The sequence below is a fragment of the Pectinophora gossypiella genome, chromosome 10 (genome assembly GCF_024362695.1).
Source record: "Pectinophora gossypiella chromosome 10, ilPecGoss1.1, whole genome shotgun sequence".
In the NCBI taxonomy this organism is placed as follows: Eukaryota; Metazoa; Arthropoda; class Insecta; order Lepidoptera; family Gelechiidae; genus Pectinophora; species Pectinophora gossypiella.
In genome coordinates, this window is record NC_065413.1 from 13844790 (window position 1) to 13968622 (window position 123833).

Sequence of the window (123833 nt, forward strand, 5' to 3'; positions counted from 1 at the left end):
ATATAATTTATGTTAGAAGAACATAAATGAAGAAATAGTGAATTTTGTGTTTGAAGAATTTGTGTTTATGTTTATTTGTGTTTATGTGTTTATGTGTCGCGGGAAACCGCTGGATGCGGGCAGCGCAGGACCGATCGTCGTGGAGATCCTTGGGGGAGGCCTATGCCCAGCAGTGGGCGTCATACGGCTGATGATGATGATGATAGACCTAGGAAATTACCTAATCATATTGTCCCAGTTACATACACCTCAACCACAAATGTTTAGATTCGCAGTAAATATTAGGCAATGAAGCTTGTTAGCGGAAGAAGAAACTTCTGATAGGCAAATATTAAGGTTAATAAATTATTCATTTTGTTTGTTTAGCCTAGCAGCTAGTTTTCTCTATGCAAGCAAAAGTAACTCAGGATGTATGTTTATCATGTTTACATAGTTTTAATTGAATCTAGGTGCATGCTAGTTCAAATAGGTGTGCAGGTCACTTGTTGGTTAGCAGAAGTCTGTATTTGTTCCGTTTAGATAAGATAAGATAAGATAATTTAAAATAATAATAATTTAGAATAATAATTTGTAAGAGATACTATGAAACAAAATGTTTATATTAAATTTAGAATAGGTATATATTTACTGGAATAAGTTTTAAATAATCTATTTCATTATTTGTAAATTGGTAAGTATTATTTTTGTCAGATGATTACTAAATATATCTTTATTATTTACGATTATTTACGATTGTAACTTAAAATATACTTCGAGTGTATACGTCAAGTTGCCAATTGATAAAGGGGTTATTCCTGTCAGTGAGATACTTTCCCAAAAACAAAATATAGATGTCGTTGTACAGTTTTAATGTAAAAATTATTTCAATTATTTCGGGTCCATAATTACATCAAAATAATAATTATTTAATTTATTTTTATTTATTTATTTATTATTAATTTATATTATTAATTAATTATTAGACATTTGCATCAGATTATGTATAGAATTATGTTGCTACCAATATTGATTCTCATTATTTTGATCAGAATAATAATAGGTAGAAGAAGTAATTGAGCATGGGTGTGATAAAAAATGCATTAGGTCTGTTATCGGTTAAACGAAGGGAAAACTGTACAGCGCCATCTATATTGGTTTTGAGGAACGTAGCCTGGAAAGTCCCTCATCATCACCAGCCCATTAACGTCCCCACTGCTGGGGCACGGGCCTTCCCTATGGATGGATAGGGAGATCGGGCCTTAAACCACCACGCGGGCCCAGTGCGGATTGGTGGTTATTAACGACTGCTAATGCAACCGGGACCAACGGCTTAACGTGCCTTCCGAAGCACGGAGGAGCTCGAAATGAAAACTTTTTTTTGTGGTCACCCATCCTATGACCGGCCTTTGCGAATGTTGCTTAACTTCAACAATCGCAGACCGAGCGCGTTTACCGCTGCGCCACCGAGCTCCTCAGAAAGTCTCTCATTAAACGTAAATAAGTAAAACACCAATGCCATAGGTATTGTATCTAACCATTTATTTTTATTAAATACACAAAACATCTTATTTCATAGAGACAGTCACTTTTCTACTACAGTATAATATAGTGATTGAATAATTGATTTGATGGTAAACTTACGTATATTATAGATGAAAACAGATAAGTCTCTAAAAAAGAAAAACAATTTAGGAAAATACCAGAATAAATTCTCAAGTAAAATAAATTAAAATCCAAAAAGGTTTAACCTTTACCATATTTATTTAACTTTTGAAAAGCATTTATTTTACAAGCATAATTTAATTATACACATAATTTTATTTTTAAATTAGGTATTCAATAAATCCAGCCTTCTCACAAAAATATAGATTTTTATCTTAAAATAAGAAAACGTACTAATATAGTAAAACAGTTCGTATCTACAAAACATTTATATAATATTTATTTATGTGATACAATTTATAATTGACCAGAAAATTTAATTTAGGTACCTAGAATAGAACATTATGTTTATTGCAATCTTAGAAATTCTCGAAAATTTTATAGTAGACCAATTTCCAAGTAATTACTTTAATATATTTTATAGACGCTTAAATCGAGATACTTATTTTGTCATTCGGTACTATCTCATATTATATCACTTTCTTTTAACCATTCTTCTATGAAAAAATAACCTTTGTGATACCTAAAAAAACCTTTACTAAAGCAGTTTATGAAGCATGTCCCTTTATGAAATAGATTTGAAAAAGCACGCAGATATGTTATTGCAGACTTTTTTCAGAATTTGATCTGGAATTCAGAATTCCGCGTTCGAAAATTAAATATATTATTTATTTCTGCATTTTACCAGTATACTTTATTAAAACTTACTTTTAAAATTTTAAATCCAAATTTAAACATTTAAAAATGGAAAATGAATTCGAATTATTCTTTTATCTTTCCTTTCCCAACACTAACCATTATTATTTTAAAATTCGAAGAGAATGATGCATCTAGTACATTTTAGAAGTACACTATACATGTCTTGGATACATTTTAAGGGAAATACAGTGAACGTGTTAATTAGATGTATATATTATTTATTCCAGCAGTATGGTAGGTACCGGTACAACGGGTATTAAATGTAATGCAATAATAACAGTTATTTACAAGGACTCCACGATATAGCCGTCGTCGGTCTGCTGTGATCGCCTGTAGGTGTCCATCTGAAAAAATAATAATAAAAAAGATTGGACAAATAACAAACACAGGTCTTATAAATAAAACGCCTCCTCCATTACGTCACATCGAGGCAAGCTTTCCAATAAGTAGATAATCTTAGGCAATTAAGTAAAATATTATGTTTTTTATAAATAATAATAAAAAATGTGAGGTGTGGGTATTTAGTTCATCTTGCGATGGATGTAACTCTGACTACTCCAATTGGGATATAGCCGTGTGCTTATATTATAGTATGAGTAAGACTTAATAAAAATAATAATCACGAACCACCCGGTAGGAGTACTTAGATTTTTTTTGTACCTTACTTTTGTATTTTCCGCTTCAAGCTACTCTCCTAACTACTTAAAAAAAAACTTTTTTTTTTTATATTTGAATGGTTTTTTTTTCTTTTATGTACATACATACATAATGTTCGCAAATGTCTCCGTTAATTATCATTGTAGGTCGATTATGATTTTTTTTTTATTTGTTTCTTCATTGAGAATATAAAGTGACACGCGCTGTAATATATGAGGTATGTAAAAGAGAAGCAAACGTGGTACGAAATCGGGATCGATTGAATCAACGATAGATTGACGTCAATTCGTGGCGGTCACCTCAGTTGAAAAATAGAGCAACGGTCGACAGGGTGGACACACCTTTACACGTTCCTGTTTACTTACGAATAGCTTATGTAGCTTTTCGAGGCAAAATTTTGCCTTACGAAAAAAATCTACGTACGTACGAAATTCATAATTGAAAATACGAAAATTAAATCAGAAATCAGAATCATTTATTCAACGTAATTATCATGGATAAACTTATTAAAGGTCAATGTAACATTTCATGAATTTACGTCATTTCGCAATAACATGGCTGAGGAGAAGTAATGACAAGGAACTGCAGGAGCAACACATATTTTATCAATGAGGGTATACGTTACAAGTTATTTAAAAACTAAATATAGTTTTTTATGTATTTTTTGTATTTTTATGCAGGCCGACGGCCGAACACATCACCACATTGTTATTTGAATTATTTTACCACCTATTTTTATTTATGTGTTCTCGCAAATAAATTGATTTGATTTAGAGGCACACATTTAATACCAGACATTTTTATCATTTAGGTAATCATTAATCTTATAATAAAGCTTTTTACATAATGTAAGCTCCACATGAGTTTTAAATTTATATTTACAAACTATAATTTAAATACACGTAAAGATCAAAACGTATAAAATCAACACCCAGGTAACAACACACTTTTAGCCTTGTCATAACGGTGTTTTTTTTTTTTTTTTTTTTAATATTATTTGAATTACAACAATATAAACACTATAGAGTCAACGATAGAGTTAACCACCAATACGCACTGGGCCCGCGTGGTGGTTTAAGGCCCGATCTCCCTATCCATCCATAGGGAAGGCCCGTGCCCCAGCAGTGGGGACGTTAATGGGCTGGTGATGATGAAACACTATAGATTACCGCACCAAAATAGGTTTTTACTAATAAGTAGCTAGCAGTTAAACGTTTCTAACTCCCTCTCAGTACAGAATTAAGAAAATCGATTTCTTCATCTCGTAAATAAGAGGAAGCAAGTGAAGTGTGTCAGGTTTGAAGCACATGGAATTCCAGTCTCTGCTTGCCCCGGTGGGAAATAGGCGTGAGTTTATGTATGCATGTAGATAAGATTATTATGAACATTTAATAAGAACATTATAATGAAAAGTTGCATATTTAGGGCATATGCTAAGACACAAAAGGTATGAACTGCTGCTACTCGTAATGAAGAGCAAAGTCGCAGGAAAAAGAAAAGTGGGTCGGAGGAAGAAGTCCTGCGTCGAACTGTTCCGCCTCGCGGGAGTTAAAAATATTTTTTTGGAGCTGATGGCCAACCTCCACTAGTTGGAGAGGCACCTGAAGAAGAAGATGAACATTTACTTACAAAATAACATCAAAAGACTTCCTAGGTAAACCTAACTATTATTTTATGTAGGTTGTTCTTTTAATTATTTATTTTGTTAGAATGCACTAACCCGCTATTATTATACTTGTACAAAATTTTCCTGTACCCAAAGGTTGCCTGGAAGAAATTGCTGCATGAGCAATAAGGCCGCCTGTTGTGCTTTTCTGTATATGTTGTCCTTATCTCTGTATTTTGTGTCCATTGTGCTCTATAAAGTATTTTATCTATCTATCTATCTAACATACACATTTATCGCGCTTGTCAGTCAGGAATAAATAATTTGTTCAACTTTGGCCAGTGTAAAATGTAGTCTATGCAGTTTGTCTAGCCAAGCACGTAGTTCAAACTAGAATTCAGCCCAGTTCCAGTTCCTATCCAAGTTCTGGCACGTATGGATCACTACCTGACTAGTAACAGCAAGTATAAAACTAATTACTTTAGTGTAATTGTATGTACACAAATACAGGGTGTTAGTGACATACAGGGTGTTGACGAATGCTCTCAGTATTCGTCACGATGAGAGCACGTGATAATCATTTATGATCCTATGAATTCGAAAACAAATTCGACAATTATTGATTTAGGCTTGTGCTAGATTCGAACCTGCGACCACAATTAGTGAGAGCAAGCGTTCTACCAACTGGTCTGTCATGGTTCCACGGTGCACTGATAGTACGATATCAACCAAACTGAATGAGTCCATTATTCAAAAACCTTTTAAGGTATTTACGATAATCATCATCACATGAGGTTGTAAACAGGATATTAATCAGCAAAATGGCACACTTATTTGGCTCTCAGGCAAATTAACTACAAGTTTGGAGAATCCTCCCACTTAAAAAAAAATGTATCACTTTGGACTGCCAACTCATTGTATAGTAGGGATTTTTTTCGAACGGAGTGCTCCTAGAACCGCACCTCAAAGGAAGCGTTGCATAATTTCAACCCTCATGTCATTCTGTCCAAGCTGCACGGCGTATGCAATGAATCAATTATCGGCAATCTAAACTCCGATCAACAACATACCACATACCAAATATTAAAGGTCAATTCCTAAGGGTACTTTGTTTTAGGTTTATTATCGTAATAAAACACATAACGGGTTCTTACCGCGTTTAAATCAGGGATATGAGACTCCCGATATTTAAATTATAATGAAGCTCCATTCATCGGTAACATTTTCTCATTTCCCGCGTTTAACTGACGTTTTTATTTCATTTATTGTTGAAAAAAAAACAGTTTTTATGCGCTCACGCACATGATTAGATTCAGGGATCAAAAATAAAACTTTGAACTGTAGATTATAATAGATAAAGTTACTGGTCACAACTTTTTGAACTGGAATATATACTAACGGCAACGTAAATGAATAACATGCTTACCCAATGTTTGACAATATTGCGAAGTTTCAGCTTCATCACCTCCCGCGCAGCCGCGTCATCGCGATCGTATACACCTGCGCAACAAACAAAAAAAATCCATCAAACGTGGACATTACATATATATATTTTTTACAGTTTTTCAAAGCTGTTGGTCTCCTACATAACGTAAAATCACGCCTGTATCCTCTGAGGGGTAGGCAGAGGTGTCATGTACACCCAGTCCACGCCAGTTACGGTTAAGTCCCATGTAATAGGGGCGAGCCTATTGCCCTTAAGGGGGTCAAATTGTGACTAGAAATCTGAGATGCATATGTCTGTTATCCATGAAATTAGAAGGTTAAACAAAATCAAATCTGTAAGCGCCACCTGTTTTTTTTTTTTGGCGAACGTAGCCCGGAAAGTCCCTTATTCATCTCCAAACGCAATATTGCTATTTAACATTTCTTGACATTACGCACTTACTTCTATATGCTCAAATGTCTTACTTCTATATGATTTTTACATGAATAGCTTCAGTATGCCGGAGTGAGATGGTGGCTGAGTTCGGATAGATAGGACAGGGATATAACGTAGAACCCTTGCCCAGGGATACGGGTTACCTCAACGGTTGCAGAGGCGGAGATAGGAGCCATCGGTACGGCAATGCAGAACGGACGGGGCAATTCACAGTTACTGTAACCTGGAACCTGACTGAGGGCAGCAGTAACTGTCAGTGCTATTCAGAAGCGGAGGGCAGGAGTCCTAGTACGGCTTTGAAATAGACTACTCTGCGCGCCATCCCACGCGCGTCAGATAGAGTACTGCGGCGGAAGGCAAGAGAGAAACCACTGCCCTATTTTTCCTTAAAAAAGTAGCATGGGGAATGCTTACTAACAAGAGCGTGTCTCTTAAATTACTGATGAGATGAATTGCTTGTAAGTGACCTTTATAACGCCCCAGCCTTTTATGTTTTTCTTACGTTTTCAGTGTAGCTTTTTTACATTTTTTAATAATAGACAGGCACTAATGAGCAACGAAATTTGAATCAAAATTAATTTACGTATAATTATAACCTTTTAATACAATTATGTGGAATAACATGAATAATTGTATTAATTCATTACGTCTATTTCTGAAAGCATTTTCAAATGGAAGTTTCGTAAATCGAATTGGATTGATCTTTTTGAAGGATAGATTATCAATCGCATTTTATAATCGCATTATTATTATAAATTGAATACATTTCCGCCTGTAATTTCATTCGCGTAGACTTCAATTTTCGCGGTTACGACTCTAAAATTTGTCCCTGGAAAGGACTCCATGATTGTGTCTGGGTATCGATATATCTATGTGCCAATTTTCATTCCAATCGGCCCAGCTTTAATCTATGCTATGCCAGAGACGGTTATTGCTTCTCAACAATAACCACTATAATATTCGAGCACTGTAAAAACTAAGATTTATGGAGTTGCCATGTCCCGAAGGACAAAAACTCCCAAATTAAATAAAGATAAAAAAAGAGTCTTAACCGCGAAAACTGAAGTCTACGCGAATGAAATTACGGGCGGAAGCATTGAAAACCCCTGTGGTTCAGTGGTTGAGCTTTCGGCTCACGCTCCAGATGTCCAGATGTGATGTGTGATGTGTTGATGTAATGAAGTGTATTTGTATTGTATTGTATTGTATGTCCCGGAATATCACAAAAATCACTTTGAGATCCCTAGTTTGGATAGGACTTTAAAGGCTGATTCGAAAGTAAGATGACCCGTACTTACTGATTTAAGTACGTAGTCGTTACATGACTTATGTCAGGGTCCTATAGCAGTTCAATTATACCCCTGACACCAGGTTTGCTGTTGCTGGTAACCCACATGATAGAAGATCAGAGCACTCACCTCCGTCTCTGACAGGAATGATGTCGTCACCAGAAGGCAGCAGGCCGTATGCCGAATGAGGGTAGCCGGGGTGAGGCGGTGTCTCCTCCTGCCCCAGTTGACGTCTTCCCATCATCTCCGGGTTAGCCATCTGCTGAGGAACATACAGAGCGTTAGTGACAGTGTAACAAAAACTTTGGATAATTCAGGTCATGATTCTGAGTTGATATCAAATGGAATTTTCTGTCGCAAAAGTATCGAACTGAAATAATTAAACAAACACTAAAAATTTCATGAATTTTTCCAACTAGAAATTCTTTCTTTTATGAATTGCTTTGATGTGGCTATTTTAACCCCCTGATCCAAATATCAAGCCACAACGACTTTTATAAATGCGTCTGCCATTACATTATATTCTTCTATATTTATGTACCCGGAGCAATGGGAAAATAGGTAATTGTAACGTTAAATCTGGAGGAGCTCGGTGGCGCAGCGGGAAACGCGCTCGGTCTGCGATTGTTGAAGTTAAGCAATTTTAGCAAAGGCCGGTCATAGGATGGGTGACCACAAAAAAAAGTTTTCATCTCGAGCTCCTCCGTGCTTCGGAAGGCACGTTAAGCCGTTGGTCCCGGCTGCATTAGCAGTAGTTAATAACCATCAATCCGCATTGGGCCCGCGTGATGGTATAAGGCCCGATCTCCCTATCCATCCATAGGGAAGGCCCGTGCCCCAGCAGTGGGGACGTTAATGGGCTGGTGATGATGAACGTTAAATCTGAGCAGCGCCATCTGTATTATTTTTGGGGAACGTAACCTGGAAAGTCGCGCATTATTTAATACCGGTAAACGGAAATCGGTAAAAATTGATTCTTATATCCGTTCCGCACTAGCAGAGTTGTCATGCACTGTGGAACGCAGGAGTTGTGGAGTTGATCAAAAGACGTGTCACTTTATAAGACGGTCGCTTTTGTCTGTCCATTAATGTGGTATATAACATAGATAGATAAAGAGCTGCACATAACATAGGTGTGGAGGTACATACTACACGTATCCGAATCCGAAACTTCATATCCGTAACATCCCTGCTATTTTTACACTCTCAGTGCATTAGAGCTGAATGTTCTCGCATTATTATTTTTAACGAGAATAGAATTTAAAGTACACCTAAATATTAATGCACAAATGTGATTGAACATTTATGGATATTGTCGGGAACCAAGATGAAGCCATAAAGAAAACGCAAAACAATATTTATATAACTCAGATTTTATGTGACCATAAAAATTATATTTCGGAACGTAAGATGTAAAAAATGATCATTTGAAAGTCTGGTGTATGAGTAGGTAATTTATGCCACAGACTGGATACTCCGTACAAAAATCTTGTTCTTACCCCGTGCGCGAGAGTGAGACAGAAAGTTCACGCGCTTCCTTACTCCTTATGACGTAATAGACTAGTTTGAGGAGGTGAGGTAAATCAAGATCGGGGCGGGGTGGGGAGTGTCCCTTCTATACGTTGCGTTATTGCTTATTCTATGATTGATTATGCACAAGCGTAGGTATTACATAAACTCTACTTAACTGGGAGCGAAAAAAAAATAAGTTTGAAGATGCCCAGATTGCCACACCTATGGAACAGAAGAAGAGTTGGAAGCCAAGTGAGCGCAATACGCGTGCCATACAAGTATGAGCACATAGTTCATACTTCAACTTTGCACTCCACTCGTCCGCAAATTTTACGAGACATGGAGTTCCGCTGTAGTATATTAAAAGGCCCTCCTAAAACGCAAAAAAACAAATGTTCCTTATCAAAGGATTTTTTTTTAATTAATATGATCGTCAAATTATTAAAAAAAAACTTTTGTACACAGTATCTTACGAAAAGTAATAACAAAATTGCAGCGTACCATATAAAATATACATTTCCGGTAAAGTGACTATGAAATTTGAGAAGCAGTAAAGCTATCGTAGTTATCTGTTTGCAGGAGTAATAGTAAAAGAGGGAATGAACCGGCGACAGGGGTACTCATTCAAAATGTGCGTTAGCGTCTTTCCAACCTCTTCTATTCCGTGGTCGCACCAAATTCTCAAGGAAACACGTGACAATAGTAAAAGTTTCTCTTACGTCCATTGCAGAATCCGATCTCTTGCCGTGGCCGCCGAAACAGGAGTGGCCGAAAGCTGAACACCCGCCTGGAACAAACGAAATACATCAACAATTATGTAAGTACCTACACAGAACATATTCCGTCCAAGTAGTATATATATAAATTATATATATATAAATATATATAAATGGAAAACAGAAAAGTTTTTCAGTCAAAAACTATTACGAAGTGGAAGTGTTATTAAGTCCTTTTTTCCGTGTTTCCCACTACTTATATATATTTTTCTGTTTTCCATTATAATCTGTCAATAAACCGAACTTTAAAATAGGTACATTTCTCCTTTGTACTTGTTTGATTGTTTTTGAAAGGTTTTTATTGGCGTGACTACCTTTTCCTTTTAATATAAACTCACGGGATTTGAAATAAACGTCCTTAAATTGAAGTGAAAACGAATTTTATATTTGACGTAAGTACCTACTTTTATAAATATTCAAACGAAGTCATTTCCTAAGTTTATTTTTACACCAGAAAATCCGGTTTTGATTGAATCCATATTTGGAAAGAAACTAGTTAAATAAGTTAACCTGTGAGTGAAATGTGATCGCTTTCCATTTCCGAAACCTTACAGGTAATCAAAAGCTATTAATAGACTTTTATTTCATTAAATTTCGCTTTTTCCATCGAACTATTGGATGGAATGGAAGACCTGAAAACCACTCACCACAATGCGATGAACAAATGCATTGTAACAAGCTATTGTTTTCAATACGACAATATAATATTTAGGTGAAATGACATCTACTCATTTTGCGATAAGTACCTGTAAGGTAAGTTAGTCAAATTGCTATCTAGACAACCTGAGACCAGCCGATACACGGGTACCGTCATAGTAGTAGTGTTCACAAAGAGATTGTAGCCCTTACAGCCGTAACCACCGTAAGCGTGCAACTTTTTCTCGCCTCGACATACGTCACCCGTCACTCTCTCACAGTACTGCACAGAAAGAGACAGATGATCTCGCGGCGAGACAGAGTCGCGTGCTTACGATACTAAGCCCGCAGATCATAAAAACAAGGGAGATATGCCCTGAGCACTAAATTACATAAGGCCGCATGTCGCCTGTTTACTCACGTCTCGCATTAACGTCCCCACTGCTGGGGCACGGGCCTTCCCTATGGATGGATAGGGAGATCGGGCCTTAAACCACCACGCGGGCCCAGTGCGGATTGGTGGTTATTAACGACTGCTAATGCAGCCGGGACCAATGGCTTAACGTGCCTTCCGAAGCACGGAGGAGTTCGAGATGAAAACTTTTTTTGTGTGGTCACCCATCCTAAGACCGGCCTTTGCGAAAGTTGCTTAACTTCAACAATCGCAGACCGAGCGCGTTTAGCCGTTGGTCCCGGCTGCATTAGCAGTCATTAATAACCATCAATCCAGCAGTGGGGACGTTAATGGGCTGATGTTGATGATCTCTCTCGTCAAGTAGGTCAGCTGGAAGAAATCTCTTTGTTTAGAGATAAGCTTACCTGTATTATCTGCTTGCTTAATATGTTCCTTATGTTTGTTTTATTGTGTACAAATAAATAATTAACACATAACATAATATAGAATCACCCGGAATTATATATATATATATTATATATCCCCGAAAACGAGGTGTATAGCAAATATATTACACCCCCGAACGTTCTCAAAGTGAGTACATTCCCAGGAACGGCACATCACTAGATACTACAGTTTTGTCTGACTAGTCACCCTGAGAAAGCCGATTAGTCGGCCGTCTAGGCGGCACATCACTAGTTACAACAATATACGTGTACATAAACTCACGCCACAACAATACCTTTCGAAGAAACTAAAATGTCAGTTTCTATGCAAAACTATTTATTTAATACACAAAAGCATCCGTCCATGGCCGACATTTTGTATTTCATTCATAGAAATATTATTGTGTGGTGACATAATTTGTTTCTAGTTATTGATAATGAAATGTCACAAGTCGATTGGGGATTGAATAGAACCCTATTTGAGTTCAATAGATACAAAATCCATCGATATTAACTTAGTATATATTATGTACAGTCATGAGCAATATAATGTACCCACTTTAGGACTCTGTCGCACTAACATATTTGACATTTAGTGAGACTTACAGTTCAATTTGTCAAAAAAGTTAATGTGACATGGTACCAAAGTGTGACCTTACCTACCGTTTAGTAGTTGTTGACAAGAAATTATAGGAATACTATTCCATTTATGAATTTAATAAATACGATAACAGCCTCCGTGGTATAGTTATACCGTTAGGCTATCGATCTGGAGGTCTGGGTTCGATTCCCGATGGAGACATTGTCGAAATCACTTTGTGAGTCCTTTGTTTGGTAAGGACTTTACAGGCTTGAATCACCTGATTGTCTGAAAAATAAGATGATTTCCGTGCTTCGGAGGGCAAGTTAAGCCGTTGATCCCGGCTATTAGCCGTTAAAACACCTCCATCAACCCGCAGTGGAGCAGCGTGGTGGAGTATGCTCCATACGCCCTGCGGTTGATCGAGGGGAGGACTGTGCCCAGCAGTGGGACATTAGGCTGTTTATGTTATTAAATAAGTTGCAGAAAGTTGTAATATATTGACTTAAGACCGCGCCTATTTCTCGTTGGCTAAGCAGAAACCACTGAATTCAACTTACCACAATCCTGACACCTCTTTCGCTTTCAATGCCTTCATGCCAACCTGACCTTTCTTTAAAACATCCTGGATTACGGTATGTACAGTCATGAGTAAGTCATAGTGCTGACATGACTCATGTAACGACTACGTACTTACATCAGTAAATAGTAACCGGGACCAACGGCTTAACGTGCCTTCCAAAGCACGGATCGTCTTACTTTCGGACGATCTGGTGATCAGCCAGTAATGTCCAAACCAAAAGTAGACTATAGGATAAAGAAAAGAAAAATCATTAAAAATACAGTAAGTAATTACTGTTATGATATATAAGCAAAATGAGGAATACATTGATATGGATAGGACGACATTCGAATTACTTACCTCTTAAGTAACGATGAATGCCACTAGCATATGTAACGAGTTTCGTTATCTCGTAAGACAATATATGTTACGTAGCTTATTATAAGATTAATGACTACCTAAATGATAAAAATGTACACATTTCTCTTGATTCCTTAACAACCATTCAAACATGTCCTTAATAGGAAATTCTGGAAACCATGTAATAAGCTTTCATGACGTTTACCAAACTCGGTTATATTGGATTCCATGTATAACGAAGTCCTGTTTTCCGAATTCCGATTGGTTTTATTTTCATCTTAATCCGAATTTATTTTTGGCAATATTCTAAAAAATTTAACTAAAAGAATCATGAATTTTGCGACGGAAAATTTCACTTGATATTAACTCAGAATCATGAGCTTAACCATTCCCCACAGTATTGGTTACGGTGTCACTAACATCCTGTATAAATAAAATTAAATTATAATAAGATGCCAAAATAAAATCAATATTTCATGTCATTTTTCATCTCAAGAGAACTAGAAATGTTTGAACGCGCGGCATGTTAATAATGTTTGTAAATAAAAAAAAAATCCATCCCTTTTCAGACCCTTAGGGGACCATGTCATCATCCCCCTAGCATTATCCCGTTTATCACAGGGTCCGCTTACCCAACCTGAAGATTTGACAGTTCCGGTTTTTACAGAAGCGACTGCCTGTCTCACCATCCAACCCGCGAAGGGAAAACGAGCCCAATGCAGTTAGGTTACATACTTCCGAAAAACTTACGGGGCGATGTGATGATGATTAACCTTTAGAAGTCCAATGCCAAGAGGAACAGCAAGTTGTCTCGTAATCATTTATGGCTCGCTCTTTTCTATGATGCGTGTATATGATATTTGGTAGTATAACTTGTGATTTAGATATAAAACTCCAAAAAAGGCCTGGAAGTGACTGGTTCGAGAACTTACATTGAATCATGCAAACAACCCCGTCACTACGCTAGCCTTTTGTAAGATAGTGATGTGAATCGCGGGTTGCACTGGAATATACAGTGAAACTTGGTTAAGTGGGACCTGGATAAGTGAGAAACCTCCATAACTGGAACTCATGCTAAGGTCCCAACACTTTGGCACTGAATTACCTCTGTTAGTGGGACGAGGTAAGCCTCTATATCTGGGATTCGTTCTTTCGATTTATCATCATAGTTACCTCTATAACTGAGACAGCGAGTAAATTTTATATGCATAAACCTCTGTAACTGAGATAACATTGTCTGTTTACTCATTCTTATTCTACCCACAAATTCCACACGTAATTCCAAGTACGTAAGTACAAATTTTGAGGTTCAATTACCTTCATTTTTAGTTTCGCTTTACTATCATACAGATGTTTATTTGGAAAATACATAACACGTTATTTTATTTAATGATCGCACCTGTATAACTGAAATAACCTGTATTCTCACCTCTATTAATGGAACCCTCTGTAAATGAGACAGATATTTATTTATACCTGTATATCTGAGACACTGGGTAAGTGGAATACCTCTATAAGTGAAACGACATTGCAGGTCCCTTGATGTCTCACTTAACCAGGTTTCACTGTATAACATTTAGGATTTTTTTTTAAATATACAATTGTCTTGTTAGAATGAATTGGGTCGTGTACTAAGATCAACATAAATAATGAAATGCTGATTACTAAATAAAGACTGATTTAAAACTAAAGAAATACACTTTCTTTTTTTCTATTTAACTTATTTATGAATTTTATCCAGAAAAACGTAATAAGTCCTTCATTCTATCATCTTTTTCTATGACGTCACAGCGTGCTTTTTCATACAAATTCCTTAGTAATTTCATGTTTTGACGTTTCGTAAAAAGTAATTGATTTGATTTGTTGGAAACCACCCTATTCTCGATCTTCGATTCTGATTTTTAATGATGTTCAATATTTCCATTATAAGGAATTATCCGTTGCAAAATTCATTATTATTATAGATTTTATTTTTTAATTCAATTCTATACTTTTGCGATTAAAACTTCCACTTGATATTAACTCAGTAGGTATTATGAACTGAACCATCCCTCTCTATTCTATTCTATTCTATTTTCTTTGTTTGTGGCCGCATCGTTCAGAAACGATGATTCTGCCAACGTCAAGGTTCAAGAGAAAATATTTAACATTAAAATATAATTTTGATCGGTTAGGTTAAAATAATCGGTGGATAGTCCAATGGTGAAGATTGAACCTAGAAAATAACAACACAATTTGTTAGTATGACATTACAAAACACAGGGTTTAAGTTTGCGGAACAAGGACCATCCCTCTCAGTATTCGTTACGATGTCACTTACACCCCGTACAAGTACATACAGGTAGCCATACAAGTAGGTATAGGTGTTAGCGACACCGTACCGAATACTGAGGGGGATGATTCAGACCATGATTCTGAGGTGATATCAAGTGGAAATTTCCTGTCGGAAAATTTATGATTTTTTTTGTGTTTTTATTAATTATTTTCAGTTTCATATTCCACTTGATATACTCATGGTTTGAATGATCCCTCAAAGTTTTCGTTACGATGTCACTAACACCCTGTATATAGGGTATATTTATATCTCTCGCAGTCACGGGGGTCACAGACACAATTCAAGCCCATAATCCATGTCGGGATGTGCAGATATGTCTCTCAAATAAATGTCTGTAAATACTATTTTAGTGTATTGATCCTCGTAATCCCGTCGCGATACCTATTATATCTCCGTTAGTAACATGAGTATTCTCCGAACATCACTACTCAGAGTTGGTTTTGGCTCCGGTTTACACAAGGATCGTCCGTACATAGATTGACTTTGTTCGGTTTGTTCAATAGTTTTGTGTCAGTGCTGTCCCAATGCGGGCCAAATGCTGTAGTTGATTTTAGAGGGGATTTTTCTAGTACTTATGTAAGCCGGTAATTGTATTTCAAACCTCGTTCGGAATGTGTCGCAACGTTAGGGAACTGAAGTACCGAGTTCACTTGCTTGAAAAATGGAACCGTTTGAATTAGTGTAATGGAATAGATAGAACAACAAAAATCTGTGAGAGAGATGTGTATAAGAACACGTGTAAAAAGTGTCTTCCCCTTAAATTAAGATGAGTCAGTGGACAAATTCTCAGGAAATAATATTTTACTTATAGTACGAGTAGTTCAGGTTAAATATAAATTGCTTATTATCTTGTAGACTAGATTGTAATATTCAAGCATATATTTGGAATAGAATAGAGTAGAAATAGTTCATTATAAGACGGCGGACGGCCTCTGTGGTCCAGTGGTTGAGCGATGTGCTCACGATCCAGAGGTCCCGGGTTCTATTCCCGGTGGGGACAAATTACAAAAATCACTTTGTGATCCCTAGTTTGATTACGACATTACAGGCTGATTACCTGATTGTCCAAAAGTAAGATAATCCGTGCTTCGGAAGGCATGTTAAGCCGTTGGTCCCGGTTACTACTTACTGATGTCACTACGTAGTCGTCATGTCAGAGGCCTATGGCGGCTCAATAATAACCCTGACACCAGGGTTGATGAAACTGGTAATCCACCTCACAACCCACACGATAGAAGAAGAAGCTTGATGGTATCTTTTGGGCTTGAACAGTGTCAGATTGAGACAACCTAACCTACTTTATATCCCGTGTTGGTCCTGGTACTCCTCGTATTTATAACTAAGATTTTTCACAGGTTAACCACCAACCATATGTTATTGCGATTATTTTTTATAAAAATGTTTGTCGCCAACAAAAAGTTTTGTTTGTGGTCCACCACTGACGAGATGTACAGTCATGAGCAATATACGTAATTTACCCACTTTAGGACTCTGTCGCACTAACATATTTGACATTTAGTGAGACTTACAGTTCAATTTGCCAAAAAAGTTAATGTGACATGGTACCAAAGTGTATACATAATTGTTACTGGCAATAAATGTATTTTATTCTTATTCTTCTTAATGCTCGTGACCGTACCACGACCAACACGGGCTTTATATCACATGATTTGGTTAAATTAAGTTATAACGACTTGTTAGCTCTCGCATATATAACCTGTCGGAACTGGGATTACATCGGGTGAATGCATGCCTACTTTATTAATAGGGCCACTGGGCTCATAATCCGTTGCATAACACTGTGAAACACAATATAATACCTCTAAAAGCCTAAAGCTTTCATGTAACGGCTTTAGCAGTAATAACCATCGACGTATGGACAAACAGAGAAATGCAGAAATCACAAATTAATTTCTGCACGTCGAGTAGTTGGCCATTGATGACGACAAAGCAAATTGGGCGCATAATCGTTTTAATGACATGAAATTTGCCTTCACCACTTCAGGAATTGAACATGGGCGTAAAGGATTTAATTTGTGTGCGTCAAGCTAGCGGCCTCAAAAATAAAATGGGCACGAAAAAATAATTTGACCATACCAAAAAATAGTACTCTTATTGAAAAAAATAGTACCTGTTGTAAAAAAAATAGTACCATCACGGTTCTGGATTTATAGCCATGTTTTATTGCACTTGCTAGCTTGACGGTGAGCGAAATTTGGCGAGAGTTAACGACAAGGTCTTTCGCTTTGATTTAAACGCCAAAAAATAGTACCGAAATAGTACTCACCCCCTGCAAAATACCGAAATGAGTACTTCAACGGTTCCAAAGTTATAAAGGCAGTTCTTTGATCCCGCTGGCTTGACGTTTTGAAAATACCTATTATCTAGGGAACGCTTGCATACTTCAGTTTGTAACTAATGTCAATAAACTCGTATGAAATAGTACTCCCTACCATCATAATTTGGACCTGATTCTCTTTGTAGAAATATGTCAAAAAGTCATTATAACCTATGTCATACATTTATCAAGACAGGTACCGTCGCGAACAAAATTATTACACATGCTCAAGAAGGATGTTGTCAGATTTTAGTATTTTTTCCCCATTTTTGGGTAAAAATTGGTGAAGTGCCAGGGTTGTCAGATGAAAGTAATAATAAACTCTTTGAGTTATTCTACAAATACTGCAAATTGTTTATTAACAAACACTTCGATCCGTAACAATTTGAACATGAAGGTATAAATTATAAAATAAAACAGTAGATTAAAAATGAATTATGATGTATTAAAATCACAGATTGTTTTCCATAAGAACTAGACCCATGCAGCCATTTTCTATTAAAATTATTACATATGGGTGTATGCAACAGCAATTTTTTGTAATAGCAACACTCTGAAGTGCAAAGAAATGGTAGGGTAGACCTCCAAAATGGCAATACTGGCGATGGCAATACTTACGAATAAATTGTGAGGTTATGTAATTGTCTACGTGACTGTATCAACAACAAATGTATGGCATAGGTTATGATGATTTTTTAACATATTTCTACAAAGAGAATCGGATCAAAATTATGATGGTAGGAAGTACTATTTCATACGAGTTTATTGATATTAGTTACATACTGAAGTATGCAAGCGTTCCCCAGATAATAGGTATTTTCAAAACGTCAAGCTAGCGGGATCAAAGAACTGCCTTTATAACTTTGGAACCGTTGAAGTACTCATTTCGGTATTTTGCAGGGGGTGAGTACTATTTCGGTACTATTTTTTGGCGTTTAAATCAAAGCGAAAGACCTTGTCGTTAACTCTCGCCAAATTTCGCTCACCGTCAAGCTAGCAAGTGCAATAAAACATGGCTATAAATCCAGAACCGTGATGGTACTAATTTTTTTACAACAGGTACTATTTTTTTCAATAAGAGTACTATTTTTTGGTATGGTCAAATTATTTTTTCGTGCCCATTTTTTTTTTGAGGCCGCTAGCTTGACGCACACTTTAATTTCGGGTAGTCAGTTATTTTCATAAGTGTTCCCGAAATGCCTATTCGTTTATGATTAGCGTCGGATTTTGATGTTATTTCATGCTGCAGCTGTTGTCAAAATGTAACAAGTAATTACATGTTTATTGTCAATATTAAATGACCTACGGCAGTGAGACGTGGCCGCTTACTATGGGTCTCGTGAGGTGGCTCGGTGTCGCTCAGCGGGCAATGGAGAGAGCTATGCTCGGTATTTCCCTGCTGGATCGAATCAGAAATGAGGAGATCCGCAGGAGAACTAAAGCCACCGACATAGCTCGGAGAATTGCAAAGCTGAAGTGGCAGTGGGCAGGACACATAGCGAGGAGAACCGATGGCCGATGGGGCGGAAAGGTTCTGGAGTGGCGACCACGTGTCGGACGACGCTCAGTGGGTAGGCCCGCTACAAGGTGGACCGACGATCTGGTGAAGGTCGCGGGAAGCCGCTGGATGCGGGCAGCGCAGAACCGATCGTCGTGGAGATCCTTGGGGGAGGCCTATGCCCAGCAGTGGGCGTCATACGGCTGATGATGATGATGATGATGATGTGTCAATAGCACCACTTATAGTTTAGTCCTATGATTGGTCAAACAGACCCATAATGTCCCCCGTTTTTTAATATTAGTGCCTTCGAACTCGGTGACTAAAGGTTGGCCACCTCTAACACTCGCTGCTTTTTCCCTTTGGATTATTGGCAAGCGGTATATAAGGCCAAAGTTGATGGTAGGGCTGGCAGAGGAAGACCTAGAAGGACTAACATTGACCAAATTGGAGATGTCCTTAGAAAAGGTTTAGTACGATCTACTCTGAACCGGCGTGCGTGTATGAAGCGATTGATGAATGTGGAGGAACCAAGAGAAGTGTGTCAGGATCGAAGCAAATGGAATTCTATAGTCATTAATATATTATAGGAATTCTATATATAGTTATTATATCTCCCTAGCATTATCTCGTTTTTCACAGGGTCCGCTTACCTAATCTGAAGATTTGACAGGTCCGGTTTTTTAAAGAAGCGACTGCCTGTCTGACCTTCCAACCCGCGAAGGGAAAACTAACCCAATATAGGTGTTGGAAATTATATTTTTTATCTATGGCAACTCAGCCGTAAAAAAAAAAACCTCTTCTCTCTGCGACATTAAAAATGTATACGTGTGCTCTTTCGCAATAAATTTATTCAAGTGGATTCGCCGTATTTTATTGTGAAGAAAGCGATAAAAAGTCTTCATAATTTGGTCCTTCGAGAGCCGGTGCAAGCGTTCCAGTGCGGAATTTCATCGCGAGTTAACAAAAATTACAATTTTCGGCGGGCGGCGGTGGCAGGACGTTATACATTTCGTCAAGATTTCGTCTTGAATCCGACCGACTACGCTGCGAGAACGAGTCCAAAAGAATACGAACCAAGAAACCGTGAGTGCATACGCAAATATACTCAGAGGAAGTGCAAGAAGATATCCAGTGAGCTGCAAATTATTATTATTAGCTTCACTGCAAGAATTCTAGAAACATTTTTTTTTGCTACCTATCGGAAATCGGTAAGCTGAAACGAAACGCAAGAACTAGCAATAGTAACACTACACGATCGAAAAGTGAGTTCGGGGTGAGTTTCGATCTCACTCGCTCCACAAGCTTCATCGCAGGAGTGAGCGGGACGCAAGATCATCGGCCTTCGGACATCTCGTTCGATACGAAAAATCGTTCGCGTGTATTGTTTATGGTTTTATTTTTTTTATAGCGTAGCGTTGTTCGTTCTTTTTCATATTTTATCCGCCATTACGTTTGTACATTTTACATTCAACGAAAAAATAATTGTTTGTAACGAAATTACTAACGTAGCGATATATTTACAAGTAAAAATAAGTTTAAAGTTTTGTAAACATGGCAGAGGAGAAGGAGAAAGAGAAATTAAGCACACTTGTTGCCAAACGTGGATACATAAAAGGTACGCTTACACGAATTCATAAATTTGTTACAGATTCCCATGAATTGTCTGTTGTATCTTCGAAATCACAATTAGAAGCCAAACTAAATCATTTAGTAAACACATTTACTCAGTACGAAAACCTCAATTGCCAAATTTCAGTTCTCAACCAAAATGATATCGAGGATTTTGGAAAAGTCGAGGAAATATTTTACTTTTCCAAGGCCATGTTACTTGACGAAATTGAAAAACGCAACAAGAACGACTCCTCTTCTACTCCTCCGCCAAGTACATCCAGCGTAAACGACAGGAAACTCAAACTTCCTGCAATAAACATAGAAATATTTGATGGTAAGTCCTGTGCAAAATATGTAACATTCATAAACCTATTTAACTCGTTAATTGATAGTGATCTTAAGCTAGATAACATACAGAAGCTTCATTATCTCCGAACATATTTAAAAGACGAAGCATTTAACATCATAAGTGAACTACCGTTGACGCAAACCAGTTACTTGGAAGCCCTCAAATTATTAAAAGAACGCTATTATAACAGGCACAAAATTATCAATGAACATGTGTCATTATTATTAGATTTGCCCACGTTAGGGAGGGGTAGCAATGTTAGAGATTTTGTATCACAAATTAAACAGACGCTCGCAGCTTTGAAAAACTTAAACATTAACGTTGAGTCATGGGATCCTATCCTAACTATTATTTTATTACGCAAATTAGATGGATTCACATCCCGCGCCTTCCAACTCGAAAGGGAGATTGGGAAGGAGCCAACAGTTGCCGAATTGTTAGCATTCCTCGAGAAACGAGCTCTAGCTGCAGAAAATTCTCCGGCAACTGCAAGCAATTGGAAGCCTGCTTCAAGACTGGCAGTCAACATAGCAGTCCAGGGATCATCCTGCAAGAAATGTAAGTCGACTGCACATAAATTATATAGTTGCAAAAGTTTTCAACTACTGCCATCAGCAGAGCGAATACAATTTGTCAAAGACAATAATTTATGCAATGTTTGTTTAAACAAACACAATGGGAGATGCAAGTTTCACTTCAGGTGCAATCTTTGCAAGAATGACCATAATACATTGGTGCATCCTGAAGTCATTTCCACACCAGTAACATTATTTTCCAATGTCAATAATAATGTGTTGCTCCCTACAGCACAGGTGAAGCTGTTCACAAAGGGCAACAGAGAAGTACATGTAAAGGCAATACTTGACTCCGGGTCACAAGCATCCCTAGTCACAAGCAAAGTTATTGATGTACTAAAATTGACCCCCATGCAATCTGACACCAATATCGTGGGAGTCACAAATTCAATTAATAATGTCAAATATTCCATACCTCTGGAAGTGTCATCACTGGTATCAGATTTTAAAACCACAGTAAATTTTCATGTTGTTGACAAAATTACTTGCAAGTTGCCCCAACAACCCATAGACTTGACAAAATTAAAGATTCCCCCTGGTGTACAACTGGCTGACAAAACATTTAATGCGCCATCCGAGATAAACATGCTGATGGGTGCTGATGTGTTTTTCCAGGTGCTCCTGCCATCTACTCCGACGACGAGCACACAGCCGCCGAGCCAGCCCTCGTACCAGCCATCGAGGCAGCCGTCGTGTCAGCCGCTGAACCAGCCATCGTGCCAGCCGCCGCCGAGCCAATCGCAGCAGCATGAGCAAAAAGATTCAGCCTTACCTATAATTACTAACACCAGGTTTGGTCATATAGTGGGGGGTGCTTTACCAATATTCAACAAGAGTAAAAACAATGCTAATTGCAATATAATATCATTGCATTGTCACACATGCGATAACGATATCAGTGAGCTAAATGAAAATATAAAAAACTTCTGGAAATTAGAGGATGTTCCCCAAATACTAAGTGACAAATGCAGTGAATCAGAGCAAGCTGAATTAATTTTTTCTAACTCTGTAAAACTTGAAAATAATAAGTTTCAAGTTGATATTCCATTAAAAGTAAACCTTAATGAGGTCAATCACACCTTAGGTAGCTCTTTTGATCTTGCATTATTTAGATTTCTTAGCTTAGAAAAAAGGCTACACAAAAATATTAATTTACTAACTCAATATCAAAATTTCATTGATGAATACATTGACTTAGGCCAAGCGCACTATGTTGATATTAATTCATACGATTTTTCTAAAGACCCTGTATATTTTCTCCCTCACCACCCAGTGGTAAATGAGGCAAGCAAGAGTACACCCATGAGAGTAGTTTTCAATGGCTCCATGCGAACAAATAAAGGTGTATCATTAAATGACATACAGCTTAATGGGCCTAAAGTTCAGCGTGATCTTTTTGACATATTAATGTTGTTTAGATTTGGAGAATACATGGTTACTACAGACATCAGGCGCATGTTTAGGAACATTAATATAAATCCTGCACATAAACCACTTCAAAACATACTGTGGCGAAATAACTTGCATGAGGAAATTCGGTGTATATGCTTAGATACTGTTACTTACGGTTTAAAAAGCTCGAGCTATCTCGCGACACGGTGCTTACTTGAGTTAGCTAATAGGTTTGAGCATGAACTCCCTCTAGCTTCTTTTGTTATTAGAAACTGTACATATATAGATGATGTGCTATATAGCAATTCAAACTTAGATATTTTAATTGAAACCAAAAGACAGTTGTGTGCAATGTTAAAGTATGGAAGCTTAGAAGCTCATAAGTGGTCTTCAAATCAAGCCAGTGTTCTGTCAGATATACCAATTGAAAAACAACATTTTGATAGTTTAGATTTTGAACAAGATTGTAATTTTAATATGAAAACTTTAGGTTTGCAAATGAACTTGAAACAAGATTCTTTCACTATTTCAAGTCCTGATAATTCGTCATCAGGAAATATCACAAAAAGCACAGTCTTAAGTTGTATCGCGCGGTTCTATGATCCCCTAGGTTTTGCTAGTCCGATTATAATTAAGGCTAAGGCTATTATGCAAAGATTATGGGAAGACAAGTTAGATTGGAATGCTCCTGCACCCAAAGAAATTGTTCATGACTGGCTACAATTTTCTAACAACTTAGCTAGCATGCAACCTATTCATTTAGATAGAAATATACCAATACCAGAGACAGCTGTTGCAGTACAACTCATTGGGTTCGCCGATGCGTCCTCCACTACTGGCTACGGGTGCTGTCTATACTTACGTGTGGTGGACACAACAGGTAATGCAAAACTTTTCTTACTCTGCTCCAAGTCACGAATAAACCCACGCGCAAAGCCACTCACCGTCCCCAGGCTCGAACTGCATGCAGCACTGTTGTTGGCGAAGCTTGTTTCTAAGGTATATGATACACTTCATATAAAAATAAAAATTGACAATGTTTATCTGCACAGTGATTCGAAAATCGTGCTCGCTTGGATCGAGACAGATTTAACAAGGCTTCAGGCTTATATTTCAAACAGAGTGAGAGCAATTAAGGAGTTAACAGGTAACTGGAAATGGCTGTACGTACAGTCACGAGACAATCCCGCTGACCTCATCAGTCGTGGTGTGGATCCGCAAGTACTTCCCGGCTGCGCCCTCTGGTGGAATGGTCCGACCTTCCTGCAAGAAAGGGAGTATCAATTTGAAAACAATAATGTATACTTACCTTTAGAAAACTTACCTGAAGTGAAGACTGCTCCTTCCTCTGCGTCCCCCGCTGATGTAGTCCTTCTCACTGTAAAAGAAAATGAGTTCCTGCGATCCTTTATTAACAGGTACTCAGATATTAATAAAATGACACGTATCATGGCGTACATTCTTAGATATCGTGATAATCTCCGATTAAAGGTAAAAGATAAAAATATTACATTTGAAAAAAGACATCTTTCTACACAAGAATTACAAAGGGCATTAATTGAGATTATCAAATACGATCAGAGTATTCATTTTCATAATGAGATTAATTCATTACAACTGCAAAAAGAGGTAAGTGGTTCTTTAAAGTCCTTACATCCATTTTTAGACAACGAGAATCTTTTAAGAGTAGGCGGAAGGCTTCATAACTCCGATATTAGTTATGCACAGAAACACCCTATCATTTTAGTGAAGGGCTCTATTATTACCGAATTGATAATTCGTAGCGAACATGCTAGGCTGTTACACGCTGGTCCCAAATTGTTGTTATCAAGCCTTAACCAAAAGTATTGGATTGTAAACGGCATAAGAGAGGTAAAAAAGGTAACACACAAGTGCATCACTTGTTTCAAGTTAAAAGCGTTAGCATCTAAACAATTGATGGGATCTTTGCCGAGTGATAGAGTTGTTCGTCCCTTGCGAGCATTTCAAAAGGTAGGATTAGATTTTACTGGAAGTATTGAGGTTAAACAGTCGCGAATTAGACGTTCTGTCATAGGAAAAGGCTATATTCTTGTATTCGTCTGCTTTAGCACCAAAGCTGTGCACCTTGAGCTAGCTTCTGATCTCACCACTGCTACCTTTCTCGCGTGTTTTAAGAGGTTCATATCTCGAAGGGGCTTACCAAGTGACTGTTATTGCGATAACGCTAGTACATTTCGCTGCGCAAGTTCTCAGTTGAACGATTTATACAAACTCTTAGGCTCGCAAAATCATCAAATGCAAGTTAATAATTTTGCAGCACAGAATCAGATCAACTTTCATTTTATTCCATCATACTCGCCTGTATTTGGTGGTTTATGGGAAGCCGCTGTTAAGAGTACAAAATATCATTTGAAACGCATAGTTCAAAATAGTTTATTAACCTACGAGGAACTAAACACTGTATTAGTACAAATTGAGGCAGTACTCAATTCGAGACCTCTGTTACCAATGACTTCTAATCCCGATGACTTCACATATTTAACCCCGGGACATTTTTTAATAGGCACGTCATTAATGACATACCCTGATCATGATGTAAGTAATAAACCTGTAAACAAATTAAAAATGTGGAATGTATGTAACAATATGGTGCAATCCTTTTGGAAAATATGGTACAAACACTACTTAAATGTCTTGCAGTCTAGGCCAAAATGGCAAACAGCTAAGAGCAATATTACGATTGGTTCTCTTGTACTTTTAGTTGAGAATAATTCTCCTCCCTTGAATTGGCCTATGGCTCGTGTTACACAGATTTTCCCTGGCAAAGATAATCATGTTCGGGCATTTGAAGTGATGACTCCGAATAGAAAGAAACACATTAGGTCTGTAACTAAAGTGTGTATTTTACCATTAGATTAAGAATATGTTCCTACAATTAATTACTAAAGTTAGAATAAGATTGTGTTATTTTTTACTATTATAAAACCTAAGATAATTAATCTTTCATACATACTTAGATTCTTTGATACAATGTAAATACAAACATATTCCATTATCTTTAGTATGTACAATTTGAAAACTTTCTTAGTTACATATAATTATACTTACAGTTACAAGGTATACTTAGTTACAAATAGTATAACTTAAAAATAGTTATAAAGTAAGGTAAAAAGTAAAACTTTGTTTTAAGTTAATAAATACTTTAGTTGTCATTCATGCTGGGATTACAATAGTGATAAAATGTAAACTTTTCACATTTATATGTGCTATAATACTTAATTATTATTGTTTCCTTGCTAGGCCCCCAGCATGTTGGAAATTATATTTTTTATCTATGGCAACTCAGCCGTAAAAAAAAAAACCTCTTCTCTCTGCGACATTAAAAATGTATACGTGTGCTCTTTCGCAATAAATTTATTCAAGTGGATTCGCCGTATTTTATTGTGAAGAAAGCGATAAAAAGTCTTCAATAGGTTAGGTCACATACCTCCGAAAATGCATTTATCGGGAATGTACGTTTCGTCACGATGTTTTCGTTCACTGCTGAGCACGTGATAATCATTTATAAGTAATCCAAACATGAATTCGAAAACAAATTCAACAATCATTGGGTTAGGCCTATGCTGGATTCGAACCTGCGACCTCAAAGTGAGAGGCAAGCGTTCTGGGCTAACACGGCTTGTGATATTATTATTATATTAATTTTAATATCATCATCACCAGCCCACTAACGTCCCCACTGCAGGGGCACGGGCCTTCCATATGGAAGGATAGGGAGATCGGGCCTTAAACTACCACGCGGGCCCAGTGCGGATTGGTGGTTATTAACTACTGCTAATGCAGCCGGGACCAACGGCTTAACGTTCCTTCCGAAGCACGGAGGAGCTCGAGATGAAATCTTTTTTTTTTATGGTCACCCATCCTAAGACCGGCCTTTGCGATTAATTTTAATACTTATTACCTTATTTACCCTGGTAACTACGGAGCATTTCTATCAAGAATAACGAATGAAATACTGATATAGAACGATAAGCCTCCGCCCCGCACCAATTCGGATTAGGCGGTGACCTCACCCCCTCTGGGGTCTTACTTTAGTCTACAATGGCCTTAAGCCGCTACGCTTTATTAATCCTTTTCTATTTATGAATTTCCATTATAGAAAAAAAAATCCTACGTCCCAACTGTCACTTCATGATTCTGAGTCACTTCTACGTGTGTTTATGTTTCACTATTTATTTTTAATACGCAGGCGTCTTTTTGAAAAAACACATTCAGATGTGATTTTGTTGATGAGAAATAAGAGATGAGAAATTATATTGTATATTTTAGGTTGAATTGGTTTGTTAAAATATTAATCGGGAATGGAAAATTAAAAGCGTGTTGCATCGTTACTCCATCTTGGTAATACTGTTTTATTGGCGTTGGTTAATAGCGACATCTGTTAGATTTCTTGGTTACCAAGTTACATTTTCAAATATCTATTAAAAACAAACGTACAATGCGAAATTGGTTCCTGAAATATGCTCTAGACGGCGCTTGTCCGTGACAATTGATAAAACCATGCAATAGACACGCCACCTAGTTTCAATCCAAGTAAAAAATTGTGATCATAAACCGGATTGAATTTTTTTATTTTTTAAAAAGGAGCTTAGGCGGTTTTCTCTATAAGGCGACAAAATAGGCAACTTAAGCCGTAAACAATAACTTTTATAAATACCAAGTCATATCCAATCGATCAAATACCTTTGCAAGCACAATTTGTTGTCTTTAAAATCCCTAACAGCGAGGGACTGACAATATTATTATTATTTTAGGAAAGGATAATTTTGTACGGTAAAGTTCAGTTTATGGAAGTTTCGCTAATGGAATGTCTAATCGTTGGTTGAAGAATTGGGCGACTTAACCCGACTTCCTCTGCGTAAACTTTCCAAATGCTCCATACAGGAACCGCGTGCATGCAAACGGAGCGATCATTGGGAGGATTGTGCTCGTCTTAGACCAGAATAGTGCCGCACCTTTCACAATAGCGTGAATTTATTTAAAGAGAAGCGTTTACAAGATCTCGACGCAAACCGCCAAATACGGAAGACTCGACCGAAACCCTCCTATAACTACACACTCAAATCGTGAAGCCAGCTTTATTGTGTGCCATGTGACCGGACCTTCAAGTCGAAGTACGGTTTCGCCAGCCACATCAGAGCCCACCACAACAACGACCCGGGATAGATATTTTAGGAGTCGCCGTCGCCGAATACGGTTTGGCCGACATGATGATGATGATGGCATGCAAACGAGAAAGTCAATGCGCTTGCAGTCTCTAACTCCTCAACGTCTTAAACATACAAATGTAGATCAGAGGGGGTGAGATAAATCCATCTCGCTCCAAGGTCGTATCGGTGCTGGGCGGAGAATGTCCCTTCTATATTATTGTTTATTCTTTGGTTGGTTGCTTGGTAAGACTATTTTATGCTTCAAAGGGCACGTTTTGCAGTTGGTCAGCTATTAGCCGTAAAAACACCTCCGCTAACCCGCTGCGTAGGAGCGTGGTATATAGTATGCTCCATACGCCCTCCGGTTGATTGATTACGAAAATAATAGGTATATAACTTAAAATAGAATTATATGGCGTCTTCTGGAATTAGCACCAATATTATTTATAGTTGCAGTATTTTATGGTATACCATTTATAAACTCACTCCTTTTTCCCAGCAGCTTTTAAGAAGAGACAAAAGAGTTCCATTTCGACCATAACATACCTGTCTTCACACACTAATTTAAGGGCCACGTTCTTGTCGGTGCAGCCATAGACAAGAATAGAGAATCTATTCTTGTATATCAATAATTCTTTCACTTTCTTATAAGACACGACGTTCGCCTTCTCTTTAATCTGTTCCATGTAAGCTCTTCTTGATCTTTCCCTTCCTCTCTTTGCTTGTCACCTTGTTGTTGGAATTCATTAAAATCATCATAGAAGGAATACCTGTCTTGCTTCATCAATCGTTTCATACACGCACTATAAAATACAAAGCCCTCTTACGTCACGTAGGTAAACCAATTAATGAGAAACGCAATTAAATTATCAGGATAATGCCGTTAAGAGAAGTGTGGACAAAAAGCCCTTAAAGCTAACCTGATTACTACCGTTTGCAGCGCGTGACGTTTTCCACGGAGTTACCTATTATTAAAGAGAAATGCCGCGAGAGCATAGTGTGAGCATAGAAAGCCGTGGTACAATCAAAGACCAAAAGTGAGCAACCAGCGAATTATTTGTAAACAGTGGTGAAATTATTAACCATTAGTTGTCATCATTATAAAATTTATGTTTTTGTAGGTGTTTTTGGTCTATTACAGAAACGACATGTAACCAGAAGGTCTTAAGTGCAACCAGTTAATTTTCATACTTTGCAAGAAACTGTGGACTTTTGCAGCTTATGGTACATCGGTTGGAAGGACGGTTGATTCTCACTATGAGGTCGCAGATTTGTATTTTTTTTAATTCGTGTTCGGATCATAAATGATTATCACGTGCTCAGCGGTGACGGAAATCATCGTGAGGATACTCACATTCCCGAGAAATTCGTTTCGGAGTATGTAACCTAACCTGTATTGGGCTGGTTTTCCCTTCGCGAGTTGGAAGGTCAGACAGTCGGTCGCTTCTACTGTGAAAAACCGAACCTGTCAAATCTTCAGGTTAGGTATACGGATGCTGTGAAAAAAGTGGGATGATGTTAGGAAACCGGTGGGGCCGGAATATGCCCAAAACAATCACATTATGTAGGTATATGAGGCAACCCTCGTATTATAATGAAACTTTCTACATTGCTTCATTATTCATTGCTTCTTTGGTACTGCGCAACCACAACTAGAGCTTGTATTACTACGCAATGAACAGCGGATAATCGAGTTGGTGCGGTCGCAAGGCATGCAAACTCGTTTAATTTAGTACAACGCATATCTCCCTTGTTTCTATGATCTGTGCATTTTCCCATCGACATATATTAAGACTAAAATACGTTAATTTGTTGTTGACTTACTCTCGGTCGCAACAGAATAACATAACACATAAACATAACATAAGCTGAATCGTTCATGTGGTAAATGAGAACAAAAGTTTGTTTTTGATTATCTAATATTTATTGATAAAGTAAATACAATTAGTCTCTAGATTAGTCATTAGTCAATAGTAACCCTGACACCAGGGTTGATGGAGTTGGTAATCCACCTAACAACCCACACGATAGAAGAAGATTAGTCACTTATAATATTTATTATAAGTAATTTGAATTATTGTTGATATACAGGGTTTTAGTGACATCGTAACGAGTACTGAGGCGGTGATTCAGACCATGAATCTGAGTTAGTATCAAGCGGAATTTTTGTCGCAAAATTCACGTTATTTTTGCAGGTTTTTAAATTATTTTCAATTCTTCACTTTTGCGATGGAAAATTCCACTTGTTTATTAACTCAGGATAATGAGCTGAATCACCTCCTTCAGTATTCGTTACGATGTCACTAAAACCCTGTATATCACTAATAATTCAAATTATTTATAATAAATATTATAAGTGACTAATTGTATTTACTAACGAATACTGAGGGGGATGATACAGACCTTGATTCTGAGTTGATAGCAAGCGTCATTTCCTGTCAGAAAATTTCACTTGATATCAACTCAGAATCATGAAATTATCGCTCAAAGTTTTCGTTACGATGATGTCACTAACAGACTGTATAATTATATTTTTAGATTTAAGTATATTAGACACGAAAAGGCAACCCTAATTGGCGGTGTTATATTCAAAATATTGATAAAAGCAATGGTCGCCTGAGATTTTGCCGGAAGCGGGTCTTAACGACACGTGAAAACAGGGACTAAACAAAGTTGTAGATACACCCTAATGTTGTGGCCAGAAAATGAGACGTTTTATATTTGTTTTATACAAAAAGTGCAGGCCTGATTGTCCAAAAAGTAAGATGATCCGTGCTTCGGAAAGCTGTTAAGCCATTGGTCCCAGTTACAACTTACTGATGTAAGTAGGTAGTCGTTACATGAGGCATGCCAGGGGCCTTTGGCGGCTCAATAATGACCCTGACACCAGGGTTGTTGAGGTTGGTAATTCACCTCACAACCCACACGATAGAAGAAGACAAAAAGTGATAAGCACAAGGAATGCTGCCTAGTTGCGGATTCTAGAATTGGGTAGTTTCGTAGGTTAAAAATAAAATAATAATATGAAATTCTCATGACTAACTAAAGACAGATTTAAAACTGACGAAAATCATTTTCTTTTTTTTATTTAACTTATTTATAAATTTTAATCAAGAAAAAGTAATAACAATAAGTTCGACATTTTATCACGTTTTTCTATACACAGTGTGCTTTTTCATACAATTACCATAGTAATTTCTTGTTTTGACGTTTAGTAAAAAGTAACTGAATTGACTACTTGGAAACTAGCCTATTAGGCAAAAGAAAGGCTAGATCTTAGAAGAAAAAGGTTGATAAAAATAAAAGGAAATTACTGGTAAGCATTTTAACTATTCTTATCAGGGTTGTCAGAGGCGCAAATCATGAATGACACTACACACAGCCACTTTTGATATTCGGTCCAAGGTAGATGTTACTGTGGCCGTTCCAATCAGGTAGTGAAAGCACGTCAAAAAAAAATAGTAACTTATTTTATTTCGCATGGTCGTTTTTTATATTAATTCATTTTTGTCCGTACTTTATTTGCCATTTCTGTAATATGAATAATGGACTTTAAATAAAGAATATTTTTATATATTTTTTTTTTTATTATTATTTAAGGAACTCATCAAAAATGTGATGCGAATAGTTGCTTTATCGCTTCCCGCTCCGCTAGACGCCTAGCTTATTTCCTAGCCACACGAAAACCGACAACAAACCTAATAAAATTTCAGGGTCCAGACCGGACCTCTTATACCACCCGATGAGCTCAAAGGTTTGCTAATTATAAATGTCTTCAAAGGTAATTAAAAACACATCTTTGATAAATAAACAAGTGCCTTGTTGTAAGCAAAAAGGTGAATTTTCGGCAAAAAGATATGATAGGTAAGTACCTACGTTTTACGCAACGTAATTCTGAGAAATAGTTGTTAATTACCATATATTTTCCAAAATATTATTCGTTTATGTGACTATTTCTATTTTCTATATATTCTATATAATATTTTTTTATTTTCTATATTTTGGCCCGCTACAAGGTGGACCGCGACGATCTGGTGAAGGTCGCGGGAAGCCGCTGGATGCGGGCAGCGCAGGACCGATCGTCGTAGAGATCCTTGGGGGAGGCCTATGCCCAGCAGTGGGCGTCGTACGGCTGATGATGATGTGATTATTTAGAAACTGAATAAAAACAATATTTTTTTCCTTAAATAAACTCGAGATCAATACAATCTTTCATACATTACAAAACGAAAATGGCTGCGCAGGATCATGTCATCGCTGACGTCGCTAACTGACGTATTTGAAAGTTTTAGCGAAAAAAATTTCTATCGATAACTATCTACAAGCCAGTAAATCACTACAACTAGCGCCGGCGTCGGCGCGGCGCATGAACGACTAAGTACGATCGCGTTAACTACTTATCGATATCTATTATTTATTTATTTAAAATAGTTCCTAATGAATTTCTCACTCATTTTGACACATAAAAGTTAAATCCGAACGTATCCAGAGACAAAAAACAAAAGGAAAATGTCCCGCGAGCACCCGGTGGCTCAGAAAGTACAAAGGCCGCGCGCGTCCACCGTGCATACGGGTGCTCGAAAGAAGAAGGCGCCATTCTATTACCCATTTCTTTCCTGTTATTATTAAGTGGGTTTTCGTACAAAGATCGCATACTTTCAACATACGTTTTAAGCAGCTTAGGTCTTGACTACAAAAACCCAATGTTGTGATGACTATTATTTTTGATTTTGTAAACTTTGAGAGGCGAGCAACTTTAGCCTAATAAAGTGTATAAGTAACATAGTGATTAAGTGTGGCTTATATAAAATACCTACAGTATGTAATATTAATTTATCTTATCTTATCTTATCTAGCCTAAAGTGTCCCACTGCTGGGCAAAGGCCTCCCTCCATTTCTTCCAGGACTCTCTCCAGTGCTTCCTCCGGCCAGCCTTCCAGGAAAGCATCCAAGTCAAAAACAATAACAAAAACTAGAAATAGCGTTCGATAGAAGTGACAATTACGATCTCCATAACAACTAGAAAACAATCGCTCTTAGTCGCTTGACTAATCCGCATAATGTATGAAGCATGTTGATCAAATAATCCGTAAACAACAGGACGGTTATTATTTATATATTATTTTCAAGTGTTACGAGAATTATATGGTAATAATGTGGTGTAACATTAGTAAAATACAGAGCCAACGCCATGTTTTTTATAAATTTGACTAGCCAGATCCATTTTAGCAACAAAATACCGAACAATTAGGCATTTTTCAAGGACGTCTTTTCAGCTACGCACCTACTTTGCGAGTCGATGGCGATACATACATACATACATAAACTCACGCCTATTTCCCACCGGGGTAAGCAGAGCCTATAGAATTCCATTTTTGCTTCGATCCTGATACACTTCTTCTTTTCTTTTCTTCTTCTTTTTAGATGGCGATCGATACCAAATTTTTGCTGACCAATAATTGGCCACGCTTACAGCATTGTCAGTGGCTTCGTGAAGGTCTACGCGCCAAGACTCAGCCTAGCGCAGACCGACTGTCACCCTACCGTGTTGCTCTTTGGTTAACACGTTCACTGTGAAACTGATTTGATATCAACCCCTTACGTGCAATGTTATTTTTCGATAAACATTGGAATTTATGTACATAGACACACTATGGCAAGAGAAAATGTGCCCCATATACGTGCACGAATGAGTTTCAAATATATTGGCTCGTACACAGTGAACGTCTTAAAAGTTACATTCATATATTTACTACTACCGTAGATTGAACATCAGCGCTCAAGAAGTGGGACGCAAAGTTACTGTTAATATAGCGACGTTGACAGTTCTTTACCTCAGTGCGCGATTAGGCGCCGAACTGGCAACACGGGGAAGTGCGTGGTAAAACTTGCAAAAATAGAAGCTCAAAGCGACAAAAGAAGGATGGCACATTATATTTCTAATAAGTAAGTAAGTAAGTAAAGTAAGTAAGTAAAAAAAAAAGTAATGACATTGTGCATGTTATCATAGTATAAACATTGTAAGTTTCGCAGTAAAACCCACCAAAATTATTATTATTATTTTAGTTTAAAATACAATAAAATAAGTATTCCCGGTCAATCGAGTCGCAGTATAACCCGACCGCGTTACGAAGCACCACGCGCTAATATGCTAAGACTATGACTAGGTACTTTCTTCATTTGACACGATTTTATTGAATGTATATACCGCTGTGTACGAATGTATAGCTAACCAAGCGCCAAGTTTTCGTCGCATTTTTGAGCGAAAACCATAGATAGAAAGAGTATTGACAACAGCCGTTAAACCATTCGCGTCTGCGGTTTGATATTGTCTTTTGAATCAAACAAAATGAATGACGTCACTTCACCAACTGACCTATAACATTTCAAACTTAGAATTTAAACCCACGACATCGATTTGTGGTAATTTTTCCAACGAATCTAAAATGGTCTTTAAATTTTTCGTCTGTGGTCGCTTTCGACAAAGCTGTCACAACAATTCCTATTTTAACGTTCCTTTGAAGAATGGAAAGTCTGATGGAAACTCTATTAACAGGTACCTACTGCTATAGGTTTAAGGTTATTTTTCTGATTTTATTTTCACCTTTATTATTTGAAACTGTAGATCGCGATTTCGTTTACTTTTTTATTTATTATTTATGTACCCTGAGCGGCGGGCACGGATCGTCACGCATTGGGTGCCTCATGGCGGGTACAGGCGTCGTGTGGGAGACCTCGAAAGTGATGGCGTGACGACTTAGACGCTTGCCGGAGGGAGAGAGAGAGAGAGAGAGAAAATGTTTATTCAACAAATTGTGACACATTACATACGAAGAGGAGACTGGCCGGAGTACGCACAGGACCGCGAAAAATGAAAAGAGAAAGGGGAGGCCTTGTGTATGTGTGTTATACACATAATATATTATTTACGGTATTATTATTATTATTCAGACCATGATTATGAGTTAGGGCATTTAGGACAGCATAAAAGGTGAGCCATAGTTTGTGGTGATACTCCACACTCGCACTCATGCCCTAACACCTGCACTATTAAAGACCTTCACGAAGCCACTGACAATGCCGTAAGCGTGGCCAATTATTTTGTCAGCAAAAAAATAATATCAATCGCCATCTACTCGCAAAGAAGAAGAAGGTGATTCTGAGTTCATATCAAGTGGAATTTTTCATCGTCAAATTCATGAATATTTTTGTGATTTTTTGAAAGTATTTTCAATTCTATTCTTTCGCAATGGAAAATTGCACTTGATATTAACTCAGAATAATGAGCTGAATCACTCCTCTTAGTATGCGTTACGATCTCACTTACACACCGTTCAAGTACAGGTAGCCATAAAGTGCGTATGGGTGTTAGTGACGTTGTAACAAATACTGAGGTGGATGATTCAGATCATAATTTTATTCTGAGTTGACATCAAGTGGAATAATTTTTCGGAAAATTTATGAAAATGTTTTTTAAGTTATTTTCAGTCTTATAGTTTGCGACGGAAAATTCCACCTGATAACTACACACTCATAATAATGATCTGAACCATCCCTCAAAGTTTTCGTTACGATGTCACTAACACCCTGTATAATACTTTTTTAAACGTTTATTTAATTCTAGTAAGGCTATTCATTACGTGAAAAAAGGTGACAAGAAAGTTGGAGAATTCTGTAAAAAATAAAGATCTTTTTTTCTAGTGGATGAACTGACGACAACAAATCTATAATTTGAACGGTTATTTTCTCCTATGCGGGAGTTTTTACGGCTGATATCCGGTAGTGGTTGTCTGGGAGAAATTGCTTCAGAGAAATTAAGCCGCTCATTTATACAGTAGTTATAATTTTTATAATGTTCTGTTTGTGCGCATAAAGCATGTTTGAATTTATGTTTTGTTTTGTGTCTGTTTGTATGCTCCATACCTCCTCCGGTTGATTGAGGGGAGGCATGTGCCCAGCAGTGGGACGTATAGGCTGTTTATGTTGTGTTTGTTATTTGATTTGACAACGTCCCGACGGTTAGCTAGTAAGTATTCTAAGAAAATTAATCTTTCCAAATCCTGAGCACGTCACCCTCAGGAAATTGCTCCGTTTAATAACCACTTTACTGATATACAAGATTATAGGCTTTGCGTCCGATTAGTACAACTTGTATCAAGTTTCGCTAAGTACTTCCATTGTCAAAGTTTCCCGAGCTCGTCAATGTAATCACGTTGAAGTGTTCCCGCTGAGATGTAGATATCACACGCGTGTTTTTATAAGAAATCCTTGTGAAGAGGTGTTTATACTGGTTATATACTAACTGCGTAACATAACATAACATAGCATCTCGGCTCCTCGCCAGGTACATTTACTACTTACTGATTAAGTAAGTAAGTAGTCGTTACATGAGACATGTCAGGGGCCTTTGGCGGCTCAATAGCAACCCTGACACCAGGTTTGATGAGGATGGTACTCCACCTCACAACCTACACGATAGAAAAATCCGGGACCAACGGCTTAATGTGCCCTCTGAAGCACGGAATCATCTTACTTTTTCGGACAATCAGGTGATTCAAGCCTGAAAACTCCTTACCAAACAAAGGACAGTCGGGAATCGAACCCGGACCTCCAGATCGTGAGCCTAACGCTCTAATTACTAGACCACGGAGGCTATTGACGAGAAGCATGTATGTATAAAAATAATTGTTGCTTGATACTTGTATCACATTATGTTGCTACCTATATTGTTTCTCTTTATTTTGATCAGAACAATAATGGGTGGAAGATGTAATTATGCCTGGGTGTAATATATAAAGGATCATCATTTATACCTAAACACAAACATAAAAGATGCATAATATGTTTTTTATCCGTGAACCTAGGAAGTTCATCGTCACCAATTTAGGAGCCACGCTCTTGTATGTAGCATTCTCCATTCTTGTCTTCATCTTCAGCCGTACGATGCCCACTGCTGGGCATAGGCCTCCCCCAAGGATTTCCACGACGTTCGGTCCTGCGCTGCCCGCATCCAGCGGCTTCCCGCCACCTTCACCAGATCGTCGGTCCACCTTGTAGCCACTGAACGTCGTCCGACACGTGGTCGCCATTCGAGAACCTTTCCGCCCCAGCGGCCATCGGTTCTCCTCGCTATGTGTCCTGCCCACTGCCACTTCAGCTATTTTTGTCTATCAAATACCAATTCCTTCACTTCCTTATAAGACACGACGTTCGCCTTCTCTTTAATCTGTTCCATGTAAGCTCTTCTTGGTCTTCCCCTTCCTCTCTTTCCTTGTAGCTTCCGTTCTATGATGTTTTTATTAAATTCGTCTTGTCTTAGATAGCTAAATAAAGATAAATCTTTACAGCGCTGTCTATATTGGTAAAGTCCCACATTGCGTAACAAGTATAAGGTCGGTACTACTTAAGTAAGTTTGCTCAAAGTTACAGTTTGCTTTAAAACATCAGCTGGTAAGTTGGCCGCTTTTCGTCTAAATAAACATTACCTTGTTTATTCTCCAACTATGTCCACGTTTTGGGTCTCAGAAACTAGTAAATGTGAGTGTTAGGACGAAACTTTGGTCGGACAAGTGGTGAATGTCTTCAGCGGGAATTAATCAATTATAAAATGCATTTCGTGTAGGTTATTATAACAAATCATAATTGAGTAATTTCCTAGGTGAAAGATAAATTATGAAATTCTGATTACTAAACAAAGACAGTGATATAAAACTGTCCAAAAACGTTTTTGTTTTTCTATTTAACTTATAAAACACTAATCTAATTTAAACACACACTCACTAACACTAATCACTAACACTAACTACACTAGACACTAATCACTCACTAATCTTCACTAGTCACTAATTTAAATAACAACAACAGTGCGATATTTTGTCACGTTTTTCGATGACGTCATAGGTTTTTTATCCGCCCTCTATCGTGTGGGTTATGATGTGGATTACCAACCCCATCAACCCTGGTGTCAGGGATACTATTGAGCCGCCAAAGGCCCCTGACATGGCTTATGTAACGACTACTAACTTATTCATGTAAATTCCGTAGTAATTTCGTGTTTTGACGTTTAGTAAAAATTAATTGATTTGAATAGTTGGAAACTACCCTATTCTGACCTAATCTAATGAAAATATTTACTTAGGTTTATTTATTTAGGTTAATTAATTACGGATAATGCCTAATAATTCACTTACCAAAAAAAAAATATATAAGTACCTACCTAACAATAGTTTTGAAGCACCTACGAACTATCTTCAGCATTCCTAATTCCCTGTTTTCCGGCCAACTAATAACGAACTACCAACTAAAATTATATGTAGTTGCAAACAAATTCAATGTTTCAGACGACATCTAGTTAATTCGTTTAAAAAAATATTTGTACCTATAAATTTTTTTTTGAGGTTTTTGATTAAGCATGTAGGTACGTAATACATAAAGTATGTAAGTCTTAATCAAAAACCCCATCATAATGGAACGATAGCCATAATCCAAATGTTTCCATACGTTTTGTGAGTCCATTATTATTTTTACAATACCGCATTTCAACTGATTAGACCTTTTCAGCCCACCTCAAATTACTTATCCACCCAAAGCTTAATGTGTACTAAACCTTCGCCGAAACGTTTCTACTTGAATATGAAATGGGACACGGCTATTGCTTTGGTCAGTTGTTTTGTTTGTTGAAATACTTTACGTAGGTGTTTTATCGTACCCAATTCGTAAATGAGCTCCTTTATAGTATACACGTTGTGATTAAAACGTAAAAGGTACTGGCCATCACAGTACAAGATATTTGAATGTGCCTTTAAATAGAATTAAGAATAAAATGTTTTTACTTTTAATTCAAAAAGATGACAGCATGTTTTCTTTTTAATAGGTACCAGTTAGTGACGTTCGAATTATGAAATATTTTTTTTTCAATCATTACTCTTTTGCACAGAAGCTACAAAAATCTATTCTATTCTAGTAGTGAAAAGTAATCGTGCCAAAAATGATAATATTTTAAGAAAAAACATTTAAAGGAACAAAAGTTCGATTTGAAGCAATTGTTAAACCAATAATGTCGCGGCCTCGCGGGACCTTTTAAGACTTTTTATTGGAAAAATAATAAAATGAGGATACACAGCAACTGTGCAGTCTCCATTATTCATTAGATTTGAAACATACCGAATAAATTAATTTGTGAATAAGTAACAAATGTATCGACTTTTTTTGTCTTTTTCTTTTTCAGCTGTTACATATTGGAACATTACCTCTTAAATGTCGTATGTCTTTAAGTTACATAGTCACTACCATTCCATAAGTACGGATATAAGTTTCAAAACTATTTAAAAAATACATACCTATTGCTTCTCCGTGGTCTTTTTTTTAGCTTTTTTTTAACCTAGCAGTGAAAGCTTACCTCGTTGTTAAAATTAAACTATTTTCTATAAAACGGGTCTACATTCACAAAGTGGTTAACTTTGCCAATAACACGCTCTTTTTAAAAATTACAAAGAACGATCAGACCAGAACACACTTAGGCAATTTACCTATTATAAAAGCTTAATACCCTGTACCAACATTAGCAAGCAATGACACTTTGTTAGGAAAGCAACCAAGATATCCGACCAAAACCACCTTTGGTTTCCGCCAAAAAAATCTCATCTACCCGACAGCTTTAAAAAAATGAAGTCGATGCGACGTAGACGCACCGCCATCACGCACGTGTCTTATCAAGAACTTTAAAAATGTTGAATTTTTAATCTGTGAACCATATTCATCTCGTTTTAAACATTGAAAAGTGCATAGTGTAGCTTCCTATAGTACCTACCACGACGATAAAATACAGTAACTAGGGAAGAAAGTTAAACCCTGTAAGTACCTTTAGATTACATTTTTCACCTCATCAGCCATGTTTAGTCCCATATAATAATAGGCTAGTTTCTATTTTGTCAAAACAGGAAATTACTATAGAATTTGTATGAAAAAACACTGTGACGTCATAGAAAAATGTGACTAAATGTTGTACTTATTATTACGTTTTTCTTGATTAAAATTCACAAATAAGTTAAATAGAAAAAAAGAGAAAGTTTTTTTTACACTGGGGGATTAAAAGGCCCACATGGAAGCAATTCATCAAAAAAAACAATACTTATAGCAATTTAAATTTTGCGCTTATAAAAGTAAGTGCGCAATTCAAACAAATGTCAAATAGCAATATTGTTTTCTAAGATAAATGTGGCGTTTTTAACCTCCTTGTAGTTTAAAATGTGTGGTTTCTATAACATCTGGGGGCACGGCTGTGCCCCGCCAAGTCTAGCAAAAATAACGACTCGTAACATCCTTTTCTAGAAGGTATTCATTGATTTTTCATCCCTGTGTAATGTACTAACCTAACCTAACCTTTTTTTTGTTTCGGTTTTCCCCGAAGGGTAAGGCAAAGGGAACTATGCCCATACAGCCATGTCTTACATATTTTTTTCTTGATGATTAATGAAATGATGAAAGGTGATGACGATGAATGATGAAACCTAATACCCACCCTCGGAGCAGATTTCTACTCCGAACCCAAAACGAATTAACTCAAAAGTCCGCATAAACTTTTGAGTTATGAAGCGGCTTCCCAGCATGAAGCGAAAATAGGCAGATACACTTTGTTCATTGAATACTCCAATATAATAACACTCGCGAATGTCTTACGACTAACTTAATGCGATCATTAACCACAAAACACCACTTCGTATTAATTATTTAGATTACTCAATGAAGAAAGCAACTGTCCCGTTCCCGTTTCCCGCCGAAAAGCCAGCTATTCATTGATTTTTCATCCCTGTGTAATGTCATTATGGCTAACCTTTTTTTTTGTTTCGGTTTTCCCCGAAGGGTAAGGCAAAGGGAACTATGCCCATACAGCCATGTCTTACATATTTTTTTCTTGATGATTAATGAAATGATGAAAGGTGATGACGATGAATGATGAAACCTAATGAAACCCCACCCTCGGAGCAGATTTCTACTCCGAACCCAAAACGAATTAACTCAAAAGTCCGCATAAACTTTCGAGTTATGAAGCGGCTTGTTGGCACGAAGCGAAAATAGATAGATACACTTTCTTTATTGAATATTCCGATATAATAACACAGTCGCGAATGTTTTCCGACTAACTTAATGCGATCATTAACCACAAAATACCACTTCGTATTAATTATTTAGCTTTTTCGATGAAGAAAGCAACTGTCCCGTTCCCGCCAAAAAGTCCTTATGGCTAAGCTTATATCCAAAGTACCTATATAGTTTTTACATCCAAACTCGAGAGTAAGTCACGTGCTACATACAGCCTAGTGTTACATAATTAATACACTTTGTGTTTGTAGACGTAAGATGTAAACAGCACATTAACTAAACATGTAAACTTGATAATTCGAGAAGCAAACAGCTTTCGTAATAGTTAAACAAATTATACACCTCTTCATCTATTTGTGCTGTGTTCCCCACACACATATATACAATATACCTACCTACGTATATACAAGATGTTAGTGCAAAGACTGATTCCGGGATAATTATGAAGTGAAATTTTCCGTCGCAAAATTCATGTTTCCTTTTTTTATTCTATGCTTTTGCGATAGAAAATTCAATGTAGAAGAATTTATGAAAATGATTTTTTTTTATTAATTTATTACTTTCAGTTTCATACTTTTGCTACGAAAAATTCTACTTGATATCAACTCAAAATCATGGTCTGAATCATCCCTCAAAGCTCGTTTATTCTCAATCCACATTTGTAATACACTCTGGATGTTTTTTTTTTTTACAGTCCGTACCGACGATGCAACGGAGTTATGGTGCCGTAGAGCTGGGACGTGTTAATAAGTGAGTACTTAATTATTATATGACTTACGTTTAGCGTTGACTCCCTGCGACATCACCAACATAGCCACTAGAGCCAGGGTCGCACATACATGAGCCATTTCCACTCTGGAACAATCACATAAACATTTTTAAGTGAATAAAAAAAATATAATACAGGGTGTTAGTGACATCGTAACGAAAACTTTGAGGGATGATTGAGACCATGATTCTGAGATGATATCAAGTGGAATTTTCCGTCGCAAAAGTATGGAACAGAAAATAACTTAAAAAAAAAAACAAAAATTTTCATGAATTTTCCGACTGAAAATTCCACTTGATATCAACTCAGAATCATGGTCTGAATCATCCCCCTCAGTATTCGTTACGGTGTCACTAACACCCATACCTACTTGTATGGCTACAGTATGTACTTGTGCGGGGTGTAAGTGACATCGTCACTTACATCATGATTCAGCTGATTATTCTGAGTTAATATCAAGTGGATTTTTTCATCGCAAAAGTATAGAATTGAAAATAATTTAAAAAAACTAGAAAAAATCATGAATTTTGCGACGGAAAATTCCACTTGATATGAACTCAGAATCATGGTCTGAATCATCCCCCTTAGTATTCGTTACGATGTCACTAACACCCTGTATATTCTTTTATCACGTAGATTCATTGATATGTAAAAACTGCCGATATAGCGATGAAAATTTGACGCTAACTTAGCTATACATTCATTTCATACGCAGCGGCATAAAGCTTCAATAAAATCATTTAATATAACGTAGGTACGGTTATCGTCTTAGCACCTATAGCGTGTGGTGATACGTAAAGCGGTCGGGTTATACAAATCCACATGTTGCCAGTTCGTCGCCTAATCGCGTACTACGGAATATCAGAGCATGTATCGCTATTTCTGCTCTAACTTTTCTTCCTACTTTTTGGACGCTCATGTTCAATCTACGGTACTTATATCGATGTGTGGATTGTTAAATTGGGTCGGTACGACTTCGTGCCACGTTGCCGTGTCGCGCCATATCGTGACGTCGTCGTCAACTCGAAAGAACGCGGCTTCGCAACGACTTGGCGATGTGGCTAGTCCGTTAAAAGACTAGTGATAGGTCGTCCGGGAAATGTTTGACAAAATTCTTGAAGTTTCTTTTGAAAAGCAAAAGTTATTGAAAAAGGGCTTTATCACCTAACCTTAAGGAGGATAGGATCACAATACAAGAGAGAAAGATTTCAGGCAAAAATTCAGCCAGTGTTAACGAGATTTTACATTTCCAGGTAGGACGCATCACTGGTAAATACCTCGAAACGTTCGCATGCGTAGAGACCTATTGTTATTTTGATAGCATAACTTACGCAACATTGATTCAACAGAATTCCAATAAAATCTTTAATTTCAATGTAAGCTTTGTCGCTGCTATAAAAAGTCGTAATTTCGACAAGGAAACCTTAAATATTAATTCATTTTCTTTATGTAAGTACAACTATGTTGGAAAAGCCCCTTTGTCCAATTTAAAAACAATACACTTTTAACGTTACCATTAGTTACTTATTGTTACTGTGACATTCTATCGGGAGAGTAGGAATACCCACGCTTAAAATGCTTAGTAAGACTAGAAAAACCACGTCATACTTATAAAGTATTTTTTTTGTTTGGGGAAATAAAAAAATCTTTAAGAACCTTATGGTGAAATAAGTGTAAGTAATTGAAAATAATCGAGGGCTCTGCAATGACATAAATACATAAATATATCATCATCATCATCAGCCGTATGACGCCCACTGCTGGGCATAGGCCTCCCCCAAGGATCTCCACGACGATCGGTCCTGCGCTGCCCGCATCCAGCGGCTTCCCGCGACCTTCACCAGATCGTCGGTCCACCTTGTAGCGGGCCTACCCACTGAGCGTCGTCCGACACGTGGTCGCCACTCCAGAACCATTCCGCCCCATCGGCCATCGATTCTCCTCGCTATGTGTCCTGCCCACTGCCACTTCAACTTTGCAATTCTCCGAGCTATGTCGGTGACTATAGTTCTCCTGCGGATCTCCTCATTTCTGATTCGATCGAGCAGGGAAATACCGAGCATAGCTCTCTCCATTGCCCGCTGAGCGACACCGAGCCTCCTCACGAGACCCATAGTAAGCGGCCACGTCTCACTGCCGTAGGTCATCACTGGCAACACGCACTGGTCAAAGACTTTCGTCTTGAGACACTGACACACATAAATATACATAAATATATAATCTTACATTAATATACACCTACGTACGAGATACCTAATCGTACGAATATATACAGAATTTTAGAGACGTCGTAACGAAAACTTTGAGGGATGATTCAGGCCATGATTCTGAGTTGATATCTAGTGGAATTTTCTTGCGGAAAAGTATGGAATGTAAAATAATTTTCATGAATTTTCTGACAGAAAATCCACTTGATATCAACTCAGAATTATGGTCTGAATCATTCACAATAGTATTTGTTAGAATGTCACGTTATATGCTTCACACTATTACAATCTAGCCTACAAGCTAATAAGCAATTCATCTTTAACCTACAAATCCATACCTACTAATATTATAAATGCGAAAGTATATGTTTGCGTCTGTCTGTTTGTGTGTCCGTTTTTCACGGCAAAACGGAGCGACAAATTGACGTGATTTTTTAAGTGGAGATAGTTGAAGTTATGGAGAGTCACATAGCTTATTTTTTGTCTCTGGTAACCCCTCCCCCCCTACCTAAAAAAGGGGAGGTGGAAGTTTTTATGGAACATTCCACAATTTTGAAGGTAGAAAGCTAAAAATTGGTATGCGGAGTATTTGTGACTAACAAAAAATCGTGCATCTTCTTTTCAAAGAGGGAGTGTAATTTCATATGGGACATTCGCAGTTTTCAAGGTAGGAAGCTAAAAATTGGTACATTGGGAAAGGGGAACCGTGTTACCCCGAATTTAAAAATAATAAAAAAAAAAGTTTATTTAGGTAAAATCTACGACACACATATACATATTTAACGCGAGCGTAGCCACGGGCAAGAGCTAGTCATTTACAAGTCCTAAAATGGATAGAAAATAATATGCTTAAACATAAACACGTTGGAGACGATAGCAAATAGACACCTTCCAGTTTTCTTTTCTTTATCAACAGCAGGAAGTAAGGATTAACGACTTTTTATTGTTCAAGACGAAGAAAAATCTGCTAACTTGATCGGAACTAGCGAAGCAAAGTTCGTTTGTCTACTTTTTATATATACCTATTTGTACTATTTATTATTAATTAATTATATTTATATTTGAGACGATGCTTGTTGCTGATAAGGTTTGTTCTTTGACGAAGCTTGTGTGGATGTGATTCCGTGCTTCGGAAGGCACGTTAAGCCGTTGGTCCCGGCTGCACTGGCAGTCGTTAATAACCATCAATTCGCACTGGGCCCGCATGATGGTTTAAGGCCCGATTTCCCTTTCCATCCATATGGAAGGCCCGTGCCCCAGCGGGGACGTTAATGGGCTGATGATGATGTGTGGATATCATTAACTGTTTTTGACGAAACTAGGCGTCCGACTAGTATTTTTGGTTTAAAAGAATAAAATAAATTTGTGTTTGAGCACCATTGTAAATAACTATATCTTATTATTTATTTATTTATACATTTATTGTTATAAACCATATATATCAATATGACGTCGTTAAACCTCGAGAGGGTTTGTGCCGACATCACTAAAAGTGTATTTTAAAAATGCAAAGTGCATAGCTTTTTGAACAACAATCTCTTCTTCCATCGTGTGGGTTGTGATGTGGAGTACCAACCTCATCAACCCTGGTGTCAGGGTTATTATTGAGCCGCCAAAGGACCCTGACGTGACTCATGTAATGACTCCGTACTTACATCAGTAAGTAGTAACCGGGACCAACGGATTCACGTACCCTCCGAAACACGGATCGTCTTACTTTCGGACATTCATGTGATCAGCCTGTAACGTCCTAACCAAACTTGGGATCACAAAGTGATTTTTGTGATATGTCCCCACCGGGATTCGAACCCAGGACCTCCGGATCGTGACCCCAACGCTCAACCACTGGACCGCGGAGGCCGTTACGAACTGTAGTGTCATAAAACCATACCATTCCTAATGAAAACACAAAATTACTTGTCTTAATAATTAAAACCTCATCAATATCCTGTGTTATATTATTTTATGCATATACAGTTTTGATGAAAGTCCATTGAAACTTTCCTACGTATGTTTATGAAGTTATATTAAGGTTTTGTTCATTTTGATTTTAGTTTCGAATGAATTATGAGTTGATTATTGTGTTCTATTTTGTAGTTTTACCATTAACGCTGCTCCCGCGTGCTAGTAGATATAATTTAGGAGCTGAAATAATACACAAACAGACTATCAGAACCAGTGATGTGCAGATCTCGGAAATGTTTCCGCATTGAGAATATTCCCGACAGTAAAATCGCGCAAAACTTAAAAAGCTCTTACCTAACCTTTAGACAGATAAGAACAGAGTTTGAAAAGCTCGGTGGCGCAGCGGTAAACGCGCTCGGTCTGCGATTTTTGAAGTTAAGCAACTTTCACAAAGGCCGGCCATAAGATGGGTGAAAAAAAAGTTTTCATCTCGAGCTCCTCCGTGCTTCGGAAGGCACGTTCCTTTGGTCCCGGCTGCATTAGCAGTCGTTAATAACCATCAATCCATACTGGGCCCGCGTGATGGTTTAAGGCCCAAGCTCCCAATAGGGAAGGCCCGTGCCCCAGCAGTGGGGACGTTAATGGGCTGATGATGATGACAAGAAAGAATTTGTAAAAGTGTCCTCACTATTAAAGAGTTTTTACAACGGGACATTCCCACTTTAGAAACATTCCCGGGAACGCCACATCAAATAATAATAATAAATAATAAAAAAGTTTATTCAGGTAAAATAAATTCAGGTAAATTACTGATCAGAATGCTTCTAGTGGCGACATTTGTTACATTCTGATAAGTGGTTTAGAAATTAGATGGGAACAGACGTACATACACACATACAGGGTGTTAGTGACATCGTAACGAAAACTTTGAGGGGTGGTTCAGGCCATGATTCTGAGTTGATATCAAGTAGAAATTTCCGTCGCAAAAGTATGGATTGGAAAATAATTAAAAAGAAAAGAAAAATTTTCATGAATTTTTTGACACGAAATTCCACTTGATATCAACTCAGAATCATGGTCTGAACCATCCCCCTCAGTATTCGTTACGGTGTCACTAACACCCATACCTACTTATATGGCTACCGTATGTACTTGTACGGGGTGTAAGTGTCATCGTAACGAATACTGAGAGGGATGATTCATCTGATTATTCTGAGTTAATATCAAGTGGAATTTTCCATCGCAAAAGTATAGAATTAAAAATAATTTAAAAAACTAAAAAAAAATCATGAATTTTGCGACGGAAAATTCCACTTGATATTAACTCAAAATCATGGTCTGAATCAACCCCCTCAGTATTCGTTACGATGTCACTAACACCCAGTATACATATAATAGTGTTAGTGACATCGTAACCAGATCCCGGACACTTCCTACAAAACTAACCTAACCTAACCTCGTTTTACACAGACATTACACATTGGCATTATAGTACACGCGCATCTATGTGTACAGGTTGTGAGAAGCTGCAGTAGTTTTAGGCGGATGAGACGTTCGTTATGTAAAAATTGACGATTCAAAGTGTAACTATGTTACCTACTGAATAAAGTTTTTTTTTTAATTTGAATTTGAATTGAATTTGTGTTGACGCCATACGATTCAAGCCTAAACTATGCTCGAGGGGGGGTGAGGTAAACTTAGCTCAGACGCTGGTGGGGAGCGAAGAGTTGCCGTTCTATACGTAGTATTAAGTATTCCTTATTCTATGTCGTAACGAAAACTTTGAGGGATCATTCAGACCATGATTCTGTTGATATCAAGTGGAATTTTCTGAATTACTCATTATTACATTTAATAAGATAGAAACCATGGCGCTGACATAACTCAGTGCCCCTAAAGATAAAAAAAACATATCATAGGCGTCCAGAAACTCAAATCGAAGTAGCCACACGGTTCTAGGGAGATACCAATCTAAGCTGACTATTACGTTTTCCTCTTGAATGCCTCTGATCATGTTTCACACTGCAGAGTACCTCGTGCCGAAATCTGCAGTTATGCTAGGAATACACAAACTTAGAATAAGACTTAGACATATCTCACAAAACTACTAAGTAACACACTCAATAAGTACCACCTCACAACCCACACGATAGAATAAGGAGACTGTGTATCAGTGTTTACAACCTTGTCACCCTAACAAGTAACCCAGGGTTAATGAGGTCGGTCATTGACCTCGTCAAACCAGGCAAGAGGAGAATCCCAAACAAGGTGTTTTTCTATTTATTGATTTTTGTTATTTAGAAGTAACTTGGTGGGTATGCTAATAGTAAATCCTTAAACATACCCTACAGACATACATAACCCCACACCTATTTCCCACCGGGGTAAGCAGAGACTATGGAATTCCATTGGCTTCGATCCTGACTGAAGTTCCGACATGGCCCCTCGTTTAAATGGCCATGCACACTTAAATATCTAATTTTCCGTCGCAAAAGTATGGAACTGAAAATAATTTTAAAAAACACAAAAATTTTCATGAAGTTTTCAAGAGCAAATTCCACTTGATATCAACTCAGAATCATGGTCAGAATCATCCTCTTCAGTATTCGTTACGGTGTCACTAACCCATACCTACTTGTATGGCTACCAGTATGTACTTACACGGGGTGTAAGTGACATCGTAACGAATACTGAGAGGGATGATTCAGTTTTTTCTGAGCTGATATCACGTAGAATTTTCCACCGTAAAAGTATACAATTGAAAATAATTTAAAAAACTAAAATAAAATCGTGAATTTTGCGACGGAAAATTCCACTTGATATTAACTCAGAATCGTGATCTGAATCGTCCCCTTTAGTATTCGTTACGATGTAACTAACACCCTGTATAAATAAGCGAAATGAGAACAGCTCTCTGACTGCGGATCAGAAGATTCCAGGTTCGCATCCTAACAGGGTCGCCAGGGAGATTTAAAGAAGCAAGCGTTCGGGACTACGTCTGATTTATAATTCCCAAAATTGCTATACAATATTACAATATATCTACTCTGTACTACACAGCAATCGATTTTCAGAGTATAGAAAAATACGTGGTTTTGTAACATCTTCGGAGATTTGTGAAAATCCCAGGTGAACACATTTGACTTCGGCGGATATGAGAAAGTGTGCGAAGTAATGCAAACATGCGAAATGTATGACGCTTGCTTCTTTCGCTACTATACGCCAAAGGTTTCATTCAAATAAATTTGTTTATTTAAATATAATAAGTTCCGAAAATACTACTTATAAATACATCACAAAAGATAATAACAATAATAATAAAGTCCTTTATTTTGGGTCCTAGTAATCCATATAAATAAATTTATTTGTTTATTTAATACACCTTATAATTACTATATTACATTAATTAATTACACACTTAAAAAACAAAATAAAATAAAATCAAAATTAAAATTAAAATACAATAAAATTAAATAAATAAACATAGTTAATAATAAATACTTTAAATATAAATAATATTATTAAAATTAATAAAATTGTTTATCTTCTGTCGTGTGGGTTGTGAGGTGGATTAAACCTTTAAGTAAAAAACTAAATAAGTAAATAATAAAATAACAAAACGGGATAATGATGTAGTAATAAAACATTTTTTTTATCTATTTTTTTACGTACGATACACCTCTGCCTACCCCTTCGAGGCTACAGGCGTGACGCTACGGGCGTCTTAGTATGTTATGTTATATTTAGCTTAGGTTTTAAGTTTTGTATACTTAGTAATAATAACATGTTATAAAGTTACAATTGCTACGGCTCAACACCTATCGCGTTGGTCTAACAGAAAGCTCGGTGAGGCGTGGGTACTAATTCATCTTGCGATGGATGTGCCTCTGACTACGTAAATTGGAAGATAATCATGAGCTTAAGTATTATTATGTTATGTGCTATGGTACCTGGGTATATTTTTAAGAAACATACAGGGTGTTAGTGACATCGTAACGAAAACTTTGAGGGGTGATTGAGGCCATGATCCTGAAATGATATCAAGTGGAATTGGCCATGCTCGGTTTTTGTAAAAGTACAGAAAGCTGAAAACCATTTCGAGATAAATGAATTTGAAACAACTCCCTATATTTACTTTTTTTATTTTTCAGTATTTTTGAAGATATTTTATTAAAACGATTGACCTTTATTTGACCTTTGTAGCAAGATGTATAAAAATATGCCTTTGCCTGCTTACAAAAAGTTCATTTATGACAAGTGGTATTAATAGTTGACACAAGTTGTTGATGAGGTTATATTCAAATTATTCAACAAGCTATTCTGTTTCTGTCTGTATTCTTTATTGCGATGGCGACTAGAACAGCTAATTTCGAAAAAGCCGACTCTCATAATTTAAAATAAATATGTAATTAGGTACACATAAAGTAACGTTTCAACAAGGTTCATCTGAGTTTGGCGAGATGGACTGAATTGGACTGACACTCACTGACAGTTCAGTATTGAACTGACAGTATTGATATTGACGCTTTTTTTGTAGGCAAAGGCATTTTTTAATTCTTGCTTTAGTGACGTCACCAAGGGTGAAATTTTAAGTGTTTCTAAAAAATAGATAGGATTGATAAAACACAAAAATTTCGAAATTGGTTCCTTAAAATGGACTATATTTTCAAAACAAATTATAAAACAAATACATAAAAAATCGTAGCATGGCCAATTTTCCGTCGCAAAAGTATGGAACGAAAAATAATTAAAAAAGACACAAATTTTTTTATGAATATTCAGACTGAAAATTCCACTTGATATCAACTCAGTATCATGGTCTGAACCACCCCCCTCAGTATTCGTTAAAAAAAAACACTTTTGATATTTTTTTCAATTTCAGTTAAAAAAATATTTTAATATTTCCAGCATGTAAAAAACACGGCACAGCACTATTGAGGTCACTGTTCTTAATCCACTCAAATATTGGCACTACACAAATCTCCTAGCGCGTCCTGGTCGCCTGGTACTCGCGGCGCTCGCACGGCCGCGATAGGTACGAAATTCGAGCGGGCGGCGGCTTTGGCGGCAACGTCAAAAGGAGTCGGCGGCCGATTGGAACAATCCGAGTCGGCGGCACGTCGGCGACTGTAACAAACAAGAATGACACTAAAGCATCTAATAATTGGAGTCATTTTGCTTTGACAACTATTCTCACATTATTTTATGACGTGTAAAATAAGTTAAAATTACCTACTTGTTTAGGTAAGGTATTTAATTTAATAGTAAATAGGAAAAAAAGTGTGAAAGTGTGGGTAAGTAGGTAGGTAATTAATAATTAGACTTACGTTTTACAAGAAAGGTTCGAAATGTCGTCATCCCCGTTCGATGCACAGACCTGCCGCTTCATCTGTCCACAACACTTTCGAAGCAAAGTCTGGTGAGCTTTCCACTTGAACTCGGTACCATTCTCAGAATGCCACACGAGGTAAATAATCAGCAGGAATTAGCTCGGGCGTACGTTGCATGTGGTAAGGTTCGCGTGGTAGTCCTTGGGTTGGCTGCACGGCTAGTACGGCTTCTTCAAACTCCGGATCACGGGTCGCCGAGCGGCCAGTCTCGGATGACGCGTGGAAAGAGCCCGTTAAATGCAGTAGGCGATTGACCATTTTCCTGAAGCAATGCAGTGAAGGCAGTTGCCTGGCTTCATCAGCTGGTCTACCTTCTATGAATCGCTGATACAAGTTCCGTGCTTCACTTAAGTTGCCATCGCCGGCACCCACACACATCATCATTTCATAATAACCTACATTACTCAAAGACACCTCGAACTATCACTGATCACAGTTATCACAACAAATCCAAATTTCGAACTTCACTCCACAGATAGTAAACAAGCACTGACAAATAATTTGACAGTTTACTTTCGTGTGCATGTTTCTATCTCTTTTGGAATGCTAGTATCCTGGTACTTAAGGGTGTGTTATTTCTTTGTGCGCAATAAAATATTTTTATGGTATTGTTTGAATGAATGAATGAATGTATTGTATTTTATGAAAGTAGGTACGTATTTTACTTTGAACCTAGAAAAGTAAAAAAGTCGTTTATCTAATAAGGATCACCCGCGCTCACACTCTGGCACTAACACAGAATTGCCACGTTTCTTCGCAAATATCCCGCGCAATAGCAGAAGGCGAAATTAATCTGTCAATAATAAGACATACTATCACTCTGCCCGTATCCCTAATGGGGTGGGCAGAGTCACAAGAACATCCCATTAGCGGTACGAGCATGATAATTATTTATGTACCTATGTTATGATTACTTGTGGCTCTGTCTGCCCCATAAGAGATAGTCTTATGGGGCAGACAGAGCCACAAGTAATCATAACATAGGTACATAAATAATTATCATGCTCGTACCGCTAATGGGATGTTCTTGTGACTCTGCCCACCCCATTAGGGATACGGGCAGAGTGATAGTATGTCTTATTATTGACAGATTAATTTCGCCTTCTGCTATTGCGCGGGATATTTGCGAAGAAACGTGGCAATTCTGTGTTAGTGCCAGAGTGTGAGCGCGGGTGATCCTTATTAGATAAACGACTTTTTTACTTTTCTAGGTTCAAAGTAAAATACGTACCTACTTTCATAAAATACAATACATTCATTCATTCATTCAAACAATACCATAAAAATATTTTATTGCGCACAAAGAAATAACACACCCTTAAGTACCAGGATACTAGCATTCCAAAAGAGATAGAAACATGCACACGAAAGTAAACTGTCAAATTATTTGTCAGTGCTTGTTTACTATCTGTGGAGTGAAGTTCGAAATTTGGATTTGTTGTGATAACTGTGATCAGTGATAGTTCGAGGTGTCTTTGAGTAATGTAGGTTATTATGAAATGATGATGTGTGTGGGTGCCGGCGATGGCAACTTAAGTGAAGCACGGAACTTGTATCAGCGATTCATAGAAGGTAGACCAGCTGATGAAGCCAGGCAACTGCCTTCACTGCATTGCTTCAGGAAAATGGTCAATCGCCTACTGCATTTAACGGGCTCTTTCCACGCGTCATCCGAGACTGGCCGCTCGGCGACCCGTGATCCGGAGTTTGAAGAAGCCGTACTAGCCGTGCAGCCAACCCAAGGACTACCACGCGAACCTTACCACATGCAACGTACGCCCGAGCTAATTCCTGCTGATTATTTACCTCGTGTGGCATTCTGAGAATGGTACCGAGTTCAAGTGGAAAGCTCACCAGACTTTGCTTCGAAAGTGTTGTGGACAGATGAAGCGGCAGGTCTGTGCATCGAACGGGGATGACGACATTTCGAACCTTTCTTGTAAAACGTAAGTCTAATTATTAATTACCTACCTACTTACCCACACTTTCACACTTTTTTTCCTATTTACTATTAAATTAAATACCTTACCTAAACAAGTAGGTAATTTTAACTTATTTTACACGTCATAAAATAATGTGAGAATAGTTGTCAAAGCAAAATGACTCCAATTATTAGATGCTTTAGTGTCATTCTTGTTTGTTACAGTCGCCGACGTGCCGCCGACTCGGATTGTTCCAATCGGCCGCCGACTCCTTTTGACGTTGCCGCCAAAGCCGCCGCCCGCTCGAATTTCGTACCTATCGCGGCCGTGCGAGCGCCGCGAGTACCAGGCGACCAGGACGCGCTAGGAGATTTGTGTAGTGCCAATATTTGAGTGGATTAAGAACAGTGACCTCAATAGTGCTGTGCCGTGTTTTTTACATGCTGGAAATATTAAAATATTTTTTTAACTGAAATTGAAAAAAATATCAAAAGTGTTTTTTTTTAATTGAAATTTTGCAGATAAGATCTACATAAGGTATAGTTTTGTCCCCTTTCGGCTTGATACCCCCCTTCCGTTACACCCTGTATATACATCACGCCTATTTCCCACCGGGGTAAGCAGATGCTATGGAATTCGCTTCGATCCTGACACACTTCAAGCAATGTACTTTTATTGAATATTATCACAGATATTTTTCGCGACTGAATGAAATATGGAGCACTTAATAAAACAAAGTGATTGATATTACCAAAATTGGATTGATATTTACCATCGCCCACGAAATTGAATGGAATTCAAATTCAGAAATATCTTTATTCAGTAGGTAAAATAGTTACACTTTGAAACGTCATTTTTTTACATAACGAACGTCTTATCCGCCTAAAAGTACCGCAGCTTCTCACAACCTGTATAGCTAGGGAAAAGAAGCTGCAAGAAAAAACTCAGCACAGGGCCCTAGACGTTCCATAATTGATTTTTTGATATAGTTTCACACTTGGGTTATTTTTAGGCCATGGTGCTTGTGAATAATGCTTCTCTGATGGACTGAGGGCGAATAAAATGTCTGAAAATCCGACAGAGGGTGATTACGGCGATGGGCAATCGCCTATTACTACACGCGGCATCATAATAATTCATCTAAGGGCCATATATCACTCGAACACCATAGTGTCTTGGTTGTATACATTTTGTTGGTGGCGCGACTGGTGTTGCTATCGCTATACTCATTACTTCTACGTCTACCAACTCTATTATGGTATAAATAAATACCGACCTACTCGACCTTATTTATTTTTATTTATTTATTTATCGTTTTTACAATTTAATGTTACATTTTAATTAGTTAACATCGGAAAACCCTAAAAGGGTGAAAGGGCGTGTAAATAGCCCAATCTTGGGTGGGTGATTTACCCTAGTAAAAATTTTAAGATTATGTGGATTGCTTCAAGTAACACAAACAGACTCCCGTGCAAGTACAAAGCCACTCACTCACCTGCTTTGACAAAGTGCCGCCTTCTAGCTGCAGGAGGCGAAGATTCGACTCCTCTTCAAAGTAATTTTAAAGAAAACTCGTCGCACAGTCACAGCGAGTCACAGCGTGGAAGTCGGTGACTAAAAAGTCAGGAAGATTGCGAGGTACCTCGTATAATAACACTTCACACACACGAGCACAAGTTTATAAAGTTATTTGAAAGAAATCCGGTGGTTTTTTAGTCAAAGAACACTAAAAAATATTTATTTATTTGACGGAGCTAAAAATTATGCAGCCGCCATGAAGCCGACGAACAATTCGAGAGGGGGCCGCGTCGATCACGACCAATCAGCACGCAGTTTTTCATTGGAAAATGGTGTAACTAGCGCCACCTCTGCGAGCCATCCAGCAACACTCGCTACTCACGGTCAAGCGAGCGCCGTGCACAAACAGCGGGAATCTCAAATGTTTTTACTCGAAGCAATCAGAACACACATATTTAATAATTAAATAAATACAAACTTAATGGTGCTTAACCATGCTCCCCGGGTTGAAAGGTCGCAGAACTTTCAAGAAACATTGAAGATAAAATCATTTTGGTGGCAAGTTAACAGAGAATGTTGAGGTTTTTAAAGGCTAAATTATGTTATATTAAATATATATACTACTATAAGTAATGTAGATTTAATTATTGAGTTGGAATTGGATATAACTTAACAATAGGACGTTTAAATATTCCGAATTTTGTTTTAACCGTCGCTACACGAACGATTTTGTCCGAACCAGGATGAACTTCCGTGATTACGCCTAATGGCCAACTTAACGGAGGAGCATCATCACGCCCAACAAGTACAACCGTTCCAATAGCAATTGGATGATCTGGTTTAGTCCACTTCTGCCTGACTTGCAGCGTATGCAGATATTCTAAATGCCACTTTTTCCAGAAGGACTGAACCATATTATCAAGTAATTGTTTACGGTCAGAAAGACTAATGCGCACGTCAGTCAAATCCGTAGCAGGTAAATACTGCAAGGGTGTCGACATTAAGAAATGTGCGGGTGTGATTATTTCCGGATACGGGTCAGAGGATACGACCGTGAGCGGGCGTGAGTTCATAATACACTCAATTTGCACCAAAACGGTTTGTAATTCCTCATAAGTGAGAATTTGGGAACCAATAACCCTATACAAGTGAGTTTTCAGACTCTTTATATTAGACTCCCACATACCTCCAAAATGAGGAGAGTGAGGTGGAATCATTTTCCATTCAATGCGATGCTTAATAAGCTCTTGCTTCAAAACAGGATTAAATGCAGAGCCAATTAAGAACTTGTAAAGATCATCCAGTTGAGCCTTTGCACCAATAAAATTGGTTCCATTATCGGAGTACAAGAACGACACAGGACCACGGCGAGAAATAAATCGGTTGAATGCTGCCAAAAAGGCATTCGTAGTCAAATCGGAGACCAATTCAACGTGTGTAGCTTTAGTTACAAGGCACACGAATAGGCAGATATAAGCCTTTTGAGAACGTTGACCCCTACGACGAGTGATCGTTATTTTAAGTGGACCTGCGTAATCAACCCCTGTATGTACAAAGGCCTTTGCTTCCGCTATACGAAAAGGCGGAAGGTCTGCCATCATAGGCGTAGGGTGAGATGGATTAACGCGAAAGCAAGAGTTACATTTCCGCACTTGAGCCCTAATGACAGTTCTGGCATCAAGTATCCAAAATCTTTGCCGCAAAATGGACATAAGAAGTCCTGGGCCTGTATGGCAATTCATCACATGATAGTGATTAATTATCAAGTTTACGACATGGTCGTGTTTAGGAAGCAAAGCCGGATGCTTAGCCTCAAATGGTAAATCCGATTTTGAAATTCGACCACCAACGCGTAATATGCCAACTTGGTCGAGAAAGACAGATAAGTTCTGTAACTTTTTTGAAGGTTGTTTACCTTTTTGAAGAGCAATCATGTCATCTTTGAAATACACTTCTTGAACAGAAGAGACTATCATTCTTTCAGCAGTTAAAAGATTTTCGACAACACTTGAAGATTTTATCTTTTTAATAAATTTGAGGACATAAATAACAATCCTTAACAATTTATCCCATGTGGATACACGTCTAGCCAGAGAATTGAGAACCGATTGTTCACAGTGAACAGTTGCAGTCAACACATTTATCTTGTGTTCGGGTATGTCTCCAGATATACAAGGAACAAAGGGCTTCACAGGCCATTCCTCGCAAGGCTTCCGAATCCACTCCGGACCCTTCCACCACAACTTATGTGATATGAGTTGGGAAGGCAACATGCCTCGCGACAAACAATCACTCGGATTTTCTTTGCCAGCTATATGGTAGAAAATTATTCGGTGGCAAGTTTTCCTGACATTGAGCTACTCGGTTGCTAACGAACACCGACCAACGATGCGGTGACGAATGAATCCAGGAGAGCGCAATGGTGGAATCAGAAAAAGCATAGATCCCTGCAATAGAGATCCGAGATCCGTAAGTATTATGGACAGTCCGTACTAACTTGGACATCAATACTGCAGCACACAACTCCAAACGAGCGAGTGTGGTTACCTTGGTGGGGGACACCTTAGACTTGGCACACAACAATCTTACTATGATTTTTCCATTTGCGTCAGTGGAATGTAAATATATGACACAACCATACCCGTTCATGCTAGCATCGCAAAACGCGACGAGAACAACAGTGGAATCGTTGAGAACACCAACATGACGTGGGATTTTCAAAGTCGCAAGAAGAGGAAATTCTTGCCTCAGAGCAGAGAATCTTTGAATAATACCATCCGGGGGAGTTTCATCCCAACCAATGTCACATAGCCATAGCTCTTTAATGAGTAATTTGGCATATAAAATCACCGGACCTACGAGGCCAAGAACGTCAAATAAACGTGCGACCATGGAAAGTATGCTCCGCTTAGTACACTTTTCCTGGACATCAGAGGTCGTGAAGAAGAAAATGTCATCACATGGTTCCCAAGAAAGACCCAACACCTTAGAGGCACTGCTAGAGCCGTCAGTAAAATCCACCTGGCTACGATGAGACTCGGGTAAGTTCTCGAGTACAGAAGGTGAATTGCTGTTCCATTTCACCAGATCAAAGGCACCAGACTTAAATAGTGAGATCAATTCTCGTGCAAGAAGAGCGGCACAGTCATCATCTGGTACACTATGGACCAAGTCATCCATATATAATTTGGACTCAGCTACTTGGGCAGCGTCAGGAAAATGTGGTCTCATGTCATTGGCCAATTGGCGAACAGTTCGCATAGCTAAGTATGGACTAGACTTCAGTCCAAATGGAACTCGATTGAACTGATAGGTACGCAAAATATCATTACTCGTAAATCGAAATAGGATTCTTAAATATTTACGATGTTCATCAGGCACCTGAATTTGTAAATACATTTGTGTTATGTCGGCAGTTATGGCTACCGGGAATAAGCGAAAATCCAGCAACAGTAGCGTAAGATCAGCCTGTAAGTTAGGGCCAGTATGAAGAATATCATTCAGTGACAACCCTGTGTGAGTTTTGGCGCTGGCGTCAAGCACAACCCTAGGCATGGGCTTGTCTGGCCGAATCACGGCGTGATGCGGTATGTAATAACCATCATCAACTACACTTCTCATCAAAAAAATCGAAACACTTCCGTTTTCATTGTTTCTGTCCGAATTTAACACAAAAAAGAATTCATACGATGAAAAAAAATACATAAATGTATAGCTGGCAGTTTGGCCATTACAGTAATAAGCGAAAATTCTAAATTCAAAATTAGAATTTCATTTGTTTATCTTATAAACGAAATGAATCACTGTTTTGAGACAAATGTGTGTTTAGGGTTGGAGTACATTTAGCGTTTAAAAACTAAAAATTGGCGCCTATCCTTAAACTTTTTGTTTTTTATTTCAATACTGTGACTTTGGGACGTCTGAAAAAAGGTTTTTTTTCTAAAACGTATGGATACTTCGCCCACAGAAGCCGCCCAAGTTGTGGCATTGCTGGATTCTGGCCTTAGTCAGCGTGTTGTGGCTGCAAGACTGCATCTAAGCCTGTCATCTGTTCATAGAGTCTATAAACGTTATCGGGAGACTGGTTTGTTCACGCGCCGTTCAGGATCTGGCAGGAATCGGGTCACTTCTGAGCGAGATGATCGATTTATTGTAACAACTTCTTTAAGAAATCGACGCCTTAACGCTTTTCAACTGCAGCAGCGGCTTCGTGTTGTACGAAGGGTGGCTGTAAGTGACTCTACAATTAGAAGAAGGTTGAAGGATCGTGGACTGGTACCGCATAAGCCAGCAAATGGGCCGAAATTAACTGCAGACCATCGAAGAGCGCGCCTTAACTTTGCACGTGAGCACCTAAATTGGTCATACCTACAGTGGAGCAAAGTTCTCTTTTCTGATGAGTGTAAAATTATGCTGTATGGTAACGACGGAAGGAACAAGGTCTACAGAAGAGACGGAGAACGCTATGCACAATGCTGCATTGAAGAAAAGGTCAGCTATGGTGGCGGTTCGTGGACGGTTTGGGGAGGAATCAGCGCCGACGGTAAGACAGAGCTTGCTTTCGTGTCTGGGCCACGTCTGCCTGCACTAAACTGTCATCGGTACGTCGAAGAGTGTCTCGAGCCTCATGTGATGCCCTATGCACATTTTATTGGCAACGGCTTCATATTCATGCACGACAATGCTAGGGGCTCACACCGCGGGCGTCGTACGAGATTATCTTAACGAAGTCGATATCTCTATTATGGAATGGCCAGCAAGAAGCCCGGACATGAATCCCATTGAACATCTGTGGGATGAATTAAAGAGACGAATTCGAGCAAGAGATCCTGTCCCAGAAACACTTAGCCAGCTGCAAGATGCAATCCAAGAGGAATGGGACAATATACCACAGCATGTGATCGTGACTCTTATCCGATCGATGAAGAACCGTATGGAAGCAGTAATTAGAGCTCGGGGAGGGAATACAAGTTATTAAATAAACGTTTTTTAGCTTTTTTTTCATTTACGTGTGTTGTTTTATCCATTTCCTTTATACTCCATACGGAATAAAAATGACTCATTTAACAAAATACGAAACCTATGAAAAATTCATTTAAATTTAGAACATTAACATTAAGATTTGATAAGCTCATATTACTCACTATTAAACGACATTTAACATTTATTCCTAAATGTACACATTTTTCTGATAATCCTGACAAAACGTAAACTTGCAAGGTGTTTCGATTTTTTTGATGAGAAGTGTATATCAGCCTGCGCCACTTCAGATAAGTAACCTTTTTCGATATATTCACCGATTACCTTATTATAGTTTCCCTGTAAATCGGGTGACTGTTTAAATTTTCGCTCTAAGGCCATAAAACGACGCTGTGACACAGCGCGTGAATTTCCAAGGTCACTCGGATCCTTAGAGAAAGGCAACGGGACACAGTATCTGCCATCATCAGCTCGTGACACAGAGGCTAGGAAGATGTTCTCACACTGAGTCTCTTCTGGACTTAAATATTTTAAGCCAGGGACTTCTTCTAACTGCCAAAACTTTTGAACTAAATCATTAAGCGCAAGCGCGGAGAATGACATCGATGTATTAATAGCATTAGTGGGATAGTCACCCATAAGTACATATCCAAATGCGGTCATCATAGCGGGAGGCGCATTTGTCTCCGAGTCGACCCTGTTGCCCAAATAAATATAAGGAAACAGTTGTGCACCCAAGACAACGTCAATGTTTCCGGGTATGTTCCATGTCATATCCGCTAGGGGTAATCCCTCTAAGTAGCTCATATTCTCACCCTTGGCTATATAGTGAGCAGGCAACTGATCGGTTATACAATCCACGACCAAAGCATGAATCGCGTATTTATTATTTGGGTATACGCGGGACTCAATGTCCACGTAAACGTACCCCAGTATGGGCCGAGAGGCGGAACCAATTCCTTTAACAAAAGAATTACTTAAAGGAATTATTGGCAAATTAAGCGCTTTGCAGCAGTCGGTCGTAATAAGATTGTTCTGCGAACCATTATCGATTAGACAACGTATTATCCTTTTATTATTAATACCATCACCATTCTTCGGCTTGGCATAAACTTGCGCCGTTGATAATAAAATTGTAGAATTAGGCTTTATTTCAGCATTAAAAGACAACGTCGGGTCACGAAGCGGTGGCGCGGACGGCGGCGGCGGCGCAGGAGGCGACAGCGCGAGCGACTGCGGCGGTGCATGCGTAGGTACATAAGGTACGCGGCAATCAGCTGTGCTAGTGATCGGACTCGCGCTAGACATTTTGTTCTCCGGCGGCACGTCAGCGGTCAATGACTCCTTACCCGTAGGTATAGGTAAACTTTGGGACACATGAGTGTAAGTACCCGATTTCTTATTGTCAAAATGTAAAAATGTGTGATGGCGCTTTTTACACAAATCGCAAACACCTATCGATTTACAAGCAGTAACTGTATGTAAACCACTAAGACAGTTTACACACGCATGCTTCGACTTGATGAATTCAAACCGAACTTGCGGCGAAGTCAAATTTTTAAACTGTGAGCAATTATTCACAGTGTGATTTGAATCACTGCAAAAAATACAGTGTTGCGTGTTTGAAATATTTTCATTACACGCGGCGAAAGACTTCGTAACTAAGCGCTTTGAAGTTGATGCTTTGTTTACATTCGCTGTATTAGTGAATAAACGATGCGAGTTGGAATTAATTAAGTTAGATCGTTCTAATATTTTCACTTGATCTCTAATGAATGAAATGAAATCTTTATATGAAGGAATCGTTTTGTCTCTAACAGACAATTCAAAGGCCTGAACGGTTTGAGAATCGATTTTTCTTAAAGCGCAATGTAAAAGAATAAAATCGGTAAGATCGTCAATACCTAATTGTTTCAAAGCCAATACAGAGGCAGAATACCGTTCAACAAATGAGTCGAGACTGCCGGGCGTATTATTACAGCTCTTCACATCTAAAATATTATTCAAATAATGCGTGCCTAATGCGCGCTTATCTTGATATTTTTCCACTAAACTATCCCAAATGATAGTATAAGTCTCGCCCGACGGCACAATACCAGCGGAAATCTTGAGCGCATCGTGTGTAAGTTTACCTATTAAATACTGCACACGCTGCGAGTCAGTCAGTTGGTTGTTATTATGAATGTTCGCTTTGAAAGATTCGTAAAACTTTGGCCAGTTCTCTGTCTGTCCGTTAAAGCTCGGTAGCTCGATCGGAGGCAATTTAATATTGAGTTTGGTATTCATATCGCTGTTATGAGACGACGGAACAGACCGCGACGACTCGATAATATTATTTCGAGTGCGCCTTACCTTCAAATACAAATCTTCAAATGCAGTCAAAGGTTGATAATCAACCTTGTATTTAGGGTTTGAAGTTAACTGAATGTCATTTATATCGTCAATTATTTTTTCAAACTGACCGCGCATGTCATCAATAATCTCGGACTGAGCCATGAAACGTTCATTATCTCGAGACGCGAAATTAGAAATTTTTGAAGATAAACCATACAACTCGTTAATACGTGCAAAAAGACGTTCTTTTTTCGCAGTTAAACAGGCAAGAAGATTATCCGGAGAACTGTGAGTTTTACTATCTCCGGGTTTCGACATTTTTAAAGGTTATTAAGTTTTATGCAATTCCAATAGAAAAAAAAAACAACAAATATTAAACTTTAAGCACTTAGTAAGTTGATGTGTTATAAATTTATCATATTACCTATTATATTGAAATAATAATATGTAGGTAAATGGAAAAGATGGCGTACGTGGGAAGGTTACTATGAGATATTTTTACCAATAATTACGTAAATAAATACCTATCAGCGACCATTCAACTACTATAAGGATTAAGATTCGCACTGGATCTCTAATCCTGCTCGAAAGGACCAAATTATGAAAGGGCGTGTAAATAGCCCAATCTTGGGTGGGTGATTTACCCTAGTAAAAATTTTAAGATTATGTGGATTGCTTCAAGTAACACAAACAGACTCCCGTGCAAGTACAAAGCCACTCACTCACCTGCTTTGACAAAGTGCCGCCTTCTAGCTGCAGGAGGCGAAGATTCGACTCCTCTTCAAAGTAATTTTAAAGAAAACTCGTCGCACAGTCACAGCGAGTCACAGCGTGGAAGTCGGTGACTAAAAAGTCAGGAAGATTGCGAGGTACCTCGTATAATAACACTTCACACACACGAGCACAAGTTTATAAAGTTATTTGAAAGAAATCCGGTGGTTTTTTAGTCAAAGAACACTAAAAAATATTTATTTATTTGACGGAGCTAAAAATTATGCAGCCGCCATGAAGCCGACGAACAATTCGAGAGGGGGCCGCGTCGATCACGACCAATCAGCACGCAGTTTTTCATTGGAAAATGGTGTAACTAGCGCCACCTCTGCGAGCCATCCAGCAACACTCGCTACTCACGGTCAAGCGAGCGCCGTGCACAAACAGCGGGAATCTCAAATGTTTTTACTCGAAGCAATCAGAACACACATATTTAATAATTAAATAAATACAAACTTAATGGTGCTTAACCAAAGGGTTTGTCCCGACATTAATCCCACATATTATACTAGTACATCTTATACTAAAGACACTCAACGAAGTTGCTCGCGCAGCACAGACTGCTTTTTTTAACCTACGACGCTACGGCGGCGTAGCAACCTGTTACGTAGCTAAAGCGCAAAAAATTGTTACGAACAATATTCTTTGGAGTTTGTATGAAAATACTGTCCTGTTACGTCATCAATAAAAGTGATCAAATGACGTACACATTTTTTTTTTTTAAAGTGGAAACGAAAATGATATTGATTTTTGATCATCTTAGACTGGCTTCTGTTTAATTTCAATTACACATAACATTGCACTAAACTTTAAACTACAAGTTCATCTTTTAACTTTTATCGTATAAGGTCTGTAAATGCACCGGACTATCTATCTTAACTCCATCCGCCATTAGGAAAACCATTCTAAAAGGTAATTCTTTGGAAACTTTACTAATAATGAACAAGTGAACTTTTCTGATAGAACAAAAGACGTAAAAGTTAATGGGTCGGGTTTATCAGCTGTATCAGTAAAGTAAATTTTAAGAAAATCTCGTATTTTTGGACCTGTAAAACAATAAAGATTGGTTAAAAGTTGGAGTTGCGTTGGTACCCTAGGATCTACGGAATTGGGTATAATCATCTCTTATTTAACAGCCACGCTCTTGTCGGTGAAGCATTCTCCATTCTAGTCTATCAAAGGCCAATAGGGTAATTTCAACTAGTCAAATCAGTTACTTTTTACTAAACGTCTAAACACGAAATGACTGTGGAATTTGTATGAAAAAACAACCTGTGACGTCATAGAAAAACGAGACAAAATGACGCAGTTATTATTACATACATACATAAACTCACGCCTGTTTCCCACCGGGGTAAGCAGCGACTCTAGAATTCCATTTGCTTCGATCCTGACACACTTATCTTACTTCCTCCACATTCATCAATCGCTTCATACACGCGCGCCGGTTCAGAGTAGATCGTATTAAACCTTTTCTAAGGACATCTCCAATTTGGTCATCGTAAGTCCTTCTCGGTCTTCCTCTGCCAGCCCTACCATCAACTTTCGCTGTATATACCGCTTTTAATGCAATTATATTATCCTTCATCCGCTCTACACACCACACATACATACATACGTATTATTACATATTTCTGTTAAAATTCGTAAATTAGTTAAATAGAAAAAAGAAAACGTTTTTTATCACCTTTATATCTGTCTTTATTTAGTAATCTGAATTTCATAACTTATCTTTGACCTTGAAAACTACCCAATTAATAAATTTCTACCATTAATAACTTATAATAAACTAGCTCTAATCAGTTTTAAAGATTCAGGCACTTTATACACAGAGAACTATTTTTTTTAAATTCTTCCAAATAATGGGGGTTAGAAGTTAGCCGTGGTCGTATGCCCTAAGAGTTCGCTTGCCACGGCTATCTTCCAAAAACATCAGTATTTTTAAGAATGCGCTCACACATAACCCTCGTTTTCGGTTCATCTCGGGTAATAAGGAATTGGATACTGAGAAGTTTTTTAATATGCACCTTTTAGGCCCGGTAGGGACCCCTGTAAAACTTTAAGAACTGTACACCAAACAAAGGAAGGCCAACTTCACGCGTAGGTAAATTTGTATCAACTTTTCTCAAACTGTTTTTTTTTTTTGACGCGACTTATTGTAGATTGGTCGCAAATGGCATTAACTACTCGGCCGGAATGGTGTTAACTACGAGTACTGACTTAGTTTAATTCTTCTATCATGTAGGTTGTGAGGTGGATTACCAACCCCATCAACCCTGGTGTCAAGGTTACTATTGAGCCGCCAAATGTCCCTGACATGGCTCATGTAACTACATCAGTAAGTACCTAGTAACCGGGACCAAAGGTGCCTTCCGAAGCACGGATTGTCTTACTTTCGGCCATACAGGTGTTCAGCCTGTAATGTCCTAACCAAACTAGGGATCACAAAATGATTTTTGTGATATGTCCCCACCGGGATTTGAACCCGGGACCTCCGGATCGTGAGCCCAACGCTCAAACCACTGGACCACAGAGGCCGGCAATTTAATTGTTATATTTTATAATGGTAAATATGAATTTCAGGTTAAGGTACAGGGTGTTAGTGACATCGTAACGAAAACTTTGAGGGATGATTGAAACCATGATTCCGAGTTGATATCAAGTGGAATTTTCCGTTGCAAAAGTATGGAACTGAAAATAATTTAAAAACACACAAACATTTACATGAATTTTCCGTTTGAAAATTCCACTTGATTTTAACTCAGAATCATGGTGTGAGTTATCCCCCTCAGTATTCGTTACGATATCACTAACACCTTGTATATATTTGCATAACACCCTGTATATTTGTATGGGTCTTTGTTACCTGATATAAATTAATAAAACACGTAAAAAAAATATATCACCAAAGTCCACGCGGTCAAAGTCCGGGTGGACAGCGAGTCAACATTTTTTTTTATGTAACTTGTAGATTTGTCGCAGATGGCATTAACTATTTGGCCGGACAAAAGTCGACACTCACATCACGATAAAAGCCCCTAGTTCGAACATTATTCCAAAAATTGGTTTTCAATTAATTCTTTAAGAGATTAATAATATTTTGCGAAACACACTTAAGTTTCCCTGTTTATTGCAAGCAAATATTTTAAGAGCTTTCTTTATTAACAAAATTATAGGCGCTGCTCTGTTGATTTTTATCATAACTTAATAATATCTTTGTTTGGTTTCCTGTCCTACGTCTTATAATTAGAGATAATTACTTAATAATTTTATTACAAAATAAATCCACACTAAAAATTAAAATGTATTTTTCTGTTGTATTTTCACGCTTAAACGGCTGAACCGATTTTGATGAAATTTAGTATGGAGCATAGAATAAGGAATACTACGTATAGAACGGCAACTCTCCGCTCCCCACCAGCGTCTGAGCTAGGTTTATTGTTTTTTTTTTTATTTCACCCAGAACACAGTTTAGACTTGAATCGTATGTCGTCAGACGTTACACACACAGATGCGCATGTACGATAACGTCAATGTGTGGTGTCTGTGTAAAACGAGGTTATTTGTATAAAGTGACCGGGGTGTGTATGGAGTTTGATATCCATGGGAAAAAAAAGCAAAAAAGGGGTAACAAGCGTTTTTGACAGTCGCAAATAAAATCACGACTATTTTCTGTTGGGTTAAATTATAAAAATGATAGACCAGGTACATTCTCAAATTGTATAATAAGTAATATTATGTTTATGCTCCACAAGATATTAAAATAGCAATAACTTTATAATAGGTTTGAAGCAAACACTTTAGGAGTTAGTAATTCGCGCGGTAAATCATGAGGATTAGATTATTATGCTTTGACAAATTGACAATAATAACGCCGGGTTTATTTTCTTAACTAGGTACTATTATTAGGACAATATTGAAACGGCCACATCGAAGAAAACAATATTGCAATTTCACATTTGCGCATATAAAAGTAAGTGCGCAATGCAGACAAATGTCAAATAGCAATATGTCAAATAGAAAAACGCATATCAAAAAGTGATTTGTGAAGGCGCTTGCGTTTTCACTATAAGGTAACATTATGATGAAGCTTGTGGTGATAAGGGTTTAGCATATCACCCATTACAAAACGTATTAAAATTTTTTTTGACGTGACTTATTGTAGATTTGCCGCAGATGGCATTAACTACTAGGTCGGACAAATGGCCTCGGCTCAGGGCGTTTTCTGAGAGGAAAAATATTTGAAAGAATTAATCGACCCTGGTGGGTCGATAGCGATAAGCGCTGATTGAGGGAAATCGTCGACCTCGCCGGCGGGATCGGTATCGGGGTCCTCGGTCGGTATCGGGGTCCTAAAACGTATTACGACACTCCGGACAATTCTACAAAACACCTCGTTTTACACAGACACTACACATTGACGTTATCGTACACGCGCATCTGTGTGTGTGATGTCTGTTGTCATACGTCCGACTAAACCATGTCCGAAGGGGGTGAGGTAAACCTAGTTCAGACGCTGGTGGGGAGCGGAGAGTTGCCGTTCTATAGTATTATTTCGTATTCTATGGTATTACTATAAAGTTTTACGGCATTCACTTTTTCATACTATTGCCATCTCATTTGTTTTACCTCACACATCGCTCTAGTGTTACTACGCGTTCCGAATAGACTATAAATGTTCTCATTAAAATATAATTCCTTCCCTTCTATATACGTTATCCCAGACACCCCATTATCACAAACTACGTCGACCCTCGAACGATCTTAAAAATAACCTTTCAGGTCATGTCGTTTTTGTTTTTTTTTTTTAGACGTGACTTATTGTAGATTTGCCGCAGATGGCATATTAACTACTTGGCCGGACAAATGGGGAGCGCTGAAGGCTCTCACCCGGTACAACGTTTAAGACAACAGGCCTGAGGGTGCCCAGTTGGGCGCGAACCTCGGCTCAGGGCGTCGTCTGAGAGGAAAAATATTTGAAAGAATTAATCGACCCTAGTGGGTCGATAGCGATAAGCGCTGAATAAGGGAAATCGTCGACCACGCCGGCGGGGTCGGTATCGGGGCTCTGAAGTGTTTGGTGTCGCGAGCTGATTGGCTGCCTCTATGGCTACAGGTCATGTCGTAAAGTTAGTAAGTCTATGGTAGTAAGGACGAAATAACAAGGTGATATGTATCGCGGATTACGCCGAGTCGATATATCCTGGGAAATAATTCACTTGACTCACCGTACCGGGACCCGCCCTCAACGCCGTAATTCATAACATAACATAAGCTCACGATTTTATCCCAATTGGGGTAGACAGAGGTACATCCATCACAAGATGAACTAAGCACCCACGCCTCACCGAGTTTTCTATTGGACCAACGTGTTAAGTGTTGATCCGTATTTCCGTACTTATATAATGGTCGAGCCAACAGTGTTAGTGTAAACAAAATTGTGCAAATCTGGGGTAAAACAAATAATTTCAAAATTACTATTTAAACATAAATTATAATTATTAGAATAAAACACGTCCATTTCTTGTTTGTGATGTAACTACTTGTTAAGTGCAATAAAGTATATTATATTATAATTATATTATATAGTATTATATTATAACATTCATAATAGATGTTGCAATATAGATAAAGACGCATATATATGACTGTACTACATCTATACATATTTTTTTATATTATTTTTCTTTTGTTTTGTATTTTTTATTTTCCTGTTTGTGTAATATAATAAATTAGTATATTTTTATTATTTTATATCATATAATGTCCCCGATTGCTGCAGACACCTAATTTTATTTTAAGTTATACTCGTATTTTTTTTATCCTCGAAAAGGAAAGGGACGGGTGAATGACAGCTGTTAATTTTAAAATGAATGTGTGAATGAATAAATAACTCGGGTGAATCAAAAAGGCATAACGCTGATATATAGCCCGTTTGAGGTGCGCTGTCAATTTAATTCTGTCGGGTTGGCCAATATAAAATTTTGTGTGGATTTTTTTTTTGGTCTGAATCATCCCCCAAAGTTTTCGTTACAATGTAACACCAAATAGGCACTATAAAGTGTTGTATTGTATTGTATTGCTGAAGTTTTGCATTTTATATTCCGCACAAAAGTGGAGCTCGCGTCATTACATTCAATCGCATAATAAACCACTTTGGCAAATTGTCTACGGACATCGAATTATTCATGTTACTGTATTTTGCAGCCACTGTAATGTCTACATTGTTTTCCAAGAACAGTGGTTTATAACAACTATATTATTGTTGGTAAGTTACTTAGTGAACGGTATACAAAACACCTCTTCAGTAGTAGGTATTGTAGCATAGTGCAAACTGCACATATTGGCCTCTCCTTTTTACCGTCAATCATTTTAAATTTCGAAATTCTCATTCCATTTGACAATAGCGTATTTGACTGAGTCAAAGATTAATTAATAAAATGATAATTTAGAAACCGAAGCCAGTCTAACACGATCAAAAATCAAACTCATTTTACTTTCGACAATATTTTCGAATTTTATTTATGAATTAAGTAACAATGTCTACGACTTTTGACCGCTTTTATTGCTGACGTCACAGGACAGTATTTCCATTCAAACTCCGTAGAAAACTTTCGTTTTGACGTTTCGTAAAAAGTATCTTATTTGACTAGGTTGTCACGTAGCCTATTCATTTTATTCTGCTGTGACATTTCACAAAATAAACATATATAATGTAACAAACATAACATAACATATATATAATATATACATATTAATATATGTTTATTTTGTGAAATGTGACGTCACACGAATCTCAATCATGGCCGCCCGTGTTTCGAGTCTTGTAATACACAGATAAAAAACGCAATCTTATTTTGTAAATATACAATATTTAAAAATGGTCTTAATAAACAGCCTCCGTGGTCTAGTGGTTAGAGCGTTAGGCTCACGATCTGGAGGTCCGGGCACGATTCCCGATGGGGACATTGTCGAAACCACTTTGTGAGACTGTCTTTTGTTTGGTAAGGACTTTTCAGGCGTGAATTACCTGATTGGCCGAAAAAGTAAGATGATTCCGTGCTTTGGAGGGCACGTTAAGCCGTTGGTCCCGGCTATTAGCCGTAAAAACACCTCCACCAACCCGCAGTGGAGCAGCGTGGTGGAGTATGATCCATACCCCAGTCGGTTGATTGAGGGGAGGCCTGTGCCCAGCAGTGGGACGTATATAGGCTGTTTATGTGTATGTGCGGTCTTAATAAAAAAAAACTATTGTATAATTATTATTACTTAAATAATAAATTACCATATCCGACATATTTCATATTTTATTGTTACATCTATCGAGTAGCCAATTATGTTTGTCCAAACTGCCTTTGCTTTTTTTATAAGACACGACGTTTGCCCAAATAAATTGTCATAAATAAATGTTACACACATAACATAGCTTCACGCCTGTATTGCCAAAAGGGTAGGCAGAGGTGTATAGTATATACACTCACTTCTCGCCAGCTGTGTTTAAGTCCCATGTAATAGGGGACAAGCCTACTGCCATTGCCATGTTACAGAATAAGTCGATAAATGGTTCATCATCAATTTAAGAGCCACGCTCTTGTCGGTGTAGCATTTTCAATTCCAGTCTATCAAAGGCCAATTCCTTGACTTCCCTATAAGACACGACGTTAACCTTTTCTTTAATCTGTTCCATATAATCTCTTCTTGGTATTCCCCTTCCTCTCTTTCCTTCTAACTTTCCTTCTATGATGTTTTTAATAAATTCGTCGTGTCTTATTAGGTGTCCAATCATCTCGCCTCTTCTGTCCTCAATAATTCTCAGCTTTCCATAACAAGGGGTGCATATTGAAGGCTAAGATTGCCAAAGCAATCAATAAAGATGTGTCAAAACCTTCGTATGGAGTATAGCCCTCTATGGATGTGAAACTTGGTCACTGACACAGAAGTACAGAGAGAGACTCGAGGCCTTTGAAATGTTATTTATTTACTCATTTTAATTTATTTATTGGGGTTATTTTATTGATTTTTATGAATAATATCACGTTTTTACCCGTAACAAAAAGGAAGGTTATATTTACTGTTTCGGTACGAATTGCCGATGTTACATTTCAGTACGAAATTTTCCAATTCGGATGAACTACGAACTTCTGCAACAAAAGTTGGGGAACGGACTTTATCGTGCAAAAAACAATACATACTTTTCATGGGTACAGCAATGTCAGGGTTCAGCGCTCCCCATTTGTCCGGCCAAATAGTGAATGTCATCTGGGGCAAGTCCAGAGTCGTAGTTTAAAACCGACAGAGGAATGGTGTTCTTTCTAAATTGATGAACCGTTATTAGTTATAAAACACTAGTTTCCAACTAGTCAAATCAGTTACTTTTTACTAAACGTCCAAACACGAAATGACTATGCAATTTGTATGTAAAAGCACACTGTGATAAAATGTCGGACTAATTATTACGTTTTTCTTGATTAAAATTTATAAATAAATTAAATAGAAAAATGAATATGATTTTCGTTTATTTTAGATCTGTTTTTATTTAGAAAGTAATCAGAATTTCATGTTTATATCGAACCTAGTACATAGCACTTATCGTATCGTGTGGGTTGTGAAGTGAAATACCAACCTCATCAACCCTGGTGTCAGGGTTATTACTGAGCCACCGAAGGCCCCTGACATGGCATGGAATACATAGCACTGATCACATTGGACACAACAACATACATTTAGCGAAGCTTAACAAACGTGCGCCTTCTCTTTTATTTGTTTCATAAATGTTCTCCTAGGTCTACCCCTTCCTCTCTTCCCTTTAATTTTTTCTTCTATAATGTTTGTTGAAGAGAGGAATGGCGGTTACTCCACCGACAAGAGCGCAGCTCTTAAATATATAGAGAGAGAGAGAGAGAGAGAGAGAGAGAGAGAGAGAGAGAATGTTTGTTATAAATGAATCAATCAATCAATCAATGAATCGTGTCGCATCAGGTGGCCAATCATATAAAAGAGAAGGTATAGGTCGCGTTGTTGGCAACATCCATCAAATTATTATTTTTTACTTTTTAATCCATAAAATAGCAATACTTTTTCCCTTCTTCTTCTACGATCAACGAACTGTGAAATAACGTAAATTGTGTGTGCCTAATTATTTAATAACAGTACGTGGTCAACTCAAAGTCGCTGAAGTTTTTACCATCAACACACCAGGCAGAGCACAACAACATCTGTGTGCGACACGTATCGTATCAGGAGTAGAAGGATTTGGCGGGAAGAGAAGAGGAATGGCGATTACTCCACCGACAAGAGCGCAGCTCTTAAATAAAGAGAGAGAATAAACGTGCGTAGCCTCTCCGCGCACAGCGGTGGGCCCGCGCTTTTATCTACATAACAGATATAAAAAAAAGGCGCTACTTAATGAAAATGATTGTAAACAAGCGTTTGGTTACATTTTTATCTTACTTAGAATTCAGATTATTTGTATTTATGTGTTTGACAGAGCAATTTGTATGCTTCTCTTTGAACACGGGTTCCTTCATTATTAGGAGCCTTGTTTCGGAGATGTTAGGAAATAAAATATACGAGTACATAACATAACAAATATTTTATTACACACACATGACAATACAAAATACAAAACAAAAGAGAAATAGAAAAAGTATGGCGGCGAGTACCTATTTAACAGACATTTCGGTACGTAAGAAAATAAAAGTTACGCTTATTCTAAAACCAATTCGAGATTTCGTCTTAATTAGCTTCATTTCTCTACTAGCGGCCGCCCGCGCCTTCGTCCGCGTGGATTTCGGTTTCCGCGGTAAGAATTACCAATTTTTTAAATGATTAAATTTAGGGTGTAGACTCTAAAATGATGCTCAGTGGGTGGGACCGCTACAAGGTGGACCGACGATCTAGTGAAGGTCGCGGGAAGCCGCTGGATGCGGGCAGCGCAGGACCGATTGTCGTGGAGATCCTTGGGAGAGGCCTATGCCCAGCAGTGGGCGTCGTACGGCTGATGATGATGACTCTAAAATCGTATATAGATCACTACACAACCTTAATTATAGGCCTGGTTTTGTAGGAACATTTAAGTAACATTTCCATCATATCATACATTACATATATGTAATGGTTTTGTCACAACACACCAGAATTGCTCGCAGATGGTAGACTTTTTCCCACTTACTTGATATCTTTATAAATTGTAGCTTACGTTATTTTGATGTACATAATTATTGTAAAGTTTCATTGAAATCCATTTAGTAGTTTTTGCGTGAAAGAGTAACAAACATCCAAACATCCATACTCACGAACTTTCACATTTATAATATTTTTAAATGTAGAGTAAGATTTGTAACTGTCAAATCAGCCTGATGGTGTTTATATTAGCAATAATCATGTATTTAGTTGACCTTATGTGACCTGTAAAGGCTAAAGGTAATCTGTTTACCCGAATTGTCGTTGCCAATTGCCATTTATAATAAATAAATCTGTCATCACTAGGGTAACGTGTCCAAGGTGTAGGACACTTGTGCGGTTAACAAACTTAATGAATGAGGATCACTAACCCCCATTATGTTTATAAGAAGCATCATCATCAGCCCATTAACGTCCCCAATGCTGGGGCACGGTCCTTCCCTATGGATGGATAGGGACATCGGGCCTTAAACCACCACGCGGGCCCAATGCAGATTGGTGGTTATTAACGACTGCTAATGCATCCGGGACCAACGGCTTAACGTGCCTTCCGAAGCACGGAGGAGCTCGAGATGAAAACTTCTTTTTGTGGTCACCCATCCTATGACCGGCCTTTGCGAAAGTTGCTTAACTTCAACAATCGCAGACCGAGCTCCTCAAAAAAATATTATTATATATTAACTAGTCCAGTATTTGTGTAAAGGTTAAGTTAAATGTAGAAGTGTTTTTGTCTGTTGGAAAACGTAATAAATAAATAAACTATTCATTTTATTATAGATCGAAGCAAAAGGGAATTCCTTATTTTCTGCTTACCCCGGTGGCTATTTCCAAGGCGAGTTTATGTAATACGTATTAATTATAGATAGTAAGCAAAAGGAAACGTCTCGGCTTATGATTTCTTCCTTGTTATGTGTAATTAATCGTCTCTTCTCGGATGAGACAGTCATTCATAATGTGTTTATTTTTCACGTGACTTATTGTAAGAAGATTTGTCGCAGATAACCACCCACTTTGGCCGGATAATTGCTTTATTTCCGACATTATCATCGCTAATCTAGTAATACAGGGTGTTTGTGACGTCGTAACGAAAACTGGGATGTTTCAGAGAATAATTCTGAATTGATATCAAGTGGATTTTTTCAGGTTCAATACATTCTTGCCCGAAATTCACTTTCAATAATTAAAATTAAAACGTGCTGTTACCAGCTGGGCCCCGCCCGAAAGATTTTCTGATGTTCCAAATTTAATTTGAGATGTAGGCATAACAATTTCAACAAACAATAGGTGGTTACATTCTTTCAAGTATGGTTGCAATTGTTTCTTTTCTTTGTGTTAATTAAAGAATTGTAAGGTTTCAATCTTAACAAGTTCTAAATTTGAAATTTTAAGTCTAACAGCATACAGAAATAAATCTCGGTGAGGTGTGGGCACGCTGAATTTGTTAAAAACATCATAGAAGGGAACCTACAAAAAAAGAGAGGAAGGGGAAGACCAAGAAGAGCTTACATGGAACATATTAAAAAACAAGTGAATGTCGTGTCTAATATGGAAGTGAAAGAATTGGCCTTTGATAGACAAGAATGAGCTCGGTATTGAGGAGCTCGGTGGCGCAGCGGTTAACGCGCTCGGTCTGCGATTGTTGAAGTAAAGCAACTTTCGCAAAGGCCGATCATAGGATGGGTGACCACGAAAAAAAAAAGTTTTCATCTCGAGCTCCTCCGTGCTTTGGAAGGCACGTTAAGCCGTTGATCCCGGCTGCATTAGCAGTCTTAAATAACCATCAATCCGCACTGGGCCCGCGTGATGGTTTAAGGCCCGATCTCCCTATCCGTCCATAGGGAAGGCCCGTGCCCCAGCAGTGGGGACGTTAATGGGCTGGTGATGATGAGACAAGAATGAAGAATGCTACACCGACGAGAGCGTGGCTCTTAAATTAATGTGATGTGGGTACTTAGTTCATCTTGCGAAGGTTGTACCTCTGACTACATCATTGGTATATAGTCATGAGCTTATGTTAAATAACAGCATATAAGTGAAAAGGAAAACTACACATACATATGAGATGCATGGAGCATACTCCACCACGCTGCTCCACTGCAGGTTTGTGTAGGTGTTCTTCGTGGCGAATAGCCGGGACGGTTCGGAACGGTTTAACGTACGCCTTCATCATAATCTCCCTAGCATTATCCCGTAGTTCACAGTGTCCACTTATCTAACTTGAAGATTTGACATGTCCGGATTTTTACAGAAGCGACTGCCTGTCTGACCTTCCAACCCGCGAAGGGAAAACCATACAGGTTAGGTCACATACCTCCAAAAATGCATTTCTCAGGAATGTAGATTTCCTCAGAATGTTTTTCTTCACTGCTGAGTACGTGATAATCATTTATGATCCGAACATGAATTTGAAAACTAATTCGACAATCATTGGTTGCCTGTGCTAGATTCGAACCTGCGACCTCAAAGTGAGAGGCAAGCGTTCTACCAACTGAGCTACCAGGGGTTTAACGTACGCCTTATACTTTCATATTAAACAAATTAACAACGGCTTCACAACTTAGGAAAATAATATTTTTCAATAGCAATCATCGTAACTTGTAATAATCAAAATTGATGATCATATTTCCTAATAGTTATTTTGTCAGATTAAATTATTATTTCAACAACTCGTTTATCATTTAGGGAGACGTCGAGCCCTTTTCAATGTTGGCTCTTCAAATTGTTATTAAAATAAATTACATTTTGTCAATATGTTTATTCGAAAAATTATTGGTTTATAGATAAAATGTCACTACACTATGTGAGTCGCTTCTGTGAAAAAAACGGACCTGTTTAATCTTCCGTCCAGGTAAGCATATACCCCGTGATAAGCTGGATATAACACATTTTTGAAGATCTAATATTATTTATAGCATTTTATCTATATAAAGTAAGCAATTAGGTAGGTACGTAATAACTTAGGTAGGTAATTTTTTTTTTCACGGCACTGTATCAGACGGATACAAGGAATCAAAACTTGTAGTACTAATTCTTAATAGAATTCGATTTTAGTGCCTTACTTGCGACTTGTAATTTTTTACAAAAGTGCTTTTGTAATTGTTTTTTAAAAACAAAGTCATTTAGGTCTCAAAATATTCGACTTTTTTATAACAGAAACAGATGATATTTCGAAGATGCCTCTCGTAGGTATAGCCCGTTTTGGCATGTCTTTTTTAAGTTTTGGCTACAAATAACGGTGTTATAAACCATTTCACTCGATTATCGACAATTTATCATTCATATCGTTCAGATTTTTTCAGCCCAGTAGTTGCCACCTGGACAGCATTTTCGGCGGCATTCATTAATAAACTTCTTTAATTCGTAAACTCACACCGATGATTTTGCAAGGGTGGGGTAGAGCACGCTTGTATTTATTACAAGACAACCAATATGCTTTTATAATACTTTTCATAAAAGAAAAACGGAGTACATACATCCGAGTTTTTTCTTAACATAACACGGGTGTAATTGGGTCGTGTACTACGATCAAGATACCGAAAAACTTTTTCTTTTTTCTAATTTATTTATTAATTTTAATACTTTTTTCACGTTCTCCTATGACGTCACAGTGTGCTTTTTCATACAATTGCCATAGTAATTTCGTGTTTTAACGTTTGGTAAAAAGTAAGTGATTTGACTAGTTGGAAACTAGCCTATTAAATTTTTAATAGTGTTCCAAATTCAAATTTAAAATTATAGTATTTTATCTACTGTAAAATAACACTCATTTTTAATTTCGTACGAAACGTTTGATCTTGCGAAGTGTTATAATTATATTTTTATTAAGTAGTGTAGGTGAATTAAAATAATAGATACTTAACTAATTTATTTTAGCTCTAATGAACAATTGTCACTTAGTATCAAATTGAACAACATAACATATATACGTATGGCTCCATTTAATTGCATACTTATACATATTTAAAACTTAAGAGATTCCCTGTTTATCTACTTTTGACATTTTTTGTTTTACCTTGTACACTAAACCCTTTAAGATAAGTTAACTTTTGGAAAGGATAACAACGAATTCTTTAACTTTGGCTAAAGAATTTTGAGACGAAGCACAATTTGAACAACTTTTTAAATATCGGAAAACTTGCTTTGGGTATTTTTATATAATTATTGGTATATAGAATATATTATTCCTTTCTTATATAATTTTTAATTAAAGTAACTAATATTAAAACCTGCAAAAAAATAAAAAAGGTTACCTATAAGAAATTGCTGGGTAGCAATAAAGCCGCTGATTGTACTTTTGCTGTAATTTTGTAATTCTTTATGTTAAGTTTATGTGCAATAAAATGTTTTTGAATTGAATTGAATAATATTACGTATATGTGTGATCGTAATATATTATGTAATAATATAATTATTTTGTACATTATAATATTGGGACTTTTCAATTCTTAAATTGACTTCTTAAATTTATTTTAAGATTTTCATTAATAACTTTAAATTATTTTAACCAAAAACTCTGCCGCAAAGATTCCTGCTTACAATAAAGTTTAAAAGTAACTTTAAACTACTAAAAGTGTATTATTTTCTCGCGACGTTAAGAGCTAGTCTACTTAAATATATAAAAAAAACTTAAAAAAAAGTTTGTTAAAACTTTAAAACTACTTACGGTTGATCGATCCGAGTGTTCTTTACTTCGTAACAGCAAAACCGGTTTTTTTTTTTAAATTACGGTTAAGTCCGGGTAATTTTCGGTACGGTATGCCAATTTCGGTATCCGGATGTTGACTAGAACATGCCTTCGCGTCGGGAACAGGACAAATGCGCTTGGGCGGGCGGCATTCTCGCTTATAAACGGTGGCCATAGAGTAGCGAACGGCTAGAGGCGCGCGTGGGTAGATGACGTTGAACTAATTCGCCGGGACTAATACGCAACCGGCTGAAATTAGTACTATCAAGGGACTGTTAACAGATATTTCCGGTGTTTTCCCAAAACCATAATGTCATGTTATTAAATTTTATTAATATTAATGCGTAAATTGCGAAAACCTACTCATGGAAATATTAAACTCTACCAACAAGAGAAGCAAGGTGATTGGACACCTAATAAGACACGAGGAATTTATTAAAAACATCATAGAAGGAAAGCTAGAAGGAAAGAGAGGAAGGGGAAGACCAAGAAGAGCTTACATGGAACAGATTAAAGAAAAGGTTAACGTCATGTCTTATAGGGAAGTCAAGGAATTGGCCTTTGATAGACTGGAATGGAAAATGCTACACCGACAAGAGCGTGGCTCTTAAATTGATGATGATGACCAACAAGAGACCAATATATTTGTAGAGCAACAGAAAAAATACACACTTCAACTCTCAACTCACAGTCCGGCCAAGTAGTTTATGCCATCTGAGGCGAACTTACAATAAGGCACGGCATAAAAAAAGATATTATTTTTTCTCGGTACAATGTTTCTTGAGTTGATATAATATTAGATTCCATGAATTGTAGAATGCTTATAATTTATTTTCTGACATGAGTTACTATAGATGAGTCGCATATGGTGACCATTAGTACTCGCTTATTACTAGAACTTAACGATCAAACTATCTATTTCTCGTAATGCGTTACAAATGAGGGATTGTACAGGCTACATTCCTCAAGAATAATATAGATGGCGCTGTACAGATTTTCCTTCGTTTAACCTTCTTATTTCATGGATAACAGACATACACATCTTTTATCTTTGTTTTTGGATATAAATAATAACCATTTTTATTACACCCAGGCACAATTACATGTTCCACCCATTATTATTCTGATCAAAATAAAGAGAAACAATATAGATCATCATCATCAGCCCATTAACGTCCCCACTGCTGGAGCACGGGCCTTCCCTATGGATGGATAGGGAGATCGGGCCTTAAACCACCACGCGGGCCCAGTGCGGATTGTTGGTTATTGACGACTGCTAATGCAGCCGGGACCAACGGCTTAACGTGCCTTCCGAAGCACGGAGGAGCTCGAGATGAAAACTTTTTTTTTGTGGTCACCCATCCTATGACCGGCCTTTGCGAAAGTTGCTTAACTTCAACAATGGCAGACCGAGCGCGTTTACCGCTGCGCCACCGAGCTCCTCAAGCAATATAGATAGTAACATATAATTATGTCTGGTATTAAATGTGTTCCTCTAGTTATTAAATAACTTGTAATGTACCCTCATTGATTTAAAAGATGTGTTGCTGTTGCAGTTTCTTGTCACTTCTTCTCATCAGCCATGACACCTTGCGAAATGACGTAAATTCAAAATGTTACATTGACCTTCAACAAGTTTATCCATGATAATTAACGTTGAATAAATGATTCTGATTCTGATTCATAATTCTATACATAATGTGGTTCAAATATCAATTATTTTAATATATGCTTCTGCCATTATTTAGAATAATTCTGTACCCGAGCAATAAGAAAATATAATAATTATCGCGTTAAAGCTGTACAACGCCATCTATATTGTTTTTGGTGAACTTATTCTGGAAAGTCCCTCATTGAGCAAAAACTAACAATAGAAAACGTACTTACGCGTATTTTACGCGTTGGGCGAAAAAATCATATTCCCTAAGTGCGTGTTCACACCAAACGTATAGTCCGCCGCCGATTGTGCGCAGGCTCACTATAAGCCTCAGTGTGAACGTAAAAATAAATGGTATTTTTTGTTCACATTAAGCTTACAATACGCTGTAGCTGACAATACGCCATTGGTGTGAACAAAACAGTCGGCTTGTATACGTTCACACCAAATGCGTACGCTGAGCGGCCGACTATTTTTCATATAAAAGAGCTGAGTGGCTTCCGCCGGCCGATTTGAATCCAATACGCTGGCGTTCAGCCGCGTAGCCAATCAGCGTCCGCGGCGGTAGTGACGCACTTTATTAGTCGGCCGCCGACTATCAGCGTCTACGCATAGCGTCATGGCGTATTGTCGGTTTGGTGTGAACGAAAAAGCGAATATGTATGGAATTACAATACACTGCGTAACGCTCGCTCACTGTCGGCGGCTGACAGTCAGTTTGGTGTGAACACTGCCTAAAGAATCTTTAAAATAATAATTATTATTATTAAGCCCTCAATGTCCCACTGCAGGGCAAAGGCCTCTCTTCCCTTCTTCCACTCTTCCCTGTCCCCAGCTTGCTCGCGCCACCGTTTCGAGAAACGGTCTACCTCGTCGCGCCATCTTTTCCGTGGCCTTCCCCGACGTCTGACAGCATTTGCAGGAACCCACTCTGTAGCTGTATCTTTAAAATAATATAAATCTTATAACATAATAAAATTTTTATAAAACCCATTTTCACGTTAAATACATTTATTATGGGTCAAAACACACTTTCCTACGTATCTAACCCTTAGTACAAACGTAATATTTTCTTTAGTAAAACCCTTATCAGATTGTTTTTTTAAGTGTCTGTATATAAGGTACAATATTAATTACTCAAACTGGACGGACGGCTTAACGTTGCCGGTTTTCGGACAAACAGGTGATCGGATTCGCAATATCATAGCCAAGCAAAGAACAGTGTCTTAAGGTGATTTTGATAATGTCCCTATTGGGAATCGAACCCAACCCTCTAGGTCGTGAGCCCACCAATAATGCTCTAACTCTAGTGGTTAGACACCGCGGAGGCAGTTGAACGCATACTATTTTTTTTTATTTACCGCCTCTCCAGCAGAGAAGCATAATATATCATCTAAACTACTAACTCACTGCTGTGTCAAACTCATCCAGACCAACGTATGCTGCTAGTTTTAATCTTCTTCTTGTTATATCGTGTGGGTTGTGAGGTGGATTAGCAACCTCATCAACCATGGTGTCAGGGTTACTATTGAGCAGCCAAAGGCCCCTGACCTGACTTATGTCACGTCTACGCACTTACATCAGTAAGTTACCGGGACCAACGGCTTGACGTGCCTTCCGAAGCACGGGTCGATTCACTTTCGGACAATCAGGTGATCAGTCTGTAATGTCCTAACCAAACTAGGGATCACAAAGTTATGTGTGTGATATGTCCCCACCGGGATTCGAACCGAGGGCCTCCTGATCGAGAGCCCAACGCTCAACCACTGGACCACGGAGGCCGTTGCTTGTTTTAATGCTTTCGCTTGAATTTTTGCCCTACGACCGCCGATTTATAATTAGTTATAACCCCAAAACCAGGCTGGCCAATTTACAACCACTTTTAATACCAACATTTCGCCACGAACCGCCAAATCTAGCCATTGCTACGTTCTACGTTCCCGCCCTGCGATCGTCAACCACTCGCTACACAGATTCAAAACATGAATAGCGCTAGACAGAGACAACTATACTACACTCCTTTCTACTACTCACAAACTTATGCCTAGTTCACATTCAAACGTGCCGAGTAAACCAGTAACGCAATGCACTCGCCGAGTAGTCGGTGCGTATAGCTTCAGTAGACATATTTTTTAACATGCGAGAGATTCAATGGACAACTAAGATCTAACAAAATCGTTTCAAATTAATTTATTCAACGTTATCTATTATCAAAGATAACCTTGTCGAAACCTTGTCGAATGTGAAGTTACATTGAAACAATATCATCATCACTAATTTAAGAACCACGGTCTTGTCGGTGTAGCATTCTCCATTCTTATCTATCAAAGGCCAATTCCTTCACTTCCTTATAAGACACGACGTTCGCCGTCTCTTCAATCTGTTCCATGTAAGCTCTTCTTGGTTTTCCCCTTCCTCTCTTTCCTTGTAGCTTTGCTTCTATGATGAAACAATGTACTTACTTAAATTGTCTTTTTACAAGTTCTAAATCTTTGATTCTGTTAAAAAAATATTTGATTCTGACCTTTGACAGATCTCCTTTGTCCACAGAAGCTGTCAAAAGTCGCAGAATAGGCCTATTAGTCAAGTTACAAAAGATTTCTAAAATTTACAGTGACAGTGATAAATATGTATGGTATTGACGACATGTCAATATATTTTCATTACACTCCTATCGTTTTTGGTAATTTTGCAAATTGGTTAAGGTCCCTGTCTTATGCGTAATGCTTCATCACGTGTGTAAAGTGTTTATTTGGCCGATTGCACTGTCTCGCCGGTTTACTCGTCACGTGTGAACGAGGCATTACGTCCGCCTAGAGTTATTAAAGGTGCAATCAGTTGATTATGGAGTTGTTTTCAACAGTTTATTACTAGGTCCACTCCAACAGCTTTTTAATTAAGCTACGCGTGATATGGGGTGTATGTAGCCAAAGCTTTGATGAAGCTATTCAAATGTTTAGTTACGGCAACAAAAACTTAGCAAGGAAATAGCTCTTAACTTTATTTTAAGTTATTTATCGTTTTCTAATCCGCAGAAAAGGAAAGTAAATTTTCATAAATTTCCTCCCGGAACTTTCATAAAAAAAAAAATTATTTCCGTACTTTTGAGTTCTATACACAACGGAAAATTTCCCTTGATATCAACTCAGAATCATACTTTACTTTTATTGTCGTTTTAAAAAGAATTAAACCGAAACTAAGTGTGTACGAAGAATTGAAAATAGGGCGATATTGAACAAAATAAGGAAAAAAGCAAGTGGTTTTTTAAAATTATTTTCGCGTGTATTTCTGAGACATACACATACATAAACTCACGCCCGTAATCCCTAATGGGGTGGGCAGAGCCACAAGTAATCAAAGACAACTTGCAGCCACTGTTGATACGAATTCCAAAGATGGATATGATGAACCTGATGATTTCTGAGAGATTGTGAAAATATCCTGCTTTTAGATTGTTAAACAAATGCCCACATCTTTATTTTATAAAAATATTTCCCTAAAGATCCCGATGCATTAAAGAACTCCCAGAGGTAAATGCTTTTTTAACCAACTGCCCTAGAAAAAGAGTAATTTGTTGTGCCTTACCTGTTTAATTATGATCGTACTTACATATATTCGGATAACGACCTCCGTGGTCCAGTGGTTAAGCGTTAGGCTCACGATCCGGAGGTCTGGGGTTCGAATCTCGGTGGGGACATATCACAAAAATCACTTTGGGATCCCTAGTTTGGTTAGGACATTACAGGCTGATCACCTGATTGCCCGAAAGTAAGATGATCCGTGCTTCGAAAGGCACGTTAAGCCATTGGTCCCAGTTACTACTTACTGATGTAAGTAAGTAGTCGTTACATGAGCCATGTCAAGGGTCTTTACCGACTTAATAATAACCCTGACACCAGGGTTGATAAGCTTGGTAATTCACCTCACAACCTACACGACAGAAGAAGAATTCGGAGAAAATATAAAACCACAATTTTTAACTTGAATTGAAAGTAGTTTGTCTATTGCGAGGTTTTTTTAATATAAATTATATCCGAATGTGATACAAAGATTATACTACGTACAGAACGGCCACTCCCCGCTCCCCACCAGCGGCTGAGCTATGTTTACCTCACCCCCTCTCGGTCTTACTTTAGACTTCAATTGTATGGGCGTCAGACGGCCCGGCCCACCCACAGATGCGCGTGTACGATATCAATGTGTAGTGTCTGTATAAAACTGTGTTGAGTGAAGTGTCCGGGGTGTGCTAAGGCGATGATGAATATTATCCAAAAGAGGGTATAGTATGTATGCTATCAATCCCATCCGTCATGTTAAACAAAGATACAATATTAGGGAGCGGATGAATGTCGCCCTAATGACATAATAAGTATTCCGTGGGTTTATACTAAATTATCGGCGGGCTATGATGGTCGCTTTATCCATCTTCTTCTATCATGAGGGTTGTGAGGTGGATTACCAATCCCATCAACCCTGGTTTCAGGGTTACTATTGAGCCGTCAAAGGCCCCTGCCATGGCTCATGTAAAGACTCCTAACTTACATCAGTAAAGTATCGGCGCCTAAAGGACGTTATAAATATACGAACCTGACGACCCGATTGCTCTAGCCATAGCGGCAGCTAATCAGCTCGCGACAACAAACACTCCCGATACCGACCCCGCCGGCGTGGTCGACGAGTTCCCTCATTGAGCGCTTGTCGCTATCGACCCACTCGAGTCGATTAATTATTTCAAATATTTTTCCTCTCAGACAACGCCCTGAGGCGAGGTTCGCGTCTAACTGGGCACCCTCATGCCTGTTGTCTTAAATTTTATGCCGGGTGAGATCCCTCAGCGCTCCCCATTTGTCCAGAAAAGTAATTAATGTCATCTGCGGCAAATCTACAATAAGTCAAGTCAAAAATAAATCACTAGAAATGCTGATATTGTTGGTTGCTAGGTTACAAACATCACCTATCACTGTGAAGTTGTGTATCTGGCGACATAGATAGGTTTCAATACAAGCAGCGTGTTGTGACATTTGTCCTTAATTTTTTGTTCTAAAGGTGGGCCAACAGTGTATCTAAATGTCTCTAGTCCCGGTTTAAATCGTTTTATTTCAATTTTCAAAAATAGAAAGGGTATCTAGCAGTACTCCTATTGCAATTAGAAACAGAGAAAACTTGTATTTCTTTGAATTGTAAAGTTGTTATCAGGATCTGTGCTTGTACACAATTCTAATTGAATTCGTTGTTTGTATTTTTTGTTTTTAATCTTAGAATTGAATGGAAAGCACCGCCTTCCTATGGAAGAGGTATTAGTTCCGTCGTGACAGTATTTACAAGGCCTGATGGTCTAGTAGTCTAGTTTGTATTGTCTATAAGAAATTATCAAACAAGTTAAGTAATCTGTCGCGTGGTCGGTTACAGGATGGGTAACCGATTTATAACTTCATAGCTTCGCGTTATAGTGAAAACGACGCAAGCGCCTTATTGAAAAATCATTCTGTTGTGATGTTTCAACATAACCTCGATTTTTTTTTTCAGTTAAGTTATTCCGGGTAAAATTGAGACCACAGTTTTTTCTGGATTGAGACTAACTTGTCTATTGTCAGGTTATGTTAAAATAATCACATCGGATTGTGATTCACTCATTAATGTTAAAATTAATATCTATCAATTATCTGTCCCTTTGGTAAATTACAATTAAATTAGGAGGTGTCTTCAGGAATCGGAGCTATTAGTTCATTTTATAATTTAATATGAAATAGGTTAGGAGATAAAGTTTTACTTGTCTAGGTTATTTCCTATGGGTTACATTTTGCTCTAAAATTCCACTAATTAATTTACCATCATTTATGGTTTGGAACCTTTGTTAGCCTATAGTGAAAAAACTTCCTGTTATGACTTTATTACCCCATAAGAGTTTGAACCTAAAAGTACCTACTTACTTACCTAATAAAATACGGCAGTATCCTGAATTAAAGATAAATTATAAAATGCGAATTAATAAATACAGACAAATCTAAAAGTAATAAAAAAAAACATTTTGGAAGTATTTAATTTATTTACGACTTAAAATCAATAACTATAAATCCCATGTTTTAAGCAGCCTTAGAAAATTCTTTCACACTCAAAAAATGTTTAATTAAAAACAATATTCTGCGCCCAATGAACTTTGGTCCGATATGGACTCGTACGGAACTCAATAAAACAAAAAAAGAATCAAAGGACATTTGTATCCGAGTTCTTATTAAATTCTCTTATAAAAACGAATTGGTTTTCCTCTGATCAAACGATCTGGCCCATTTGTCGTATTAATAAAATTCTCTTAAACTAAAAAAGTAAAGGTTTTCCGAGCTTTTTGGTTGGTTGGTTGGGATACGAGTAATGAGTATTCGGCTCTTGGTGTGTGTGGACTGTAGTTTTAGTAGATGGTGAGAGGTCGAGGGTTCTACTTCCAAATGCAAAACACCAGTTTGTTCCTTGTCACTATTTAATTATGTTTTTATAACTGTTAAAATTCACTTTCGCGAGAGGCAGCAACAATAAGTATTACACAAGTTTTCTCTATGCTGGACTGGTGGCGAGTAAAGACAGCTCTCAGCTGCTTATCTATCCATACATGTCGTCAAAAAACACATAACATCAGCTCACGGCTATGTTCCCACTTGTAAGCCTTATCGCCGACCGCCGTCTATAACAATAGTCGAGCCAACAAAAAAATATACTAATAAGATATAATTTTAAAAACAATATCTAAAACTCAATAGGAAGTAGCATAACGCCACATAATATTTAAGGTTTTAGACAAGTTGCAAACGATTACGAAAAACGACAGTGACAATGATAAAAATATATAGGGTTGACAGGTCACCTTATGACAATTCCATACATTTTTATCACTGTCACTGTCACCTTATGTCAATGCCATACATTTTTATTGCTGTCACTATTACCTTATGTCAATTCCATACATATTTATCGCTGTCGCTGTCACCTTACGTCAATTCCATACATTTTTATCGCTGTCACTGTCACCCTACGTCAATTCCATACATTTTTACCGCTGTCACTGTCACCTTATTTCTTAACAAGCGAAGTAAATTGTCCCTTAGGAATAAGGTGAAAATCTACACGACTTGCATCCGTCCGATCATGACCTATGCAGGGGTAGTTTTCGCTCATGCGAGTCCCTCTCAAATCCACCGTCTACAGGTAATACAAAATCGTTTCATGCGGAAAGCCACGGGAGCTCCGTGGTTCCTTCGCAATGAAAATCTGCACATTGACCTAGGTCTGCCAACCATTGCCCAATGGCTCAAATTAGCTTCCAAACGTTTTTTCGATTCTGCTCCGCACCACCCAAATCCCCTGGTAGTTGCGGCTTCCGAATACATCCCGCTTAGGGACGGTACTGAAAAGTATCGGCGTCCGAAGGACGTAATATACGATCCCGACGACCCGATTACTCTAGCCATAGAGGCAGCCAATCAGCTCGCGACACCAAACACTTCAGGACCCCGATACCGACCCCGCCGGCGTGGTCGACGATTTCCCTCATTCAGCGCTTATCGCTATCGACCCACTAGGGTCGATTAATTCTTTCAAATATTTTTCCTCTCAGACGACGCCCTGAGCCGAGGTTCGCGCCCAACTGGGCACCCTCAGGCCTGTTGTCTTAAACGTTGTACCGGGTGAGAGCCTTCAGCGCTCCCCATTTGTCCGGCCAAGTAGTTAATGCCATCTGCGGCAAATCTACAATAAGTCACGTCAAAAAAAAAAAAAAAAAAAAAAAACTGTCACCTTATGCCAATCTCATACTTTTTATCATTGACACTTTTCGAAATTGTTTGCAACTTGGCTAACCCCCTTGGTAGGTCATATTAAGCATAATATGTGTGTATTTATACTTGATACAACGTCAACATATAACTATTATGTAAGTAGTGTACGAAAATGTGGTAATTTGTCAAAGTCGCTCAGATTAAGTGCATCAGTTTGGACATGCGATTATTATTTCTATTCTTTCCTTTAACAAAAGACCAGTTTCGTTGTGGTACCATTCCTCGTAATGGGCAGAGAATTAAGACAAAATATTTCGTAACTACGCTTCTGTGATGTACTGCAAATAAAAAACAAAATGCGTTCAGCTGTTTGTTTTCCCGGACATGTCCACAAAAACTTTAAAGTATCGTCATCTCCCTAACATTGTCCCGTTTTTCACAGGGTCCGCTTACCTAATCTGAAGACTTGACAGGTACGGTTTTTTACAGAAGCGACTGCTTGGCCTTCCAACCCGCGAACGGAAAACTAGTCCTTCTTATACAGGTTAGGTTAGGTCTCTGGAAATCCGCCCTGTAGTTCCGGGCGCAAGAATAGGGCTACGGTATCCCCTGCCTGTCGTAAAAGGCGACTGAAAGGGGACACTGGAGACCGTGAGTGGTAAGGGCCCCGAGCCGCTCTTCATACGGTCTCCGGGAGGGACGGCAATGTGACATGGCCTCGCATTGCCGTAAAACTGGGATGGCGTAGGGGTGGGGACCTACCCCGGGACGCGCTTTTTATAGCAGGCGCGAGCGAAGCACCGGTGCGTTCGTGAGAGATCCCGGAGCTTCCCGATATGCGCAGCAGAGGGCCATCGGAGGGGTTTTAGTCGGTAACTGTCCGACATAACCTCGTCGCTCCCCCGGGTGGCGAGGTATCCATGAGGATTTCCCCTTCGTAACCAAAAAAAAAAGGTCTCTGGAAATGCATTTCTCAGAAATGTGGATTTCTTTACGATCTTCGATTCGATAGATTTCTTCAGAATCATTTATTATATTATAAACCTGTAGAAGGTCAATTAACCATTTTTGAATCTACGTCATTTCGCAAGGTGTTATGGCCGAGGAGAAGAAATCATAAGCATAGTCTAGCTACAGCTAGGCTGTGACATTTGCTGAGCGGAAGCCGTTTCGGCATTAATTATTATAATTAAAAGGTAATTTAACTACCTCTATTTATGTTTTGCCGAATAAATATTTTTTCTTTTTTCTTTCTAGGTATATGTATACTTATTACAAGTTATATAATAACTAGAGGAACATATTTAGTGGAAATTATTATTAATGGAAATCCGTATATTATTATTCCCTACTTATTTTTAAATTTAAATAACCGGTTAAGTACGTGAATTCGGAGGATGGTTCTACTTTCGAGGTGGAAGGTCAAATTGACGAAGGTGTTAGTGAAAAAAGTAATTTATGAAAAAATTGCGTTTTCAAAAGCTGTGTATTAAAACCAGGCTCCAGGCTCCACATACTTACGTATGTGTCTATGACGTCATACGATGAAGTGGCTTGCTTACAAGTAAATCCGGGTTTTTACGCAGTAAGCACGATTTCTGCGCAACTAGTGCGATAAACAATATGAAATGTCTGTAAGGTTCTACACGCGAAAATACAAAAGCTAAGAATTCTGTTATACGTAGCAACTTGGCTAAGGCCCCTATCGGAAAAGGTAGAAAGCGGAATCGTACTCATGAGCATATTTTTTTTTTTTTTCATTTGACATTGTTCGTCAGGCGATTTGTAGAGAATTACACATTATTTCATTTTAATTTCAGGAAAATCATGAATCATAATTTTTATTTCATTGTTATTGTAAAACACTGTCACAATGCAGTCACTGTGAAGCGATTATGTTATACAATATTAATATAAGAATATCATACGTAAATCTACACGTCAATCACAGAAAAAATAGTTGAACCTGTTGCTGGCAACACAAGTTTAAAAATATTTTATAAGTAACTATTTTTAAACTTGTGTAAGTAGCTTTTGCCCGCGACTTCGTCCGCGTGGCGTGTATCTATATTACGCGGTTTAGATTTTTTCATACAAATGTTTTTTCCCGCTAACTCCCGTTCCCGTGGGAATTTTGCAATATCCTGTTGCAAGTAAGCTTTAAGTTTACTAAGGTACCTGCATGCCAAATTTCAAGCGTCTAACTTAAGCGGTTTAGATTTTTCATACTAAAGGATTTTCCCGCTAATTCCCGTTCCCGTGGGAATTTCGGAAATTCCTTTCTTAGTGCACCTCTACGGTACCTAAGCTACGTCCCTTCCAAATTTCAAGTGCCTACGTTTAGCCGTTTAGGCTGTGCGTTGATATTTCAGTCAGTCAGTTTCTCCTTTTATATATTTAGATTTAGATAAAAATATTTTCATATAGAAATATTGTACCGAATCGAATAGCCGATGCCTCCCGCGAAAGTGTAATGTTGTGTTTATAATAGTTTGAATAAAAAATAACTAGTGACAAGAAACAGACTGGTTTTTACACTTGAAGTAAGAACCCTCGACCTTTTACCATTTACTACACCCTACAGTGCACAGAACAAAAACCGAGCTGTGAGGTTTAAAAGGCCGTATCAAAGCAATTCATCTAAGAAAGCAATATTACAATTTGACATTTGCGCATATAAAAGTAAGTGCGCAATGCAAACAAATGTCAAATAGCAATATTGCTTTTTTAGATGAATTGCTTAAATATGGCCTTTTTAACCCCCCAGAACCTATTACCTTAGAATGCAAGCCACGTCTTCTCTTACTGGACCATCACGGCTATAAAAAATATTCTCTTGTCCCCAAAGAATTCGCTCTAAAATATAAGTAAGTACATTCACCAAAATTCCAACGCTACTAATCTGCATTTGCGGAATTCTCCGTCTAAAATTTGCATTATATTGTTAATATATTTTAGTACAACTCTCCGGATCCGTATAATACATGATAATTGTCCGGCAAAAGTTGTTGGAGTGGGCATGGAATGAACCATTTTTCCCTTCAACCGCCCGAAGTCCACAATTTTCGAGTAAAGTTTTCGTTTCAAATTGGAATATTCCGGCTTGACATAATCATTATTGTACCACTTCTGGCGCTTTGAGTTTGACTCCATAGTATTAATGTGTTTTAGATGAATAAAAGTCCAGTCATGTAGTTATTGTCATCTGAGAAAAACCTACAATAAGTCAAGACAAAAACACGCAGCCCAAAATAATTGCAATTAATCCCTTGACATAAATATTATAGGAATGCTTTATTAAGATCCAGAACCAGAATATTATTAACAATCCAATTAAGGACTGAAGATATTAATGTAACTTATGGAATAAAACACATCCTCTTCAATACTTTATTTTCTTATCTCGTAACATCCTTATTCATATTTAATTCTCGCAACACGTTTCCGAGAGAATTTACAATTATGTGCTTACATGTACCTCAAGAACGATTGTTGTTATCAGTTGCACCGTGGTTACACTTTCTTTAACAAAATGTCCGCCAATCTAATCATCCTGTCTTTCTCGCTACACAGCTTGTAACTTACATTGGTAACTTAACTATGCAATCACCTAAATAAAACAGCAATTTTTAAAATAAATCTAATCTTGCTAGGTATATTAAACCATATATTATCATTTACCGCAATATTATTTAATTTAGTCAACGTAGTCCTCATCGTCAAACTCCGGCTTTTCAGTGGCCTTTTTAGGAGGTTTATGGCTCAGCGGGGTCTGCTCCACCAAATCTACTTTATGCATCGTCACCCTCACCAGATCCTTTAAAATCTTCTTTATATCCTGGTCTTTTGCTATTAAACTCTTTATGTTCTCTCTTGTGAACCCATAATCTCTGCGGCCGCCTATTGGTGGTAGCATTGGGTCTGGTTTCATTTTTATCTTCTTCTTCTTCGGAGCTCCTCGCTGGACTATCTGGGGTTGGACGGGCATGTTGGACGGTCGGGCTGGTTGGGGAGCTACTTGCATTGGTTCGACAGCTGACTGTTGTAAGGGTGCCAACTGTCGCCCCATGAAAGGTGAAGGGGCGTCGCAGTCGCAACACATGGAACAACACATCCTAGGACATGGACAAGCTGGTTTTGGTGGTTCCGGTCCTCGCAAGTGCATAGGGTTTATGGTCGTTGGCTTCTTGTGCTTGCAATCCTTGTAGTAAAGGAGGTTCTCTATACTCTCGTCTGATGACGTATGCCGATCTATCTTGTGCTTCTTCTTCGCAATTGCTGTCGTGATTTGCAGGGTGATTAGTATCTGGAACAAACGTGCAACCATGTGACTGAACGCCTCAAACGGATTGTGATACTTTTCTCAATGTTGAAGCTGGTATTTTCAATATTTACAATATACCAAATATTTTTATGTTATTTCGTAGATTGCACCAATTCGGAATAGAAAAGGAAATGTGATGGCTCTCACTTGGCCTTAAGAACAATGAGCCACGCCTACGTATAATAGCGTTATCAACTCAATTGTCTGAAAATGTTGCGGCAGAAAGTTTGACTCGAATTGTCCCGACAGCACTACACACGAAAAGAGATGACTGGGTCAATGATAAATGATAAAATGGTAATCTAGAATAGGATCGTTTCCAACTAGTCAAATCAGTTACTTTTTTACTAAACGTCAACACACGAAATTTGTATGAATAAGCAACCTATGACGTCATAGAAAAACGTGACTAAATATCGCACGTATCAATAAGTTAAATAGAAAAATGTAAACGTTTTTATTTATTTATTTATCTAATCGTTTATTGCAAACTTTACAGCTTATAATAATCTTAATTAAAGTTGCGATGTTAAAAATCTTATACTAGCCAATTACAAAGTTTGACAAATTAAATTTTATAAAGCGGAAAGTGAAATATAAAGATTAATAATTAGAATAATTATAATAATAACTAGCATTTAACTGTTAAGAAAGAAAGAAACCTGCTACTGTTGCACAAATGAATGTATGTGCGAATTGGTGAGTGTGAATGTATGTGTGAATATGTGTAATCATTGTGTAATTGTTTGAAGTTTTGCGTGTCTGTCGATGTCACAGTTTTAGAAAATTAATAAATATTTCTGCTATGATTCTGTATCTGATCCATTATTAAAAACAGGAAACTGACTCACTGTAAATTTTATAAATTCATTTCTTGCGAGGAAGAAAATGTCAGCAGAGGCAAATTGCTCCTCGTATGTCGAGATACTCCTATGTCCTATTTTGTCACCTTTAGATCTTTTGTTATTTAAAATTTCATAATTTATCTTTGACCTAGGAAACTGCCCAATTAGAACAGTCTACGATGATCAAAAAACAATCTCATTTTTCTTTTCCATGACCAGTTGATGATCTTAGTACTTCATACAAATTCTCATCATCATCATCAATTTAAGAGCCACGCTCTTGTCGGTGTAGCATTTTCCATTCCAGTCTATCAAAGGCCAATTCCTTGACTTCCCTATAAGACACGACGTTAACCTTTTCTTTAATGTGTTCCATGTAAGCTCTTCTTGGTCTTCCCCTTCCTCTCTTTCCTTCTAGCTTTCCTTCTATGATGTTTATTCATACAAATTCTACTATAGAAAATTTTAATTTTGATGTTTCGTAAAAAGTATCTCACATCTGACTGCCTCGACCCGATTGGTTGACTCTACAACTCAAGTAGCCACGTCATCAGAATCAACCAATTCAACCTTTATAATAATCATGTATGTCATCATCACTAATTTTAAAGCCACGCTCTTGTCGGTGTAGCATTCTCCATGCTACTTTTTAGGGAAAAATAGAGCAGTGGTTTCCCTCTTGCCTTCCACCCCGAAGTATGTCTGTGTGGCGCGGTGTTTGTAAAATTCACAACCCATATTACAGAACATACCCACTCCTCGCCAGCTACATTTAAGTCCCATGTAATAGGGGGCAACCCTATTGCCATTAACACAAATCCTGGATACCAGGTAATATCAATTATTGATGCATTGTTTTAAGTTTACGCGGTTATTATCATAATTAAAGCACATAATAACGGGTTCTTACCGCGTTTAAATGGGGATATGAGACTCCCGATATTTCGACACTGTTGCAAGTGCCATGATCACGGGATGACTGATGAGATTGGAGTGGAGTAGGTAGATCCATAATTTTCTATGGGCAGACATATCTGTCTACCCTCTTTCTTTGCCGCTTGTTTATGTTTTTGATATCGGAATGTTCGTAAACAAGCGGCAAAGAAAGAGTCAGTCATCCCGTGATCATGGCACTTGCAACAGTGTCGAAATATCGGGAGTCTCATATCCCCATTTAAACGCGGTAAGAACCCGTTATTATGTGCTTTAATTATCAATTATTGATGATCCAAACATGAATTTAAGCTTACAAAATAAAGTAAAGTGGTATGTGTTATGTAAATTGTAAAACAAAAGTAAATGCATCTCACCATTTCGAGTATTTCCATTATTTACGGCTAATTAACATCGCTTTAGCACCGCACTCTTTCGTTATCGAAGTCGTAATGGTTAGAGGAAATATTCAGCAATTTGTTTTGAAAACATCACACTCATTTACAGGTCTAATGTATGGTTTTGTAGATTTTACAGGTTCTAGCTTTGATATATTTTCATTTCGTTTTCCGTACACCTGAGTAGATCCACCCTCCGGTACTTCAGTTACCAAATACGCTTAAAACATTTTTTTATCTCACTTTTCGTGGTATATGAGTTTCATAATATTGTTACAGAGATTCCCATATTAATCTTAACGTATAAAATATATTTTAAAAAATATTATTTTAATTATACATTGCGGAATGCGTAGTTTGATCAGGGGAGGGTTAAAAACGCTACATCGAAGCAATTTATTTAAAAAAGCAATATTGCTATTTGATATTTGTTTGCATGCGACGACTACATACTTACATCAGTAAGTAGTAACCGGGACCAACGGTTTAACGTGCCTTCCGAAGCACAGATCATCTTACTTTCGGACAAACAGGTGATCAGCCTGTATTGTCCTAAGCAAACTAGGCATCACAAAGTAATTTTTGTGATATGGGGACATATTCAGGGATTCGAACCCGGGGCCTCCGGGTCGTGAGCTCAGCGCTCAACCACTGGGCCACAGAGGCCGTTAACACTGCCGTTAATTATTTATATAGAAGGACGTCACCACACACATAAACTTTTTTGAATCTATTTCCATGCGTGTCAACCCATACAGCATCTACAATAAGCATAAGTATTTCATCACTTACATACTACGTATATGTACAGTCATGAGCAATATAATGTACCCACTTTAGGACTCTGTCGCACTAACATATTTGACATTTAGTGAGACTTACAGTTCAATTTGTCAAAAAAGTTAATGTGACATGGTACCATAGTGTAGATATAGGTACATATTAATGCTCGTGACCGTACTAGTTCTTATTAAGTGCGCGTAATATTACTTACAAGTATTTCAAGTAAACCCCGCTTAGAAGTATTTATAGAACTTTCTTGCTTATTTTACCCATTTATATTACTCCTATTCACACCTCTACAATAGCGAAAGTAAGTAAGGTAAATAATTACACGCTAAGAATCTCTGTGAAAGCTCCCACGTGTGAGGGGACTGATTTAAATGTAACTTTACGTAAGGAGACGAAGAGCATATAAAGGCGTATACAAACTTACTATTGAAATACGTAATGAAATCATATTACGTTGTTATTGGGTCGTGTAATAGGTTCAAGATAAATTATGAAATTCTGATTACTAAGTAAAGACACATCTAAAACTAACGACAAGCATTTTCTTTTTTCTATCTAACTTAGCGATAAGGACTTGAATGAATGAGGGAAATCCTAGACCACGCCGGCGAGATCGGTATCCGAGTCCTGAAGTTTTTGTTGTCTGATCTGACTGTAGTAGGCTGAGCTGTAGGCCATCTACGGGGTGGCGGATAGTAGAACGGCCATCAGATATGATAGTTAGCTGCGAATATAAAAATACCTACCAAACAGCGACAGGATTAGCAGAACGTAGTGGGTAGCTCACTGGGACGATCAAACCTATAAAATGCTACTTAGGTTCTATGACGATCTTGTGACGTAGCGAGTAGGAGCCGCTACTTCATAAGCGCACCCCTGATGCCGGGCAACAGCGGTATCAGTACTGGTTGGAGGCCAAGGAAATGGATTCTGGTAGGGCTCTAGCTAGAACATCACCGATTGAGAAATTGGTCGGTGTACTGCGGAACGGAAGGCGATTGGGGCAACCACCGTTCTACAAGCCCTATCTATGGAGTAATGAAGGCGATTACTCCACCGACAAGAGCGCAGCTCTTAAATAAAGAGAGAGAGATCTGATTGGCCGCCTCCAGGTATATAATGTTCTTCATAATATGGCACAAAAGAGACAAAAAATAGGTAAAACCTGTTCAGGAATATACCGACCGCTCTTGTTCGTACGTGCGTACAGAACGTAACCTGATAAACATAATAAATCCAACAGAAAGTAACGCCGCGTACTTATTTAATTACATTAAATGTCACCCGCATGCTCGAATCAAAATGTTAGGCGACAAACGGTAAAGGTACTGTCGCGTGCGTAACCAAATAGTCTTTGACATTTTATTTTTTTAAATTAAAATTTTCAGGCACAAACAATAGAGGCACAAAGCATATTTTTTTTTGATATTATGGAAAATTCGTAGTTACGTGTTTGCAATTAGTTTCCTTTTTTTTTAAGTTAATCCTTGTTGTCAACTCCAGAATGGCAAGTAGGATAGAGCTTAAGGTCCCCATCTCACTAAGGGCACCATAGTTGCACCAACGAGAAATGTTGCCATCAACTAAATGGTTGCGCAAACAAGTGAGGTACCCTTTATAGAATTGCATACATTTTGTTGGTGGCGTAACTGACACATTAATAGCGGGTACCAATAACGGCTTAACGTGCCTTTCGAAAACAGAATCACCTTTTCGGACAATCAGCTGATTCAAGCCTGTCTGTCTCTGTGTATGTGTATGTGTCTGTGTTGAGTAAAATGATCCGTGCTTCGGAAGGCACGTTAAGCCGTTGGTCCCGATTACTATTTACTGATGTAAGTGAGTAATCGTTGCATGAGCCATGTCAGGAGCCTTTGGCGGCTCAATCATAACCCTGACACCGGGGTTGATCAGGCTGGTATTCCACCTCACAAACCACACGATAAGAAGAAGAAGCCTGACTCGTAACCAAACAAAGGACAATATCACGAAGTGATTCTAACAATGTCTCCATTGGGAATAGACCCCTGGACCTCCAGATCAGGAGCCAAACACTCTGATCATTTTATCACGTAGGTTGTGCCGCAATGGAGCAGCGTGGTGGAGATACTCCGAAACCCATACAGTTGATTGAAGGACAATGCCAGTGGGACTTGGATGATCATCATCTCCTTAGTTGTTAACGTTATCCCGATTATCACAGAGTCCACTTACCTAACCTGAAGATTTGCAAGGTCCGGTTTTTACAGAAGCGACTGCCTGTCTGACCTTCCAACCTGCAAAGGGAAATCTAGCCCAATATAGGTTAGGTCACATACCTCCGAAGCGCATGTCTCAGGTATGCGGGTTTCCTCATTATGTTTTCCTTCAATTTCAAAACAAATTCAAATTCAAAAATATCTTTATTCAATATGTAACATAGTTACACTTTGAATCGTCATTTTTTACACAACGAACGTCTCATCCGCCTAAAACTACTGCAGCTTCTCACAACCTGTATAGCCAGGGAAAAGAAGCTTCATTTTTTTTTTGTTGACGTGTCTTAGTGTAGATTTGCCAGATGGCATTAACTACTTGGCCGGCAACAGAAGCTGCGAGAATAATAAAAAACTTCACCACTGAGCACGTGATAATCATTCACGATGCAAATATTTATGAATTCGAAAACCGTTGGTTTAGGACGGTGCTGGGGTTCGAACCTGCGACCTCAAAGTCAGAGTCACGCGTTCCTCCAACTGGGTTACCATGGCTCTATGTTGCAAAGGTGATAAGTAATGAAAATATTGAAAAAAATAAAACACTCAAGTGGGTTTTATCAATGAACTGCCGACATTATGCCGCGATTAAACCACTCACAGCGACCAAACAAACAAGTTCATTCGAGGGTAGATAGCGTCGATTGTATACAGTAGGTACGTTATTGGTACTCTTAGCATTTGTTTTTTTTTTTAATCTTTTGTTTTTGTACATACTTACTTCTAACATAACATGAGTCCATTATAAACATATCCCAATGAGGGACTTTTCATACTACGATCCTCAAAAACTATATAGATGGCGCTGTACAGATTTTCCTCATCATCATCATCATCAACAGCCTATATACGTCCCACTGCTGGGCACAGGCCTCCCCTCAATCAACCGGAGGGTGTATGGAGCATACTCCACCACGCTGCTCCAATGCGGATTGGTGGAGGTGTTTTTACGGCTAATAGCCGGGACCAACGGCTTAACGTGCTCTCCGAAGCACGGAATCATCTTACTTTTTCAGACAATCAGGTGATTCAAGCCTGAAAAGTCCTTACCAAACAAAGGGCAGTTTCACAAAGTGATTTCGACAATGTCCCTATCGGAAATCGAACCAGGACCTTCAGATCGTGAGCCTAACCGTATTTATAGGCTGTACAGATTTTCCTACCTTTCCTTAAATATGTATTCGTTATAAACCGTGTCAGAGGCGGCTCACAAGTAACCTTGACACAAGGACTAATAAGGTTGGATATCCTCCTCACAACCCATACGATAAAAGAAGTTGATTATTAGTGGGTACATTAAGCCACAAAAAGAATACTTAAGTTTTATGGCTACGCATACCAATACATTAATATGGACACAAGTTCCGTGCTACTAATTACTTACCGTAATTATCGAGCACATGTTTCGGATTATATCGGCTACACTACTTATTTCGGGCAGATTTCAGTGCGTATTGCTGTACATTATGTCGGACAATGGAGAATCCAATCTTCTATCGTGTGGGTCGTGAGGTGGTTTACCAACCCCATCAACCCTGGTGTCAGGGTTATTATTAAGCCGCCATAGGCCCCTGATATGACTCATGTAACTACTACTTACGTAAGTAGTAACCAAAGGCTTAACGTCCTTCCGAACCACGGATCATCTCACTTTCGGACAATCAGGTGATCAGCCTGTAATGACCAAAGTAGGAATCACAAATTGATTTTTGTGATATGTCCCCACCGGAATTTGAACCCGGGGTGCTTAAAGTAAAGCGCAAATTAAAAAGTACTTTCAATGTTGTCTTCCCCCTTGTTGTACGTACATTGTTATGTGTCCTTTTTATAACTTAAATCTTTTGTTGTCTTTTCTTTTTGATCTCAATATCTTTTAAGATTGTTCTAAATGTTTTGCATTCTAATATTTGTTACGTCCTGATTTACTTAATATAATTTCTAACTGTATTATTTTACTAGTAAGCTAAGTTTCCACCGGATTTGATGTAGAATTTTATTATTTTAAGCGAAAATTGTATCTCATTGAGCCACTGCGATACAGGGTGATCCCTAGTGCAGGGCTCGCTGTTAACTGTTTAAATTGCACCTTGTTTGATTTATAAAATACAAATCTTCAAATAACCAAAGTAAAGATTTGTACTTTTTTATTTACAAGTGTAAAAATTGTATTCGTTAGTTCAAATAAATCGCGTAGCGTAGCTGAATCGCAGTCGTGCTGAAAGATAAAACTTTTCGAATTGTGTCGAGCTCACTAGAACACGATCCAAACATGAATTCGATGACAAATTCGACAATAATTGGTTTAGGCCTGTGCTGGATTCGCACCTACGACTTCATAGTGAGAGGCAAGCGTTCTACCAACTGGGCTCCCACGGCTCCACTTCTTACTGCGCTAGTCTTTATTAAAACCAGAATAAATCCCATAAATTTTATTCCAGAATATTAAATTAAATAGGTTGGCGCGAGTTTGTGGTTCACAAAGATCTGGCCGTTCTTCATTTGTTGAAGCCTCTTATAGCGCGCCAGTCTATCAAGCACATGCTGGTATCGTGGCAGGTAGTACAACTCATGTTTGTCCAACTTTCTATTCCTGTTCTCCACAAGACTCTGGCAGTAGTGGTACCACCAGGGAAGGAGGAAGTACTGTTGAGAAGCGTCCATGTCCATGATTGAGCAGAATTTGTTGTTGGGTATGTTGAGGTTGTCAAGACCATATTTCACAATGTCTCGGGGAAGAACCTTCTTAGAGTTCCTGCGGGCAGGAAAGTCGCCGTGTTGACCGGGGAAGTCCCTCTGGATCCAATTGCCGGGTGGATATGAGCGGAGGTGGTTCAAGTGTTTTTGAGTGGCAAGCCTTCTACGTGATTCGGAGAGTGGTTGATTATGCATTTGTGGTGGATTTGACTTTTGCGCTTGGTTTAGTGTGGGTGGTTTGCCTTGTTTATGCTGTTTGCTTGGATTGTGTGGTTGATTCGGCTTATGTGGCGAAATTGACTTCCGTAATTTACTTTGCTTATGTGGTGAGCTTGGGTTGTGTGGTGGCCCTGATTTGTGTGGTGAGCTTGGTTTGTGTGGTGGGCTTGGTTTGTGCAGTGGATTTGCCTTGTCTGGTTTGTTTTGCGTGGAAGTTGATTGCGCCGCCATCGCCAAGCCGACGAACAACAAAGTACTGCATACCTGTAGATTTAAATGGGAATTAAGTAAATATAACGGTAACTCGTACCATACTCTTGAGAGACAAAGACACAATTCAAAAACAATTTACCTTAGGTGTTAGTGATACCGGAAAGAATATTGAAGGGGATGATATAGCTCAAGATTCCAAATTCATGTTTGTTTTTTGTGTTTTTTTTTTTTAATTATTCCACTTGATATTAACTTAGAATCATGAGCTGAACCATCCTTCAAAATTTTGATTCCGGTGTCATTAATACCCTGAATTATTATACAAAAAAACTACCAATTTAATAGACTTCGACTTCCCCTCAGGGACGAAATAAACTATACAAAATAATAATCATAATAATTATTAAGGATTAAAAATATAATAAAATAATCTTACTCGCATACACCGTCGCATAGTTCATGAAAAATAATATAATCAATGTTATATTATTATGCGCATTAATTAAATTATGATAAACGGATACACTTAAGCTTTTATTGCAAATTAATTAATTAGGTACCCCACCTACCTCGTTGTTGTGGTAAATTCTCATTATTTTATCCGTAGCTTTGGATTTTAAAATAAAGTCATCATCATTTCACTGTGGCCCGCCATTTATGCAGCAGTTTTTAAAATAAACTATCTGGTGACAAAATGACAGAATAGGCCAGACGTTGACGCCCGCAACCTCAGGATGGGCTTCACTACAAGCCCGTGAAGACAACTTGTAGACGTACAATCAAAGAGCAAAATATCAGTCACTGATTTCATTTTTTTAAGTGATTTATTGTAGGTTTTTTTAAGTGACTTATTGTAGTGGTGAAATTATAAACCATTAGTCGTCATAATTATAAAATTGATGTTTTGTAGGTGTTTGTGGTCTATTACAGAAACGACACGTAATCAGAAGGTCTTGAACGCAACCAGACTGTTATTCTTTTACTTTATAAGAAACTGATTGGACTTTGCAGCTTGTAGGACTTAGTATTGAAGGCCTAATATAGTTAATTAAACCATATGGAGACTCATAATTAGCCTTGTAGCAGAGTACAAACTCTGCACATACTGGCCTTTTGTTCGGACCATCATCATTTTAAATTACGAAATTCTCATTCATTCCATTCGCATTTCCTTTCATTTTACTCACTTTTGACTCACTGAATCCCCGACCTTCATAAAAACAACAAGTGTGTTATACCGTTTAGGGCCGTGCCCTCTAAATCCATAGTCTTGAATCTTTTTGAAATGTGTATATTGTGAACTATTATTTTTGTGGCTATGTTACTAAGTTTTGTGAAGTGTTTTTAATAAACTATATATATATTGCTGCTTGCTGTTGCTTCTACTTTTTCACCAATCATTCCCCTACTCTGCCGGCACGTCGGGATACCATACCCTCACCTCTCGGCGTGCCGCAGCCTTTCGTCTGTATAAGTTCAAATAGTTCATCAAATTGAAGAGGATATTATAAAAATCTCTAAGAATTTTAATAACTGATGAATTTTATTCCATAAAAGTGCCAGCCTACAAGTTTTGGTTCATGTTTTTGGAGATTACCAAAATTCAAAACTCGTTCATTCTCAACTGCTAATCTTGAGCTGAACCGCCTGTAACTAACTATAACTACACCATAAAACCGCATTACTATAACTGTTTTAACTGTAAATAATAAATATTTACTTTTTATGAAAGTATATTATTCTCCCATTAGTCACAGGGACTGTACTCTGGAACCTGACAGAAGGCAGTAGTAACTGTCAGTAATATTCAGAAGCGGAGGGCAGAAATCCTAGTACGACTGAAATAGACTACTCTGTTTCATCCCACTCGCGTCAGTTAGAGTCCTGCCATGCGCATTTAAAAAGAAAATTATACGCTAAGTAATAGGTGGGTTTTGGCTAGATGCAGGTAAAAAAATACCTTTATTTTATTTCGACAACTGCTTTTGTTTAGATCTAAGTATATTACAAAAACAATAAATAAAAAATCAACAATCAATCATTCTATTAATATTTTAACTTTAGTGGGTAAATCCTTTGTAGGTACTATTACTCAGTCTTATCTATATTAAATTATTGCAATATTTTTTTACTTTATCTCCTGTGTTTTTCTTCAGTTCTTTTTTTAACTGTCTTGGTTTCTATAGTTAACTTGGTTAACTTGATTGCTGTGGTTTGCTTGGTTTTATTTGGTATGCTTGGTTTGTTTGGTTTGCTTGGTGTACTTGGTTTACTTCGTATGCTTGGTTTACTTGGTTCCCTAGGTTTGCTTGGTTTGCTTGGTTTGTTTGGTGTGTTTGGTTTGCTTGGTTTGCTTGGTTTGCTTGGTTTGCTTGGTTTGCTTGGTTTGCTAGGTTTGCTTGGTTTGCCTGGTATGCTTGGTTTGCTAGATTTACTTGGTTTGTTCGGTTTGCTTGGGTTGCTAGGTTTGCTTGGTTTGTTTGGTTTGGTTGGCTTGCCTTGGTTGCTTGGTTTGCTTGGTTTGCTTGGTATAATTTGTTTATTTAGCTTGTTTTGTTTAAGTGATTGATTTTGTCTGCGTATTTGAATTGGCTTGTTTGGTGTGTTTAGCTTAGGTGATGAGCTTGACTTGGCTAGCAGGCTCGGCTTGTGTGGTGAACTTGGCTTGTGTGGTATTCTTGGCATGTATGATGAACTTGGTTTGTTTGGTGTGTTTGGTTTGCTTGGTATAATTTGTTTATTTAGCTTGTTTTGTTTAAGTGATTGATTTTGTCTGCGTATTTGAATTGGCTTGTTTGGTGTGTTTAGCTTAGGTGATGAGCTTGACTTGGCTAGCAGGCTCGGCTTGTGTGGTGAACTTGGTTTATTTGGTGTGTTTGGTGTGGTTGGTTTGCTTGGTTTGTTCGGTGTGTTTGGTTTGCTTGGTTTGTTTGGTGTGTTTGGTTTGCTTGGTTTGCGTAGTATGCTTGGTATGCTAGGTTTGCTTGGTTTGTTTGGTTTGCTTGGTTTGCTTAGTTTGCTTGGTTTGCTTGGTTTGCTTGGTTTGCTTGGTTTGCTTGGTTTGCTTGGTTTGCTTGGTTTGCTTGGTTTGCTTGGTTTGCTTGGTTTGCTTGGTTTGCTTGGTTTGCTTGGTTTGCTTGGTTTGCTTGGTTTGCTTGGTTTGCTTGGTTTGCTTGGTTTGCTTGGTTTGCTTGGTTTGCTTGGTTTGCTTGGTTTGCTTGGTTTGCTTGGTATGCTTGGTTTGCTAGGTTTGCTAGGTTTGCTAGGTTTGCTTGGTTTGGTTGGTATAATTTGTTTATTTAGCTTGTTTTGTTTAAGTGATTGATTTTGTCTCCGTATTTGAATTGGCTTGTTTGGTGTGTTTAGCTTAGGTGATGAGCTTGACTTGGCTAGCAGGCTCGGCTTGTGTGGTGAACTTGGCTTGTGTGGTATTCTTGGCATGTATGGTGAACTTGGTTGGTGTGGTGTTCTTGGATTGCGCGGTGAAATTGACTTAGTTGGAGGGCTTGCATTGTGTGGAGGACTTGGATTGCGTGGTCGACTTGGTCTAGGTGCTGAGCTTGGATTGTGTGGTGGGGTCGGCTTGTGTGGTAAACTTCGCTTGTGAGATGGGCTTGATTTTTGTGGTGATCTTGGCTTAGTTGGAGGGCTTGGCTTGTGAGATGAATTCTGCTTGTGTGATAAACGTAGTTTGTGTAGTGGGCTTAGCGTGTGTGCCGGGCTGAATTTATATGATACGCTTGGTTTGTGTGGTAAACTTAATTTAAGTGGTAATTTTTTAATATGCGCTGGGTTTGAATTGTGTGGTGGGTTGGGTTTGTGTGGTAAATTTGACTTGGATGGTATGCTTGGTTTGTGTGATGTGCTTGTCTTTTGTGGAGGGCCTGAATTGTGAGGTGGGCTTGGTTTATGTTTTGGGGTTAGTCTATGTGGTGAGATTGGATAGTGTGGTCGGTTTAGTTTGTGTGGTAAAGTTGGCTTGCGTGGTGTGCTTGGATTGTGTAATGACTTTGGTTTATGTTTTAGACTTGGCTTAGATGGTAGGCTTCGAACGTATTGTGCGCTTGGATTGGTTCGTATGCTTGGATGGTGTGGTATGCTTGGATTTTGTGATTGGTTTGGATTGTCTGACTGACTCGGATCGTCTGTTATGCTTGGATCTTCTGGTGAGCTTGGATCGTCTGGTGTACTTGGATCGTATGGCGTGCTTGGATCTTGTAGTGTACTTGGATCGTATGGTGGGTTTGGATTTTGTGGCGGATTACTCTTTCGTGATGGGTTTGGTTTCTTTCGTGTGCTTTTTGTGGAGGATTGCGCCGCCATTGCTAATCCGATGAACATCACAAGACCGCATACCTGCAGATTGAAAAGCGAAATACATATTATAATGGCAACTTTTATTTACCCACAGTGTGATGCAATCAATTCCACTTGTTATCAACTAAGAATCGTGGTCTGAATCATCTTTCAAAGTTTTCGTTACGATGTCACTAACACCCTGTATAAGTGAAATGGAAAAATAAAACGTTTTTTGTCACCTTCAGAGGGGTTAAAATAGCCACTTGCTTTCATAGATGAATTGCTTCGATGTGGCTATTTTAATCCCCCCTATTCTGTCTTTATTTAGTAATAAGAATTTCATAATTCATCTTTGACCTAGGAAACTACCCAATTGTAATATTTTGTAGAGATGCGGTGTGATGAGGTCGTAAGAATGCGATAGAGTCGAAGAAAAATTTGAGGTAGACCTTTTTGCAGTACATACCAATCTATCTAAAGTAATAATCATATTAAAAATTATGTATACTTATACTTAATGAAGGGAAGAGAGGAAAGGGTAGACCTAGGAAAACATTTATGAAACAAAAGAAAAGGTGCCGGTCGTGTCGCATTAGGAGGTGAAGGATTTGGCGGTAAGAAGAGAGGAATGGCGATTACTCCACCGACAAGAGCGCAGCTCTTAAATAAAGAGAGAGTATACTTATAAAGAAAAAAATATAACAAAAGAATCTTACTCGTATACACCCTCTCATAGTTCATGAATAAAGAATATCCGCTATCAATTACTGTTTTTACGTGCAATAATTCAATTATAATAAACGAATAATAAACTTAAGCTTTTATTGCAAATTATTTTTTATTAAATTCTTCATTGTACACATGTAAAGTAACTAAAAACGACGAGAGTGTATAAAAATGCTCCTGTTTATAATAAACATCATCATTAATTCAAGAGCCACGCTCCAATTCCTGCAGATGCCATCTAATTTTATTTTATGTTATATCTGTCATTTTCTTATCAGCCGAAAGGAAAGAGACGGGTAATCGACAAGCATAAAATTTATGGAACACACGTCAATTTTAAACACAAATCTAAACCAACCGTCTAAAAATTTTACATCAGTCAATAACCCGACACAGTTAAGTAGACAGCACGTCAAACTGATTGCATACCAGCGACGTACCTTTTTGATTCGCCCGGGTTATTCATTCATTTACTTATTCTTCCTAACATTAAGAGCTGTGAATCATCCGTCCCTTTCCTTTTCGACTAACTTAAAATAAAATTAGGCGGTGTCTGCAGGAATCGGGGCCAATGTTGTATTAACATTTTATTTTCCTGTCAGAAACTTATTAGCAAAAATAACCATTTCACAGATCGTAGTAATGTAACGTTTTTGTCAGGCGTTTCAATCCTCAGTATGGGATCGGACATTTCACATAAAAAAATATGTTGTAAGATCCATAACCGCCTATCATCCCTGGTATCAGGGTTACTGTTTAGCATTGGTGTTCATTTTTTTAAATTTATCTGCGATGCTCAATTGTTTACTATTTATTAGGTACTCTTTCTTTTCCAATGCTACTACCTACAGCCATCTTCCTACTAAATAACTAAATATTAATGAGTGTAGCTATATTTACATGAGACTTGTAGCCGTATTACATGAGACTTAAACATATTACGGCCTCCGTGGTCCAATGGTTTGAGCGTTGGGCTCACGATCCGGAGGTCCCGGGTTCAAATCCCGGTGGGCACATATTACAAAAATCACTTGTGATCCCTAGTTTGGTTAGGACATTACAGGCTGATCACCTGATTGTCCGAAAGTAAGATGATCCGTGCTTCGGAAGGCACGTTAAACTGTTGGCCCCGGTTACTACTTACTAATGTAAGTAGTCGTTACATGAGCCATGTCAGGGGCCTTTGGCGGCTCAATAGTAACCCTGTCACCAGGGTTGATGGAGTTAGTAATTCACCTCACAATCCACACCATAGAAAAACAACGTAAATATTATGCTAGTCATCTCTGCCTACCTCTTCAGGGATACAGGCGTGATGTAATGTTAAGTTATGTTTACCTACCTATCCATTAAAACACTTGCTTCCTTAAACGATCAATCGACTTGCTGTTAGATTGTCGTATAAAAAAGCGCGTGTTATGAAATTGAAGTAAATTGACAATCACGCCTGTGTATTGAAAATAATGAAGTAAGATTCTTTCTTTTTATTTTATACTCTGTTTCTTTCGTATCATTTTTTTTTTTTAAATAAGTTACGGCTTTTTTCAACATATAGTATAAGTATGTTCCTTTTATTTCTCAGACGACGCCCTGAGCCGAGGTTCGCGCCGAACTGGTCACCCTCACTCAAACGTTGTACCGGGTGAGTACCTTCAGCGCTCCCCATTTGTCCGGCCAAGTAGTTAATGCCATCCGCGGAAAATCTACAATAAGTCACGTCAAAAAAGTCCTTTAAAAAAAAAACACTTGTTATGTAAAACAAAACGAAAAAACATGAACTTTTCAGTGACAACTTTTTACATAGTCGAATTTTAGTCTCAGGAACTTGTTTAAAAGATTTTCTCCTTACATTCATAGGCCATGATTTTTCCTACAAAAGCTATAGAATGAAACAAAAGACGTTTGTAGCCACTGTTCAAACTAACAGTTGTCTAAAGCCTCCATTATAATAATGAAAATCATGATTCAAATGCAGCAAAGCATGATACAAACGGTTTCTATCTTCGTTATTAGCTAGTTGGTTTTTTTACGTGACTATTTGCACCTGTATTAACTAGTAGCTAGTAAAGAAAACATAATACCTAAAGGCGCATTTTAGACAAACAAAAAAGCAGACTATGAGTTGCGGTGTACAGAAAAACCTGTCGATAGGTTTATGAGACACCGTTTTGATTGTCTGCAATAGTCTTACACGAACCGGGGATTGTCTTTGGGTGCCATAGTGTATACAGGGATAATCGCCGGTTGGTGTCACATAACATTTAGATTAATTTGTCGTAAGGGGCCTCTACGTGTTGGCTTCGGCCCCACGCACGCCTTCCAAAAGTCCGGGACTCCATAGTCCCGAGATATGGAAAGAATAGCTCGGTGGAGCTCGGTGGCGCAGCGGTTAATGCGCTCGGTCTGCAATTGTTGAAGTTAAGCAACTTCCGCAAAGGCCGGTCATAGGATGGGTGACCAAAAAAAATAAATGTTTTCGTCTTGAGCTCCTCCGTGCTTCGGAAGGCACGTTAAGCCGTTGGTCCCGGCTACATTAGCAGTCCTTAATAATCATCAATCCGCACTGGGCCCGCGTGATGGTTTAAGGCCCGATCTCCCTATCCATCCATAGGGAAGGCCCGTGCCCCAACAGTGGGGACGTTAATGGGCTGGTGATGATGATGGAAATAATAACAATAGAGAGCTGATTCATTACGAGGCATGTGCCCCCGCCGCATGTAACTGAGTGAGTAACAGACGAGTTGAGATGCAGTGTGAGAAGTGAGTAGCACAGAAAATATAGAGTATAAAAAGGACGCATAGAGCATTTGTAGATTGAGTGAAAGAGTAAATTAAGGATTGCGAATGAGTTAGAGAGAGAGTGTTAGAAGGAGTGAGAAGAAAGGAGAGAGGAGAGATCAGACGATGTCGGATTTGTAAAAAGTGTAGTGTGAATCGGTCGGGAAGAGAAAATAAAGTTAGTGAAACCGTAAACACTTATTTTACATATTTCCTCGTCTTATACTTCATCATTGGATAAGGGATAAGGCCGCCATTTGCCATGTACCTAGTTAAGTCTGATACCAGGGTCGATGGGGTTGGTAATCCACCTCACAATCCACACGATAGAAGAAGAAGAACATAATATATATCCTGCGTAACTGACCGCTTCTGTTTACTCTGTTTTTTTACTCAGTTAAGTCTCTTCTGTAACTATTTTATATATTTTGATGCAATATAGTATATTTGTATTGTTTAAATTTACCGAACCCAATCTAATATTTGAGGGCTCGTCCGGAATTTGAACCCGCGTCGACATCTCGTCCCAGGCTTAAACTGGGCCCAGGGACGAGTTTGCCCTTATCTAATTTGATAGTGGGTAACTGGGCCCACTATGATTCAGTTGTTGGGACGATTTTAACATCATCGTCACGAATTAGGTATACATACATACATAAACTCACGCCTATTTCCCACAGGGGTAAGCAGAGACTATAGAATTCCATTTGCTTCGATCCTGACACACTTCTCTTGCTTCCTCCACATTCATCAATCGCTTCATACACGCACGCCGGTTCAGGTTCATACATATTGCAATATTCAGCTTAAGAGTGTCAGCTACTTGATATATTTTTTTTAGAACACGCACATTCCACAGTGCCTAGGTGCCTATACCACACAAAACAAGAAATAAAAAAAAAACAAAAATCAATCATTATTATAACTTTATATATCCTAATGTAACGTTACAATAAATGCTTTGTGCTAATACTAATTGTTATATTTGTCATCTGCAATAGATAGGTTTGCATTATACAGGGTGTTAGTGACATCGTAACGGAAAATTCCACTTGATTAACTCAGAATGATCTGAATCCTCTCAGTATTCGGTGCGGTGTCACTAACATCCTGTATAATTTTAATTTAGCTATACTAATTAAAGGTAAGTATAAAAAAATGGCATTTAGGCCAGGCGCGCACTACGAGTTTTTCGCCGCGCGGCAGAAATAAGCAGCGGCAGCGGCATAATATACCAAACAGTTTTAAATTGTATTGCGCGCACTTGACGGCAGAGCCACCGCAGCGGCGCAGTATTACAGTGCGACATTATGCCGCTGCTCTTTTCTGCCGCGCGGCGAAAAATTCGTAGTGCGCGCCTGGCCTTAACCTCTCATCTGCCGAGATACCAGACACAATAGATTTTACATTGTGTCTGGTCGAGATCCGCGTTCCGGCAGATGAGAGGTTAAACTTAAAATAAAATCCCTTTCTTAATATTTTCCTATGTAAGTATTTACTTTTTGCCAAAGGTCTGCAAGAGACATACCCCCGGGTCGACTTATCAACCTAGTTCGGACCATCTATTCGGTGGTAAATTGTTAGTACTTATTGTTTATCTAACAACATTAATATTGTCTTTGTATTACAGGGAGTATCCCCTGGGCCTCTGTCTCTTAGGTCTTTATAGTTCTCAATACCATAAGCGATACGGTGAAGCGGAGCCTCTGACTTTGAGGTCGCAGGTTCAAATCCATCACAGGCCTAAAACCAATGATTGTCGACTATGTTTTCGAATTCATGTTTGGATCAAATGATTATCACGTGCTCAGCGGTGAAGAAAAGCATCGAAACCCACATTCCCGAGAATTGCATTTTCGGGGGTATGTGACCTAACCTGTATTGGGCTGCAGTCGGTTCTGTAAAAAACCGGACCTGTTAAATCTTCAGGTTAGGTAAGCGGACCCTGTGAAAGTTTGTTTTTTGCAGTATTTATTTTGTTCTTCACCGTAGTGGTCACGATATCCATGATATTGTGTGATTACCAAAGATGCGCTGGATGAAATGGCGATATAGGTGCAATAGAGCGTCTCTCAGTAGAGTTCTTTCTCAAAGTCCATTATTCCAGTAACGCAAAATAACTCAGTTACTACTAACTGCCTTTTACCTTTTTGTCGCACCCATAAATCCAGTTTTCTTCACAGTCTGGCGATTTGACACAGTTTAAAATCAACCAAAGATAGGAAAAGGGAAGTAAGGCACAAATGGTGAGTAGAAATAGTACAAATAATATGGCGGCTGCTGAGGCTTAGAAGAGCCACTTGATTTTAATTTTGGTTTGTCGCAATTGCATTTACACTCTTTGCAGCCACTACTTCTCCGAGAAGGTTTTGCACTGATTAAACACAAGTATGTTAATAACATAAGTAACACTACTAGCTTCATTTCAAACTTTCTCATTATTTCAATTGTTATCTTTATATCCAAATGTTGCTTGATATTTAACCACGATTCTGCCTGTAAGTGAATACGTGGCTTATATTTTGCTAGGTATTTTGTTACTTTTCTTGTTAAAAAGTCTCCAATTTGTGTGTCTCAAATTACTGCGTTCTTAACATAAAGGGTTATTTTCTTTCACTGTTATTTTTTAAATTCTCCATTTTTTGTCACTTGAGTTACTGCGTTCTCAACATAAATTATTATCTTGATACTTCTATTGTTTAACAATTTCCAATTTTTGACACTTATGCTACTTCGTTCTCAATACATAAATGGTTAGTTTGTTACTTTTCTTGTTAATAAATATCATTTTTTTTGTCACATGTGTTACTACTTTCGCAACATAAATGATTATATTGGTACTTCTATTGTTTAATAATCTCCAATTTTTGACACTTACTCATGTTACTTCGTTCTCAACATAAATGGTTAATGTCACTTTTCTTGTTAAAAATTCTCCAATTTTTATCACTTGAGTTTCTGCATTCTCAGCATAAATAGTTAAAGTCACTTACTTTTTTTGTTAAAAAATATTAATTTTTTGTCACTTGTGTTACTACATTCGCAACATAAATGATTATTTTGTTACATTCTCCAATTATTGTCGCTTAAATGACTGCGTTTTGTAAGTCACTCTACAATTTCAACGCTCATAGATTATCGAATCATAAATTAATAAATATTTGCTAGACTTGTGTAACTTAATAGTATTATGAACCAAATGGTTTGTAGAATCACTTGTTTTTCTTTTTTTTTACGTGATTTATTGTACTCAGGTGGCATTAACTACTCGGCTGGACAAAATAGAATCTCAAAACCGCGTGGAACATTTAAAAATCAATTTCCGCCATTTTATAGCAGAACGCATACTAGCTACCGTAATAAATGTTTGATTAATCTTTGATACCACTTCGAGCCTAAATTGAACTTCAAATCTTAATGGCAGTAATCGTTCTAACAGTGGTATTTATATATATTACTTTTATTTACTTTCTTATTGGGAGAAATACAGGGTGTTAGTGACATCGTAACGAATACTGAGGAGAATGATTCCGCTCATGATTCTGAGTTAATATCAAGCGGATATTCCGTCGCAAAATGCATGTCTTTTTTAGGTGTATTTTTTAAATAATTTTCAATTCTCATCATCATCAATTTAAGAGCCACGCTCTTGTCGGTGTAGCATTTTCCATTCCAGTCTATCAAAGGCCAATTCCTTGACTTCCCTATAAGACACGACGTTAACCTTTTCTTTAATCTGTTCCATGTAAGCTCTTCTTGGTCTTCCCCTTCCTCTCTTTCCTTCTAGCTTTCCTTCTATGATGTTTTTAATGAATTCGTCGTGTCTTATTAGGTGTCCAATCATCTTGCCTCTTCTGTCCTCAATAATTCTCAGTATTTGTCTCTTTTCCCTTACTCTTACCAGCACTTCCTCATTTGTAACCCTTTCTGTCCAACTTATTCTTTCCATCCTCCTCCAACACCACATTTCAAAGGCCTCGAGTCTCTCTCTGTCCTTCTGTGTCAGTGTCCAAGTTTCACATCCATAGAGGGCTATACTCCATACGAAGGTTTTGACACATCAATTCTATACTTTCTATATTTCTACACTTCATATTAAGTCAGAATAATGAGCTGAATCATCCCCCTCAGAATTACGATGTCACTTACACCCCGTACAAGTACTTACAGGTAGCCATACGAGTACGTATAGGTGTTAGTGTAACAAATACTAAGGGGATGATTCACTTAAGATAAATTAATAACTAATTGGACTCAAAATAACAATAATATTGTTGTTGTAGGAAATACCAAAGCAGTATTGACAGTTTGCCTGTCCGAATGTAGCTTCTATATACAATAGAACAGTAACAGTACTTTTATTGCTAACTCTATCTACAACCTTATTAGTGGTATGACAACCAGTACCGTGCCATTCGGTAGAAAAAGGCACAAGACTTATATAAATAAAAGAGCTTTATACCTAACCTTTAGGCAGATAACACCAGGCGGGTTAAAATGGCCACATCGAAGTAATTCATTATAAAAAAGCAATAATGAAATTTGACATTTGTTTGCATTGAGCACTTACTTTTATATGCGCAAATGTCAAATTGCAGCAAGTATTGGCCTTTTTAACCCCCCTGAGCACAAGAAAGAACAATTTGAAAAAAGAAAACAGCCAGTGTCCTTACTATTAAAAAGAGTTTTTACAACAGGAACAACCTTACATTCACTGATGACAAACTTCTGAACAATTTAAACTAAGAATTTATGCAAACATTTGCCTATTCCAAGTCATACAAATTATGCTTTGATTACTTAGTTAATATGTGAATATTCTCGTAACGACTGCCGCATTGTTGAGATGATCGTATCTTTCCATCTTCGGATTACATACATATAGCTACATATTTGAAGTAATACTACCTATAATATTTGTAAGACAATCATAAAAAAATCGACCAGGACCGTCTTTGGGTATTATTATTTAGAATGTCTTAGGTATTATATTAGGTATGTATTAACATCAAAGTCGTTGTTGATTCCAGTACACACCATTTTAATTTTATTTTAGAATAGAATAGAAATAGTTTATTATATCGCTCGGTGGCGCAGCGGTAAACGCGCTCGGTCTGCGATTGTTGAAGTTAAGCAACTTTCGCAAAGGCCGGTCATTGGATGGGTGACCACAAAAAAAAAAGTTTTCATCTCGAGCTCCTCCGTGCTTCGGAAGGCACGTTAAGCCGTTGGTCCCGGCTGCATTAGCAGTCGTTAATAACCACCAATCCGCACTGGGCCCGCGTGATGGTTTAAGGCCCGATCTCCCTACCCATCCATAGGGAAGGCCCGTGCCCCAGCAGTGGGGACGTTAATGGGCTGATGATGATGATGAGTTTATTATAATAGGGCGCCACACACACAAAAAAGACAACAACATCATATCAAAGTTCCACTAAACAATTACAAAAAAGCAGGATGTTTGTCGAAATGATCATAAGGTGGTGGTGGACGTCCTGAGATAAAAGGGCCTCACTCAGCACAAGTCGCGGCGTGAACCACGATGCTGCGCTGCTGATATTATGTGGACCCTATTGGGTGACGCACGAACATCGTGTTCCATAAACATGTGTTAATGGTGTACATAAATTATAATATAATACCAAATTACTTTAATAGAATTAGAGTGAGTGAGTGAGTGTGTGAATTAAGTTATACCTGTCATTTTCTTATCCGCCGAAGAAAGGGACGGGTAATTTGCCATGCATTAAATTTATGAAACACACGTCAATTTTAGGCACAAATCTAACACAACCTAAAAATTTACTTTGGGCAATAACCCGACAGAATGAAGTTGACAGCACACGTTAAACGTTTTGCATACCACCGATTTCCTTTTCGGCGGATAAGAAAATGATAAGTATAACCTAAAATAAAATTAGGAGGTGTCTGCAGGAATCGGGGTCATTACCTTCCTATACGTAAATAAGAAATAGTTCTCTCTCTCTCTCTCTCTCTATTTAAGAGCTGCGCTCTTTTCGGTGGAGTAATCGCCATTCCTCTCTTCTTCCCGCCAATACCTTCACCTCCCGATACGACACGACCTGCACCTTCTCTTTTATTTGTTTCATAAATGTTATCCTAGGTCTACTCCTTCCTCCCTTCCCATCAATTTTTCCTTCTATAATGTTTGTTATAAATGTATCGTGTCGTATCAGGTGGCCAATCATATTTCCTCTCCGGTTCTCTATAGTCTTCAATATGGTTATCTTTTCTTCAACTCTTTCCAGCACTTTTTCATTTGACACCATTTCTGAAGAAATAGTTAATACTTATAAAAACCAAACATGGATGACGAGCAAAAATTTCGTAAGTCATATTATTTTTTAGTTTTCTTCGCACATATATACACAACTAAAATATTTAGAACACTGTTAGAGTAAAAAATACAGAATTCGTTCACTCTATCTCTGTCTTAATGTTGTATACGGTTAAACTTATTTTGCGATAATCCTTTTTTATAACTTTTGACGTCTTCTAAAGTCTTCAAAACATATGGATCGATCGCGCGTCTTGTGGTTCTTGTCGTAGTTTCTCGAAGGTAAGTGATGGTGACCATATTCTGGCACAAAAGGTACCACCAGGGCAATGGCTGGCACGGATCTGGAGGTTTTTTTAACCTCTCCACGCATTCCTTTTTCGTTGGAAGGACCAAACAGGCGTTCCCGAGCGTGTCTCTACATTCATTTACAACCCTCACTTCTTGTGGTAGGAAGGGTTTTATGATCGGACCTATGTCTTGCTGTGGTGGACAGGGTATCAGGTAATACTTATAAGAGTCGATTGATGACATTAATATTGATTGTATTGATAAGAAGATAGTCAAATGCATCGTTATGGTCCTAATTTTGCAAGGACCATAATATCAGTATACTTCTTCTAATCATTTCGATGGCTTCAAACCGGTGCATTGTTGCAGGTTTTATTCCATCATTGACATTGAACGATTTAATTATATGACAACCTCTTTGGTGTACTGGCAAGACTTTTTGATCGTCATTTGAAAAGATTATGTTTTAATTCCAAGTCACTCGTTTGTAGATTATGTTGTATACCGTGTACGTGTGTGTCATCATGAATTCACTATATTGCAATATTGTTGAAATAGTAAGATATAAGTAACTGTCCATTTATTAAGTCTATTTGTTTATACATTTTGACACCGAATCACTTAAAAATAAAGGAAAATCTAAGTGTAAATAAATAAACAGTTTGTGAATTTTATACAACATTTATTACTGTTTCAATCTCAACATTACGCATAAAAATATTATTAACATAAAACAAATCATATTTCACTTATACTTTACAGAAGGATCGAACATTCTGACTGATTTGGACTGCGCTCGAATTTCGATCGAGTTTTTTTTTTCACACACAAACACTCATGCATAAAGACAATACATTTAAGTCGCACAACAACAACGAGAAGGACTTAAGTCAGTTACTTACTTGTTTTTCAATACACTTTACAGTTTACCATCAGCCTACAACAACGTAAGGATAATATGGATAATAGTAATAGTAGTAAGGGTAGTAATATGGGTAATAATAATATGGATACGGGTAACAAATTTGCCCCTGTTGTTGGCAGTTTCCGTCTGTCTTTGGGTCATCTGCCAATGTCAATGTACAACAAAACAATACACATAACAATATAGTAACAAAACATAGTAAACTAGACATAATTTGTTTAAAAAATAAAAATAAAGTCTTTTGCTATCACTGTTGACTGGGACTGCACAAATCTTCTGGGACTTGACTGGGACTTCTTTTTTGAATCTATCTTCTTTTTTTTTTTTTTCTTTTTTTTTTTTTTATCCAAAGATGTTTATTTTTATTTCCAATGAACGTAGCCCGTACAAATCCAATTTCCGCTCATTAATAAAGGACTGTGAACAATAGAATTATTAATAAATCAACAGGTACTTGGAGAGGCTATTGATCTTGAAATGTGAATTTTATTGTCGGCACTGCTGCTTGAAATTAACGAGAAATATGCTATTATACTTAAGGCTCGTTTATTGATAGGTATCACGTGCTTAACGGTGAAGTAAACATGTATAAGTTTGCAACATGGCTAAACCCCAACGTGATATAAGTTGACATGTGTTTCATATTTTTATCACTGTTGATAGCCCAAGACTCGTTAATCGTTATCCGCCCACTAGGATCAATTACATAAACAGCCCATATACGTCCCACTGCTGGGCACAGGTCTCCCCTCAATCAACCGGAGGGGTATGGAGCATACTCCACCACGATGCTCCACTGCGGGTTGGTGGATCAATTAATTCTTCAAATATAATCTTCTCAAACGACGCCCTGAGCCGAATTTTGAACACACACTTATAACTTCTTATCTTAAATTTTCTACCCTATGGGAGCCCTCAGCTCTCCCCATTTGCCCGGCCAAGTAGTTAATGCTATATCTGGAAAATCTACAATAAGTCAAGCCAAAAAACCTGATTGCAACTTGGCTAAGGCATCTGGATACGCAAATCAAATCAAATCAAATATACTTTATTGCACAGAACTAAATTTCAACAATCAGACATAACACATGAATACAGTACAATTTGGGCGGCCTTATTGCTCTAGAGCAATTCCTTCCAGGCAACCACCAAAAGGCAACAAACATTTACAAACAACTTGGATGCGGGGTGGTGCAACAAAAATAAATACCTAAAAGTAAAACTAAAGTTAATATAATAAATACTCTACACTATACGTACATATTGGTGCTAATTCCTGTAAATACCATCTAATTTTATTTTAAGTTATATCTGTCATTTTCTTATCCGCCGAAAAGGAAAGGGACGGGTAATCGACAAGCATAAAATTTATGGAACACACGTCAATTTTAAGCACAAATCTAAACCAACCGTCTAAAAAATTTACATCTGTCAATAACCCGACACATTCATTTACTCATTCTTCCTAAAATTAAGAGCTGTGAATCATCCGTCCCTTTCCTTTTCGACGGATATGAAAATGACGGATATAACTTAAAATAAAATTAGGCGGTGTCTGCAGGAATCGGGGCCAATATTAACGCAATGATCGCCCATCCAATTACTGGCCACGGGTACGTAGTATAATTCCTTATTCTATGCCACGGGAAAGGTTACTTTGGTTACCATTTCCAAACGTAACGGGTACCTCATAATAAAATATTTGCTTGTAATAAAAATGACCTTAGCAGACCCACATAGAAACTGTGAAAAATGCAATTTAGTAGTCATTTCTATTCGATTGTTGTGCAGTTTATGAGCTATGGTCAGCATACGAGCATGCTCATCGCATACAAGTTGTCTCTCAATGTATCTATTGAGTTGCTTATTATTAGGTATTTTGTGTGTACTATTTATATAAGTAGGTATATATGCTATGTTATGTATATAGGTTAGGTATATATTATATTTGTAAGTATGTTATATATTTATTTGCATGTATTTGTTGTTAAGTTGTATGCATAGTTTGTACCCGCAATCTTTCAATTTTTTTTTTACCTTTTTCCTCACCTTATGGAAGAAATCGCTTTAAGCGATAAGGCCGCCATTTGCCATGTACTTAGTTAAGAGACTTTTTGTAATTATTTCTTTTTATTTTGGTGCAATAAAGTGTATTTGTATTGTATTGTATTGTTGTCTTTGATATTCTACAGTAGACTTATTGTGGATTTCAATAAGGGAATTTCCAGGCGATGTTCCTAAAAACAATATAGATGGCGTTGTACAGATTTCCCTTCTTTTAACCTTCTAATTTCATGGATAACAGACATACTTACGCATCTTTTATCTTTGTTTCTGGGTACAAATGATGACCCTTTTTAATACACCCAGACACAATTACATCTTGTTGTTTGATATTTGGAATAAATCTATACAATCCATACATACATACATGCCTCAAAGGGCGCACGTCTGGATCCTTTTAGTGGCGTGCGGCCAATCTCCTGCGGCCTCTGCCTTCTGCCGGTCGTACCGGCTGTCCGGTCCATCGGCACCGGGAGGTTGAGGAGGAGAGAGTGGACTTGTACCAGCGCAACTACTTGTTCACTATAATACACTCACGCGCAGATGACTCCTGATGATGATGATGATGACATACATAAACTCACGCCCGTAATGGGGTGGGCAGAGCCACAAGTAATCAAAGACAACTTGCAGCCACTGTTGATACGATGTCGTAAGCTGGATATGATGAACCTTATGGTGATAAGGGATCAGCCTATCGCCCATAACATTAGTCCATCATGTTAGATGACACAATCCCTCTGTCGGTTTTTACGACATGCCCGGGAAGACAAGCAGCTGAACGTTTTCTATGTTTTTTATTTGCTCCCAGAACAGCATAGATATACAATCCAATATTATTATAATGCAAAGAACGAAAGACGACGAATGAAAGTGCGAGAGGCATTAAATGCGAGGACTGAGGGGTTAAAATGGCCACTTCTGAAAGCAATGTTGCAATTTGACATTTGCGCATATAAAATTAAGTGCGCAATGCAAACAAATGTCAAATAGCAATATTGCTTTCTTAGATGAATTGCTTCTATGTGGCCATTTTAACCCCCCTGGTGTGGTAATACAGGACTGGAATGAATGTGTTCTGAGCGTAGGGCCCTATGTTAATAAAAAAAAACACACACACACAAAAAAGTACAGTGTATAGTATTAGTATTGTTTATAGAAAATATTTCATGTGTGCGTTGACTTTTGATGTGATGTCATTATAATGTACATATATATGTCAATGTACATATAAATGTAATCTGTGTCTGTGGTGCCCTAAATGATAAATGTTTCTTTCTTTCTTTCTTTAAATACTTGGCCGAAAGATAACTGTATTCCGCGCCGCGGCATAAGCTGAGTGAGGACCTTTTATTCGGGACACCATCCACTAAGTACACATGGGTAAGCCGACATCACATTTAATTTAGGTATAAGTTTCTGTGTTCGTTTTCCATGTTCCTTTATAGAAAATATTTCATCTGTGCGTTATTTGTCTTTTAATGTTATGTCATTGTAATGTATATATATGTAATCCGTGTCTGTGGTGTCCTAAATAATAAATGTTTATTTCTTCTTTCGAGACTAAAAAGGACCCTGCCTATTTTGACCGGCAGGGGTACCCACTTAATGAAAAAATCTTATCCAGATCCAATCTTGTCCTTCTATGCTGTTTTGGGAGCAAATAAAAAACATAGAACACGTTCAGCTGCTTGTCTTCCCGGGCATGTCGTAAAATTCGACTGAGGGATTGTGTCCTCTAACAATTTTTGTCCTCTAGCAAAAAAAAAGTGAGATGGCACAAAATAAAGCTGTGTTAAAAATAAAAATGTGAGATGTAGTACTCAGTGTTACCAACTCCTAAAAATATATATCCCTAAAGCTGAAGTTAAAAACCCCTAAAATTGCTACAATTACTAGAAAATCCCCCTAAAAAAATGTTATTATTAAAATGAGAATAAATAATAGCACCCGTACTGAAAAAATATATACCCGGGTAAAAAAGAAATGTGCCTCATATATGTGACATGTATCAGACATATTTAATTAAAAAAAGAATAATGATTATATTAAATGACAAATAATATTGTTTATTCATACATTGTCGAATATTTGAAATATGTCATTTTCTTCTGGTTCTGAGCTTTTGAAATCATACATGTTGACATTCAAAATATGACAAAAACTCCCTAAAAATAGAACGCCCCTAAAAAAATCCCATCCCATTTATTTACCCCCTAAATTTGGGGGGAAAACCCCTAAGTTAGTAACCCTGGTAGTACTAGCCATCTTACCCGTCCTACTATGGCCATCTCACCCTTAGTATCCGGGAGAGATGGCCAGAGGTGCTTTTTTTAACTATAAAAATATCAATATTAAGTATACATCACTTCCATAAGTTCAATGTTCAGAGTTTAATTAACAGTACTGATTATCATGATGCATATTGTAGTTTGTTTTTTATTGGGCTTCAAAAAAACTATGGCCATCTATCCCGGCTTTACCCTAGGTATATAACTTACATCGCATCAACAGTGGCTGCAAGTTTCTGCACCCCATTAGGGATTACGGGCGTGAGTTTACATATGTATGTAATCTTATCCATTCTGTTCATATCACACATCCATCTTAACATTCTCATCTCTGCCTCGTGTTCTGTTTTTTCATCCTTCTCTTTTGTCGCTCACCACTCAGAACCATAGCACGATAAGTATGACCGTCTTGTAGATCTTCACTTTCCTTCCCTTTTTTCTTTTTTAAAATCTTTTTTACATACATACATAAACTCACGCCTATTTCCTACCGGGGTAAGCAGAGACTATAGAAAGACACAATTCTCTTGCTTCCTCCACATTCATCAATGGCTTCGCACGCAGGTTCAGAGTAGATCGTACTAAACCTTTTCAATAAAACCTTTTAAACCTTTCTAAACCATTTTTTAAATCTTTTTTCAATATATAAATATGCGGTTGTCTGTAAGAAATCGTTTTAATCGATAAGGCCGCCATTTGCCATGTACCTAGTAAAGAGTCTCTTGTAAATATTTCCTGTTATTTTGGTGCAATAAAGTATATTTGTATAAACATTTTTAATTCTAAGTCAAATTTTGAACGCAATTTATTATACTTAATGTTTATTCTAAGTCGTTATTCACTTCTAAGCCACCTACCAGAGATGTATCACTAATCGAATAAATCATTGAGATATATCTATCAGTATTGACCTAGTGTATTGTACCGGCTTGTCACTATCTTAGTGAAGAACGTATATAATTAAGTAACTTATATAAAACCAAAAAATATTGGTTAGAAAATTTTTACTTTTCAACTATACTGGCCGCCTTATCAATATTTTATTTTTGTCTGTCTGTGACCCATTAGGCTAATTTCCAATTAGTCAAATCAGATACTTTTTACAAAACGTTAAAAACACGAAATAACTATGGCATTTGTATGAAAAAGCAACCTGTGACGTCATAGAAAAACGTGACAATATGTCGGACTTACTACGAGTATTAAGTACATTTTTCTGTAAGAATAAAATTCATAAATAAGCTGAATAGAAAAAGAAAACGTTTTTTGACACCTTTAGATCTGTCTTTATTTCATCATCATCAGCCCATTAACGTCCCCACTGCCTTCCCTATGGATGGATAGGGAGATCGGGCCTTAAACAATCACGCGGGCCCAGTGCGGATTGATGGTTATTAACGACTGCTAATGCAGCCGGGACAAACGGCTTAACGTGCCTTCCGAAGCACGGAGGAGCTCGAGAGGTTTTTTTTTGTGGTGACCCATCCTATGACCGGCCTTTGCGAAAGTTGCTTAACTGCAACAACCGCAAACCGAGCGCGTTTACCGCTGCGCCACCGAGCTCCTCAATTTCATTTGACCTAGGATACTACCGAATTAATGCTACGTCAAGATAGTATGGTGACCCTGTCAGTGCTACCATAACACAGTCATGAGTACGAGCACACCAGGCACCCTGGTGCCTGGTGTGCTCGGTGGTGGTAAGTGTCCTGACACTTCATACAAAACACCTCGTTTGACACAGACACTACACATTGACGTTGTCGTACACACGCATCTGTATGTGTGACGTCTGACGCCCATACCATTGAAGACTAAAGTAAGTCCGAGGGGGTGAGGTAAACTTAGCTCAGTTGCTGGTGGGGAGGGGAGAGTTGGCGTTCGTAGTATTATTCCTTACGAATACAGTACGAGTACAGAATGCGAGCAAGAGTAAAGTTGACTGTCTGTATGTCTGTCTTTCTTTCTTTCTATAACTACAGATCATATAATACGCTATAACATAACTTAGAATCACTCCTATATCCCCGGTAGATAGAGAGATGTATACTATAATATATACCTTCAATTTTCTTCTGCTCTTCTTTCTTATTGATTTATTTCTACAATTTATTAATGCCGTCGGTAGACTTATGATGTAGCTCCATAAAAAGATTAAAAGATTTAAACTTAAATTAATTTCGTAATGCCTACTAACCTATAAAATAAGTAAGTTTGTTTACAAACAGCTAAACGGGATTGCATTTTTGGAATACATGAATAATTTAAAAGTAACGTTTGAGATATAAATCTGATGAACTATGGAGAATGCGATGACCTCAATAAAAGTACATAGTTCGAATGACCCATTACTGCTGATTGAATTAACGGTTCTCATACCTAATATTTTAATAGTAAATACTTTATTATTTGTTTTTATTAGATGTCACTTTTTAGTTTAAAACCACACTGATTTTGCCTTGGGCCTGATTAAAAAAAAATGTTTTTGTAAACAATTGGTAGTCAAAAAAAAGAAAATTTACTGTTGACTAGGCAGCATGGTCGTATAATATTAAAAACCATTTAAAAGTAATAATGCTGTGGAGCAAGTTGGTAGAGCAAAACAAAGGGCCTGTGAACTATATTCAAATATATTATTAGGAGAGTACTTATTTATAGAAGGTCTATAAATCAATCGCTTATTACTGACATAATAATAAACAGCCTATATACATTCTCAATCAACCGGAGTATGGAGCATACTCCACCACCACGCAGCTCCACTGCGGGTTGGTGGAGGTGTTTTACGGCTAATAGCCGGGACCAACGGCTTAATATTCCCTCCGAAGCATGGAATTATCTTACTTTTTCGGACAATCACTTGCCTACTACCACGCAAGAAAATAACATCATCACTAATTTAAGAGCCACGCTCTTGTCGGTGTAGCATTCATTCTCCATGCTACTTTTAGGGAAAAATAGAGCAGTGGTTTCCCTCTTGCCTTCGGCCTAAAACCACCTACTAACTAACTACTACTAATTAAAAATATTACTTTATTTAATTGCAAAAACATCACGTACCTACGTAGAGTATTAAAGTAAACCAAACAAACGCATTGTGCAATACGTTCATAATAATAATTGGAACATAAACAATAATGCACGGTTTGTTTCCGCAAAATTTATGTTTGCAGAGCAGAAAATGGTCACGATTTTGATTCGGAGCATTCAGAGGCTGTATGGCGGGAGGTCCAAGTCAGCGGAAAAATGACGCATCATTGTACGCACACCGCGCATGCGCCGCGCGCGTCTTCCCGCGCTTTTTGCAGCGCCATAATCGAATGTAAAAAGTTTAAATTCTGAACATGAATTAAAAATAACATAAAGTTATTATTTATATTTTTTAAATGTGACCGGTTGAAAGAAGTCTTATTTTTTTAGTGGTTAACTTTTTAATTCAGTGATGGAGTGCACAGATTTTTTGGAAATTGGCTGCAAGAACCTTGTTTGTGAAAGAAGTGCAATATCGAGGTTTATCAGTAGAAGCAATAAATTAACTAGAGTTGTGTATGCGGGTTTGATAATGTGTTTTGTGCCATCAGTATTATGTCAAGGTGAGTTTTCAAAATGAGTTGAATTTACGCACTCTTACTTAGATTTGATAGTATGTCAATAAGCGAGTGAAAAATATTAATTTTATTGTTTAATAAAACTCAAAGGCTCTAGATAACTAGATATACATAAATTCTATAGAAATACAATTCGATAACTTCAAATTCTTGGAAATACTTTTTGAAATTTTATTAATAAATAAAAGCAAAAATTAATAGTAGAAACACAAAATTAAGTATTCCATATCTGATTAGACTTTAATAAAACAGAAACATCTAATCTAGTAAAAGCCAGTTTGATCGTAAAATATTAGAAAAATTAACATAAAAATCTTACAATTTTTAATCCATGATTACGGGGCATAGATTAAAAATGCGG

General features: G+C 37.8%; 3 protein-coding genes across 3 annotated transcripts; 1 reads left to right on the forward strand and 2 right to left on the reverse strand.

Annotated features, from left to right (window-relative positions):
• Window positions 1–1830: 1830 nt before the first annotated feature.
• On the reverse strand, window positions 1831–78210 carry LOC126370154 (neuropeptide CCHamide-2). The gene is made up of 6 exons (XM_050014913.1): window positions 78076–78210; window positions 42213–42289; window positions 10006–10073; window positions 7904–8033; window positions 6030–6103; window positions 1831–2684 (listed from the first exon to the last, which is right to left on the reverse strand). Exons 2-6 carry the CDS (start codon window positions 42280–42282, stop codon window positions 2625–2627), a joined length of 402 nt encoding a protein of 133 aa, XP_049870870.1. The 5' UTR covers window positions 42283–42289; window positions 78076–78210; the 3' UTR covers window positions 1831–2624.
• Window positions 20408–26550, forward strand: LOC126370138 (uncharacterized). Its single transcript, XM_050014886.1, has 4 exons — window positions 20408–20829; window positions 20971–21159; window positions 21544–21732; window positions 22365–26550. The coding sequence occupies exons 1-4, from the start codon at window positions 20766–20768 to the stop codon at window positions 22499–22501; spliced, it is 579 nt and encodes a 192-aa protein (XP_049870843.1). The 5' UTR covers window positions 20408–20765; the 3' UTR covers window positions 22502–26550.
• A 24115-nt stretch (window positions 78211–102325) lies between the features above and the next one.
• LOC126370420 (sporozoite surface protein 2-like) lies at window positions 102326–104515 on the reverse strand. Its single transcript, XM_050015258.1, has one exon. The coding sequence runs from the start codon at window positions 104513–104515 to the stop codon at window positions 102326–102328; it is 2190 nt and encodes a 729-aa protein (XP_049871215.1).
• Between the last annotated feature and the right edge of the window lie 19318 nt (window positions 104516–123833).

Excerpts from the sequence above, each read along its gene's own strand:
- LOC126370138 (XM_050014886.1), top strand. The coding sequence starts at position 20,766 with ATGGCAGAGGAGAAGGAGAAAGAGAAATTAAGCACACTTGTTGCCAAA. Across the intron at positions 21,160-21,543 it reads AAACATAGAAATATTTGATG|ATGGATTCACATCCCGCGCC; the intron begins GTAAGTCCTGTG and ends TACGCAAATTAG. Across the intron at positions 21,733-22,364 it reads GGGATCATCCTGCAAGAAAT|GTGCTCCTGCCATCTACTCC; the intron begins GTAAGTCGACTG and ends GTGTTTTTCCAG.
- LOC126370154 (XM_050014913.1), bottom strand. The coding sequence starts at position 42,282 with ATGGCTCATGTATGTGCGACCCTGGCTCTAGTGGCTATGTTGGTGATG. Across the intron at positions 10,074-42,212 it reads GCAGGGAGTCAACGCTAAAC|GCGGGTGTTCAGCTTTCGGC; the intron begins GTAAGTCATATA and ends CGTTTGTTCCAG. Across the intron at positions 8,034-10,005 it reads GATCGGATTCTGCAATGGAC|ATGGCTAACCCGGAGATGAT; the intron begins GTAAGAGAAACT and ends GTTCCTCAGCAG.
- LOC126370420 (XM_050015258.1), bottom strand. The coding sequence starts at position 104,515 with ATGGCGGCGCAATCCTCCACAAAAAGCACACGAAAGAAACCAAACCCA.